Below are 103,730 nucleotides of genomic sequence, written 5' to 3' on the forward strand. Positions count from 1 at the left end.
GGGGGGAGCTCACGATTGAGTCTGTGAGCAGGTAGGAGCCAGCTCCAGGAAAAGCGAGTTGGTGGAGAGCTTGGGTCCACGACTCTCTGCCCTGGGCTCTGCCTGCTGCCCCGCTGTGAGGTCCTCAGCGAGGGCATCCTAGGCCTCTTTCACCTCCAGAGTCAGTGACCCTGAGGTGGTGACGTCCGCCTGTGGAGCCAGACAGGACAGGCCTCACAGGGCCCATGCTGGGAATCAGGACCCATGGCCTTGCAGGGTGGCCCCTCTTTCACCGGGACCCAGCACTGACCACCATCCTTCAAGTCCGAGGAAACTGCTCACAGGATAGAGGAGGAGAGAGTCCCTGTTTCCTTTCACCCTTTCCTTCTGGAAGACTCTCACAAGAGGAGCAAGTGTGACATTTGAAGTAATACATATGGAGAATTTTATTACTAAATAGCATATGAGTATACAAAATGCATAACTGAATAACAGCTAAAAAAATAATCCAAGAAATGTGAAATACACATTTTTTGAAATGATAAAAATGTATCCATGAAAAATATAAAATGTTGCTTATATATACAATATATACTTATATATATATAACATAAGTGAAAACTGTAAATAAGAAATGTATACAACAGCCAGTGGGGATGAAGGTTGTTCCACACAGGGGCCACTTTGCTCCAGTCAATCAGCTCTGATTTCCAACCTGTGTTGAGGAAGTTAAGTCTATGTGGAGAGTATGTCCACTACACTGTCTTTTTAAAAGTCATTTGCACTGGAAAATCAAGTGTTTGACAGTTAACTCAAGTGGCCAAAAGGGTGAGAAGTCATTGGTCTGAAGTTGACTGGAAGAGTCAAGAATGAGTCCAAGGGTCAAGTCGGCTTGGGGAGACAGGGCTGGCGTCCCCAGCCTGAACGGGCAGCCTGAGGGAGACGGGCCAGGGAGAAGGTCTGAGGAGGAGCAAACGCCGCTGGGCTGGTTAACGGACACGGCGTCGTCTGGCCGGAAGCGCAGAGGGTAGATTCAAGCACGACATGGGGCTTCAGATCAGGACACCTCCTGGGGCATCTCCGGGCCTTGGTGTCTGTGGGTCGAGGGCCTCTTCACTCAGGGAAGACATTCAAGTAGCAGAGCTGGGGCCTGAAGAGCGGTCGTGCGTGGCTTGGGGCCACCTCCCAGCTGGCTCCACGCCCCCGGAGCCCACATCAAGAGGCCTGTGGGTGTGGACACTCAGGCCTCACAGCTCCTTAAGGATGATCTGAATCTTGCCGTCGAGCTCCCCCATGTCCAGCAGGAAGGCGACGTGGTTGCTGTAATGCCGGATGATGTTGTTGTCCATGTTGACCAGGATTCTGGGAGAGGAGAGGAGAGGCGTGCTTAGAGGGTGAAAGGCCTCTTCCCTGACAGGGCCTCTGAGTGAAGGGTGACAGACATGGTAACCACCTGTGGGGGCCCCCAGCACTTCCGGCGCCTCTTGGACTTGCTCTCCGACCTCAAAACAGCCCTCACGGGGGGCATTCACTGCCCCTCTTTACTGGGGGGGGACACAATTCCCCAGGGGACGAGCCCAACTCAAACTCGGACCTGCGGGCGGCCACCCCCTACCTACTGCACCAGATTGCCTCTCTTCACAAATGTCCACATGCACTGTGTGTGAGCAAATAACACACAGATGTGGGGAAGACGCAGCGCTCCTTAGTTACCAGGCCAGGCTGTGCACTTGGATGTGGAGTGTGAGCTCAAGTGCAGGCAGTGTGGAGGTGGGCCCATGAGGGGTGGGTTCAACAGGAGGCTGTAAAATGTCGCCCCGGGGTGCCTGCCTGGTCCCCAAGCCGGTGCCACAAGGGGCCCCCCAGTTCCACCCCCGGAAGCTGACATCTCAGGGATGCCATCGTGGATTTGAGGGGCATGGCCCTCTCCCCCTCACATTCTTCAGACAAGGACCTGGGCCAACCTGAGAGGGACAGAGCCTCTGGGGCTGTGGCCCTCTGCAGGGGTCAAGGCCACAGTGTAGCCAAGGGCATCCCTCTGGGAGTCGCCTCCCCTGTGAAGGATCCCAGGCTGTGACCTGACCTGTGCAAAAGGAAGCTTCCTTTTTGTGATGGGGGTGGGTGTTTCCCCTCATTCACTTCACCAGCATCTGCTGAGGTCTTGCCAAGTGCAAGGCCTTGTTCCAAACAAAAACAGGGGCCCACACACAGAGATCCCTCTAGAAGTTTCAAATCTAGCAGGGCCTGGGAGAATGAATCCTGATAATCGTATTACTCCAGTTCACAGATGGGGAAGCTGAGCACTCATTTGCCTGGTGTCTCATAACTAAGAAATGGCAGAACTGGAATCTGGACTTTTGTCTCATTCCACTGCGTAATTTTTTTTTAAGAAAAATAACAAAACCCTACAAATACAAGTTAGGAAGGAGCATATAAAAAGAAGGTAAAATCCAGGGCTGGGGGAGAGTTCAAGATCAGGCAAGATGATCTGCGTTGGGCAGGAGTGGGGCTGAGACGCCCGTGCTCCTCCTCCTGGCGGTAGCCAGCCGTCTGCTTCCCAGGGATCCCAGGAGAGGCGTGACCTTGTCCTCCCTGAATCCCCTGGATCAGGAGAGGCAATGAAGACAGGGAAGCTGAAGCCTGTGGCCTGTGTCCAGCTGTTTCTACAGTAGCATTGAGCAGCTGCTGCTCTCTGGAAGGAGGTCTGGGCTCAGGCTCCGAGGCCTGGGTGCTGACTGCCAGCATCTAATTCTAAGATCTGGCTTCCTTGGGTCCTGAGTGCAGTGCCTTCACTTCACAGAGGGATCGTGGTCTGGAGGATGCAGGCGGCAGACAGACCAGAGGGGACCAGGGCTGGAAGTGCCAGCGCTCTGTCAGCGTTGGGGCTTTTTGTTAGCTTCTGATAGTGGCATTTATCGAGCGCTTCTAGGTGCCGGGCACTGGCCAAGGGCCCTGTGTGCACCCACCTCTCAGGCAGGGCCTCCCAGCAGGCCCAGAGCACACTCCCGCACACAAGGGATCCCAGACAGGCCCCCAGACCTCTTCCCCTCGGGGGTCAGTGACAGCCGGGCCCTAGAGGCAGGGACTTGTCCCAGAATGTGGGCTTCCTGTCACTTGCCAGCTTCAGGCTGTCTTCTGTCCTGGTTCACAGAGAACCCCTGGCCAGCTGCCAGCAAAAACAAGGTATTTGTTAATCTTTCAAGCACTCAGTGGTGCTTGTAAAGCTGATTGTATCTACCTTTGTCCAAAGAACTTTCTGGAAGGTTCTATGAAAATAAACGAGGCCAGTGATGGCAATAGCCTGCTCCAAAGATGAGGGAGGCAGCTAATGAGCCTGGCTTCTGCTCTCCTGACAGACTTTTTGGGGGAGTCTTCTCATTTAGGCATCTCCAACAATCCTAGGCCTGGGGTTTTCATGGTTGGGGCGTGTATGGGGTGTGGGTGCTTCTGAAGGGCCGCTGGGTGATGCCCTGAGCTATGGGGCTGGGAAAATAAATCCGCTGGCCTGGCCACAAGCTTTATTGGCACGTTGCTTAGCGGTTAGAGGAACATGCAGGAGGCAAGATAAAATAGTGGGTGCGTGCATGGGTTTTAGACAGGCCAGGATTCCTGCCAGGTACTCACTCTATCACCCAGGGACTCCTCTGAACCCGTTTCCTCATTTGTAGAAACAGCAAATTCTAAGGGTCCATGAGACAAGGCTTGGGGTTCCTTAACCCAGTGCCTTGGAGAAGGCAATGGCACCCCACTCCAGTACTCTTGCCTGGAGAATCCCAGGGACGGAGGAGCCTGGTGGGCTGCAATCCGTGGGGTTGCGAAGAGTCGGACACGACTGAGTGACTTCACTTTCACTTTTCACTTTCACGCATTGGAGAAGGAAATGGCAACCCACTCCAGCGTTCTTGCCTGGAGAATCCCAGGGACAGAGGAGCCTGGTGGGCTGCCGTCTATGAGGTCGCACAGAGTCGGACACGACTGAAGTGACTTAGCAGCAACCCAGTGCCTGGCAAGTAGGAAGTGCTCCACAAATGGAAGTTATTATAATTATGGTTGACATGTCTGGTTGGGGCTTAAGGGAAAGACTATGCAACTCAGCCACTGGGGCTGTGGGGCATCTCTGTGTGCATACCCTCCCCCAGCCTGAACCGGAAGAAAGGCATTTCCCAGCCCATCCACCCAGCCTGAAGTGGGATCTGGAAGAGAGGCCAGTGGCGGCAGATGGGGTGGCAGCCAGGGGGCGTGGGCACTGGCACCAAAGGGGAAGAGGGCTGGGCCTGTCTGGGCACAGCAGAGCCTGCCCTCCGCAATGAGGTGGATTCTGCTCCGGAGAGCGTGTGAGCTCCAGTTCCCAGTTTGAAACCGAAACTCGAAAGGAAAAAAAAACACACACACAAAGAACCCTAGACACACATACAACCAAAACCAAAGGATCCTTTCCCAGGGGCTGCAGGGCTGCCCACCTGCCCCCGCCCCAGCCCTTCTCTGGGAGGGAGGCTGGGTGGGAGCCAAAGGGGAGGGGATGGTGGGGGTGGGCGCGGAATGAGGGAAGGAAGGAGGTGGCCCCCGGGCCGACTGGATTGGGGCCTCAGCTTGAGTACAAAACCTGCCTCAGTTTGCAGTCCTCCAAAAGGAGAGAGCCATGGACAAGCGCCATGGGGCAAAGCCTGAGCACCTTCCAGGGACAGCCAGGAAGAGTAGCAGAAATGAGCCATAGGGTGTCCAGAGTGTGGGTGAGGATGGGGGGCGCTGGTTCCCAGGGCCCTGGTCCAGGGGCCTCTCAGCAGGGAGTGGCAGTCACTGTTCCTCACCACACAGGGGTTCCCTTGCTGGGCTGGCAAAATGACCGAGGCAGCAAGGGCTGTAGAGGCCAGGTTCACCGGCTCTGAAGCTGAGTGGAAGCCTCGGAAGGTGGTCACCATGTGGACCTCCAACTCCACCCCCTTAAACCACCCCTGCTGAGGAGGGATCTCCTGGGCAGAGAGCAAGGCTACCGTGATCCCTAGCCCTAATGCCCCGGAGCCCATGGGACATGGCAGGCATTGCCTGGCCTCCCTGAAAGGTACAGCTTCATCCAGACTTGCAGGTGGAGGAAGCCTGTGGAGCCTCCCTGGCTGGGTGCCCTCAACACGAAGTCCAGTCACAACTCCTGTCCCAGATTCATCGCCTGCATTTCCTTCTTGGGAGCAGCTCTGCTGGGCCTCCCGCCTCTGTGCCTTTATCCACCGCTCCTGCCCTCTCTACGCTGCTTGGCACCTCCAAGCCTCAATTCTCTATCTGTGAAAAGTGCGGAATGGTATCTACCTCATGGTGTGGCTGCGAGGGTGAAATGAGAGAGACAACCCAGAATCTGGCACGTGGCGGGCAGGTGGTCAAGTAAATGAGAGTCACAATCGACATCACCACCATGGCCAAATGCCCGGGCTGCTGACACGTGGCTCTGCGCTGCGCTCTCTACTGCCTCCCACTCCTCTCCTTCCCAACAGTGACCAGTGTCTGGTCTCTGCAGGAGGCCTCGGCCTGACTGCCAAGGTTCTCCACCCCAACTCCACCTCACCTCCACCTCTCCACAAAGCCAAGTACAAGCACAGCTCAACCCTGAGCCGCAGGCCTCTGCCAGGCAGAGTGGACCTTCTGGGAGCTCCGAGCCAACGCTTTAGAGGGAAAGGCGCAGGGTCAGGGGAGGGGCGGTGGTGAGGAGCGAGAGCTGTGCTGGGCACTTACCCTCGCTTGCATTTCTTGTAGACTTTGTAAATATTCTCTTCAGGGAACCCATACTTCTCAGAGATCTGGAAGAGAAAGTCAGGAGATTCAATGTCTGCTGCCAAAAACTAAATTTACAGCAGTCTTTTACATGATGGCTTTTAATTTCCTGATCATAAAATATATACCCAGATTGTAGAAAAATACAATGAAGAAAACGATAATCATCCATAATCCTATGCCCCAGAGATAAACACTACTAGTATCTGAGTGTATTCCTTTCTGCCTTTTGGTCATGTGTACAGGTATTTTTATATCCCGCATAGACAGCTTTACTTATCATTGTATATTATAAGCTTTCCCCCATCACAACAAACTGTTGACAAATAGCATGATTAGTGCTTGCAAACTATCCCAAAGGGCGTCCACCATTTCCCCTCAATCCTTGCCATGGTCAGACATCCAGATTGTTCCAGCGCTGAGGGCTCCCTATTCACGGCGGGCTGACCAGTTGTGCAAACCAATCCTGGAGGTGGAAATAGGCCTAGCTCATAGTGTCACTGAAAGAATTAAATGAACCGGTCTGCGAATAACACTTAGGACAGCTCCTCTATGTACTAAATAGATGTCAGTACTTGATAAATGGTCATTATTATTTCAGAAGTGGAGTGATGAGGATGCTCTGGTCTTGTTGTGAGGGGTGAGGAGATGACCCACTTACCCTTCCTAGCAGGAATTATTTACCCCATTTGATGGGTGAGGATGCTGAGCTTGGAGAAGATAAGGTGTGTGCCCAAGGCCTAGCCTGGAGCCCAGCTTTCCTGCCCCCATCACATCCCAGCACATTGGAGTTTAGTCCACCAGAGAGGACACTGCAGCTCAGAGGCCTCAGCACCCTGGCTGAGCTCACCCAGCCAATCGGCCCATGTGTCCCCAGGCCTCTGATGCTTCCTGTGGGGCAGACAAAACTGGTCTGGTCCTAGCTCCACCACCTGGGGTTGCAGACCTCTGAACAAGTCCCCTTACTTTGCTGAGCCTCAGTTTCCTCCTTTGTAAAATGGGTCATGATGGGAATGTACACACGGGTGCTTCTGAACAGGAACTGAGACGGTTAGGTCAAGGTCTCAGCCCAGCGCCATCCCTGGGGTGAGTGGGGTCAGATGGCGCTGGTTAGGACTGCTGGCTGCCGTGGAGCCACCGGGAAGCGCAGGCCACAGGCTTGAGGCTCAGGTCCTCCTCTCTGGGCCTTTCCTCTCTTTCCTAAAGAAGAGGAGCCGATTCGGCTCCTCAGCTGATCTCTGCCCTGACAGAGGTTGCTCCAGGCAAGAAAAGTTCTCAGACTACTTACTGTAATGGCAATGTGGCTAGATGCTCTCAGGAAGGTCTTGAATCAGTCTAAGCAAGAATTTAGGAACTTTCCAACTATATATTGTACAGACAATTGCTTTGTCTGGCTGCCCCACAGGCAATGAGCCCCCTCATCCTAGACGCATACAGTCAGGAGTGGGCATCCGCTTGGAAGAGTTACTGAGGACAGAGTTTGGGCACTGGATGGGGAGCTGACCCCTTAAGGTACCGTCCAACCCAAAGATCTGGAGTCTCTATATATTCTAGTGACGTTAATGGCCTCTTGTGAGCCCAACTTCCTGGGCCTCGTGCCAAGCCAGGCTGACGCAGTGTGAAGAGACTAGGGTAACACAGCAGAGTGGAGAGAGCTCGAGTTTGGAGCCTCAGCTCTGTCACTGCTAGTAACCTTGGCACGTCACCTGACCTCTGGGAGACTATTTCCTTATGGGAAATGAGGAGATCGTTACTAGCACCCACTTTTCAGGGTTGTTAAATCAATGCAGTAAGCTAGAAAATGCAGCGTGCCTGACAGGATGCCTGCCACATAGTGGGTCTTCAGTAAAAGGTAGCTGTGCTTTCCCATTCATTTTCCTTCCCCATCCTGACATCTTAGAACCACCTGGCTTTTCTGCGTGGTTCACCCTGTCAGCACAGCTGGCCTGGGGGAGGCTGTGCTTGCTCAGTGTTTAGCTGAGCCACAGAGCTGCTGTGGGTTTGCTTTAGGGCTATTTCACCCACTCTCTGGCAGTTCAGGGCGTTGGGGAAGGTCTCCTTGCCCAGACACCACCTTCAGCTGCCCCAGCCAGTGCCTCCCTGGCCAACCACAAGCTGGAGAAATGAGGCCCTCTGGGAAAGAAAAAAAAAAAAAAGAGTATCTTTGGGGCCTGGCCTTTTGGGGTTTCATTCCCATTAAAACAGAAACAGGTTTGCAAAGCCAACAAAAAGCTCTGGCCTGTCAGACAGCAGGCATCAGATTAAGGAGGATTTATGGTGTGTGCAGCTCCCCAGGTGGAGCCAAGGGTCTGGTTGGGAGATAAAATCTCAGAGGCACACCTCCCCACACCCCCACCCCACAGCCAGGCCCCACAGGCGCCCTCAGATGGGGCGGGATGGGTGGGCCAGCAGAAAGTCAACGTTCCAGAATATTCCTTCCCAGAGTCTTCCTGTGGGAAATCAGAACTGTATGGTGAAGAATGGTGGGGAGATGGGAGTGCAGAGTGGGATGCAGCCAGGGCAGGGCAGGGTCCGTTAGGCCTCTTACCGCGCTCCTCAGCCCCTTCAGGTCCGGGGTCTTCAACATGAGGGCGTCAAATACCTCCTCAGTCTCCCTCCGCACGTACAGCAGAACTGAGAAGCAAAGGGGTGGCTTTTAGAGGTACAAGGGAACATCTAGGGGGCTAACCCAAGACAAATTTCTGCAAAAAGAGCAAATCCTTGCTGAGGGTCTGTTGCCAGCTGGGAAACACCGGACCTGGCTCTGTAGATCCCCGCACTTCCTCAGACTCTGCTGATTCTGGTGGGTTTGAATCCCTGGCCTGCCACCTGCCAGCTCTGTGACCTTGAAGAAGTTCTTTTAACATCACTAAGCCTCATCTTATCCAGACAGAAAATGGAGGCAGCTCCACCACTATTTCAGAGTTGTTGTGGGCGGTTTTGATATGACACCCAGCAGGGTGCAAGGCTCAGGTCAAGGTTGCTAGAAGCTTTTGATCTTAGTCGGTGGTCGGTTTCTTCTTGATGGTTAGCTCCAGTCCCTCTCTCCCAGGAAGTCACGGATTTACTGTGTCAAAGCCAGAATGCCAGGTATGGAAAGCCCACCTACTCCTCCCCCTTAGAGAAAGTGGGGAGACTGCCCAACACCACAAGCCTATCGCCTTACGGCTGCCCCAGGACGCCCACGTCCAACAAGGTCAGAGCAGGCAGAAGCCCTCCAGCTCCGTGGCTGTCTGCCCTTCTCTCAAATCCTGGCCCAGCCCCAGCCTCAGAGAGTAAAGAACCCCTCAAGCCCTCCCAGCTGGGGCGGGTACAGCCCTGGCTTCCTGGACCAGGATCAGGTGGAGGCTTTGGGGAGGCCTTGTGGGGAGCTGGGGTGGGGGTGAGCTCGGAGGACGCATGGGGGGCGGGGCAGGAGGCTACCTCTCTGCAGATCATCTTCCTTGGCCTGTTTGGAGGGCAGAGGCTCAAACTCCTCGGAGAAGGGCGAGCAGGTGCGCTTCAGAGCCAGCCTGTGGGGAAGGCAGGGAGAGGCCTGTGAGGAACCCGGGGGGATTCCAGAGGCTGATGGGCCCCAGAGGTAAAGAAGACCCTAAGAAGGTGGGCACAAAGCAGTGGGGCAGAGGTAAAGCAGCAGATTCTGGAGCTGGCCTGCTGGGTTCACATCCCAGCCCTGCCCCTCTCTAGCTGGGTGACAGCTTCTCAGGATCCTTGTCTATAGTAGGGCACTTCCTAAAGGTGTATGGTTGAAGGAGTACACGCTGCTTTTAGAACACTGTGTGACACGCAGTAGGGCCTCAATAAATATGGACTACTGTTTCATCATCAACATTATTCTCTTTTGAAAGAATCAAGTTGGATGTGAGTCAGTGGAAGGAGGGACGCTTGTGGGTTTTGGAGTAGGTCAGATGTAGGTCTCAGCCTGCCTCTGCTATCTCATAGCTGTGTGACCTTTGGCAAGTCATTTCACTTCTCTGAGCCTCAGTTTCCTTGTGTATAAAGTGAAGCAATAACCCCTGCTTGCTTGACTCACTGGGGCTATTGTGAGGTGATAAGTGACATAATTTGGTGTGACAGTACTTCCTTTTATACGGAAGAGACTGATACCAACAATATGTGATCTTTGTAAAGTGCTTTCCTGTTTACAGAGGTTCTAGTCCATGCCGCCTCTCATATCTGCCTCATCCTCATGAGCCCATTTTCCTCCTCTGACAGATTTCTAGCTGAAGCTGAAAGCGGTGAAGTGACTGTAGCTGACAGCGGGAAGGACGCGGAGGCCCACCCTGGGCTGCAGGCCGAGCGCCTATCCCGTCCCGGGCCTCTTGGAGTCTGCCGGGGCGGGGCGCGGGGCGGTTTCCCCTACGTCCTCCCGCACAGCTGCCCTCCTCACGCTCCAAATCTGCATCACCATCTCAGAAGCTTTTTCTTTCCCGTTTTACAAGCAGGTGTCCCGCCAAAGATTCGCCAACTTTTCAAATAAAACAAACCCATAAAAACTCGGGCAGTTTCAGTGAGAAAGGAGCGTGAGTCTAGCTTGGGGGCTGGGGGCAGAGTCTCCCAGGTACTTCCTCTAGGCCCAGCCTCTGGCTTGGGGGACAGCAAAGGGGAGGGCAGGCTGGGAGCAAACGAGGGGCGGCAGGAGGGAGGCGAGGCCCTTGGCTGCTTCTCTCCATACCTGTTGGAGCTGCCGTGTCCCGCTGAGAGCACTGCCTGCAAGGGAGAGAGAGACGTTTTCCATCGCACACAGACACATGGGAAGACGAGGCGAGCCCTCAGCTGCTGGAGGCTTTCTGGGACAAACAATCTGTCGGGGGCTGTGGGGGGGAGGCAGGTCTAATGTCTTTCTAGCTCGTTCTTCTCAGATAAGTCCCTTCAAGTGAGCTGAGACCTTGAGTTGAAAGGAAGCACCAAGCCCAAGCTGGATGAGTCAGGACTCAGTGAACATATGAGGTGCTAAAGGAATGGTGGCAAAATCAGTGAGTCCCAGCTCACCCAGGAGGGCTGGGACTGCAGGCTGGCCTGCAGCTGGTAACTAGGTAGTCGGAGCTGAGGCAAAGCGAATGGAAGGGGGAGAGGCAACCTTGTCGAGCCCTCCTGTGCACCTGCCACTGCCCATCTGGTGCAGCCATCGCTGGTCCTTCGGGGTAAGACACCCAGGCCCTGAGAGGGCCGTCTCCAGGGCAACCCCCCAGGAGGCAGGACTGGGACTTTCCGCTCCGCGGGTCCCCTCTTTCAGGCTCACAGGTACAAAGACTGGTCCCCACTTCCTCCCACAGGAGAGCTGGCAGCCTGGCAATGGGGGCTTCCATCCCTCAAGTGGGTGTCTCCCTACTTGAGGCCTCTGGTTGGGGTTGGGGGGAGAGCGGGTTAATGCAGCCTCCTGGGCTATGGGGGCCACAGAATCACTTCAGGGCAGAGAAGGGGGTGTGGTGGACATTGAGAGGCTTTAAATGTACGCCGAGGCCGACATCAGGACTGGCTGCTCCATAAGCTGTCTTATTGTTCAGAGTCAACGCACTGAATGCCTCTGTGAACCGATGGCCATTTCTGAAAACATTCCCGCCTAAACGGTGGGGAGCTCAGTGGGTGGAAACGGTCAAACTGTGTGATATGGAAGCAAAGTAACAGGCGGGCGCTGGGACCTTGATTCTGCCGCTGACTTGTTGTGTGACCTTGTCGGGAAAAACGGGGATAGCAGCCTGTACCTCAGAGGAAGCCCGTGATGTAAAAACGAGACAACGCAGCAAAGGGCTGGCCGGTCAAGGCGCTTGGTGAGCGGCTCCCTGTCTTGAGAGGTGGTGTGACCCGTGGTGACGGGCACTGTCTCTGAAGCCCGGTTGCCTGGGCTCCAGTCCTGGCTCTGCCACAGCCTGTGTAATTTTGGTCTCAATGCCTCAATTTCCACCCCGTGAATCCAGGGAGAACAACATTACCGACTTCATAAGGAGGTAATGAGGGTTAAGGAGATGACGCATGGAAAGCTCAAAGAGCAGCGCCTAGTGTAAAGTGAGCCTCACAAGCATTGCTGGGATGATCATTATCACCCAGCTCTGACACGGCCGCGATCTAACTTGGGGCTCGGACATTAGAAACCTCCCGTGTGTGCTTCAAGAGTGAACATTTTAGTGCATATGAAGTTCATTTCTTCGTGAACACTCTTCAGTAGAAAAGGTCCCTGAACTTATATGACCATACATACATTTTTTTGAGTGCCCTGGGATTCAATAAAGATATTTCCATTTTGGTGATGTCAGGACCTATCAACCTCTAACTGGCCTGTCCTGCTAAGTGGCAGGTTGCTGCCTGCCGGTCTCTGCTAAGACAGCCCCACCCAGAGGCCCAGACCCTCTCTCAGCCCAAGACCCTCACCCCTCCAGGACGCTGCAGGCTGGAGAAGTGCACGTTGGGGATGAACAGCACCGGCGGGGTCTCCAGGTCCGCCTCAGGCCGCAGGTAGGTGGTCTCATTGCCCCTGAAGCCGGCTAACAGGGAACCCTTGATGCCTGATGGGAAGAGGAAGGCATTGTGCCTTGAGATCCCTCTGTTCATGCGTCTGCCCTCTAGTCTCCTCTCCCCTTCACGCCAACCCAGCCCAGCCCAGGTCCACTGACCACTGTTGCTGGAGTCGGGGCACTTGACCTTCCTCCGGAACTGCTTCCGCTCATCATCCCGCATCTTCCTTTCTGCTCCCTGTGGGAGAGAGGGGGCCGGGGGTCACCACTGGTCTCGGGAGGGCTGGCTGCTTTTCCTCGCAACTATGGGACTTCCGGGGTTGCTTCCTTCCCAGGGTGAGATCAGGAAACGGGAAGGTACCAGCACTCGGCCCAACCCAGCGCAGCCCAGCCCTGTCTGAGGTCAGCAAAGCCTTGGGAGAGAGAGAAACAGAGAGGCAGAGAAAGAAGAAACTGAGGGACAGGTGTGGGGAGAGAGGAACAGAGAAAGAAACAGAGAAAAGAGAAAGGAGCTCAGAGAGAGGTAAGAAGAAAGAGAAGCGTGACCTGGAGAGCTTTGTACAGAGACCTAGAAAGAGATGTGTAGCAAGAGGAAGGGTTGAGCAGAGGAAAATACAGCCACAGAGAGCAGGACGGACAAACAACAAGCACACAAAGACAGAGACGTTCAGAGAGCAAGAAGCAGAGACAGGTGCACCCAGCGTGGCTGAGGAGGACGCGCAGGTCAGGCTGGCCCGCCCGCCCAGGGCTCAGCAGAGGGTCCACCCAGCCACCTTGTCACAGAAGATCTTGATCTGGCAGACAGCACGGTGAACCAGGCGCTCGGTGCCGGGGCCACAGTCATAGGTGTCGATCTGCAGGTTCAAGGGGACTCCCTTCACCCCCTTCTGTGAGGAGAAGTCTGTGCTGAGGCAGTTGACACCAACAAACACCTGGGGACAGAGGAGGGAGCTCACTAGACAGCCGGCCCAGGTCACCAGACCTGCAGTCTCACCACCTCCCTGAGTACCATGGGGCCTTCCGGGCACCTGGTGGGCACCCTCAGCTTCACAATGCCCCTGGAAGGCAAACCTCACCACCTCTCTTTTCCAGGGAAAACCCATGCTCCGAGAGGGCCGCTGTCTGAGGGTGACACAGGGAGCACATAAGGGAACCGGAGTTTGAGCTCAGGGTGTCACCAGCGGACAATGCAGCTCCCGCTATGATCGCCAAGGGCAGCCCAAAGGACCTAGGGCCTGGGAGGGAGGTTAAGGGTCCTTCAGGAATTGAAAATCCAGAGCCTCATTTCTTTTTTTTTTTTTTTTTTGCAACTCGGAGTAAGAAGGTAGCTGCTGCTGCTGCTAAGTCACTTCAGTCGTGTCCGACTCTGTGCGACCCCATAGATGGAAGCCCACCAGGCTCCCCCGTCCCTGGGATTCTCCAGGCAAGAACACTGGAGTGGGTTGCCATTTCCTTCTCCAATGCATGAAAATGAAAAGTGAAAGGGAAGTCGCTCAGAGAAGGGCCCAAATCCCCTCCCGGCCAGCTCCTGAAGATATGTTCCTGCTGGCCCTGCCCAGGGCCACAGAGGGTGGTACACGCCCCTGTGCACCTGAACGACCAGCTTAGCCACAGCTGAACCAGTCACCCCCATTTTACAGCTGAGGAGACGGAGGCTCTGAGCATGGATGTGACTTGCTAACGCTTCCACAGGGAGTTGGGCAGGCTGGCAGAGAGGAATGAGCTTGGACGTGGGGCCACTCACACTCTGCCCCTCAAGCCATGTGACTTTAGATAAGTCCTTGAACCTCATGAAGGCTCAGTTTCTTTATCTGCAAAATGGGGACAATTAAACCTACCTCCTGTGGTGGTGAGGGTGGTAGAATACCTAGGGGTCTTGGACATTTTGTAACTGTTGTTGTGAGTGGGACAGATGGCGTCTCAACCAGAAGCCTGTGTCCAGCTGATGGTAGCCTGGGGTCAGTCTTAGCTGGACGTCTCTTAGCAAGCTCGCCTACTGACTGCCTACTGCTGGCATCTGTGTGGGACTCCAGGCCAGACCCCACTCCACGCTGGCCCCTATTCCTTGGGACGCTTCCCTTGGAAATGATCCTGACTTGAACAAGTGGGGGTGGGGTGGTGCTGGAGCAGACCCTCTTCCTTCCCTGGCTGTGGGGGGCCAGGCCCCCAGATGCATGCCAGACATACCTTCCCCTCAGCCAGCTCAGCCCTGATGCCGCCCCCACCCAGCTCACACCTGACAAAGACCCAAGCCTGGGGGCTTAAGAGGCTGTGAGAAAATCCCCACCGAAACCCACCTCTCCCTTCCCACGAAACTCTTCCCCCACTCCCTGAACCGGAGGCCCCAGCTCCTCCCCAGTCCCGGGTGTCTGTTTGAATAATAATAATCCCTTGCCTTTGTGCCTCTCCTTGCTGTTTTCAGAGCCCCTTCACCTTGGTTTTCTCCGGGCAGCCTGGACCGCCCCATGAGGGGAGGCGGGGAGGCGGGGAGGCAGGGATAAGCTCCCCGGCTTTCCCAGGCCAGAAGGGCCTTTGCCATGAGCCTGACCAAAACTTGGTCTGATGGGGTAAGCCTGGCCCCGAAAGGTGAAGGGACAGGCCCAAGGTCACCCAGCCCCTGACCCTCTGACTAGTGCCCGTTCCACGATACCACCTGTCTAAACAGAAGACCGAGACACAGAGGGACCCGGCAGCACTGGTGAGTGTGAGGCTGGTCTCAAGCACTACATGGCTTCATCATTGGTATGAAAAAAATATATTGCCAGAGGCTCCATTTCTCAGGCCTCTCCGATAGGCTTGGCATAGAAAGTGCCCGCTGCCCCATCCTTCATGATCTCCTTGGATCTTCACCACAACTCTAGGAGGCAGATTGCTCTTCCCTTCCTATGGGCTCCTCGAGTGAGGTAACAGACTTCAGCCTTCATCTACCAGACTCCACAGCACTTCTGCAACACTCTGCACTGGCCCACATGTCAGGAAACCCCGTCAGCAGCAGCAGGATCTTGCTGTGTGGCTTGCACAAGACTCAGTTTTCCCATCTGGCAAATAGGTGGATTGGACTAATAACAACAGCCACCACTTCTGTGCCAGGCTGTGCTCTACCTTTCTCTTATCTCACCTGAGCCTCATGCCAACCTATCCGTTCATGCTAAGGTTACACTCCCAATTTTCAGCTAAGGCACTTGTCCAAGGTCACGAAGGCGGGATAAGGGCCCGGCCACTCTAGCTTAGAGCCTGTGCTTCTCCTTCACTCCTGTACCCTGCCTCCTCCCTGGTGCCCTCACTGGAGGAGCTACCACAATCCTAGGGACAGTCCCTTTCCTGGACTTGCTGGCAGCCCAGTCCCATCCCAGCCATGCCCCCAGCACTGACCTTGGCCTCCTCATGGACATTCCACATGAAGGACAGTGCATTATACGCCACCTCCTCAATGTGCTGGACAGTGTTGAAGTTTTCTTTGCAGTCGGCTGCAAAGAGACCACAGGAGACCAGAGGAGAGTCAGGAGACAAGGGATTTGGGGGCACCATGGGGAGGGGTCATTAGGGCCTGGGCCCCGTTCTTGGCAGGGACTTGGATCCTCTCCCCCCAAAAACCATGCTTTGAACTAGGGAGGAAGTTACTCATTGTGCCCTGGGCTATGGATGGAAAAACTGAGGTCCAGTCTGGGAAGGAGATCTGCCCAAATCCCAGAGGGACTCCTTAACTTTGCCATCTAGGCCAGGGCCCACATGATTTTGGGGTGGAGCTTACTTTTTTCAGTGGGACTGTGATTGAGGAGCTCTCCCAGGTAACATGGTCATCGCGGTCACAGTGATAGTCATAACCATAGTACAATCAGTACTACCAGTATTGAGCTCGTAGCATTAAATAAATGATAATACTACTACTACACACTTGACTCTTGAGGGTCCCTTGGACTGCAAGGAGATCCAACCAGTCTCTCCTAAAGGAAATCAGTCCTGAATGTTCATTGGAAAGACTGATGTTGAAGCTGAAACTCCAATACTTTGGCCACCTGATGTGAAGAACTGACTCATTTGGAAAGACCCTGATGCTGGGAAAGATTGAAGGCAGGAGGAGAAGTGGACGACAGAGGATGAGATGGTTGGATGGCACCACCGACTCAACAGACATGAGTTTGAGTAAACTCCGGGAGTTGGTGATGGACAGGGAGGCCTGGCATACTGCAGTCCATGGGGTCACAAAGAGTCGGACACGACTGAGCCACTGAACTGAACTGAGCTATACACTTACAATGCTATGAATATTCAGCTTACACATGAGGAGAACAAAGCTCAGAGAAGTCTGGTCACAGCTAATAAAAGGTAGAGCAAGGTCTGGAGGTCAGTTCTCTCTGGCTCCTGAGCCCAGGCTCCTAACCACCGTGCCACCTGGCCTCTCAGAGGTCACTGCATCGTCCCTATTTGTGTCACGTTCTCTAGCACACGTGGCTCCAAGGCGGCAATTGCACGGCAGGCAGATGGGGCAGCTGGTACTTTCCCAGGTGACAGTTGAAGAAACTGAGACTCAGGAAGGGGAGGTGACACAGCCAGGAAGAGAGTGACAGAGCCAGGGCCTGGAGATCTGAAGATGGGCCGCGCCTCCCACCGGGTCTCAGGGCCGGGACTGGCAGCACACACAGAAGGCCTCCCCCAGCTCCCTTCCTGCCTTCAAAGCACGAAGGTTGCAGCTTCCAAAGCAGAGCTGCCCCGGCACTGTGCTCCCAGCTTCCAACTCACTCATTGCCTGCACAGTTATCTCATGCATTTGTATCCCAATTGGTCAAGACCCCTGATGGGGACAGGCCAGCCAGCACCCCAGGGGTCTGTTTATGTGGTTCTCCTGGGGCCCCCAGAGCCTTGTTTATCCCAAAGCAACAAAGAAAAGAGGTCACTGCTTCCAGTCAACATGCAAATCCCCGCAAACCCCACAGCTTATGACCTGGAGACAGGGCCCAGGCAGGCGGCTGGAGTCAGAAATAAGCCCTGCAGAGGTCAGAAGGGGGTGGGGAAAAGGGGGACAGCAAGAAAGGCCTGACTGGCCTGTGTGTGTGTGTGTGTGTGTGTGTGTGTGTGTGTGCGCACGTGCGCGTGCATGTGTGTGTGTGAGAGAGGTGTGAGACAGAGAATTAGAGAGAGAGAGACACTGGGGTGGAGGGTGTGAGCGGGCTCTCACCCACGTCGATGACCCGCTGCTTGGCGGTGGGCTGCCGCGAATGCCAGTGTTTCCAGAAGCGCAGCTGCTCGGCCGGGCCCTTCTCGTTGTCGAAGACCACCATCACCACACTCTGCAAACACAGTGGTCACCGTGACCCCCTGCCTCAGGAGAGGCCTGGGCAGCCTCATCCTTTCCCAGACCCGGGGTCAGGCAGCCCTGCTCTTTGGCCTCTCCTCTCCGTGGCAATGGGCAGTCCTCTAAAGCACCCTCTCCCTGGAGACCCCGGCAGGCAGGGTTGACCTGAGCACCCCGCCCACTTCCCAAGCAGTCCCAGGGCAGCCAACCTACCTTGACCTTGTTGGAGGACAAGGCAAGGCCTTTGCCACCTGCTGGCGTCCGCAAGGTGACAGGGTAGAACTGGCCCTTGTTGAGGTAGGCCATGGGCGACTCGCCCGATTTGATGTGGATGGCTTTGGGGGAGCCCAGGGTGTACTCAAAGTCACTGCGGGGAGGCGGGAGAGGACAGTGAGGCTGGGCTCCCAGGCTGAATGGAGTATCCCAGAGGGCAGTGGGGCAGGAAGCCTGAGGCTCTGCTATGGATTTACCACCTGACCTCACTAAATCACTCTACTTTCCGGGGCCTCCATTTCCGCGTTTTCAGGGCTTCTATTTAATGGCTTTGTTGAGGTACAATCCTCCTGAATAACGACTAATGGAAACAAGAGAGCCCTGAGGGGTGACCAAGTCACAGGGAGACCAGGACACAATGGAACCTTGGTTTTCTAACATGGTGCTCAGTTCTGAGCTGCTTGTCACAACCTGGGAAAGAGATGTAGAAATCACTCTTTTCTTTTACATGCCTTCGCTTCTCTCTTTTCATTCAGTGATGATGCTTGCTTTGGGGACAGTGTACAGCTCTGTCTACATCCCCTGCCCACTGACCAGTGGTCAAGGGTCCAGAGAAGCTAACTTACCTCTTGGGATTGGGATAGTCCTCTGAACCCAGGGGTTCTGGGGATGTTTTCAGGATATCTGGGAAGAGTAGAGACTGCAGAGAAACACAATCCAGGGAAAATATATGCTCACATTCAGTTCCACTGGCACGTCAACCCAGGGCCACTACATACAACTGCGAGGGTTGCACAGTGCACAACCTGGACAACAGTGCATGGCAGCCCTGCCTCAGCTCAAGGACTCTTTCCCCCAGTGATTCCAAAGCTCCGAGCGCCTCACTGTCTTCCCTCCTTCTGTACATGCAAGTACCCAGGGATGCGGGAGGGGTGAGGGGGTGGGCCCTCACCTCCTGTGGGTCATCTTTGAAGGTGCTGTCAGGCTGCCAGCGCTGTGTGGGAGGCACCCCGTGAATGCTCTCAAACAAGGAGCTGAGGGAGCCATTATCATATACATCGCTGGTGGGCAGCAGGTAGCTGTCCACAGAGCCGGTTTCCAGCTTGCTGGGGCCTGCGGGGAGCAGAGCAGCCTTGCCCGGCGTGGGTGCAGCTCCCTCCACGCTCATTAGATTATTCTTCTTGAGCACATCTGGGTACTCTGGGGTTCCAGACACATTCTCTGTCAGGAATTTCATGAGGTGCGTGGGACTTTCAAGGGGGGTGAGGTCCATCTCATATTCCATGCCATGGTAGTACCTGAGGAGAGTGAGGAGGGGTAAGTGGGTACACCTCTTTTCTCGGAGCCTCGAGGGGGTCCTTGGCTGGATTGCAGGGTGACCATCACACTGACATATTGACTTTCTTTAATCCAAAGATTTAATCCACGTTAGGTCTTCCCAACATGCCTGAGATGAGACACTGCAGCGGGCCCAACATGTCACAGGGAGAAGCAGGGAGGACCAGGTACAGGATCAAGGTTCAGGGGCAAATGCCTGCTTTACCCATTACAGTACTTGGTCATTTAAAAAACGGAAAGTTTATTCATTCCTTATCCGGAGTCAAATGTCCCCACATTAAAATTACTGTACTGAGTCATTCCTGGTGAGGGCAAGAGTGGGTATTTGTGAGTCGATAATAGTGTACATTAAGAAAAAAGACCTGGAAGGATATACCCCAAACTATTAAGGGAAACAAGAAAGTAGAATTGTAAGAAACTTTTACTTTTTTACTTTATATTTTTAAGCAAAAACAACAGTGTCTTTAATGCAATTCATTGTACAGAATCCAAAGAATTTTTACATACAGTCCTCACTTTGTCAAAAGAGCCAGATAAACTATTTTCACACCTGAGACCCAGACAGTCACAGAATCAGAGACACTGAGTGAACACACAGACCTTACTATAAGATGATTCTATTATCCATGGGTGCCCTCCTGTAATCGCACCAGTCTTCCATTTCCACCACCATACTTCTGATTCTCAAGGGCCAGCTTCAATATGGGTATTTAGTTTGTTACTACATCAAATTTTTTTTGAAAAGTAAACTAAATTTAAAAATAGCTTCAACAATAGATAGTTTAGTTGTTGTAACTACACAAATATTGTTTGCCGGCTGGTTAAATATTTTACTATGATAAGTTTTCTTAGGACAACCTCTGTTGCTACTGGAGTTACGATACTAACTTGAGCTTCCTCATTTTAGAATTTTCTACTTATTTATTCATAATTTCCCTAAAACTGTCATACACCTATAAACAGTTTTCTTCAAATGAACAAATACATTACATAATCTACAATTCATTCCTCCCTCCTCCCCTTCCTTCCTTTTTTGCTTTATGCATGTCTATAGACTTTGAATACTTTATAACCAGCAGGTATTATTTTACAATCAGAAAAACTAACAACATTAAAAAAAACTGGTTTTGAGGGAAATGTCATGCACAAAAACCCACTGTTCGAGGCAGTGGGGGGCCGTTTGCCAGCCGCCAGTGCCTCAGTGCTTGCCTTAGCAGTTTGGGCTTTCTGGAAAGAAGAGAGAGGCCCAGAAGGTTTCCCAGCAGAAGCCCTGCCTACTGGGGGTAAGGAAAAGTAGACAAAGGCGGGCAGTATCCTTCCAGTGCCCCTCTGGCCATGAGTATGGCCTGGGCTGCTCTCTACAAGAAAAGGAACATCCATGCCCGAGGCATCAGTGCCAGACAGAGGCCAAGACAGCCAAGGGAAAGAAACACGGGAACATAGCTGTCCCCTCCCCTTGAGGCTGCAGGGAGGGTTTTGAAGCTAGGACAGAAAAGCTTCCAGCAGGGCTTTTGCACCACTGTGGCTTTGAAGTTCGTTTTTAGTAAACTTTAGCCACGTGGCCGCAGGCACTTGTGTGCGTGTGTGCACTCAAGCAGGGTCTCACTGTGACTCTGTGGGCCCCAGTCTCTTTTGCGATCATAGGTCCCTTCCTCCATAAAAAAACAGTTTAAAAAACCTTTTACAATCCTCAGTATAAATACAAATACAACCCAGGCTGGATTGTATCGTTTTCTTCTGATTTTAAAATAGATAAAATACTTTTGTGGGCCCCTAAGGGTACCGTGGACTTCCCTGGTGGCTCAGATGGTAAAGAATCCACCTGCAATGTGGAAGACCTGGGTTCAGTCTCTGGGTTAGGAAGATCCCCTGGAGGAGGGCATGGTACACTCCAGTATTTCTTGCCTGGAGAAACCCCACGGACAATGGTGTTGTAGAGCTGGACACAACTGGGGGCCTAAGCACAAGGGTACCGTGGACCCTAGTCCTGGCATTGTGCCCCCTGTGCCCAGTGGATAAGGGGCCCTAGGTGAGGTGGGGGAGGGCAGAGGGGCGGGGATGGTGGTGAGGGCATGCCTCACCTCTTGCCTTGGTCATTCCGGCCCCCGGTGCTGGAGGACAGTAGCCGCTTCTCCTTGGGGCCCTGAGAAGAAAGGAAGAAAGGATTTGTGTGTGGCTCTTGGATAAGATCTGACTGTCATGAGCCTCAACCCCCTCCAGGGGCTCAGCCACACAGGGGAGCTACCTTGGTCATTGGGAGAAAACCTGCCAGTCCTTTGAGTTAGCAGGCCATTTAGTCTGAGCCCCAAGTTACAGAGTGAGAAGTACCCTGAAACGAGCACTTAGGAATCATGGAATTTGGAGTCAGGCAGGCCTAGCTTAAGTTCTAGCTTTACTACGTAAAAGTGCTGTGTGACTCGGGATAAATGATTGTGCTTTTCTGACATTCGGCTTCCTCATATGTCAAGTGGGGGATGACAATCCCTCCCTCAAGTGGGTTGTGAAGATTTATTAATAAAGATAATGCTCACTGTTTTTTAATGGAGCACTTCCTATGCACTGGGCCCTGTGCTAAGTGGCTTCTCTGTGTGCTGTAATTTAATCTCTACAACCACTCTGTGCTGTCTACTAATGCTATCCCCATTACACGCGTGAGGAAAACTGAAGTCCAGAGAGGCTTTGTCATCTTAGTGATTAGGAGCACAGACTGAATCAATTTCCTGGGTACCGTTCTTAGACCTGCTACATATTGGCTGTGTGACCTTGGGCAAGGCCCTCAACCTTTCTGCACCTTATTGTCATCATCTTTACGGCAGGAATAACAGTGATACCAACCCTTGGGATTTTTGTGAGTGCTTAGACTAGCCCCTGGCACATGGAGAGCACTATGTAAATGTTACCTCTCGTGATTATAATTCTAATACTGTTGTGTCTCAGAGAATTCAGGTCTTTTTTCTCTAAAGCTAACAAAGCCAGAACAAGGTCTCCGACCAAGTCTAGTGATGTCAACGCCTGGGTTTTTAATCACACTGATGGGAGAGCATGAGGAACGGTGCCTGGCACAGTGTCCAGCATTCAGTAAGAAATAGCAAGTGGTGACCTTTAGGACTATTCTGCCCAAAGTCACATGGCCAGGTGTCCAACTCCCAACTTGGTGCTCTTTCCACACTGTCAGACCGTGCTCTGCCTGTCTGCAGTGCTCCTCTGATCTAATGTGCTCTGGGAGGGCAGGGGGCAGGTGTGTCTCCCTGGGATGCTGTACTGCGGTAATAAATGTCACCTTCAGAGCCTGGCCCCACCACTGGGGCCCTGGGAATGGGCTCTTGCTCAGGGGAGGTAGTGCTCGATTTTATTTTATGGCCCAGTCTCGAGCAACATATCCCAGGCTGGAGTTTAAGCTCAGACCTAGAATTCTGGCTCCTACCAGGTCCCCAGGCTGAGACATTCAAATTTCTTTTCCATCATCAGTCTTCTGGGAGAAGGGAAGGGAGGGTAGCCATACCACTCCTAGATGAGAACCAAAAGCCAGAGAGATAATTTGGGGTTTCTTTTGTATCTGAGACCACTTCCCTCAACCTGGTCTCTGAATTTGCAGAGTTTGCCTGCCTTTGTGTAGAATAAACTACTTCTTGGGCCAGTGAATTTGAAGATTTATTTACAAGGTGGCTTTAAATCTTCAACTTCAGACTCAGTCATCACAACAATCAGCTATTCATGTCCCCAGCCTCCAATCTGGGAAAGTCTCTAGAAGCAATAACCCAGCACAGGGATAGCAAGAATGTTTGCTGTCATATGACAATTCAGACAGATGGGTAGGGGTTGCCTGGAGTTACTAGGCTGAAAAAGATTTTGTAGCCTCGTGTATCTTCAGTGAGAATACAGGTTGTAATCCATTAGCAGTGTCTGGCAAAGGCACTGGAAGGGGGTGATATCATGTGTGTTATGTACTTGTGGTTACTAATAGGTTTAAGCACACTTCTCCTATGTGAGAGGCCTAATTTCTGTTCTTAGGAACTGACAGTCTCAAAGTCAAGGCTCCAGAAACAATTAGAGAACAATAAAAGATGTCAGGAAGTGGTACAATGCGCACGGTGGCAGCAAGGGTATGAACAACAGTGAGACGCTCAGGAGAGTGGCGATATGAGGCGAGGGCTTCTGAGAGAAGCTGGGCCTTGGGAAGGGTCCTGAAGGAAGTGAATGGACTCAAGAGCAGAAGGCATGTTCTAGGAGGTGGGGCTGGAATAGGCAGGTGGGGCTGACAGGGCAACTGGGATGACCTAAGGGACAGAAAGAAGACGGTGGGTTAGAGGTCATCGCTGTGGTGTGTGTGGCCAAGGACCTGACCCATTCAGTCAATACATATTGAGTACTGTGTGGCAGGCAGTGTGGGGTGCTGGGGGCTCAGTCATGATCATGACATGGTTCCTGCCCTCCAGGAGCTCAGTGTCATAGGTGACACGGAGGAGTAAATGCACAAACAGCAAGCTTCTGAAGATGGCGTCACGGAAAATGATGGTACTTGCTGAGGGTGCCCAGAGGAGGCACAGAATGGAAAAGCCCAGAAATCCTTCCCCACCTTCAGGGGATGAATGAGGTAACTTAAAGCTGAGAGCAGGGTTTTGCCAGGGGAGAGGGGAGTGTGCCGGGCAGAGGGACCAGCATGTGCAAAGGCCCAGAGGTGTGAGAGGACGTGGGAAGGGTTAGGGGTGGTCAGAGTGGGCTGCAGAGCCATGAAGCCTGAGAGCGAAGACGCACGTTCAGTCAGCGGTGGCGGACGTACCATGTAGTAATCGTAGAGGAAGCTCAGGGCCGCAACGCTGTCGTCGTCGCCATTGACTCTCATCATGGCCTTCGTGGCTGCCGTCAGGGGGTTTTCAAGGTAGGTCTTCCAGGCCTCATCCTCGTTAGCGTAGGGGAACTTCTGGAAGTTAACTGGGTCGTTCTTTAGCAGCCGAACAGATCTGAAACTGAAAGGCAGGTAAGGAGGGTCAAATTTAGGCTGTCCCAGCAGAAGGCATGCGTATGCTTCCCAGGTGGCTCAGTGGTAAAGGATACACCTGCCAATGCAAGAGACGTGGGATTGGCCCCTGAGTGAGGAAGATCCCCTGAAGAAGAAAAAGACAACCCAGTCCAGTATTCTTGCCTGGGGAATCCCATGGACGGAGAAGTCTAGCAGGCTACATGGGATTGCAGAGTCGGACATGACTGAGCATGCATGCACAGCAGAAGGTCTGTGAATGGTCAGCCTCAGATCAACATTCAGGAATTCAGAGAGCTACCAGCCTTGAAAACTTGAAATGCTTATTCTGTCATCATTGGACAGATGGGGCAGTAGAAAGTACCTAAACTCGAGCCAAATGCTCTGGGTCACCACCAAATGTTGCCATGTAGAAGCTGTAGGCTTGGGGCCTCAGTTCCATCAGCTACAACAGGAAGACTGCAATCCCAACCTAGCGAGGCTTGAGAGAAGATTCAAGAAAATGCTTCCATGGTAGATACTTATTCAAGGGGAATCAGTGTAACAAGGATAGGAAATAACAATGACAAGGTACAAAGAATAAAATCTCCAGATAACTCAGCATGGGTTCTGATGACATTCTTTTTGAGACCGTGAAAGACACAGAAGGCTGGAGATCATTTCAACTTAGAGAATGTGGCAAGTGACAGAGAAAGCCAGAGTGAGGAAGCCCATAGGCAGATCCAGTCTTGGTAAATGGCATTTCAGACCAACATTTATTGTACAGTGCCCAAGCAGCTGCTCAGATGCCAGGAACTGGAGTGGAATGCTGCAGGGCACACCTATGCAGGCAGAACCTGGGCAGTTCACTGAGAACGTGGACAAATACAAGCCACATGGGCTCAAAGGCAAGTGATCAAGACTCTTTGGAGGACATTCAACATGGGGAATTATATCACTTATGTAACATGTATGGGGAGGGTCCCAGGAATATAGAATATATATACATTCTATATATTTATTCACATATTCTAAATATATATTCACATATATATATTATATATATATATTCACATAATATAGAATAATGGTGGTGATGATAAAAAGAATGTCTAATCTTCACTGAACATCGACCATGGTTTAGGCACTGAGATAAGCACTTTTTAAGGATTATCTCATTTAATTCTCACAACAACCCTGTGAGGCAGGTACTATTATTGTTCCTATTTTATATATGAGGAAACTGAAGCTCAGAGAAATTAAGGGAGTTGCCCAAGGTCCCAGTTAGTGGGTTAGTGAGTGGCCCAGAGGGGATTCAAGCTAGAGCAGGATGTTGCTGTAATACAGAATAGTGTTCTCAAACTTTCGCTGCATCAGAATGGCACAGAAGGCTTGTTAAAACACAGATTTCCAGGCCCCACACCTAGGTTCCCTGGTAATGCTGATGCTGGTAGTCTGGGGACCACACATTGTGAATCATTCATGTAGAACATGCTCTTAATCATGAGCAAGGGCTCAGAGGTGAGGAAGTTCTGGTTATGTTCATTTTAGAGCAAAGAATGTTGGGTAGCGGTAGGTGAGAAGCAGCAGACAGCCAGGATGTGAAAAGAGAGGCCTGGAGATGAAGTGGGCACAGATTGGTCTGCTGGTGCCCTGATGCCCCCTTTCTAGGTAAGTCTCACAGCTTCTCGCCTGTTGAGGGACACAGGAGTAACATCAGCTACTGTTCACCGTGCTATTAATGTATGTTTTCCACTCGTCAGCTCGGCTCCTTACAAGAACATTAGAAGTAAGGATCATTTGCTTCATTTTACAGATGGAGAAACCCGCGACTTGGAGGAAATGCCCCTCAAATCACCCAACTAGCCCACGGCACAACCGGGACTGTCGAGTACCCAAGCCACATACTTTCCGCGAAGCCACACTGCCGTCCCGCAGTGCAAGAAGGCAGTCCTTGTCACAACAGGGAAACGCTCTAGTTATGGAACGGCAGGCACTGCGGCAGGCTGGCGGGCGGGCGAGGGCCTTCACGAATCACCGCGGGAAGCGCCCTCATGCTGCCCTGCAGCTCAAGCCTGCATTCTCAGACACAGTGGGAACAGCAGCCGGGCCCACACGCAGACAGGCCGGGGGTGGCTCTCTCCCAGGGGCTTCTTCCAGGGCAGTGTCTCCCATCCCCCTGAGCCCTGGGGTGTGGGGTATGAGGCTCTGAAAGGGAGGGAGAGGGAGCTGTCACACAGGAAAGAGAAATGACAGAAACCTTCCTGCTCCAGGGACATGGAGAGGGAGGCGCACCCCAAGTTTCTGCTGCGATAAATCACGGGCCTTAAGATGGAGAGGTGAGAAAAGGCCCCTCCCAGCTGCCTCCTGGGCCTGGGGTTACAGGAACTTACAGAGCCAGCCCAGGTGGCTGCCCCCAACCCTCCCAGTCTCAGCCTAAATGGAACTCCCAAACCAAGAGGGCACAGAAGGAACAGGGAAAGGCCCAGTGGATCCCACTCTCGGGGTCAACTGGGAACCCCCGCACTTAGCACCACTCCTTGTTTATAAAATGAGTCAAATAAAAGCACCTGCCATGTAGGACAATGAGGACTGAGTGACCCCGTCACAGGAAGAATGCTCACAACTGGAACATAACAAGTGCTTAAAATAAAAAGAACGATGCTTTCATGCCACAGAAAGGGTATGTGTTACAGAAAGCTCATTCCAGAATGTCAAAAATCTTGAGTCTATGGAATCTTAGGCTGTAGTTTGGTCTTCAGGTGTTGAAATAATTTATCATTTATAATTTCTAATAAAGGAGCAATGTGCAAAAATTTAATCATGCTCTTGGCCCAGCTTGGAGCTAGACACGGAGTGCTTGCAAAGTGGTGCAAGACATGGTCACCCTGTAAGTCGTTGGCAGATGTGGAAGTGAAGCGAAAGCCGCTCAATGGTGTCTGACTCTTTTGACCCCATGGACTGTAGCTGCCAGGCTCCTCTGTCCATGGGATTCTCCAGGTTAAACTATTGAAGCGGGGGGCCGTTCCTAGGGCCAATTTGCTGACTCTGGTGGAAGGGCCCTTATCAGCTTTAACGAGCTATCAGTTATCTTATCCTATTCAAAAATTAAATTTTAGAAGACAATGATAAACTGGCATCAGAAATGGAAAGACAGACAATGTTTGCTGTTCATCCGGGAGACTTTTCTGGCTTGTGAGGGTCTCTAATCCATCCTGTGGAGATCCCAAAGACTGATTCCTTGATACACAGCAGCTACCCTACCTCAAGCATTTACCAGCATTTACACCACTCCAACGGCTGTTTTTCTGCATTGTCTTATCTACTCTGCGCAATAGGTTTTGGGGAAGTTGAGACTCAGGTGATATTACCTCCAGGTCACTCAGCTAGTAAGTGGCAGAGGCGCAACTTGAACCTGGCCTTGTTGGACTCCAAGATGCAGCTCTTAACCCCATGCTAGTCTCCTTTCAAATGTCTTTCTTATTCTGGCAGCTCCCCTCCTCTGGAATACAATCCTCCACTGCTAGACAGAAAAGGATTTCCCACCCACACAAGGCAAGGGGGCCTAAGTGAGGAAGCAAGACAACTGGAAGTTTCTGGCCAGGCACTGGGGGTGGTGGAGGGAGCTCCAGAGTTCTGGTTCCCAAGCCTGTTCATGCTACCAATCAATGTCAGGTACCAAGACAAAGTATTTGGCTTCTAGAAAGACTTGGCTATGGATAAGGTTAATTAGCATTGATTCATGTGCCAAATACTGAAATCTAAAAATGTGTGGCTCCCTGTTCTCCTAAAGATTAGAATTGAGGGCTGAGGTGGGGGAACGGATATGAAAGGGTTCCAGGAAGCTGTGAGCCCTACTAGTGGGAGACAGAGCCAGAACAAAGAGGGGAGACCAGTCACCTTCCCTGAGGGCCTCTGCAAACTCTCTGTTGGTGTCCCTGTCCAAAGCAGAGCTCCTCAACAAACAGAGGTGAAAAGGGGATGAGGGAGGAGGGTGTAGGGAGAGGACATGACTCTGGGCAGCCTTCTTGTCATCAGATCTTCACCAGGGTACAGCACAGAAGAATCCATAGTACCATGGGAGAAAGTATTATAACATCAGGGTCATAGCCTGACAGACCGAAGTAACTGTGTGTCCTTGGGTGAGGCACTTCGCCTCTCTGGGCTTATTTTCTCATCTGTTAAATGGGTCTATTAAGTGTCTTCTATGTGCCAACCAGGGACTCTTCTAGACACTGGGGAATCAGCCAAAAGCATGGCAGATAAGGCTCTGCTCCCACGGAACTTGCAATCTAATTGGGGAAGACAGACCATAAACAAGAAGGTAAATGAGTTAATTTTAGTTAGTGATAAGTGCTGTGAAGAAAATTAGAACACAGTCATGTGATGGAGTCACCAGGGCTGGCTACTTTAGAGTGGGGATAATCTCTGGGTTGTTAGGAAAATTAAGTGTATTAACATGAGAAATGTGCTAAGCCTAGAGCCTGCCAGAGAATAATCGCTTAGTAAATAACAGCCATCATCATCATCATGACCATCATTTTCTTAGAACCCCCAAATGAGAGTACAGGGGACCCACTGCCTGAGGTTCTTAAATTAACATCCTCTCCCAGCATCCTGCCTGTGAACCAGGTTCCATGTCAAAAACAAGAGAGACAGTGTAATAACCCCTTGCCTTCACTTTCACATTCATTATCTCATGGAGCCTCCCAACATACATGATGTGTTATTATCTCCACTTTATAGACCAGAAAACAGACAACAGAGACGTTAGGTGACCTGTTCCAGGGGACTGGCCCAGTGAGTTACAAAGCCAGCCTCCTGGAATCGAACTCCATGACTAGTCACTTTCCCACCAACCACTAGTTTCTAAGAAGGGATGCAAAAGAAGAGGGAAAAAAACAATAAAGCTGGATGGCATCCATCCACCTAACCATCTATGCCTCATTTTAATAAATATTTGTCAATATTTATTATACTACGAGCCAGGGTTTGTCCTGGGCGGGCGAGACAATAAGATCTCTCTTGTCACAGGGGTTGCAGTTTAGTGGCAGGCAAGACAAATACGACCACAAAACAAACGGACAGCTGCTATCAGGCGAAGAAAGCTATGAAGGGAAAGAAGCCAGAGGACTTCCGACCTGCTTCAATTTTGGGGAATAACTAGATGCTGGTTGAAAAGAAGGGTGGAGGGGAAGAAGAAATGTGGAGATGGGTGTGGGAGGATTTTTGACCTTCCAGATCAAAGGCAAGATCAAAGGCATAAGCTTGGGACAGCTCCCAGAGATTGTCCGCCTACTGTGTGCCAGGTGTGAGCCAGGGTTTTTGCATATACTGCCTTGTTTCAAGGAAGGCCAGTGCACTGAGCAGGAAACTCAAGTGTGAGATTTGACAATCCCTCATATTTGCATAGTGTGTTATAGTTTTCAACACGCTTCTCATACATTTGTCATCATCTCTGATCCTGCAATGCTCCTGTAAGGTAGGGAGGGAGGGTATGACTATCCCCATTTGATAACAGGAAAAAAATGAGCCACAGAGAAGGCCACTGGCTTGCCTAAGGCTACTTAGCTGGTATCTCAGGGCACCAGGCATAGAACAGAGGTCTCTGTCTTCCAGCATCAAGAACCTTGACAAGACTGTCTCCTCAGACACCTAGAGGGGTGAAATGCCTACAGTGGTGAAGTATGGTTTCATCCCAAGTCCTTTCCGATTCTGAATACCCACAGCTTTCTGGCCAAGCCACTTAAGAATCCAAATGAGACTAAGTAAATGTAAAGCTACTAGTTGAGGGTTTTTTTTTTTTTTGGTGATCCAGTTAGTGTGCAAAGAGACTTTCGAAATCTAGTCTCTCTTTTTTAGTTTCTGTTGTTGTCTGCTTTGGCCACATCACCCAGCTTGTGGGATCTTAGTTCCCCGACCAGGGATGGAACCTAGCTGCTGAGCAGTGAAAGCACAGACTCCTAACCACTGGACTGCCAGGGAAGTCCCTAGAAATCTAATCTCTGGCAGCAACTGACTTGCCGAAGGACACACAGCACAGAGTAGGATTGGGATTCAAGTCTCTTAGCTTCCTGTCCAGTACTCAGCTCAATCACTACCTTATCTCAAAGGCATTTCTGTAATTCAGAGATGGAAAAGTAAGGCCTCTGACTTAATTTTACAGAAAGGGGGAAGAAAACTCACCACCAAGGGGGCAGCCTCACTAAACGAGGTCCCTGAAACAGGACAGATCCAGGCACCTGGGCCCCACTTCCCTCCAGCCTGAGGAGGAAGAGTTCCAGAGGCTGCCCGAGCTGGGTGGTGACACCCAGATACACCCAATGACTTGTCAAACCCTGTTGTAAGCCACACAGCTCATCAGCAGTGATCAATCACACTCACTAATTACCCAGGGGAGGCCCTGCCACAACTGCTCACGGAGGAATCATTTTCCAGTCATCCCCACGGAAGGTGTTCCCTGGGCATGGCAGACCGCTCCGGGGTTGTCGTGCTTGCAAGTGGCCCATCTGGTTTCTGGATGCACAGGTTGTGAAATGTGCCTTGTCACCTGCTGGGGGCTCACTTGGGGGCCTCCGTGGGGAAATGGCAGCGCTTAGGGAATGGCTGTATACTGACCCCAGTTTGAATGAGGAGGTTGGCAAGAATTGGGAACTTCTGAGGGCAGGGACAACATGGTATTTACCTTTGTAAATAGTTATAGAGTGGCATCAGAGCTAGGCAGAGCTGGTTCTAGTTTCAGCTCTGCTATGACTTTACACTTGACCTCTCTGTGCCTCAACTTTCTTACCAGTAAAAAATGGGAGAAGATGAGAGCAATAACATCAGAGTTACTGTGATAGCTATATTCATTGAGGGCTTATCAAGTGCCAGATGCTGGCCCAACAATTTCAAATCATTTTTTTGTTTACTCTTTACACCTTTGTGAGCTATTACTGTTGGAAAATGCAAAGGGATAATGAAGGCAAAGTAATCAGCATAGTGCCAACACATAACAACATGAATTATTCTTACTAATACTCACTTTGTGGGGTAGCCCCCAGAAAACTGCATGACAACTCACAGACTCACTTTTTCCTTCTACTATTGACAGACGGAGACCAGATACTCAGAGATTCTCAGATAAACAGCTGCAAGCATTGCCAGCTTCATTATCTGGATCCAGGTGGGCAAGTTAACCAAGAGCTATCAGGCTCCAGCCAACACTTTTAGCTGCGTGTAAATTAATTATGTGCCATTTTCTAATTATACCAGAAACTCACTTTCTCCTCTTTGAAAATTCTTCCCTCGATGGGAATTTTTTTTCACGCTATATTCTCCTCTTGGTTTCCTATCCAATTTTCCTAATTCTTTCCTGTAATTCAGTTGAGATGTGAAAGAAATTGCACTCCACCTAGAGACCCAAGGCGCCACATCCCTTCATTCATTCACTGTGTTGAACAGGCTTGGTGCTGGGACATAAAGGTCAATACCATGCTGCCCCTGCCCTCAACAGTTCCCCATTCTTGCAAACCTCCTAGGAAGGCCTAGATATTGGTGAGAGCCTTTCCCTTCAAGACTTTCACTAGATCAGTTGCTCTGACCTTTTTAAAGAGGCAAAAGGAATAGGGTTTGGGGGATGGGCGGTGGGTAGCCAGCCAGGATTATTTGTTCCATTAATGGAACAAAACTTCCCTTGCAGTTCAGTTGGTAAAGAATCTGCCTGCAATTCAGGAGACCCAGGTTTGATTCCTGGGTAGGGAAGATCCCCTGGAGAAGAAACTGGCAACCCACGTCAGTATTCTTGCCTGGAGAATCCCACGGACAGAGGAGCCTGGCAGGCTACAGTCCATGGGGTCCCAATAATTGGACACAACTTAGCAACTAAACCACCACCACCACCAATGCAAAAACTTGAGTTTCAGACAGGGGAAGGGAGACAAAGGAAGGAAAGCAACTAAGTTATTTTATAAGTCAGGCCTTGTGCTTTTTCATTCTCATCCATACCCTGTGAGGTGGGTGATATCACCCCTTTACATATGCAGAAACACTGACAAGGTTAAAGAGCCCATCCAAAAGTTACCCACTCTGTACCTGGTAGGAAAAGTGAAAGGAAAGTGAAGTTGCTCAGTCCTGTCTGACTCTTTACAACCCCATGGACTGTAGCCTGCTAGGACCCTCTGTCCATGGGATTCTCCAGGCAAGAATACTGGAGTGGGTTGCCATTTCCTTCTCCAGGGGATCTTCCCGACCCAGGGATCGAACCCAGGTCTCCCGTACTGCAGGCAGACTCCTTACTGTCTGAGCCACCAGGGGATCCTACCTGGCAGAGCTGGGCTCAAACACAGGTGTGACCCCATAGCAAAGCTCTCAGCCTGCTGACTCAACAACTACGCTGCAAGTCAGTGTGGAATTGGGAACCTCCTGCTTTCCCATCCTTTGCCAGGTCTTCTAGGCCAATGGTTCTTAAACTTGATCATGCATCAGAATCACCTGGAGGGCTTGTTAAAACACATATTGCTGAACCCCACCCCCAGAGTTTTTGATTCAGTAGCTCTAGGGTGGGGCTGAGAATCTGCATTTCTACGGAGTTCCCAGGTGATGACGCTGATGACGCTGGTCCAAGGACCACACTTTGAAAATACGGTTTTTTTTATTTTTTAAGGTGAACCAATATGACTCTTTCCTCCCTCTCCTCATTTCAAAAGTGACACAGGGTCACTTTGTAAAACACAATATATAAAACATGGAATATACAGAAAAATTGGAAGCAGAGACTAGAATTCACCTGCATTCCTCTACTCAGAGATAAGCAGAGTTAACAGTCTGGCAGTATCTCATTAGTTTTCAACATCCATGCTGGTGAGACGCAGCATGACACATTGGTGCGGAGCATTCTTTTGGCCCCTTATAAGATCCCAGCTCTTCAGCAAGATCTTGGGGAGTCTGGGACAAGCTTAAATCCCATCACTCGCAAAACTGTATTTATACTCCCATCCTTCACTGGAGTGCTGGGAGGGTTACAGGAGATGATGTCCTTCTCAAATACCGGACCCTGTGTCCACTGTGAAGTCCCCGCTCAAATAAAGACTTGGCTGTTACGTTTGTTTTAACCGAAGGGTGCTTTGGATACGCTCTTTGCGTTTTCAGCCCTGAGACTCTTCCTTCCCGTCGTATTCCGTGTGGACCCCTGAAGACCCTCTGGGCTCCAGACACCGACAGGGGGCTCCTACTAGGAGAGGGCAGCAGACCGAGTGGCAGGCGCCGCCGCCCTTAGGGTCGTCGCAGGGGCCTCTCGGCTCAGTCTGCCCGTTTTACAGCCCGGTCTTAACGAGGGTTTTTAACTTTTCATTCACCAGCAGAGTAGCTCTGACTTTTAATAACACGACAAAAATTTGCTCCTGGCAATCATGGTTTCGACCACAAAACCACAGCAGGAGGCGTTCCTGGTTAACTCTTTCAGCGCTGCAGGCAGTCTGGAGCCCAAGCGCTCTCGGAGCTTGGGTGGAGTGGCGGCGAGGCCTGAGGTCACAGACGGGGATGGGATGGGTCGGGTCCCCCTCCTACCCTCCCTTGAGGCTCTCCAAGGAGGAAGATGGTTTCAGACAGCTGGTGGGGGCCAGACTGCGGCTCGAGGGTCCTGGCGTGCCTCCTTCACTTCCCTCTCTTTCCTTCATTCCACAGACCTACTGCGTGCTGAATACTTAATCTCTACACCCTTCATTTCCTCAACGGACTGGACGGGACAGCACTGGCCAACCAGGCGCCCAATACTCCCTCGCGCCCAACAAAGATGCTTCTCCAAATATGGCGGCCTGACTGCGACCCGTCTAGCTCTCTCACGGAACCGTTTCCCGCGAGAAAAGGGCGTCTGGCAGCGACTTCCGGCGCCCCAGCCGCCCCAGGATCCGGAGCGACCGACCGACTCCAGCCCCCGAGGCGCTGGGTAGGAACCACTGGGCTGGAGGCACCAGCGGTTTGTGGAGGACTAGAGGCTGGCAGATGCGCCCAGCCCCAACCACATGAAAAGTCCCGTGCGCTCCACCTGCCAGCTGCCTTGAGCTGGCTTTTAACTCCACTGCTTGGCCTCCATGCCCGCCAAGAGCCAGTCTTCGACGTGGCCTGGTAATTGGGCTCTCACATTTATGGCGCTCCTCCACCAGATTGGGTGGCCCACCTACGGGTGCCCACTGTTTTCCCGACCAGGTAGACGTCTGTATCCTTACTGGAGTGACGAGGAAACTGAGGGTCAGGAAAGAGAAGCAGATTCACTAGGATCCTGAAGTTGCTAAGTGGCAGAATTTAGACTCTTGTGCAAGTCGGGCTTTTCCCACTGCACCAGGGCCTGGCAAGAGGTGGTCATTCCTTCAGGATCAAGATGGATACGAGAACCAGTTCTCTTTAACTGCATTTCTGGGGCACGGCAGCAGCAAGACAGTGCCCGCAGCACAAGCAGCTCAAAACTTGCAAGCTAAGCAGTGGATTCCGCCCCCAACCCCCCTTTATCAGTAAAGGCACTTGAGCCCCCAGGCACTGAGACTCGGTCATTGTAATCTTTAGTGATGACTTCAGACTCTGCCTGCAATTACTCAGCAGGCACAGATTCCCCTCACCCCACCCCAACTGGAGAAGCCTCCACTGTCAGGAACTCTGACTTCAGACTCAAATCATTAAGGAGGAGAAATGCAGGAAACCTTTTTGTTCAAGTAGCCCAGCTTCAAGACACTTAACCCTAAGCAACACCAATGAATACATTTCTGTCTGCAGTCTCTGCTGTGCTGACCAGCAGAGCTAAATGGGGTTCAAAGTATAGAATAATAGAAAGCAAGAAATAATAGAATATTGAAAGAATACTAGAAATATTAAATTAGAATTATTAAAAATATTAGAAATAAAGAATAGAAAGCAAGAAATGCTCGTTGATTAATTATTTCTGTATGAAGTAACAAAGGTATTTTAGATTGCTCCTTAACCAGGATTTAAACCAATTGCTTTTCTAAAGTTATTGGATACCCCAACAGCTCCATTAAGTGAGTACCAATATGACCACAATTTACAGGTGAGGAAACTGACCTTCAGGTGAAGTGGCTTGGCCAAAGTCACACAGCTGATTAGTGGCAGAGCTGGAACTTGAACCTCAGTGTTGGCTCCATTGACCTGCTCTTATTCCAGTTGTTAACACGTTATCTACCCCAGGAAACCCATTCCAGAGAAATCTGATGGCCAGTGATTCTACCATGGACATAGATAGCTAACCCAGGAGAATCCAAGAGCTGACTGGTATCATGAATCTTGTCTGCAGTCAGGCCCCACCACAGGCTATGCTGTTAGGTCTTCATGGTCTTAAAATAATCTATTAAGGAGTAGCTAGAAAAAAAAAAGATTGTTCAATCCTTGACTCTGCCCTCTTACCTCTGAGGGTGGAAGGAAAAGGACAGTCTGTGTTTTAGGAGCCTGGTTTCTGCCAGCTCCCTAAACTCAGGTTCCAGCAGCCCAGAATCCCAGCCTCATCCCACCTTCTCTGAGGTCTGGACCCCGAGCTGGGAGTCCATGGTGAAAGTCAGCATCAGCCAGCAGGGATTCTAAATCCCAGCTGTGGGCGAGAAGTCACCTGCGTCCTGTCAGGCAATAGAGATGACCTCACTGGAAACCACAGCTCAACCTCCTCAGCCTTAGAACAGCCTCTGCATGAAGTCAACCACGTTTTATTGAATGCTTCTTCAGACCTTGGCTCTGTGCTAAGCATTTTAGAGTTTATCACACTTAACTCTCAATAATCCTACAGAACATTCTTGTACCCATTTTCTAGATGAGGAAAATGAAGCACAGATCAGTTCAATGACTTGTCCAAATCAAGATTGCACAGCGCACAAGGAGCTGAGCCTGTATTCAAACATAGGTCAAGCCGACCAAAGAGTGCATATGTTTAACCAGCACACTTAACTTTCCCACTTGTGACTGTTCAAACCCAACAAGCAAGTCCCTTTTAAAAAACCCAACTCTCTGCCTAAGACAGCTCTTAGAACCACCTCAAAAAAGTTATTTGGGGCAAGAAAATGGAAAGCTTATCTGGGATTGGCCGCTGTCTCTGACTTCCAGGGCCCCTTCAATGTATCAGAAAGTGGTGCCGAAAGCCTTCACAGTTTCAGTCCTGTGTTTCCCTACCTGGCTCGAAACTGCTCAGCAGAGAGAGAAAGGAGAAAAAAAAAAAAAAAAAAAAAAAATTTTCCCAGGGAAACACTCAGCTCTCGCTTGAGACGGGGCTTGCCTCAACACGCCAGAGTGAGATCGTCAGCCCATTCATTTACCCTTACAAATTGCTCTGTGAATCTTGGCGCCGGTCTCCCTGCCCTTTCCCCTTCTAGAAACCCCATACAGCCTCCCCACTCAGAGAGTGCCAGGCATCCACGGTTGTTTACTCACTCAAGTTCATTCGACATCTTCCTGCTCCCAGGCTCCCAGGCTGGTACGATGGATCGGCACCGGGCACCGAGGCTCTGCTGACCGCTCGTCTCTAATTCTTGCCTGACACAGACATTCCCTGCCCAGGGAACTGTTTGATTTATGTTGAGGTTTCAGTGTGGGGATTCTGCTGACAGGTAGGTTCCCGGCAGTGCTGGTGCTGATTGGCTACAGGTACAGGTGCCGGCGACAGCAGGTATACCTCAACAGGTGCAGCTGTTAACTCTTGGCCTGCCGAGCTGGGGGCGGAGCCATTGGGGGGCTGGCTGGGTGGAACTGGCCAATTCCTTCCTTGGTGAGGGGGTGGGGGTGGAGATGAGGTAGGAGGGAGGAGAAAAAAAAAAAACTGCTGGAGAGAAGATAGCCAGAGGAAAAGTACAGGGACAAACAGATATTTGGCTGCAGGAAATCTCGATTCCTGTTTCTAGTATCCTGGATACTTGGAACATTGGAACATCCTTCCCCCCCGACCCCCCCGCCCCGCCACCCTGCCAGATTCCCTTGGCCTCCTCCCCTACCCAGCATGGACTACTTCCAGCCACCAGGGAATTCCCAAAGGAGAGAGCAGATCTTCCCTTGTGGGCCTCTGTGCGAGTCCCCTTTCTTTTTTCCTAGAGCTCTCCCTTTAAGGGAAAGCTTATTTCTGAATAGTCTTTTACAGTTATTCAGGTGATTTCTCTTGACGGCTCACAGCAACCCACTGTGGTAGCTATTAGCACGCTCTCTTCCTCCCCCAACACACACACTTCGCAGGTGAGGAAGTGGAAGCCGGAGGGTAAACGTGACTTGCCCAAGGACCTGAGCTATTGAGTGTCAGAGCCCAGATCTGAATCTTCAGTCATCTCACTCTGCATGTGGCTGTCCCTCTGAGCTGAAGTCACTGGCCTCAATTCAGCAGACATCTGTGGAACACCTAATGTGTGCCAGGCTCTACTCTGGGTTCTGGGGAGACAGGCCCAAAAGACAGGGTCACTGCTCTTGGAGTTTATGATCTGGAGGGTGTGTGTGTGTGTGTTGACAGCCAGGAGTGGGGGTGTAGGATGCAGGCAGCCTTTTATTTGGTGTGATACAGATCTGAATGAGATGTCAGCAAACCACATACCTCTGGCCAGCACACAAGGAATGGAAAAGTTGAAGTCGATCACCTTTGAAACCTTTAGCTAGCCGGTCATTTCCCAAACTCCAGTAAGTGCTTCATTCTGCGTAGGAAATGCAGGAGAAATCAGTTGCCTGTTAGACTAAGTAATTGTGGAATGATTGCCATGAGCTGTCTTCCATAAAGAACAAGGTTGGTAAACCCAGAAGATCCACAAACAAACAGGAGAATGCTAGAACTTTTTATAGAGCTTCCACCACGAGTAATCTGAACTGAAGTCTAAGCCGGTCTTGGTATCTTTTGTTTTCTCTCTTTCCTCCTCCCCACCCACCACCTCCACCCGCCACACACACACACCTTTTGACACATCACCCCTTTGCTCTGTTTTCCTGAGAGCCTCACCTTGGCCCACTCCTTTCTCTCTCAGGGAAAGGCGGAGTTTCAGCTACTCCTGCCAGTCTGATGGAGGTTTTCAAGGTAAGGCCAGAATCCAGAGGAGCCCTCTTGGGGTGTGGTCAGGCCTGTGGAGAGAATTGTCAGAGGTTGGTTCCTCGCTGGAAGCTATGTTGGGGATAATGGAGGGGGTCCTGACAAATAACAGTAAATAATCATAATAATTGCTAATGAAGCCACCTCCTCAGAGCAGGCCTCTCCCACCACCCTTGTTAAAGTAGGCATTCAGTCACTCTATCACATCACTTAATTCTGGCTCTCTGAATCCCTTGTGACTTTTGGAAATCTCTCTGAATTGTTTATTGTCTTTCATCCCTTCTTCTAGAATGTAAACTCTGTAAGAGGAGAGACCTTGTCTGGGTCACTGTTGAATCTCCAGCGCCTTCCATGGTGTCTGGCACACGGTCTGTGCCCAGCATACCTCACGCGTCAGGCATTGTGCTAAGCCTTTGCATATCTTGTCTCCCCCTTAAAACCGCTGTATGCCATAGGCCCTTGTGTTATCCCTGTTTTAGAGATGAGGAGACGAAGGTATGAAGTGATTAAATAAGTTCCTCAAGCTGCATGGCCTAGGAGAGGTAGCGCTAGAGTTGGGATCTGATCAGAGAGCAGAGCCTGGATGCCCAAGCCCTTGGCAGGGTCTCTTGGTGGCAGGAGGGCCATTGGTGCCAGCTGTAATTGCAGAGCTTAGTACTGCCCGAAGGATGGCACGCTTGTCTGTGTCCCTGTCTGCCTGCCTCCTGGAAGGCTGTGAAGTTTCTTTCAGCTGTGTTGCAACTCCCAGGTAAAGGGCCATGGGGGTGACTCATGCTGGCTGGGCTCAGGTGGAGACTGGGAACCCAGGCAGCGTGTCTGTGCTCGCTGGGCTTTTTAAATGGGTCCTCTCTCTCTACACCTGTGGATCATGTCTCTTTAATCGCCCTCACCCATCTACAGAGATCAGCAGGTCGTGGGGCAGAGGGTTTTTAACGTCTCCACACACGGAATGTCCAGAAGGCACCTGGATGAGATGGAGGGACTGTGGTCCAGGGTAGGTCGGCAGGGTACCACGAGCCAGTTTATAAGGTCGCTAGGACCTTCCAGCAGGAGCTAAGCCTCCCAGTCTGAGGGCGTGGGCTGTTCTAGGCCTTTGCTGAAGGATTCAGAGGTGCCAGGTTTTTTAGAGAGACGCTACCCAAGCTTTGCCCCCACTCCTGCCTATTTCCTACTCCTGTGTGGCATGGGCACAGCCCAGGGCTCAGCTGGGCTGGCATCTCTTCCCCTTCTTGGATTGGCCCAGTTCTTTGTTTCTTGGCAGAGGAGATTGAAAACAGAGACTCACCAATCATATGTGACATAATGATTGTATTCACAATAATAACAGTAAGTAATGATGCCTGTAATTTATTTCATGTTTGTATATTGCAAGCATAGTGCTAAGAGTTATCTGTGCTATCTGATAGCTTTACTCTGAGACTGGCTGACATGGGTTCAGATCCCAGCCCAACTGTTTACTAGCTGTGTGATTTTGGGCAAATGACTTAAGGGTTCTGAGCTTGCTTCCTCACCTATAAATGGTTATAAAAATAGTATCCCCCTCGTAAGCTTATTATGAGAACAGGATAATGTATATGGAGTGCATTGTTGTTGTGTAGTCACTCAGTAGAGTCCGACTCTTTGCAAACCCATGGACTACAGTCCATGTAGTCCAGGCTCCACTGTGCGTGGGATTTCCCAGACAAGAATATTGGAGTGGGTTGCCATTTCCTCCTCCAGGGAATCTTCCTAACCCCGGGATCAACCCTGTGTCTCCTGCATTGGTAGGCGGGTTCTTTACCACTGAGCCCCCGGGGAAGCCTGCCTGGCACATTGTTGCTGTTGTTTAGTCAATAAGTCATGTCCAACTCTTGGTCACTCCGTGGACTGCAGCACTCTAGGCTCCTCTATCCTCCACTGTCTCCCAGTAATTTGCTCAAATTCATGTCCATGAAGGCTAGGCGAGATCGACGGCAAAAAGGAAAGGGCGTGGCAAAAGATGAGATGGTTAAATGGCTTGACTGACTTAGTGGACATGAATTTGAGTCTGACACATAGCACTCAGTAACTGTTAGGAAAGTTTTTGCTCTAAAATCACAGCAGATGGTGACTGCAGCCATGAAATTAAAAGACCCTTTCTCCTTGGAAGAAAAGTTATGACCAACCTAGATAGCGTATTAAAAAGCAGAGACATTACTTTGCCAAAAAAGGTCCATCTAGTCAAAGCTATGGTTTTTCCTGTAGTCATGTATGAATGTGAGAGTTGGCCCATAAAGAAAGCTGAGTGCTGAAGAACTGATGCTTTTGAACTTTGGTGTTGGAAAAGACACTTGAGAGTCCCTTGGACTGCAAGGAGATCTAACCAGTCCGTCCTAAAGAAAATCAGTCCTGAATATTCATTGGAAGGACTGATGCTGAAGCTGAGACGCCAGTACTTTGGCGTCTGATGGGACACCACCTGATGGGAAGAACTGACTCAATTGAAAAGACCCTGATGCTGGGAAAGATTGAAGGCGGGAGGAGAAGGGGACGACAGAGGATGAGATGGTTGGATGGCATCACCAACTCAATGGACATGAGTTTGAGTACCCTCCGGGAGTTGATGGACAGGGAGGCCTGGCGTGCTGCGGTCCCTGGGGTCGCAAAGAGTCTGAGACACGACTGAGCGACTGAACTGAACTGAACTGAAAGGTTAGGACCACTGAGTTAGGTGACTGCTGAGAACCAGAGCTGCTTTGTTTGTCTCTGCAGCGTGTGCACTGCACAGTCACAGCGCTGTTTACAATAGGGGCCTTGCAGTGTTGAGCGTGAATGCCCTGCTAACAGCTCTTCCTTTTCTAACACGTTAAAACTTTATGGTTGTTCCACACTTAATGACAATTTGTTGACCTATATAAAAACATGGAAAGGTCAAATACCCAAATGTCAACAGTGCTCCTCTGTGGGTGCCAAAATGACAGGATTCTATTTATTTATTTGGTTTGTTTGGCCATGTGGCGGCTTGTGTTATCTTACATCCCCAACTGGGGATCTTAGTTCCACGACCAGGGATTGAACCCAGGCCCACAGCAGTGAAAGCGCAGAGTCCTAACCACTGAACCACCAGAGAATTCCCCAGGATGACAGAATTTTAATTGTTTCCCTATTCTTCTCCTCCCTGACCAAAGTTTCTGCATTGATTGTGCTTTTGTGATTAGGAATTATAAACAAAATCCCAGTTTAAATGTCATTCAGTTCAGTCTCTCAGTCGTGTCCGACTCTCTGCAACCCCATGGACCACAGCACGCCAGAGGCCTCCCTGTCCATCACCAACTCCCAGAGTTTACCCAAATTCATGCCCATTGAGTTGGTGATGCAATCCAACCATCTTGTCCTCTGTCGTCCCCTTCTCCTCCTGCCCTCAATCTTTCCCAGCATCGGGGTCTTTTCAAATGAGTCAGCTCTTCACATAAGGTGGCCAAAGTATTGGAGTTTCAGCTTCAACATCAGTCCTTCCAACAAACACCCAGGACTGATCTCCTTTAGGACGGAATGGTTGGATCTCCTCACAGTCCAAGGGACTCTCAAGAGTCTTTTCCAACACCACAGTTCAAAAGCATCAATTCTTCTGCACTGAGCTTTCTTTATAGTCCAACTCTCACATCATACATGACTACTGGAAAAACCATAGCCTTGACTAGATGGACTTTGGTTGGCAAAGTAATGTCTCTGCTTTTTAATATGCTAAGTTGGTCATAACTTTTCTTCCAAGGAAAAAGGGTCTTTTAATTTCATGGCTGCAGTCACCATCTGCAGTGATTTTGGAGCCACCCAAAATTAAGTCAGCCACTGTTTCCACTGTTTCCACATCTATTTGCCATAAAATGATGGGACCAGATACCATGATCTTAGTTTTCTGAATGTTGAGCTTTAAGTCAACATTTTCACTCTCTTCTTTCACTTTCATCAAGAGGCTCTTTAGTTCTTCTTCACTTTCTGCCATAATTAAATCAAAATGAATGCCCTTTGACTAAATGGTCATCGTGTCCCATTCTTCCTGGAGTAAAAGTGGACATAAAGATAATAAAAGCTCACAGTCCTTGCTCAGAGCTTCCCTATAAGATGCATGAATGGAGAATAGGGCTCTCCATCCCAAAGGCTCTGGGCAGTGAATTCAGGAATCAGATCAGATCTTAATTAGAATTATTATCATTTATTGAGCACTTACCCTATGATGCTTTCTTTAAATGCTTTGTGTCATTCCTCCCTGCAAAATGGGATCACGTTATTCATTCCAGACAGACAACTCCTAGAGTATTGAGCAAGTTTCTAAAGGAGGAACTCCAGAGTCAGCTGCCCGAGACCTTGGACAAGCAACTTCGCCTCCTCATTACTCAGATTTTCTTCTCAGTGAAATGATCACTATGAGAATTAAAGGAGATAACATGGTGTCCTTAGTATGTGCCAGGCACAGTTCTAGATGTGTTACATGTACATATCATGTAATTGTCTTGAGTCCTGTGGCAAAGTTGTCATAATTTTCCCCATCTTACAGAGGAGGAGCAGCCTCAGGAACGTGAGGTAACTCATCAAAGATCACTTAGCTATCTACTTGGTATTCAAGTAGGATCAAATCAAGCTCTACATGACCCCAAAGCCATGGGAACAGTCCTTTCAACCTCCTGTGTTCCCTTTTGGAACAAAGTCATGGATGGATGGATGGAAGGATAGAAGGAAAGAAGGAAGGAGGGAAAGAAAATAGATAGGTTGGCTGATAGCACTTACAAGATAAGGAAGGATTTGTTAGCATTTGGACTGCAGAAACTATACAAGGAAAAACCTCCCTTGGTACTTTGTCCCAGATCTCAACAAGTGTTCAAGAAGTATTTGTTGAATAAATGAAAAATGAACAAATGTGTATAATTTACACAAGGTCATTGACATTCTGGGATATCAGCTGTTGCCTTCTGTCCCCACCCCCAGGGAAAGACCTCCAAAGTTTGAATCCTTGCTCTTCCTGTTATTAGCATATACCTTTGGGCCAGTGACTCAGTCTGTAAATTTCAGGGACCACATCGTCCCTCAGTGGATTGATCTGTGGAGTAAATAAGGTCTCCATGTAGAGCTAATGGCCAGGAGTAGGTGAGCACCCAGCTTAGAAAGGGATCCCCAGCCACCACCTCTTACTGGCCTGACTACACAGTTTATGGCACTCAGCACTCAGCCTTCCTTAAAAACAGTTCCTTCAGGGAATTCCCTGGTGGTTCAGTGGTTAGGATTTGGCACTTGCATTGCTGAGGCCAGAATTCAATCCCTGGTCTGGGAAATAAGATCCAGGAAGCTGCTCAGTGCAGTCAGGATAAAAAAAAAAAAAAAAAGCCTCTTCTATGTGTAAAGCTCTTTTCAGCTTACATAGTGTTTTCCTATGGTTTATCTTCTCTGATAAAGCCACAGAGAGGCAGGGCAGAATGTTATCACTGGCCCCACATAAACTGAGGCTTAAAGAAAACACCCCTACTGAAGCAAAGGAGTTTGGATTGGAACTTCAGATTTGGGTCAAAGCATCACCATAGATACCATTATGGATCCTGTGGGTCCCGTAATACTGTCCTGGGTGTGCACCCAAAGCCCTATTTCATCCTAATATTCTCTACGCCATCGCTGGACTTAAGTGGAGGGACAGGCCACACACCCAACGTGCAGAATATAGCCCTAACTAGAAGGCATGGAAGGACCTGGAAGTTGTACTCATGAAGAATCAGGACAAAGAGAGGCCAAAGAGCCTCCAGGCCCTTTTACACTCTGTACTTTAGATTTTTATCACAGTTCTGCCAATAACACCACCTACATTCCTTCTGAGAGGAATGGAAGGACATGAGGAATCATGGGGTCTAAAGTCATCCTGAGAGCTCCCTTAAAAGAAAAAAAGAAAAATCTGGAAACAGAGAAGCAGGTTTTTTTTTGTGGTTTTTTTTTTTGTTTGTTTTCCACTTATCAAGTTGATAAAGATGAAAGAAAATGGTGTTGGCAAGAGTGAGAGAAAGCAGGCTGTCTCCTTGCTGGAAGGAGTGTGAATCAGTCTAGACTTTGGAGTTAGATTTCAACTCATCCTTTGATCTTACATTTTCACTCATAGGAATTTAGCCTAAGCAAATAATCTGTGTGGAGAGTTATCTGCAAGGATATGCATCAGAGCATTGTTTATAATTCTGAAAAATTAGAATTAATATAAATATCCTTCAGCAGAGACTCAGTAAAGTAAATTAAGATCCTTGAATATAGTTGGATATTGAGTCACAGTTCAAAAGGATGCTACAGAAAGCCCCTTTACACCGGGGAAATTACTTCCTATGCTTACAGCACAATTGTTAGCATTTTTGAGTCTTTACTGTGTTTGAGGCACTGAGCTCAGTTGTTTAGTCTCATTTAATCCTTACAACAACCAAGTGAAGTAAGTACTATTATCTTGATTTTACAAACAAGGGAAGTGAGGCCTCAAAGTGAAATGTCTTGTGGTCGTTCAGTCTCTCAGTCCAACTCTTAGTGACCCCAGGGACTGCGGCACACCAGGCTTCCCTGTCCTTCACGATCTCCCGGTGCTGTCTCCACCCAAGGTCATTTCCAGGGGGGGCCTCTGAGCTGGTCTCGAATGAACCTGGGTCAGATTCCCAACTTTTAAGTCTTTCAGCTACTCTTTACCTTTAGTAAATGAGTCCTTTCCTATTTTTAAAACCCATTTCCATGAGTGGAGAAAGAATAGGAAAGGTACACACCAGAGAGTATCAGGGGTGGTAGGATCAGGGGCGATTTATAGTTTATTCTTTTCGTATATCTGTCAACATTATTTCTCCCATTAATAGGGGGGAAAAGAGAGAGAGAGAGAGACTCTTTATAGTTATTAAGGAATAGCAAGTCAGAGAAGGCTTATCCCTGAACTGAGAAGGAAGAAGCGGCCAGACTGCTATCTGGAGATTCTTTCTCTGTTGCCAGGAACCAGCCAGAACAGGAGGCAGCCAGAGAGAGCCGTGCCAGGAAGAATGTGGCCGCCGTCCTGGAAGGAGAGGACCCACTGAGAAGAACAGAACCCAGCCGGCTCAGCCCCTGAGGCTCACTCTCTCCAGGGACCTGGCCTCGGGCCCTAGTAGCCTACCTCCTACCACTGTGGGCCATCACCAGCCCACTTCAGAAAAAGGCCATTAAACCAGATACTGCCCACTTCTAAATAAAAGAGAGCTTCAAGTAAAAGTAAGTGAGAAGCACCTTAGTCCCTACCACCACCCTGGCAAGCAAGGCTGAAAATGCATTTTCTTCTGTATTTCATCTATCTGAAGGGGTCACACTGGGGACTTGGGTATTCAGATGACAGTCTCCTTGAGGAACTACAGAGAAAGAATGTACAAGGCCTGGTTTGGACAGAGAGGATCCTGGAACCCCGGTTGCTGAATAGAAGTGTGTCTGGGGTCAGGGCTGCCGTGCTACGTTAGAGGGACCTGGGGTAGGGTGGGGTGGTTGGGACAGGTGTGGCCTGCTCCAGGCTTAGGGAGGTTCAGATAGGCACAATTAACCCATAAAGTCCTTTCCTTTTCCTTAAGGGTTTTCCTTCTAAGGCTGCCTCTGATGTTTGTTTAGATCTCATCTCACTGGAAGAGGGTGTAGTAGGAGGGGAGGGGATTTGCTTGGGCCCCTGAGCTCCGTACCTTCTGGGGAAGGCAGAGGCCACATGGTCAGAGGTTAAGTGCTTGACCTTGCTCATTGAGGGGAGGGTTTTTCCGAATGCTCTGCTGGCCTGCCCAGAAGACTTTTTTAAGTCTCTCAGTTGGGGTTAAGATGGTCAAGCAGTGGGGAAAGGAAAGGAGAATAGTTCAGAAACTGGCCTAGAGGGACCTGCAAACCATATCTTACACCAAGATCAGGTCCCTCAGGCGGGCAGTTAACTTGGAAGGTCAGCAACCACTCACCACGCCTCACTTGTCCCAGCTCACCTTCTAGCCTGTGTTCCAGACAGGCTGCCCATATGGCCTGGCCACGTGTCCTGCGGTGGCATGGCCAGCTTTCCCTCCCAGACCAGGCTCATTTATTTGGCTCCATCACCCCCACCCCAATTGCTCTGGAATCCAGCTGTGTTCACATGTCAATTCATTTGTTCATTCAGTGAGTATGGAGACTTATTTCATCATTCAGTTCAGTCGCTCAGTCTGACTCTGTGACCCCACGGACTGCAGCAACTCCCCGAGTTTGCTCAGACTCATGTCCATCACATCAGTGATGCCATCCAACCACCTCATCCTCGGTCGTCCCCTTCTCCTCCCGCATTCAATCTTTCCCACCATTAGGGTCTTTTCCAATGAATCAGGTGGCCAAAGTACTATTATAATGATTTTTTTTAAATTTCGTCATTAAAAATTACAATTGTAGCTCTCATTTTTTGAACACGTAACTATATATCAGACTGGGCTAAGCACGTTACCTGCCCTGTTTCACTCAATCCTTACAACTGCCCAAAGATTGAGGTACAGTCATCACCTCTGCTTTATAGGTGTGAAAACAGGCTTAAAGGAGTGAGGGAATTGAGTGACCAAGCCGGGATTTGAACCCAGGCTGTTTGGCTCATAAATTCAGTCCCTGAACCACCATTTTCTGTTGCCTGAAAAAGCAGTCATTCAGTGAACTTAGCAAGGGCCAGCTCTGGCCAAGCATCTATACACAGGGCGGGGAGAGAAATGAATAATGTGTCTCCTTCTGCCCACATGGAAGCCTGGTGGGTGAACCTTCATCTAATTTGTCTATTGGGGAAAACCTTTCCACCTTTGTCTGTCTATGGCTGTAGTTTTGTGAAATTGGTTTTACTCTCAGGTAACAGTGATTCGTGTGTGTTGGAGGATTCCACGAGAGTTCAGTGTAATCTGCAGATGTACCTGCCTCGGTGCACACACACATACACGACAGAGCACAGCTAGTTGAGAACTTCGATTCTGGAGATGAGCTACCTGAGTTCAGATCTTGAGTCTGCCATTTACTACCTGTATAACCTTGGGCAAGTCCTTTGATCTCTTTGATCCTCCGTTTCTTCATCTTTAAACTTATACTTTGTAAGGTTTTTCATGAGGTAACACATGCAAAGCATTTACACCACTCTTGTACACTCAGTCCTAATGATGTAAGCTATTGTTGCTCTCATTAGGGATGGGCCTCTCTGGCCTCCCCAGTGAAACAGTGCGTTCCTGTCTTGTCTCTTCCTTTGCTCCTGCCACCCAGGACACTCAGCCCAAGGCAGGTGTGCCTGGGAGTTAGTCACCAGGCTCCCCAGCCTCACAGGGGACGTGAGCATGGATGTTCCCCTCTGCCCAGGCGCCTCTGAAATCTGAGTCATGCCTCAGCAGCTCTCCCTAAAGAGAGATTTCCTTCAGCCTCAACCCACTCCCTTTCGCAATAAACTCAGTCCTTCATACCATCCTAGGTCATGTGCAGATCCCCACAGTTTTACCCACTGATGGACCCTAGGGAAATCTCCCCGGAGATCAGAATCTTGATAGGCAGATGATAGAGACTTGACTCTCTAGCCAGTGGCTTTGACTGTACTTCCAAATTCCTAGTGGTCTCTGAATTGACTGATGGCCCAGTTTAGGGTCACAGTATTTCATTTGGCCATCCTTGAACTAAGTGACAACTCAGACACAAGCACCGTCTGGATGGGACAAGCTCGGGAGCTTATGTTTGTTTCACTCTCTTCCACTCTCCAATCGCTGGGAGCTCCTTGCGGCCTGTGAGGTGGTTTGGGGGATTGAAAGTTAGGGCTGTCAACTTAGAAGGCTTGTTGCGCCTTAGATAGTTTACTATGAATGGTGACCAGCTCCAGGTCTCAAGACCCCGGTTCAAAACCTGGCTCAGCCTTTCCTTAGCTGGGACCCTGAGCTTCATAACTTGTTTCTCAGGAGTCTGTTTTCTCATCTGTAAAAATGGGAATAATAATATTATTTACCTCATAGGGTGGTTGGAGAAGGCAATGGCAACCCACTCCAGTACTCTTGCCTGGAAAATCCCATGGATGGAGGAGCCTGGTAGGCTGCAGTCCATGGGGTCGCGAAGAGTCGGACAGGACTGAACGACTTTTACTTTACACTTTCATGCATTGGAGAAGGAAATGGCAACCCACTCCAGTGTTCTTGCCTAGAGAATCCCAGGGACAGAGGAGCCTGGTGGGGTCTGTCTGTGGGGTCTCATAGAGCCAGACACAACTGAAGCAACTTAGCAGCAGCAGCAGCATAGGGTGGTTATGAGGATTAAATGCATGTGAAGCATTTAATATAGTGCCTGGCACATAGTCCTGTTGTTATGCAATGAGGGAGAAGGTGCTGGACCCAGAGTCAAGAGATTGGGGTATGAATTGTTGGCTCTGTAGACCTTAGGCAAGTTAACTCCCCATCTCTGAGTTTCTCCAACTGTGAAATGAAAGTTTGGGGTTTGAAGGTCAGTTGGGTTCTTTTTACCTATGTAATATCTGTGAACTGTGACTTTGAAGGTATATATATATATATATATATATATATACACACATTTTATATATATATATAAACCCAGAAAGAAAAAAAAGTACCAGATGTTTTCATCTGCCAAAATTACATTTCACAAATCCCAGGACCCTTGGCACCATCTTCAAAAGCCACCCCATCCAGCAGCCTCTAGGCTGAGCCTTCTCAACCCAAGGAACTGTTAGAAAGAGCCCAAGAAGCTTACTAGAGCCACAGCCAGGCCTCAGGGAAGAAAGCAAAGCGGGCATCACAATGAACCGCATCACAATGAACCAGCCAGCCCCCAACATCATAACCCAGGATTTTACCCTTCTGTGCCTTAGGCAAGAGTCTAATCAGAAAGGATTAGTTTATGGCAAGGGATGTTTCCTCTGTAGCTTGAAAATGTTCTGATCTATTGTAAAACAGGCCCCGCCAGGGAAATAGAACAGTTTCTTCTTGGTCTGGTGACCTCTGACCCTGCCCCCCTTCCTGGCCCGCCTGGCTGTCTCAGCCACCCCCTGCAGGAGACAAATGCTGGGAAAGGGGAGGCAGTCAGTATCCCTAAGGACTGGGGAGTCTCTCCCCAGATAGTCTCCATGAGTGCAGAGTCCCACTGAGTTATTCTTAGGCTCTGTTTGAAGCCGCAGGGGGATGAGCTGGGTGGGATTTGCTGAAAATGAAAAGCAGTTTGTTTCAACTCGTTCTACCAGTTTTTACCCTCTACAGTAAAACATCACTTAACCATTTTAACGGAACAAATTTACCTTTACAGAGACAGTGGGTCTAAGAGGAATTTGTTGGTGGTAACTAGCAAACAGAGGGACCTTTTATGAAGCCCTGAGTACCCAGCATTGTGCCAAACACCTTACATCCATTATCTTACTTTAAAAATTACTGGCTTCACTGTGGGGGAGGGGCGGGTGGCGTGGGGGGGAGGGGGGGTGGAATGTGGTTTTAATTTTTCAGGTGAGAAAACTGAGGTCCAGAAAAGTAAAGTGATTTGCTCAGAGTCAGTGGTGGAGCTGGTACTTGTATTACTGCAGGGCATCCGCTGCAGCCGTGACTTCATGCAGACTTGAGTGAAGCCTTGTTGGTGAAGCTGTGCCCAGGCAGAAATCTGCCCACCTTTTATGAAACCTCAGGCTCAGTTTTCCAGAAGACCTACCTGATCGCTTTTTAGTCCTTTGATAGCTCAGGGCTCTTGGGGCTTCCCTCATAGCTCAGTTGGTAAATAATCCTCCTGAATGCAAGAGACCCCAGTTCGATCCCTGGGTCGGGAAGATCCCCTCAGGAAGGGATAGGCTACCCATTCCAGTGTTCTTGGGCTTCCCTTGTGACTCAGCTGGTAAAGAATCTGCCTGCAATGTGGGAGACATAGGTTCAATCCCTAGGTTGGGAAGATCCCCTGGAGAAGGGAAAGGCTACCCACTCCAGTATTCTGGCCTGGAGAATTCCATGGACTGTATAGTCTATGGGTGTGACAAAGAGTTGGACACAACTGAGCAGCTTTTACTTTCACTTCTGTCTGTGGAAGAGGCTGTTTCCAGGGATAGATGGAGGACCCTGTTTCCCGGTCACTGTCATGTCCAATGGCCAGTTACCATGGACTTTTCCCCCCTGCCCAGCAAATGCCAGGTCCAAATGCAGCCAGTTTTGAGGATAAAGAGTCTGGAAGAATTCTGCAGTGTGGATGCCCTTTCCAGGGTCTAGTCCAGCCCTGAGCCCGTTCCTTCTCTAGCTGGGAAGTGTCTTCCTCTTCCTGCTTTTGTGTAACTGCTCTGCCCACGGCAAGCCCACTTCCTTCCCTCCTGTCCCCGTGCCTTCCCGAGGAAGTAGCTGCCTTTTCTTCACAGCAGGTGGCTCTGCCCTGCTCTGGCTCCAGTTTCCTTTGCCGTTTGCTCCATAACTCTCCTGGACCCAAACTGTTTCCAAATCCTCTGAAGTCATTTCAGGGAATCCCAGAAATGTATCCTGGGAGACACAAGAATGCCCAAGATGCTCCAGGCAGAAAAGGTGCTGGGATCGAAACATTTGAGGAAAGCTTCATACCAGACTCTTCTAGAAATTAACCATATACAGCTATCAAGCCAAGTCACCAAAGAGTTCTGCAGTGAGAAAGCCTGTTTCGTTTGTTTTTTCAACAAACTGAGCTGACCATGAAATCATCTCCCCTCATCTCTACTATATATCTATAAAACCTGTAGAACCAGTGATCCACTGTGGAACATACTTAGATTCTACCCTCAGCCTGCCACCAGAGTATAAAGCTGACCTTCCTATTTCTCTGTGCTGATCTAACATAACATGCTAAATAATCTAAGGTGACATCTGATCTGTAGGGTCTTCAAGAAAGACATACTCAGTGGGGACAAAGAGTCTCTTAACAATTTTATGAAGATGCTACTTCCAGAAAAAATCAGGGGTTTTGCATGGAAGAGGAGGAGTAGAATTTGAAACAGCCAGCAGACAGGGTTTACCAACTTTTATTCACTTCCTGTTCCGAGGACCAAGCCAGGGATGGAACGCAATGGAAAATAGTCAAAGTCCAGAGCCCAGTATCAGATAAATACTTTTAGGGTGAAGCAATGAATCATCTAATAATTGGTCTTCTGGCCTCCAGGCTCTTCCCACTCCATTTTTATGCTACCGGCTATATATATATATATGGTCTCAAAACCCAGATCTCATCAGTCCACTTTATTGCCCAGGAATCCTGTTCCCTCCTTCCTTCAAGATAAAGGCTATATGCCTTGACCTGGCATTTAAAACTCTATAGAGCAGAACTCCAACCTACCTTTTCATCCTTCTTTCCTACTCCTTCCCATCGGGTACTCATTCTAGTGGCACCGACCTCCCCAGATACAGTCTTTCTTCCTTCCTGCCTTTTCCCGAGCTGTTCTTTTTGCCTCAGATTTCCTCCCCGGCCCCCGTTGTCACATATTCAGTCCTAGCAATGCTTCGAGGCTCAGTTCAGAACCTGCCACCCGTGTTAAATGAAAGCAAGACACAAAGGGAGAACGTTATGAATGATCCCATTTAGACAAAAGTCAAAAATAGGCGAAAACTAATCTGTTATGGAAAAAAAACAATCAGAGCTGTGGTTGCCTTTGGGAAATAGGGTTTGATTAGAAGGGGAGGGGTGCACAGGGGCTCTTCGGGTATGGAGAGATCCTCTACCTTAATTCTGACGGTGGTTACACGAGTGTGTACATTTGTCTGAATTCATTGTATTGTACATTTAAGATCTGTGCAGTTCCCTGTGTTGTAAATTTAATCTAGAAATGAAAATCTTACCACATAGGTCACCCTGACAAGAATTCACTCCATTGTCCATTATTCTATCAAAGCACTCCTTCTATACCAGCAGCACACCACTTACCATAGCCCGCCTTCCGTGAGAATTATACGTTTACATGTCTGCCTCCCTGATGTGAGCTCCCTCCAGGGCTCTCCCACAGCAAGTACTCATCAAATGTTTGCAAAATGGAATTGAAGCCAGATTCATAAAAATAAAAGTAGGGACTTCCCTGGTGGTCCAGGGGCTAAGACTCTGCACTCCCAAGGCAGAGGCCCTCGGTTCGATCCCTGTTCAGGGTACTAGATCCCACATGCTGTAACTAAGAGTTTGAGTGCCGCAACTAAATATCTCAAGAGCTGCCGCTAAGACCGGACACAGTCAAATAATAAATAAAACTATAAGATTTTTTTTTTTTTAATTTTGAAAAGCAACAAGAGCTATCATGTATTTCAGCTGCTGTGAGCCAAGCTGTGGCTAAGTTCCTTATACGTATATTTAGTTGTCCCATCACTTCATGGCAGATAGATGGGGAAACAATGGAAACTGTGAGAGATTTTATTTTGGGGCCTCCAAAATCACTGCAGATGGTGACTGCAGCCATGAAATTAAAAGACGCTTGCTTCTTGGAAGAAAAGCTGTGACCAACCTAGACAACATATTAAAAAGCAGAGACATTACTTTGGCAACAAAGGTCTGTCTAGTCAAAGCTTTGGTTTTTCCAGTAGTTATGTATGGATGTGAGAGTTGGACTATAAAGAAAGCTGAGCCCCGAAGAATTGGTGCTTTTGAGCTGTGGTGTTGGAGAAGACTCTTGAGAGTCCCTTGGACTGCAAGGAGATCCAACTAGTCTATCCTCAAGGAAATCAGTCCTGAATATTCATTGGAAGGACTGACGCTGAAGCTGAAACTCCAATACTTTGGCTACCTGATGCAAAGAACTGACTCACTTGAAAAGACCCTGATGCTGGGAAAGATTGAAGGCAGGAGGAGAAGTGGACGACAGAGGATGAGATGGTTGGATGGCATCACTGACTCAACGGACATGAGTTTGGGTAAACTCCAGGAGTTGGTGATGGACAGGGAGGCCTGGCGTGCTGTGGTCCGTGGGGTCGCAAAGAGCTGGGCTTGACTGAGCAACTGAACTGAACTGATGTGTTTACGCAAGTGTGTGTGTGTGTGTGTGTGTGTGTGTTTATATATATATATATCAGCTTAGTATCAGTTCAGTCACTCAGTCGTGTCTGACTTTTTGTGACCCCATGAACCGCAGCATGCCAGGCTTCCCTGTCCATCACAAACTCTCGGAGTCCATCCAAACCCATGTCCGTTGAGTCGGTGATGCCATCCAACCATCTCATCATACTGGAGTGGGTAGCCTTTCCCTTCTCCAGAGGTTCCAGGGATCAAACCCAGGTCTCCCACATTGCAGGTGCATTCTTTACCAGCTGAGTCACGAGGGAAGCCTGATATATATATATATATATGTATGCACACACTTAATCCCCATGAGATACCCGGTAGGGTAGCCATTAAGTCTGAAAACAGAAAAGTCTGCATCACAAATGTGAATGGTTTAGCTATATTACATTATATACATTAGCTATATTACATTATAGGCAAATTAAGGGTGTCTCAGACTGTAAAGATAATACCTGCAATGCAGGAGACCCAGGTTCCATCCTTGTGTTAGGAAGATCCCCTGGTAATCCACTCCAGTATTCTTACCTGGCAAATCTCATATACAGAGGAACCTGGTGGGCTACAGTCCATGGGATTGCAAAGAGTTGGACATGACTTTGCAGCTAATCAATAGTACCTATGTGCAGTGGATGAGATGGTTGGATGGCATCACTGACTTGATGGACATGAATCTGAGCAAGCTCCGAGAGTTGGTGAGGACAGGGAACCCTGGTGTGCTGCAGTCCATGGGGTCACAAAGAGACACTACTGAGAGACTGAATTGAACTGTCCAAGCTTTATGTGATTATGTATGTGTGTGTGTGTGTATTACTATTACTCCTTTACGCTGAGAATACTGAGGCCTGAGGTCAGAGGAATGTGTTGTGCTGGAAATAGGATATAAGCCCAGGACTGCCTGATCTCAGAGCCGTTAAGCTGGACTAGCTTCAGAGTGGCACATTTAAATCCAGGTGAGATGTGAGACTTGAAAACAGTGGTTTCCCTGAAATTGACAGTGTGTGTGTGTGTGTGTGTGTGTGTATTTCTGGGAAGTGTAAAGTCTTTGGAGGGCTCCCACAGCCCTAGGAAGTGGGTGCTTAACTAGAGGGAGACTTGGGTTTGTAACTCTAACTTCACCATTTATCAGTTGCATGACATCACCATGGGCAAGTTGTTTCATATGACCTAGCATGGGTTCTCCCACCTTTGAGACTGGTGTAACAGTGCCTACCTCATGGCTTTTAAGGGAGGATTCCTTCAATGAGATAATGCATGTAAACCTCTCAGCATGTGTAAGATCTCAGTAAATGTTGAGTTTATTAGTATTATCATTTTGCTATTATGATTACAACTCCCTGTCTCCTCCTCTTCCCATTCCCCACGTGCTACAAACACACACGGAATTCTTTCCAAATACAGGGTATAGTCATCTAAGCCATTGTGACAGATACTTCTATCACAAGCACAGCAGAGTAGCCAGTCAGCCCAGGGAATAAAACAAAACAAAACAAAAAAACCCTAGCCAACTCCCTAGTGGGAATGACTCCAGGGAATCTTTATGATTTGGGTCAAAAAAGAATCTTTGGGCTTCTCCTTGCCTAACTCTTTCTGAAGTGGATTGGCTTGAAGCCTTACAACATGAACAGGGCCACTGTGACCCAAGTGCCCACCTTAGAACTGCAGGTGAAGTCCAAACCCTGGAGTTCAGGGGCTGACGGGAAGACTGGAACCCCCCAACTGGAACCTTGACCTTTGGGATTCTGCCTGAGGGGGGCTGGCTGAGGATGAGGGTCCCTCTTTGTAGTTTTAAAGACCAGACCTTAGGGTATTGTGCCCTCAACCTGAAACAACTGTCTGGCAGGTAGAGAAGTTGCCAGGGAAAAGTCTTCTCAATAGGTCATGCTTTAGGTCTCTGATGTGTAGAATTCAACAGGTCAGGTTATTTGAAATAAAAAAAAATGATTTTTTCTTTCTTTTTTTTTAAAAAAATTTATTTTATTTTTAAACTTTACATAATTGTATTAGTTTTGCCAAACATCAAAATGAATCCGCCACAGGTATACATGTGTTCCCCATCCTGAAGATTTTTTCTTATTTCAAAAGAAACCCATGGTCTTTGAGAAGGAAAAAAAAAAAAATTCAATGCACATAGTGAAGAAATTTTATCCAAAGAGAACCACTGTTGTTCTTCCCTACACTTTACCTGTTTAGAGGAAGACCACTGCCCTGCAATTAAGTGCACAACCTCTCCAACTGGACTCTAACCCTAGCTGTATACATGTGGGCTAGTCTCTTGAACCCTCTGAGCCTCAATTCCTCAACTGTAAAATGAAAATGAAAAAATATATATATTTTTTAATTTTAAAGAGAGCATCTATGTTATATGATTGAAATAACACCTAAAAGTGACTCAACTAATGTTCAGTTCAGTTGCTCAGTCATGTCTGACTCTTCGCAACCCCATGAACCACAGTACACCAGACCTCCCTGTCCATCACCAACTCCTGGAGTTCACCCAAACTCATGTCCATTGAGTCAGTGATGCCATCCAACCATCTCATCTTCTGTCATCCCCTTCTCCCACCTTCAATCTTTCCCAGCATCAGGGTCTTTTCAAATGAGTCAGCTCTTCACATCAGGTGGCCAAAGTATTGGAGTTTCAACTTCAACATCAGTCCTTCCAATGAACACCCAGGACCGATCTCCTTTAGGATGGACTGGTTGGATCTCCTTGCAGTCCAAGGGACTCTCAAGAGTCTTCTCTAACACCATAGTTAAAAACCATCAATTCTTCAGTGCTCAGCTTTCTTTATAGTTCAACTCTCATATCCATACATGACTACTGGAAAAACCATAGCCTTGACTAGATGGACCTTTGTGGACTAAGTAATGTCTCTGCTTTTTAATATGCTGTCTAGGTTGGTAATAACTTTCCTTCAAAGGAGTAAGCGTTTTTTAATTTCATGGCTACAGTCACCATCTGCAGTGATTTTGGAGCCCAGAAATATAAAGTCTGACACTGTTTCCACTGTTTCCCCATCTATTTGCCATGAAGTGGATGGTTTTTCCAGTGGTCATGTATGGATGTGAGAGTTGGACTGTGAAGAAAGCTGAGCGCCGAAGAATTGATGCTTTTGAACTGTGGTATTGGAGAAGACTCTTGAGAGTCCCTTGGACTGCAAGGAGATCAGTCCTGGGTGTTCTTTAGAAGGAATGATCCTAAAGCTAAAACTCCAGTACTTTGGCCACCTCATGCGAAGAGTTGACTCATTAGAAAAGACTCTGATACTGGGAGGGATTGGGGGCAGGAGGAGAAGGGGACGACAGAGGATGAGATGGCTGGATGGCATCATCGACTTGATGGACATGACTTTGAGTGAACTCCAGGAGTTGGTGATGGACAGGGAGGCCTGGCGTGCTGCAATTCATGGGGTTGCAAAGAGCCGGACACAACTGAGCAACTGAACTGAACTGAACTGAACTGATGGGACAAGATGCCATGATCTTAGTTGTCTGAACATTGAGTTTTAAGCCAACTTTTTCATTCTCCTCTTTCACTTTCATCAAGAGGTTCTTTAGTTCTTCTTCACTTTCTGCCATAAGGGTGGTGTCATCTGCATATCTGAGGTTACTGATATTTCTCCCGGCAGTCTTGATTCCAACTTGTGCTTCTTCCAGCCTAGCATTTCTCATGATGTACTCTACATAGAAGTTAAATAAGCAAGGTGACAGTATACAGCCTTGACGTACTCCTTTTCCTATTTGGAACCAGTCTGTTGTTCCATGTCCAGTTCTAACTCACCTTCCTCACCTGCATATAGGTTTCTCAAGAGACAGGTCAGGTGGTCTGGTATTCCCATCTCTTTCAGAATTTTCCACAGTTTATTGTGATCCACACAGTCAAAGGCTTTGGCATAGTCAATAAAGCAGAAATAGATGTTTTTCTGGAACTCTCTTGCTTTTTCCATGATCCAGCGGATGTTGGTAATTTGATCTCTGGTTCCTCTGCCTTTTCTAAAACCAGCTTGAACATCTGGAAGTTTACGGTTCACATATTGCTGAAGTCTGGCTTGGAGAATTTTAAGCACTACTTCACTAGCATGTGAGATGAATGCAATTGTAGGGTAGTTTGAGCATTCTTTGGCATTGCCTTTCTTTGGGATTGGGATGAAAACTGACCTTTTCCAGTCCTGTGGCCACTGCTGAGTTTTCCAAATTTGCTGACATATTGAGTGCAGTACTTTGACAGCATCATCTTTTAGGATTTGAAATAGCTCAACTGGAATTGTATCACCTCCATTAGCTTTGTTTGTAGTGATGCTTCCTAAGGCCCACTTGACTTCACATTACAGGATGTCTGGCTCTGAGTGATCACACCATGGTGATTATCTGGGTCATGAAGATCTTTTTTGAACAGTTCTTTTGTGTATTCTTGCCACCTCTTCTTAAAATCTTCTGCTTCTGTTAGGTCCATACCATTTCTGTCCTTTATTGAGCCCATCTTTGCATGAAATGTTCCCTTGGTATCTCTAATTTTCTTGAAGAGATCTCTAGTCTTTCCCATTCTATTTTTTTTTTTTTTTTTTCTATTTCTTCGCATTGATTGCTGAGGAAGTCTTTCTTATCTCTCCTTTCCATTCTTTGGAACTCTGCATTCAAATGGGTACATATTTCCTTTTCTCCTTTGCTTTTCACTTCCCTTCTTTTCATAGCTATTTGTAAGGCCTCCTCAGACAGCCATTTTGCTTTTTTGCATTTCTTTGTCTTGGGGATGGTCTCGCTCCCTGTCTCCTGTACAATGTCACGAACCTCCATCCATAGTTCAACAAATGTTAGCTCTTCTTATAGTAAATGCAGATTCTTGGGGGAAAAAATTGCTGTCACACCATAGATCCTGTTTATAACCTGCTTTTTACCCCCAATAGCCAACAATGTGAATCTCTTTCCAACATCAAATGTTCCATTATGACCTTTGTATGGAATATATGGCCTCATTTATCAGTCCCCCACCGATGGATATTCAGGAAGTACCCAGTATTTCTATTTTTATAAACAATGCTACATGAACTACGACTAAACCTTTGTGTCCAGCCATCATTATTTCCTTGGAGCCAATTTTGAGAAGTAGAATTTCAGGGGGGTTTTAGGGTAGGCACAATTTTATGATTTTTGATACCTGTTACCAAACTGCCCTCCAGAAAGGTTATACTGAGTTCTTTTCCCCCCAAGAGGGAACCAGAGTGACTGTTTCCCTATATCATCACCAACAATGGTTTTTATCATTTTGGTCCATCTGTAAGCAATTTTCTTGAGCAAGGGGATTTGTTCTGTCTGTCTGATTCAACTGGAACTCCCAGAGGGCAGGGCAGGGAGGTATGAACAGTTCCCGCCGTGTGTAGCTCCCATGCCTAGTACATGCTCTTCACACAATAAACACTCACGAAGAGTCTCTGAAGACAAGAGTGACTTTAAGCGCCCTGAACAGCCAGTTCTTAATAACGCAAAACTGAACAACTAAAAATGGTACCTGGAGGAAATTCAGAAACTGTGCACAGAAGAAGGCAAAGGCACTTCCAGAAGCACTGCCCTGGTATTCAGGTCTTAATCAGCCGAAATCAGCCTGGGCCAAGGCCACATATCTGCCAGCAGATTTGCATGCATAACTAGAGATCCACTCCAGTTTCACATGCATAGGGGAGCTCTGAGCCAGGAGACGGGTTTCACACTGTCACCATTTTGGCGGTGGCCCAGGACACGTCACCTCATCCTTTTGGGCTTGGTGTCCCTATAGGTTTAGTAGTGTTTCCGCCAGAGGTATTTTAACAATCATGGAATATCACCTTCCTCCCCTTTCCAACATTTATTGAGGAAATGTGATGCCTCCTATCCATGCTGGAGGCAGGTTGGCATGTGGGTGAAGAAACAGACTCTGGAGTTGGGCGTTCTGGGTTCAAAACCCTTGCTCTGTAGCATCCTCACTATATGAATTTGGACAATGGGACTCCTCTGAGACCTGTCCCCAAAGTTTTTGGTACCAGGGACCAGTTTCAGGGAAGACCTCCACGGAGCAGGATGGTGGTGATGTGGGATGGGTGGGCGGATGATTCAAGTGTGCTACATTTATTGTGCACTTTATCTCTGTTATTATTACATCAGCTCCGCCTCAGATCATCAGGCATTAGATCGCACAGGTTGGGGACCCCTGCCTTAGAGGGTTTGGTGGATGGATTAAATCAACTCCTCTATCCAGATCCCTTAGGACAGTGCTTGGTACATAGCGACACTGTCAGCAACGACTTGTCTGGTTTAAACCTTGCGGTATCACTGTGAGGTAATGATTACTTTTCCACCTTAAAGACGGGGAATGAGGAGCATAGAAGTCACACAGCTGGGAAGGGTAAAGCCTGCACTGAGCTCACAATATCTCACTCAGGACTTTTCGCAGAAACCTGAAATATTAAAGCTGGAAAACACCTTCCAAGTCATTTCATCCAGTCTTGATGAGCCCAGAGAGTGGAATGGACTTGCCTACAGACACGTACGCAAGGTACTTGACCGAGCAGGGCCTGGGCTCCAGCCTCCCCATGGCTGCTCGGGACCCTGCTGCCTGGTGCCCAGAGAAAGAAGCCTCTGTCTCTGCCCAGTCACTGCCCTCCCTCCTGGGCAAGGAGAGGAGCCCAGGAGCTTGTGGGGACTTGATCGACTCTCTGGCCAGGCACAGACCAGGTGCTCAGAGAAGTCGCTGTTGTCGCTGGCCGCTCCAGTTACTCCTTTTGTGCAGTCATTCCAGTCTCGGGTCTCCTCCCAGGGGGACGGTCATCCACCAGCTCCTGCCTGGACTTGTCCTCTCTGGAGCTCCCCTGGGTGCCGAGGCAGGGGGACTGCGAGATTGGCTGCTCTTGCTGCCAGGCCCACGCTGCTCCCTGTTCAGACTCAGCACTGGGCAGGGGCTGTGAGATCTTGAGGGAATGGGCCCCAGCCCCCTCCTCAACAGCTCACTCTTCCCTGCCTTGTTCTTAGGCTGTCTTTATAAAAAATGATACATTTAACCTAACATATTAAAATTATTATTTCAGTGTGTAGTCAATATACATAAAGCATTAATGCTGCTGCTGCTAAGTCGCTTAATGAGGGGAACTTATTTTTTTTGTACAAATTGTTAAACTCTGATATAGATTTTAATACTACAACACAGCTCATTTTGGATGCTACATTTTCAAGGGCTAGGGACCAAAAAGTGGAAAAATCTACATGTCCACCAACTGGTAAATTAACAAGAGGTAGTATATCCATACAGTTGTTTACTTCAGTTTAGTCACTCAGTCGTGTCTGACTCTTTGCGACCCCATGGACTGCAGCACAGCAGGCTTCCCTGTCCATCACCAACTTCCTGAGCCTACTCAAACTCATGTCCATCAAGCTGGTGATGCCATCCAACCAACTCATCCTCTGTCGTCCCCATCTCCTGCCTTCAATCTTTCCTAGCATCAGGGTCTTTTCCAATGAGTCAGCTCTTCACATCAGGTGGCCAAAGTATTGGAGTTTCAGCTTCAGCATCAGTCCTTCCAATGAATATTCAGGACGGATTTCCTTTAGAATAGACTGGTTTGATCTCCTTGCAATCCAAGGGACTCTAAAGAGTCTTCTCTAGGACTTCCCTGGTGGCCCAGTGGCTAAGACACTGCACTCCCAGTGCACTGCCCCAACGGAGGGGCCCCAGGTTCAATCCCTGGTCTGGAAACTAGATCCCACATGCTGCAATTAAAATAACCCTTGTGCAGCCAAATAAATCATAATAAAAGCTTTTATTTAAAAAAAAGAGTCTTCTCTAACACCAGAGTTCAAAATTATCAATTCTTTGGTGCTCAGCTTTTTTTATAGTCCAACTCTCACATCCATACATGACTACTGGAAAAACCATAGCTTTGACTAGATGGACCTTTGTTAGCAAAGTAATGTCTCTGCTTTTTAATATGTTGTCTAGGTTGGTCACAGCTTTTCTTCCGAGGAGCAAGCGTCTTTATATTTCATGGCTGTAGTCACCATCTGCAGTGATTTTGGAGCCCCCCCAAATAAAGTCTCTCACTGTTTCCATTGTTTCCCCACCTATTTGCCATGAACTGATTGGACTGGATGACATGATCTTCGTTTTCTGAATGTTGAATTTTAAGCCAACTTTTTCACTCTCCTCTTTCACTTTCATTGTTCAGCCTTAAAAAGGAATAAAGTACAACAGGAGGAAAGCTTGGAAAAAACAGAGGCTAAGGGAAAGAAACCAGACTCAAAAGACCATATATATATATTGAATGATTCCTTTTATGTGAAATGTCCAGAATAGACAAATCCATAGAGAAAGGAAACAGATGGTGGTTGTCAGGGGACTAGGAGTTGGGGCGTGTGGAGTGGCTGCTACTAGGGACAGGGTTTCTTTAGGGGGTGATGAATTGCTCTGGAATAAGTGTGATGGGTGTATAACCTTGTGAATACACCGATAGCCATTAAGTTGTATACTTTAAAATAGTGAATTGAGTGGTATAGGAATTCTATCTTGATTTTAAAAATAAATGATATATTAAAAATAAAATGTAGTCATACCAAAACAATGAAATTATCTTTTTTGTCCTTTTTCAATTTATTTTTCATATTGAAGTATATTTGATTTACAGTGTTGTGTTCATTTCAGGTACTAACAGATATGCAAAGTGATTCAGGTATATATATACATATATCTCTTCTTTTTCAGATTCTTTTCCCATGTAGGTTATTACAGAGTGCTGAGTAGAGTTTCCTGTGCTACACAGTAAAAAAAAGTGAAAGTGAAGTCACTCAGTCATGTCCTTGCGACCCATGGACTATACAGTCCATGGAATTCTCCAGGCAGAAATACTGGAGTGGGTAGCTCTTCTCTTTTCCAGGGGATCGTCCCAGCCCAGGAATTGAACCCAGGTCTCCCACCTTGCAGACAGATTCTTTACCATCTGTCCTTGTTAATTAGCTATTTTATATATAGTAGTGTGTATGTGTTAAACCCAAACTCCTGATTTATCCGCAACCCCCCCCCCCCCACACCGCCCTGTTTTCTCTTTGGTAACCATACATTTGTTTTCAAAGTCTGTGAGTCAGTCTCTGTTTTGTAAATAAGTTCATTTGTATCATTTTTTTTTTAGATTCCACATATAAGTGATACTTATATGCAGAGTACATCATGAGAAACACTGGGATGGATGAAGCACAAGCAGGAATCAAGATTGCTGGGAGAAGTATCAATAACCTCAGATATGCAGATGACACCATCCTTATGGCAGAAACTGAAGAAGAACTAAAGAGCCTCTTGATGAAAGTGAAAGAGGAAAGTGAAAAAGTTGGCTTAAAGCTCAACTTTCAGAAAACAAAGATCATGGCATCCAGTCCCGTCACTTCATGGCAAATAGATGTGGAAACAGTGGCTGGCTTTATTTTGGGGGGCTCCAAAATCACTGCAGATGGTGACTACAGCCATGAAATATAAAGACACTTATTCTTTGGAAGAAAAGTTATGACCAACCTAGACAGCATATTAAAAAGCAAAAACATTACTTTGCCAACCAAGGTCCATCTAGTCAAGGCTATGGTTTTTCCAGTAGTCATATATGGATGTGAGGGTTAGACTACAAAGAAAGCTGAGCACCAAAGAATTGATACTTTTGAACTGTGGTGTTGGAGAAGACTCTTGAGAGTCCCTTGGACTGCAAGGAGATCCAACCAGTCCACCCTAAAGGAAATCAGTCCTGAATATTCATTGGAAGGACTGATGTTGAAGCTGAAACTCCAGTACTTTGGCCACCTGGTGTCAAGAGCTGACTCATTTGAAAAGACTCTGATGCTGGGAAAGACTGAAGGCAGGAGGAGAAGGGGATGACAGAGGATGAGATAGTTGGATGGCATCACCGACTCAACAGACATGAGTTTGAGTAAACTCTGGGAGTTGGTGATGGACGGGGAGGCCTGGTGCTGCAGTCCATGGGGTCACAAAGAGTTGGACACGACTGAGCGATTAAACTGAACTGATAAGTGATATCATATGATATTTGTCTTTGTCTGAATAAAACTTTTTAATAGGAAAATGTTTTACACTGATTCAGTTTCTAGGTTTAAATGTAAATTAATTAAAATGAAATTTAAGATTCAGTTCTTCAGTCACAGTTGCCACATTTCAAGCCGCACTAGGCAAGTGGAGTACCAGGGCTACCCTCCTGGATGATGCAGCTTTGAGGTATGGCCACTCCAGGTCACCACCTGAGACTCCAACTGGCATCTTTATCCATCTCTGGCCTGGGTAAATCCTGAAGGGACCGGGGGCAGACGGGACCAGGACACAGGTGAATGAATGAAGCTGTAAGAGCATACGTGTCTTTTTTCCCCACCATATGTGAAAGCATGTCAGTTTTATCATTCTTTTCCAACAACCTCTCTTACAAGTGAGGAAATCCAAAGAATGTCAGAACCAGAAGGAATCATCGAGATAACCAATTTCTCAAAAAGTCTACATCAAGTACACTGTTTGTGGTGTAGAAACCGTGGGTTTTGACTAATGTAGGCTGTTGTATGTCCTCCACCACGGTCAAGATGCAGAAGAGTGCTGGCCCTCCCTAAGTCCCCTCTTGCCGCCCTGTTACTGTTTGACGCTCCCACTTCTGCATGGCACGAGAGCTCTCCTACTTGACTTCTGCAGCAGCCCTGTGTGCCGGGCACACAGCTCTCCTTTGCTCAAGGCCACTCAGCTCTCAGAGCCTGTGCTGGGATGTGAACCCAGATCCACCAGCTCCTAAGTCCGCATTCTTTTTTTTTTTTCCCCCTGCCCTGGACAGCATGCAGGATCTTAGTTCCCCAACCAGGGATCCAACCTGTGTCCCCCTGACACAGGTTGGGAGTCTTAACCCCAGGGCCACCAGAGAAGTCCCAGAGTTCATGTTCTTATTGACAACTTTCCAAGATTCGTTTACTGAGTGCCCACTGTGGAGCTGGTATTCATTTAAACACTGTTTCCCTCAGCCCCCTTCACACAAGCCTTCCTTGGGGTGAATATAATCTCCTGGGAGGTTGCCTCCCTCTGAAGTTTGCAGCCTCTCGGCTGAAACAGCAGCAGGGCAGCAAGACTGAGGCAGCGCTGGGCCTCTCAGAAGGCCCTCCTCGCAGACCATGGTGCTTTGTGAGTGGAAGGGAGGCCCAGGAGAACTTCCGGGAAGCAGTAGGTCCAGTAGTCTCCAGAGTCCTGCTTGGAGGGCATTTCTCCTCATCCCCTGGGAGCCACCATCTGGGGTTTCAAAATCAGTTTTCAAACTTCATCAACCAAAAATGCTGTTTTACTCCTAAATGACTGGTTGTCATCTTCCCAATCTTCTAGATCTTTTTTTATAAGCTCTTCTCCTTCCTTAAAGTGGGGTGATACCAAGACTTCACCAAGGCTTAACTTCAGGTGAGGAGGAGGCAGGCCATTTTTGAGAACACTGGAGACACTTAGACCAGAAGCTTCTCTCTGAGGCCTGGCCTTCTCCTGGCTCTTGCAGAAGACACAGCCCCAGACAGATGGAAGAGAGAAGCCTGGTTCCACACTTGAGATTCTGCTTGTCTCAACCCAGGTTTGAACAGAAAATTTTTATAAACAAACCCCCTCTGAGAACAGATAGTAATTCTAATCCCCAGCCTTTCAGGAGAAAGCAGAGGTTAGGGAAACCAAACATTTTAGGGCTGTGGAAAGACAGCCTCTCCCACCGCCGCGCACTTCCGTGACAGCTCTCACTATGGGAAGAAGCCAGGTCTCGGACGGGAGGGGAATGTGCTACAGAGTCAAACACAAATAATGAGCGATAATTTCTCATTAGCTACAACCCCCTGGGCTTGGGGGGCAGGGTGGGCCTAAATTGAGGAAGGAGGGATAAAAGTAGAAATTAGCTACTGACATATAGATTTTTTGTCTGCATCCGAGAGACAGTTTAAACTAAGTCTGGGTTTGAATAACCATGGATATCCTGGGGTTTGTGGATTTCTCTTAAAAAAAAAAAAAATCTAATGTATGTTTGTTGGAGAAATTTTTTTAATTTATTTATTTTGATTGAAGGCTAATTACTTCACAATATTGTAGTGGTTTTTGCTATACATTGACATGAATCAGCCATGGGTGTACATGTGTCCCCCATCCTGAAGCCCCCTCCCACCTCCCTCCCTGTTGGAGAAATTTTTCAAAGCTACCAAAGGCAATCAATAACTAAAAAATTTTTTTAATATTTTATACCACCATTCAATGCTAATCTTTTAAACCTTCTTAACTGTACTTCTGTCCATAAGTGGAACTTTTTTTTTCCACTGAAAATATGGAATTGCACGTCAGCCACTGTGTTTTATAAACTTGCTTCCCCCTCCCCTAAAAACAATAACCGTATCAATGGTTTGGCTTTGTTGTTGCTGTTTTCAGGATGACCTGATCAGTAGTTCTTTGGCAGACCCGGTAAATTATTAATACAACCAGAAATGACGGCCCCAGCATCCTGGGAGAGGAACATGGAACGCCACTTCAGGGCGGCGTGTTAAGGAGATAAACTCTTCCTTCGCTTCTCATTAAGCGCGGCTGTTAAAACAGCTGAAGTCCAAGATGAAAGGGAAGAGGTGTCAGGGCTGAGTCAGCACCTGGATTCGCCGGGCCTGCCACCTGTTTTATTAAGCTTGCCAGTGTGTGGAACGCCATGGAATGAAAAGAAAGGCATTTTTGTTGCCTGGGACTGTGTCCCCTCACCTCCGACCCTTCCCCCGACCCACCTCAGCCAGAGAGAAATGGAGGGAAAAGTGCCCCCAAAGTGAAAAGCTGCCCCACAGACCTACCTCAGAAACCAGGAAGCTCAAAAGAGCTGTAAACGAGATAGAACTCTGCTACCCAGGTGGAACCAGTGGTAAAGAACCCGCCTGCCAATGCAGGAGACGGTTTCAATCCCTGGGTGGGGAAGATCCCCTGGAGGAGGGCATGGCAACCCACTCCAGTATTCTTGCCTGGAGGATCCTCATGGACAGAGGAGCCTGGTGGGCTGCAGTCCATGGGGTCGCACAGAGTCAGACACACTGAAGAGACTTAGCACGCATGCACCTTTAGAGACCAAACTCGAGGCCTCTGAATTTTGAAAGAAGTGTGTGTACAGAATCCCCCTAGTTCCACGCTGGTCATATGTAGTGTTTGCCCTCCATGGAAGGAGCTGGTGGGCTCGTGGCCCTCGGGAGCAAGAACCCCTCTGGGCCTGAGCTGACGTGGTTCCCAGTCCATCCACTGGAAGGAGGTGGGCATCTCGGCCCCTCATCCCGCGCTTGGTGCTTTCCAGTGGAAAGACCGAGTTGTCTGGCACAATGCCAAACTGTGCAAGGCCATAAAGGACCTTTAAAAGTCCTGAGACAGAGCGCTCAGGAAGGTGGAAGTGCTAATTAAGGAAGTCCTGAATATGCTAAGCCCGCTCATTAATAAGAGGAACACAATAACAGGCAAAGTGGAGAAGCTCATAAATTAGCGAAGAAGCCCCAGCATCGTGCGGGTGGGGCCCAGCAGATGGGAATCGGGGTTCATTCTGGGGCTTGATGGAGCCCTGCCTGGGCCTTGGCATTGCCCAGTGCCAGGCGTGGTGTTTCCTTCCTGGCTGCCAGGAGAGGTGAGTAAGTTGGAGCAAAACGATCTAGCATAGTCACCAGCAGCCAGGGTGATATTTGCTCTGGGCCACAGAAGGAAGTGGGTCACAGGAGATGATCAGCTTCGGTGCTCTGCGTTGGAGAGATGCTCGCAGATCAGTAAATAACTGTCCCCTCCCTCTTCTCTTCCCTATTGCGCATCTTCCCCTCCCAGGTAGTCATCATGGAAACAGGAGACAGGAAAAGGGAAACAAGGACAGGATGACACAGGACTTCTAAAACCCCTTTCCCTCTGAGAGCTCCAGGCTTTACCCTGTGGTCCCTGCCAGCCTCCTGGCAAAAGATCAACACGTTCATCTAGAGAGAAACTCAGAAACAGAGAGGTTCAGTGACTGAATGCCACTCACACAGCCAACCCAGGGATCCATTTCATTTGCTCTCCATTCAAGATCCTGTTGTTTACTGTACGGCTGGCAACTTGATGGCTTAATAAAAGCAAAATGGAAACCCCGTGACTCAGTCCACCTCTTCATGACTCAGGGTCTGGACAAAACTGAAAATGTCACGTGCGGCAGGTCTAATAGCAAGAGGTTTCCTAATGCTCTGTCTATATCTGTGAAGACAGTGATTTCCGTGTTCTTCATCGATGCAGCCTAACAGCAGTGATTGAATGGTATCTGACTCTTACTGAATCCCTATCTGTCTCAGGCACTTAGATCCATTTTCTCAGCTAGTCCTTGCAACACACGTGGGAAGAAACCCAGGCTCTGAGAGGAGATGTGACAGACCAGGATGACACAGGTCAGAGCCAGGAATCAAACCCAGGGCTCTTGGGCTTCAGAGGCCAGGTTCCTAACTGGATGATTACAACGAGATTTTGGTTCCATGTGGAATGCACGCTGGGGTAGAGGTTAGGCTCCTAGACCCTGGGGCTGGACAGACCTTGGAGCCTGTTTTGGCCACCACCTTCACTGTGGATCACTTGGCCTCCCTGAGCCTCAGTTTCTTCATCTGAAAAATGGAGGAAATGACGCCCTGTGTGAGGATCAAAATGAGATACTTCACATAAAGCGCCTAGCGCACATAGCAGTCAGCCGCTGGGCTGGGAATGCTGGCTTCTGGGGGCACCCAGGCGGGAGGAGCTGGGGAGGTGCCCAGGGAGCCCTTAGAGGAGCCACAGAAAGCACTGTTCATCATCCACAATTTCAGTGAAACCCATAATTATAATCCCTCCTGTCAGCCCCGGGGCAGTGATAGGATCTTTGCTGCTCTCCAGGGTCAAGTCTGATCGCTGCATGGATGGGCAGACACAGGGTTCCGAGGGAGACGGGTGGGAACAGGTGGGAGGGGGCACCTTTCTCTGAGGCAGAGGTGGGACACACCCAGAACCACGCCGCGGGGCACCCACCCAGGCCCCTTTCACAGGAGATCGCACAGTGAGATCGAAAGCCTTGGAGTTCCTGTCCAGCTTTGTTTATTTTTTCCCCAAGAGCTCATACATAACGTGCTGAATTTGAGCTAAATTAATGCTAAATAGCAGCTTTTGTCAATTGAATTCTTACCATATACCAGGCTCTGGGATAGGGCATATTCTAAGTATTCTCTGATTTAATCCTCATCACAGATCCATTGGGTGGTACCAATTGCTCATATATCCGTAGCGGTTACTACACGCAGACACTGTCCTGAGCACTTCACGAGCAGTCATTTATCCAGTTGTATGAGGTAGGTTCTATAATCACCCTGTTTTTACAGATGGGGAAACTGAGGCTCAAAGATGTTAAATAACCTAACCTGCTTAAGGTCCCCAGGGCTAGAAAATGAGAGAGCCAGGACTCACAGCAGGGCAGTGTGGACCTAAGCACGTGTGCACCTTCTCCACTGTAAGACTTCTGCACCCTGGGAACGACTGTTTGCTCACCCATTTGATGGGTGAGCAGACTCAGGCTCAGAGATGATCCACAGCCAATCAATGTCAGAATCGGGAGCTGGCACCAGAGCCCCAGCTCAAATCATCATCCCAGACTGGCCTACCTCCTACCTCCCAGGCGGTCTTCCCTCAGGTGGATGCAGATGATATGACTGGGAGAGAAGCGAGGGGCACACAGCCCCAACCCCAGGAATAATCCACAATCACAGCCCAGCCTGGGTGAGGTGCCATTATTCTCATTTTATGAAAGAGAAAAATGTGGTCCAGGAGGTGAGGTCCCTGCCTGGCTGGAGAGTGATGGGGCTGCCCCCATCACTACTGACCGGAAGCCCTCCTGTGTCCCCTATTCCAGGCAAGGGGTCTGCAATTGTACTGTAAGGAATTCTCTATTTGGTCTTCAAGTCATTTGAAAAGTATTTGTTGAAAGAGAAGCCCCTGCAATGAGAAACAGCTAGAGAGTAGCCCCTGGGCACCTCAACAAAGAGCCAGTGCAGCCAAAAACAAACAAATACATCTTAAACAAATAATACAGGCGGGTTTCTTTAAAAAAAAAAAAAAAAAAAAAAGCATTTGTTGAGCAGCACCCTTGCTGTCTCCAATTTTCTTGAAGAGATCTCTAGTCTTTCCCATTCTGTTGTTTTCCTCTATTTCTTTCTGTTGTTCACTTAAGAACCCTTTCTTATCTCTCCTTGCTATTCTCTGGAATTCTGCATTCAGTTGGGTATATCTTTCCCTTTATTCTTTGCCTTTCACTTCTCTTCTTTTCTCAGCTATTTGTAAGGCCTCCTCAGACAAACCTAGACTGTATATTAAAAAGAAAAGATATTAAATTTTCCAACAAGGTCCATCTAGTCAAAGCTATGGTTTTTCTAGTAGTCATGTATGGATGTGAGAGTTGGACCTAAAGAAGGCCAAGGGCTGAAGAATTGATGCTTTTGAACTGAGATGCTGTAGAAGACTCTTGAGTGTCCCTTGGACTGCAAGGAAATCAAATCAGTCAATCCTAAATGAAATTAACCCTGAATATTCACTGGAAGCACTGATGCTGAAGCTGAAGCTCCAATACTTTGGCCACTTGATGCAAAGAGCCAACTCATTGGAAAAGACCCTGATGCTGGGAAAGATTGAGGGCAGAAGGAGAAGGAGGCGACAGAGGATGAGATGGTTGGATGGCATCGTTGATTCAATGGACATGAGTTTGGGCAAACTCCAGGAGATAGCAAAGGACAGGGAAGCCTAGAGTGCTTCCCTGGGGTCGAAAAGAGTCAGACACAACTTAGTGACTAAACAACAACAACCCTTGTTCCCAGCATTGTACTGAGTCAGGAGTTTTTAAGCTTTTGTGAAGCTCGGAGAAGGCACTGGCACCCCACTCCAGTACTCTTGCCTGGACAATCTACATGGACAGAGGAGCCTGGTGGGCTGCAGTCCATGGGGTCGCTAAGAGTCGGACATGACTGAGCGACTTCACTTTCACTTTTCACTTTCATGCATTGGAGAAGGAAATGGCACCCCACTCCAGTGTTCTTGCCTGGAGAATCCCACAGACGGGGGAGCCTCATGGTCTGCCGTCTATGGGGTGGCACAGAGTCGGACACGACTGAAGCGACTTAGCAGCAGCAGAAGCTTGGGAACTTCAAAGGAGGTCCTCAGGCAGGGTCTGAGGAGTCCCCCTGGCCCCCTTCCCTATCTCCATCCAGAACTGCTTTTCTTGTATTTGTTTTAAACTGAAAGTGTTAGTTGCTCAGTGGTGTCTGATTCTTTTCGAACCCATGGACTGTGTAGCCCTCCAGGCTCTTCTGTCCATGGAATTCTCCAGGCAAGAATACATGGGTTGCCATTCCCTTATCCAGGGGATCTTCCCCACCCAGGGATCGAATCTGGGTCTCCCTCATTGCAGGCAGATTCTTTACTGAGCAGTAAAGAATCTTTTGGAAAAAGAAGTCTACCCTTAAATATGCTTGAAAATTACCATGTTTGGTCCTGGGACCTGAGAGATGATGTGACATGTTCCTGGCCTCAAAGAGCTGTCAGGGGACAGACACACAGACAAACCCACTGCAGTACTGCAGCAAGCTTAGTCACCACCCAGGTTGGTGTGAAGAGCAGAGACTACTGGAAACAGGAAGTAGTTCCGGGACTTCCCTGGTGGTTCAGTGGCTAAGACTCTGCACTCCCAGTGCAGGGGAGCAGGGTTTGATCCCTGGTCAGGGAGCTAGATTCCATATGCTGAAACTAAAATTCCTGTATGCCACAACTAAGACGCGGCACAGCTAAATTTAAAAAATAAACATTTTTTTAAAAAGAAGAAGTGGTTCATTCTGGGGCAAAGGAGGGGGCTGAGTAGTTAGGGAACGTTTCTTGAAGGAGGGGAATTTGAACCAAGTTTGCAAGGATTGGATTCTCTGTACAGCTGAGATGGGAAAGGCCATTTCAAATACAGTGAAACAGCAAGGCAAAGGCACAGAGGTGTGATGAAAAGCGATGTACACTGAGGGAGCCTTGAGTCCTGGACTCCCAAGATCTGAAACACCAGCATGTTATTAGCAGCTAGTGGCTGAACATTAACTTACGGAGCAGATGACTTTTAAACTTCGTTGACGTTTTTAAACAATTTTTTTTTTCAAAGATTTATTTATTTATTTTATTTTTTGGCTCTGGTGGGTCTTTGTTGCTGCACTCCAGCTTTCTCTACTTGCAGCAGTCGGGGATCACTCTTCATGGCAGTGCTCAGGCTTCTTGTTGCTGTGGCTTCTCTCGTTGCCAAGCACAGACTCTAGATGGCTCCGGCTTCAGTGGTCGAGGGGCTTCCCTGGTAGCTCAGCTGGTAAAGAATCCACCTGCAATGCAGGAGACCCCAGTTCGATACCTGAGTTGGGAAGATCCCCTGGAGAAGGGAAAGGCTACCTACTCCAGTGTTCTTGTCTGGAGAATTCCATGGACAGAGGAGTCTGGCGGGCTATAGTCCATGGGGTCGCAAAGAGTTGGACACGACTGAGCTCAGTAGCTAAGAACTCTAGAACGCAGGCTCAGTAGTTGTGGCCCAGGTGGGCTGAGTTGCTCCGAGGTATGTGGAATCTTCCCAGATCAGGAATCGAACCCATGTCTCTTGCATCATAAGGCAGATTCTTAACTGACCAGGAAAGCCCTAAACTGTCAATGACTTTTACTGTCAATATCCTCCTTGTATCCAAGAGTTCATTTACTATGTCAGTCTCTGTGCCAGGCTGGGGGACAAGAGCATGAGCCAGACAAAGCTCCCTGCTCTCCAGCATTCTAAGGTCAGGGGTGGGGGGTGGTGCAGCCCAGGCTGCTGGTAGATGAGACTATCTTAGGGCGGCAATGGTGGGGGGAGGGGGGAGGGGGGAGGAGGGGCAATGATGAAGAGTTAACTACCTACGCCCAGAGGCAGGCAGGCAAGATATGATGTGTTCCAGCGAGGACAACCAGGGAGGGCTGCACGGACTAGGTGGCATTGAAGCTTGGCTCAGAGACGTGGGGAAGATGGCGATAGACCAGGATGGGAGAACACATTCTGGGCTGAGGCAAGAACAGCAGTGGGAGAGGCAGAGAGACAGGAATGCACGGGTGTGGCCAGGGAGCAGCCTGGTTGGGGCCCAGCATTCGTTTCCAGGCAAGAAGTGGACAGACGTAAGATTTGAAAAATTCTGTTGACACCCAGTGATTTGGGCAGCGGGATCTGGGCACCATCCTGAACAGGACACAGCCCCACTTTTTCACCACCTGGTAGGGTGTCAGCCTCCTGGGAGTGCCTCTGAGGGATAAAAGCCATCACAGCCCAGAGGGACAGTATGCGGTAGTGGATGGGGTAGTATATGGTAGTGGCCCTATGACATTGGGCTAGTTGCTTTGCTTTCCAGGGGTCTCAGTTTGCGCATCTGTAAGATGGGAACAGTAGTACTTATCTCCTAGAATTGACATGAAGATTCAGTTAGTTAATATACTCGAAAGGCATGGCACAGAGCCAGTCACATAGCAGTGTGCTAAGGCCCGTGCTTCCCCAGCTTGGCCGGCTCCCTTCACTGCTCTCCTTTTCCCTTGGTGGGGGTGGGGGAGGGGAAGGAATGCTACAGCGTTTCCATTTCATTCACAAGTTGGTTCATTTGCTAGCTTGGTCATCCATTTATCAGGCATTTAGTTTCCTCCCTTTTCCTGTGTTGACCCACCCGATATACTCTTTGAGTGCTCTGCCCAATGCTTCCTTCGTTTCTTAACCATTCTTTCCAGTATTAAACGTTCCTTAAAATTAAAAATTGCAGTTCCCATTGTTCTCCCAGGTTGCCTTAGAGTGAAATTTCTGATGAAATAGTGGTTTCATTAGTATGAAAAAAATATTTTGTTTAGGGCCATTTAGGAAATTTAGATGCACTAGACTAAGCTGAAAACCCCGAGAACATGAGATACCGCTTCTAGAGCACAGAGCACTAACAAACACTCTACTATTGTGTCTACCCTTCACATGTTCTTTGCCTTCTACTTGGTACCGCGGGAGGTTGGGAGCAGGAAGCTCGGTACACTTGGGCCCTGTTTTTTCAGCGGATAGCCTTTCACAGGACACAGATCCACGCCAGGCCTGTGCTCAATCAGGGAGTATTGAGTAAGCGGCAGCCCAGCCCTGGTGAGCTGCCAGTCTGGCCCTGAGCCTGAGCCTTTTTTGGACTGTTAACCATAAGCCAGAGAGATCCCGTGCTAGGCAGTCTCACGGGACTCCCAAGGAGAGAGCAGAGCCACACCAGATGTGATGGGAGAGAAGAGGAGGGGGCTGGCATTGCAAAGGGGGCAAGTTCCTTATGGGCTTCAATTGTCCAATAATCATGGGCTTCCCTGATAGCTCAGTTGGTAAAGAATCCGCCTGCAATACAGGAGACCCTGGTTCGATTCCTGGGTAGGGAAGATCCGCTGAAGAAGGGATAAGCTACCCACTCTAGTATTAGCTGAGTCAACGATTTATATATACACGTGTGTGTGTGTGTGTGTGTGTGTGTGTGTGTTTGGCTGGGTGGGCCTTAGTTGCGGCACAAGGGATTTTTCATTGCAGTGCAAAGCCTTAGTTGCCCCATAGCATGTGGGATGTTAGTTCCCTAACCAGGGATGGAAGCCACATCCCCTGCATTGGAAGGTGGATTCTTAACTACTGGAGAACCAGAGAAGTCCCAGCCATTTATATTAAACAAGATATATTTAAACAGAAACACACAAAACCAGGTGGTATGTTGATCAGTGAATGAAAATATTGTGATCAGAGGCTCACAGAAACTGACTGAACTCTGTATTTCCTATAGGATCAGTGCTTCAGAACTGGCTCATTCAATTCAATTCATTGGTTCATGGCAACTTTAGAGGACATAACTATCATGAATAATAAGAATTGTGCATAACAAAAATGGGAATTCTTCATTAAAAGTCTCTCTCTCTCTCCCCTGCCCCCTCCACAATAAACATACATAAATACATATGTGTAAATACACATATATTCTTTTTTTTAAATTTTTTTTCACATATATTCTTATTTTAAAACTTTCCAAAAATATCTCAGAAGAAAACGCTGATATGTCAAAACATTGAAAGTCCACCTTCATTTTCCCATCCCCACCCTCAGCCAATTGCTTTTTTCCCATCAATAATCTGAAGGATTCTTTTCAGATCCTCTTTATTTTTAAGCATTTGTAACATATTTTTTGGAGAAGGAAATGGCAATTCATTCCAGTATTCTTGCCTGGAAAATTCCATGGACAGAGGAGCCCACGAACTACAGTCTATGGAATCACAAAGAGTTGGCCATGACTGAGCAACTGAGCACAGCATATTTTTATTATTTTTCTGAAAGAGCAATGATTTTTAAATCTTTTTAATCAAATTCATATGTATTTACAATCATATTAAAGGCTATAGGCACCTACTTGAGGCTGTTTTTGAATTAGCCTAAATGAGAGCCTATGGATGTGAAAGTTGGACCATGAAGAAGAGCACCAAAGAATTGATGCCTTCCAATTGTGCTGCTGGAGAAGACTCTTGAGAGTCTCTTGGACTGCAAGGAGATCAATCAAACCAGTCAATCTTAAAGGAAATCAACTCTGAATATTCATTGGAAAGACTGATGCTGAAGCTGAAGCTCTAATACTTTGGCCACCTGATGCAAAAAGCTAACTTATTGGAAAAGACTCTGATGTGGGGAAGACTGAAGATGAGAGGAGAAGGGGGCAACAGAGGATGAGACGGTTGGATGGCATCACTGACTCAATGGACATGCGTTTGAGCAAGCTCTGGGAGATGGTGAAGGACAGGAAAGCCTGGCATGCTGCAGTCCATGGGGTCGCAAAGAGTCGGACACGACTTAGCACTGAACAACAACAACAACTATATATATATTATTTTGCAATATTCCTTCTTCACATAACAGCAAGCTGTGTGGCACTTTCTGTGTTCCTGTTCCACAGATCTGCCTCACTCTTTTTAAATATCTGTGGCTTATATATCCTCCCATTTATTTAACCATTTCCCCCTTCGATGAACATTTTGGTTGTTCATTTTTCATTATGGCAGACATTTCTGGCTCACGGCAATGGGGATTCGTTACTGAATCAAGGCCCAGTGGGATCCTTTGTAGATGGGGCTTCCACTCCTTCTCAGCAGGTTTTCGCGGGGATTGGGATGGCAGGGTCGGGGAAGGCAGACAAAGGCCTGTTCAGATGAGGGCAGGCTATGGTCCATGGGGTCGCACAGAGTCAGACACGACAAGCGGCTGAGCACACACACAACACATACAGGGCTAGAGCCAGAGGACTGGGAATCTCCACTGAGAGAAACAGGTGCCTGAGAGGGCGGGGCGGCTGTGGGCACGGAGCCTGCTCCCCGGCGGTGCGTGTGGTCCCATTCCTCAGGCTTGTGCAAACACCCAGCTTTGTCACTGGCTGAATAGGAAAGGCAGCCCCAAATTAGCAGTAATGTGAGGGCGTTTAACCCTCTTGTGAGGCCCTTAGAGAAAGCACAAAAGAACTTTTTCAGGGGCTGGGCTGTCCAGCCCAAACAGGTCTGACTTGGAGACACATGCCCGTCCCTCTTCAGGTAACCCAGCAGCTGGAATTTTGAACACAGCTCTGAGTGCTGGGGCCTGCACTCCGAAGGGCCTGGCAGGCAGGATCTCAGGGCGGGCCAAGGCTTTGACATCAGGGAGACCTCAGTTCAAATCCCAACTCTGCCCTCACAGGCCAAGAGTCCCTGGGCAAGGTCATTTCCTTTCTCAGCCTCAGTTCCCTCATCCATGAAATGGGAATGAAATTGCAACAACATCAGGAGCTTGTTAAGAAGGTTGCAGAAGGACTTCCCTGGTGGTCCAGTGGTTAAGACTCTACATTTCCAATGCAGGGGCCACAAGTTCAATCCCCGGTCAGGGAACTAAGATCCCATGTGCCTTGCAGTGCTGCCAGAAAAGTAAAAAATAAAAGTTTAAAAAAGATGACATGAGATGGTAGATGGTCACTTTCTCAGGGAAGCCTTTCCTGCTTGCACTATTTAGACTCTCAGGCCCATGGTTCTTTCCTGTTTTATTTTCCTCTGTAGCACTCAGCCACTAAAAAGGCCAAGTGTTGAATTGATGCTTTTGAATTGTGGTGCTGGAGAAGACTCTTGAGAGTCCCTTGTACAGTAAAGAGATCAAACCAGTCAATCCTAAAGGAAGTCAACCCTGAATATTCATTGGAAGGACTGATGCTGAAACTGAAGCTCCAATACTTTGTCTACCTAATATGAAGAGCCATCTTTTCATTGGAAAAGATCCTGATGCTGGGAAAGATTGAAGGCAAAAGGAGAAGGGGGCGACAGAGAATGAGATGGTTAGTTAGCATCATCAACTCATTGGACATGAGTTTGAGCAAACTCGGATATATTGGAGGACGGAGGTGCCTGGTGTGCTGCAGTTCATGGTGTAGCAAAGAGTTGGACACAACTTAGCAACTGAACAACAACAAGCAATTGTCACCTTCTACTCACTGTGTGTGCATGCTAAGTCATTCAGTCGTGACTGACTCTTTGTGACCCTATGGACTGTAGCCTGCCAGGCTCCTCTGTCCCTGGGATTCTCCAGGCAAGAATACTGGAGTGGGTTGCCATGCCCTCCTCCAGGGAATGTTCCCAAGCCAGGGATCGAACCTACCTCTCTTACATCTCCTACATTGGCAGGTGGGTTCTTTACCACTAGTGCCGCCTGGGAAGCCCTTTTAACTCTCTGTATCTTACTTATTTAGTTCATTCATCAGCTGTCTTCTCCAACCACAAGGGCAGAGGATCTTACCTCTTTTGTTCATCACTGTCTCCCAAGAGTCTGTGCAGGGCCTGGCACACTGTAAGTCTTTGATAAAAGGCTTGCCACTGATGGCATTATTCTTATTCTCAGTACAGTTCCCCAGGGCACACAGACACTCAGATCCCCATGGCCCTGGGCCATGATTATCAGAATTCTCAACTTAGCCCATAACCCAAAGAGAAGGGAAATTTGGGCCCATAAAAAACCACAGCAGAGGGCTGGGCCTTGCTCCACAGTGCTGTCTGAGAGGAGCGTGTCTGCGTGCACGCGTGTGCTCAGTGACCCACGTGTCTGTGTGTCTTCCTTCCAGCGCAGGAGACTGATCGGACCGCGCTCTCCTTCAGGCACTTCCTTTCTCTCGAGATGGACACGAGGTGGAACTGCAGGAGGGGAGCAGCCCTCCGAGTTTCGCCAGGCGTGTAGCAGCCTGCGTGTGCGCTGAGTACAGGGTGAGGCCCAGGGTTTGCCCGCCCCAGCGGCCTCTGCCTCAGAACTGGCCTGTCTGGGCCTGCCCACCCCTAATCTCACCACAGAATCAGGGAACCGACTGAACCCCAAGTTCTAGGGGAGACCATTCCGGGGCCCAGAGCCATGAGGCACCCCAGGCTGAACTCCGAGCTTTCTGCCACAGCCTCCTTGGCTTCGGCCCAAACTTTATCCCACAAGATGCCGAGCCTAAGGCCTCAGGCTGGTATTGGACGTTTCAGATCCACAGGCCATGGTTTTGAAAGGGACGCTCATGTTTCCTGAGTGTGAGCCAAGGCTCAGACCTGTGCAGGGACTGGGCACGGAGGGATGAGCTACGCAGATCCAACCCTCCTCTGCAGGGTCCCCAGTCTGGGCCAAGGAGGTGGGCGTTACTCAAACCCCAGCTGTGCTGAGGCTGAGAGGGAAAGAAGGAGGGACTGTGTGTGCTCTTTACCCAGCGCCTGACCGGGCTGTGGGTGTTCTCTGAAGAAACAGCTTTTGCTTCCGGCTGAAAGGATTGTTACAGGTGTCAGTCAAGTGGAGGGGCCATGGCTGTGGCGGGCAGAGGGGAACTGTGTCTCAGGGAGAGGCCGCAGCATGTGCTGAGGCCCAGAAGCAAGCCTAGGACGCGGTGTCAATGCACTGAAACCCTGCAACACCCCACGAGGAAACTTCTCTCGCAGATGAGGAAACTGAGGTTCGAGGAGGTTATGTCACCTTCCCTGGTGCATCCAGAGCATGCAGGGTTTTCCTGGAAAACCCCTCCCCACAAAGACCAGCCCCATCTACCTGCGGAAAATGTTCAGAAAGTCTCAGGGTTAATGAGGTTTCCGGGGAGGAAACTCATTATGAAGGAGAGAGAGGGTGAATGGAAAGCCGGAGACTCCTGCTGTCACGGTTACCGGGAAGGTAATTCTGGGATGCCAGCCTCCTTTCCCAGCCCGGTTCCTCCTTGGATGCCATCCCATCTGATCAGCCTCTCCTGAAATGAATCACTATGCAGTGTAGTTAGTAGGCCAGATGTGTGCAGGTAAGTAAACAAACCAAACAAAAGGCCCAGTTCCCTCCTCCTGGAGGAAGCAGCTCTGTGACGTCTCCAGACAAAACAGAGTGTCTTGAGGTTTTAGTTTAATTCCTCATGACATTGATTAATAATTAAGCACAACATTGATTTTCCCTGTGTTGTGGAATAAGGTCAGCATGGAGAGGTGATGAAAATGCCAAAGTAACTGGGCTCCAGAAGGAGTAAGCTGAAGGTGGCATTTGGCAGTTCCTGGTGAAGACCTAAGTGAGATGAGGGTCACTCATTGTGAATTGCACCACGTTTCTTTAGAAGTCCTGCGTAAATTAGGAGTTTAGGATTGACACACCGACACGATGGACATGAGTTTGAGTAGGCTCCGGGAGCTGGTGATGGACAGGGAGGCCTGGCGTGCTGCAGTCCATGGGGTCGAAAAGAGTTGGACATGACTGAGCAACTGAACTGATTGATTACTATTTATAAAATAGATAATCAACAAGGACCTATTGCATAGCACAGTGAACTCTACTGAACATTTGGAATAAACTACATGGGAAAAGAATCTGAAAACAGTGAATATATATATATAACTGAATCACTTTGCTGTACCCCTGAAACTAACACAGCATTGTAAAGCAATTATACTCTAATTTAAAATAAAAATTAAATTAAAAAAAAGTCTGATGAGTCATCCCCCTCTCCCATGGTGACAACCACAGCTTGACTCCCCAGGTTGGAGAAGGTGATGCTGTTTTTAAAGAAGCTCTAAGTGGTAGCATTCCCCATCCCACCCCTCGACAAGGACAGGGTGACTATGACTGGGGCCTCTGAGCGGTATGTGAAGCCCAGACATCCACCTCTCCCCAGGTAACCACATCCTCCTGGGTGAGCATTGGGTAATTCCACATGAGCCGCCCATCTGCCTAGGCAATTTGTGCAATTGCCCATTTGCCCAGGTGAATCCATTCTACCTGCTGAAATTCTAGGGGGCCCCAACTTTGCCCATGGTGCCAGGACTCTGAGGAAGCAGTTCAGCAGGAGAAAGTCTGGTCCAAGGGGCTCAGGTGACTCCCAGCTTCAAGCATGGGCTCTCATCCACTTTCCTGTTTCTCTCCAGGGTTGAGAAATTTGAGGGCCCTGGAGACATTTGAAAATCTCTGCAGAAATGACTATCTGAAGTCTTTAAAATGGGGCCCCGGGGGTCTTCTCTGGTTAAGTGGTTAAGAATCTGCCTCCCAACATAAGGCACACGGACTGATCCCAGTCCAGGAAGATCCCAGATGCCGCAGGGCAATTAAGCATGCGCACCATAGCTACTGCGCCTGCGCACCCTGGAGCCTGTGCTCTGCAACAAGAGAAGCCACAGCAGTTAAACGTCTGTGTGCCGAAACTAGAGAGTAGCCCCTCCTCACCACAGCTAGAGACAGCCCGTATGCAGAAATGAAGACCCAGTGCAGCCAAAAATAAAATAATTTTTAAAAATGTTTAATGAAAAAAAAAAGATAAAATAAGGCCCAATGAGACTAATTAACTTGCCCAAGATCACATAGTTACCACAAGACAGAGTCAGAACTGGAACTGGGCTTGGGTAGGATCCAGAACCCCCCCTACCCTGGGGTCAGTTATTAGTATCCTTTTACCTATGGTGGTACCTCTATAGGTAAAATGTTTGGAAGCATGTGTGTCAAAGTGGTTGCCCTTTAATGGTGAAATTATCAGGAGAAGGAGGAGAAGATTTTACTTTCTATTTTTTCACATTTTTATATATTATCTCATTTTTTTCTTCACCGTTTCTTTTTTTCTCACCTCATACTTTTATGTTTGGGCAAAAGTGAAAAGATACGTTTTTACATGGTGCTCCTGTTTGGCAGTGTTAATCAATGACTTTAAAATTTTTCTAAGGAAATATCCTGTGTGGTCAAGGCCGTATCTAGAGTTGTTGATCTTGAACCCACGGCCTTACAGCCTTACACACGTTGGACACGCTCCAAACGTGCTACATTTCTTCCCAGAACATCAACATTCTTTGGATATTCTTTAAGAGTAGACTGTTCAAAGAAGATGCAATGACATGGGAAGACGTCAACCACGTAGCATTAAGTGTAGGAAAGAGAATATGAAATTGCATATAGTGTATGATGCCAATCATGTTTTTTAAAAAAATTTTACATAGGAAATACTAAAAAAAGTGCACTAAATATTCGTAACAGTTGAGTGGTAGAGTGAATATGACTTTAAACTTTTTTCTACTTTTACATATTTTCTAAATTTTCTACAGTCACTACATATAACTTTTCTAGTCAGACCCAAAAATAACGAAACAACTGAATTTGCTGGTGTTAACTGTGTGCCAGGCACAGACCTAAGCATAGTATGTGTATTATCTTGTTAGTCTTCATTACAAACCTATGAAAAGATTTGAAAGAACGAGTTAGAAATGCTAAGCAATTTGCCCACCATCATCCACCTGGTATGTGGCGAGGCTGGGATCTGAATCCAGGCAGTCCAACCATTCTCAACCACTATAAATGGTATTTTAAAATAAATAAAGATGGTACTTCAAGAGCTGGCTCTTATTCATTATGCCCAGTAGCCAGGGGGACCAGAAACAGAGAATATGGACCCTACTCACTAAACTGTGAGCCTCAGCAAGGACCTATAGCCACCTTTTCATGGACATGTAAATGAAAACAACAATGAGATATTAGTACATACCCATCTGAAACATTAAAGCAAACTGACAATATCAAATGTTGACAAGACAATGGAGCAACTGAAACATTCATTGTTAGCGGTAATAGACAATGATACAACCACTGGGAAAAGAATGTCAGTTTTTTAATAAGAACAAAGTACACTCCTTAGTATTTACTCAAGAGAAATGAAAGCATATATTTCTAAATGAGCTTGTTTAAGCATGTTCATAGCATCTTTTTCACGTTAGCTCCAAGCTGGAAACAGCCTGGGTGTCCATCAATGGGAGAATGGACAAATAGACTGCAGTACATCACTACAGTAGAATACTACCCAATGGAAAGGCATAAACTACTGATGTGCATAACAGTATGGATGAGTCTCAGAAACATTAAGCTGAGTGAAAGCAGCCTTACACAGAAGAGTATATACTGTATGATTCCATTTAGAATAGGAAAAATAATCGATTACAGAAAGCTATCAGAATGGTGGTTGCCTAGAGGTGTGGGGTGGAGGACTGGAAGGTGGTAAGCATACGCACTGACTTGGATGAGGCAAGAGGGAACTTCCTAAGGTGATGGGATAATAGGGTTGGGTGTTCCACATGTATGTTTATCAGATCTCAATAAATGTGCACCTAAGGTTTGTCCTTTTCACTGTATATAAATTTTGATAAAAAACACAAACATTGTGAGCAAGCCTTAAACTCTTTAATGACATGCGTGCTGAAGTATTTAGGGGAAGGGTACTGAATTTCATTTGAAGTGAATAGTGAAATAGGCATCAATGAACATATAGACAGATAGCTTTATATGTAAGAAAAACAAGTACGTACTGCAAAGACCTGGCACGGCCAAATAAATAAATAAAAATATTTTTCAAAAAGTCAAGTGCAGTAAAATATCCATAGCAGAATATAGGTGGCAGACTTGTGGGAGTTACTGTAAAATTCTTTCCATTTTGCTCTATGTTTGAAAATATTTAAGATAAAATGTTGACGGACACACTGGCTGTGCAGAAACATAATATTGCACGAAAGAAGCCAGACACAAAAGGATCCATGACGTGCGATTTCATTCAGCTAAAGAACAAATTAGATACGACCAGTTGATGACGGTAGACGTGGTCAGGACAGAGGCACAAGGCATCTGGATCAACGGAAATCTTCTGCTTCTTCATCTAGGTGCTGATGGGAGTACTCAGTTTGTGAAAATTCATGATCGGTACACTTTAACGTATATTACTCTTTTCTGTATGGGTATTATATTTTAATGAAATGAGTTTTTAAAATAATTTTATTTTTTATTATTTTTTTAAAACGTTTGGCTGCACTGGGTCTTTGCTGCTGCTCTGCGCGTGCTTTCTTTGGTTGCAGTGGGTGGAGGCCACTCTTCAGTGCGGTGCGCAGGCTTCTCAGGGCAGTGGCTTCTGTTGTGCAGAGGACAGGTTCTAGGTGCGTGGGTTTCAGTAGCTGGGGCACACAGGCTTAGTTGCTCTGAGTCATCTGGAATCTTCCTGGACCAGGGATCAATCCCGTGTCCTCTGCATTGGCAGGTGAATTCTTATCCACTGCACCACCAGAGAGGTCCAATAAAAAAGATGCTAAAAAGACTCACACTAGTACCAACCTGCTTCAATCAGTATACAGTAATAACTCACCGTGGGCTTACTTCCTCGGGCCTTTATTCCTTACCCTCTTCCCCAGCACCCCCACCCCACCCTCTCCTCAACCAGTGCAGCCCCCACCCCTGATTCTGAAATGCAGTCTCCCAGGTTCTACACTATGTGGTAGAGAAATGTAAAATGGAAAGGAAAGACTCTGGCTTTGGGGCCAGAGACATGAGGGTACAAATTCTCATTCTGCCACGTATTAGCTGTGTGCCCTGGGACAAATAACCTTCCTGGGTCTCAGTTTTTCTCATCTGCTAGAGGCATGGTAATATACCCACCTCGGAGAGGAAATGTTGAGATTGAATGAGACAACGGGCACACGCTGCTTGGCTTAGCACCTGTCACAGAGGGAAGGCTCATCGAATGTTCAGTGGAATGAAACACCGGCTTTGGCCCTCTTTGTCTTCCTCTTGTTTCAGCACGACTGGGCAGGGCAGGAAGGAGGGCTTTGTGGTCAGCTGGGCACCCTTGGACCCTTCAGCCACAACTTCTCTGAGCCTCACTTCCTCAGCACCCAAGTGAAGAGAATCATTCCTGCCTGGCCAAAGCTTGCTGTGAGGACTAGATGAACTTGAGACTGGCTGGCTTAAGGACCTCAGAGGGGTTTGAGAACCATCCCCTCCTCGAAGTTTCCAGATTCCACTGTGGAGATAACAGCTGTCCCTTGGCCCTGTGCTGCCTCTGGTTCATCTCTCCTCGGGCTTTGGGTGAGGCCAGACATCCTGGGGCGAGAGGGCCTGAGCTCTGAGGCCCTGGGGTCCCGTCTCCAGGCCCAGGCACCTCGGGGTGGCCCAGCTGGCTCAGCCCCGTGATCCCCCAGTTACTGAGCTGATGGCTGCCCTCTACCGAGGAACTTGCCACCCAGGAGTAGCTACCTGCCGCTGTCACCACACAAAGGAAGCTCTGTTCGGGCCTAAACCCGGTGTGCGCTCAGAGCACCGGCAAAACCAAGGGCTTCCTCTGGGCTGGGAGCCAGGGCCCAGCCCTGAAATTGGGCCTCAGCTTTCAGCAGTGTCTGCCAAGCACAGAAGCACCAGGACCCACTCATGCCTGAGCTTCAAGCCAGAACCTCTTCCACCCGCCCACTCGGCCAGGGCCCAGGCTAGCTTTCCCCGGGATAGCCATTCATCTATTGTAGAGTGTGTGGCAAGCACAGGGCAGGTGGTCTACAAGCTAAGGACCTCTGAGATGGAGAATCAGCCCAACTCCTACCCCAGAGGAACGGGTGCCTAGGACCAAGTGGGCACTGGGTAAACACACATCAGTAAGTGGGGTAGCTGAGGGCTTCATTGCCAGGGCAGTGTGCCAAAGCATTACACACAATGTCACATTTGGTATTATTAGTATCCCATTTCTCAGATGAGGAAACAGAGGCTTAGAAGGGTGAAGGAATTTGCCCCAGAATCCAGGCGGGGTGACCCTGGAGAGCCCCTACTCTTACCCACCTTGTTATGTGAACACCACAGAGATGACAATGAGGGTATCTACTGGTTGTTAAGTGTGGACGATGTACCAGGTACCCTGCTAAGCACTGCAGGTACATTACTGTATTAAGTCACTAGAACTGCTCATGAACTAGGTCTTATAATGGGAGAGGAAGCTGAATGATGGAAGGAAGCTTATGATGGAAGAGGAAGCTGAATAAGTGAATGGCTGCTGGACTTGGCTCCCAGCAGAGAAGAACTTGTTTTTATCAAGTGACTTGCTGATAGAGCCAGATTGCCGAACAAACACACTCATACTGATGATCTCGGTTAACCTCTACAACCCCCATAAGAGGTAGGTGTGGGCTCTCCCATTTTCTCGATGGGGAAACTGAGGTGAAGAGCAGTTAAAAAAAAAAAAAACAAACTTGTCACACAGCTGAAAAGTGTTAGAACTGGGGAATCAAACCCTAAGCAGTCTGGTCCCCAGGCTCACACTCCTACCCTCCCACCCTACTGGCCCAGCCATCTTCAGGCACACTTCAATAAAGAACAGGACCATATGGGAGAGAACTGGCTAGAATGATGACCATTAAAACAGTTGAACATCAAAACACCTGAGTGAACAGGAACAGAGGAAATCATCGTGAGTTGAAAGAGGTGCATAACTGCCCCAGAAGCCGCTCATTTGGAGGGCAGTATCACTTGATGGTTAAGAGCCAGCCCACCTGGGTTCAAACCCATTTGCTATCTGTGCAAGCTTAGTCATGTTGCTGAAGTTTTCAGCAAAATGGGGATGATGATAGCTGTATCTCACATAGGGCCATTGTGAGGATTAAAGCAGCCAATTTGGAAAACTCAGCAGTGGCCACAGGACTGGAAAAGGTCACTTTTCATCTCACATAGGGCCACTGTGAGGATTAAAGCAGCCAATTTGGAAAACTCAGCAGTGGCCACAGGACTGGAAAAGGTCACTTTTCATTCCAATCCCAAAGAAAGGCAATGCCAAAGAATGTTCAGACTACCACACAATTGCACTTGTCTCACACGCTAGCAAAGTAATGCTCAAAATTCTTCAAACCAGGTTTCAAAGTACGTGAACTGAGAACTTCCAGATGTTCAAGCTGGATTTAGAAAAGGCAAAGGAACCAGAAATCAAATGGCCAATATCTGTTGGATCATAAGAAAAAGGAAGAGAATTCCAGAGAAACATCTACTTCCGCTTCATTAACTATGCTGAAGTCTTTGACTGTGAGGATCACAACAAACTGGAAAATTCTTCAAGAGATAGAAATACCAGACCATCTCACCTGCCTTCTGAGAAACCTGTATGCAGGTCAAGAAGCAACAGTTAGAACCAGGAATGGAACCACAGACTGGTTCAAAATTGGAAAAGGAGTACATCAAGGCTGTATATTGTCACCCTGCTTATTTAACTTATATGCAGAATACATCATGTGAAATGCCAGGCTGGATGAAGCACAAGCTGGAATCAAGATTGCTGGGAGAAATATCAATAACCTCAGATTTGCAAATGACATCACCCTTATGGTAGAAAGTGAAGAGGAACTAAAAAAACCTCTTGACGAAAGTGAAAGAGGAGAGTGAAAAAGTTGGCTTAAAACTCAACATTCAGAAAACTAAGATCATGGCATCTAGTCCCATCAATTCATGGCAAATAGATGGGAAAACAATGGAAACAGTGAGAGACTTTATTTTTGGGGGGCTCCAAAATCACTGCAGATGGTGACTGCTGCCATGAAATTAAAAGACAGTTACTTCTTGGAAGAAAAGCTATGACCAACCTAGACAGCATATTAAAAAGCAGAGACATTACTCTGCCAACAAAGGTCCATCTAATCAAAGCTATGGTTTTTGCAGTAGTCATGTATGGATATGAGAGTTTGACTATAAAAAAGGCTGAATGCTGAAGAATTGATGCTTTTGAACTGTGGTGTTGGAGAAGACTCTTGAGAGTCCCTTAAACTGCATGGAGATCCAACAAGTCCTAAATATTCATTATAAGGTCTGATGCTGAAGCTGCAGCTCCAATCCTTTGGCTACCTGATGCAAAGAGCTAACTCGTTAGAAAAGACCCTGATGCTGGGAAAGACTGAAGGTGGGAGAAGAAGGGGACGACAGAGGATGAGAGGTTGGATGGCATCACCAACTCAGTGGACATGAGTTTGAGCAAGCTCCAGCTGACGGTAAAGGACAGGGAAGCCCGGGGTGCTTCAGTTCGTGGGGTCACAAAGAGTTGGACACGACCGAAAGACTGAACCACAAATGCATATAAAGTGCTGGGAGCGCAGCCTAGCTGATGTTGCTGTCAGCATCATAGGAGTGTCTGAGAGCGCCGTATGTTAGGCAATGTACCCAAGTTACTTTAGTTTTGCTACATGCAAAAATTTCTTTGCTGAGTTGCGATATGATACTCTCCCTCGGTTTTTATAGAGGGTGGATATGACAAACAGCCGCTGAAGAATGTGTCGGTGTTACTGGTGAGCATGCTATTCACCAAGTTGCACAATTTCCTTTATCTCAAGATTCCCATGCTTTATTTTGCCCAGAGCCAAACGCTAGGAGAGATTGTGTCTCTTGGGACCAATACACATGCTGCCTTGGGACAGCTCCATACCTCCTTGGAAATGAAAAGTTTGGAAATGAGATGAAATGTGATGTTCACATGGTAAGCCCAAATTCTAGGTACAATGAGACTTCTTTTTTTCCTGTTGGTTGCTCTATTTTTTTTTTTAACACAGTTTTTAAACGTCGTTTTGTTCAAAATAGAAATTGTTCTATAGGTTGTTTCTGATCTTAAATATGTGCATCTTGAATGTAAACAAAAAACAGTCAACTTTTTGATGTGTCCCCTTGCAGATTTACATACATATATGGGTGTGTAAAATTTTACTTGTATCTGTGTGCTTTGGAAATGAAAGTTTAGGAAAAAGAGAATCACAACCTACTGTTTTATTTATTATTATTTGGAGGCTGTGATGAGTCTTCATTGCAGCATGCAGGGTTTTTCTCTAGTTGTGATGTAAGGACTTAGTTGCCCTGTGGCATGTAGGATCATAGTTCTCCAACCAGGGATAAACTCATGTCCCTGCACTGGAAGAAGGATTCTTAACCACTGGACCACCAGGGAAGTTCCCACAACCTTCTGTCTTAAAACCCACCTTTTACTCCTAGTCTATCACAGACATTTTAATATATTAACAATAACAATATCTTAATTGATTCAGGAAGATATTTATGATATCCATAAATATTTTCCAGGCCCTTTGTCTAGACACTGAGAATATAGAAATAGACAAAATAGACAAGGTCTCTTCCTCTCTGGAGTTATCAGGCTATAACCATAAAATTAAAATAAATTAAAATTTTCATTTCAGATAGTGCTGTAAAGAAAACAATGCGAATAGAGTCACAGATGTAAAAAACAAACTTATGGTTATTCACCAGCAGGGGGATGGGGTGGGAAGAGGAGAGGATAAACTGGAAGATTAGGATTGATGTATACATACTGCTACATGAAAAATAGATAAGTAATGAAAAAGACCTACTGTACAGCACAGGGAACTCTTCTCAACACTCTGTAATGACCAATATGGGGGAAAAAATCTAAAAAAGAGTGGAGATATGTAAACAAATACACTTTGTTGTGTACCTGAACCTAACAGGTATACATCAACTGTACTCCAATAAAATTTTTTTAATTAAAAAAAAATGCAGAAAGCAATGCAATATGTTGAGGCAACATCTGAAAAAGCTTCCCTGGTGGCTCAGATGGTAGAGAATCCGCCTGCAATGCAGCAGACTCAGGTTAGATCCCTGGGTTGGAAAGATCCCCTGGAGAAGGGAATAGCTACCCACTCCAGTGTTCATGCCTTGGAAATCCCATGGACAGAGGAGCCTGGTGGGCTATAGTCCATGTGGTCACAAAGAGTCAGACACAACTGAACATTTGTAAAGGTGGTCATGAAAGTCTTCTTTGAGGAGGTGAACTGAATCTTGAATGTTGAGAATGGGCTAGCCTTGGAATGGATCCAGCAGAAGAAACAGTAAGTGCAGAGGTCCTGAGGTGAGAACAGGCTTGGTCTGTTTTAAGAGCAGCAAGAAGGCTCGTGTGGCTGGAGCTGAGTGAGAGATCAAGATACAGTTGGCGAGACCGGGGGGAGACCAGATCTTGCAAATCATGGAGAGGGGTCTGGGTTTTGTTTTACATATAAAGATCTGATTTTAGCCATTTGAAAAACAAGATTATTGCGCTGCCCGGTGAGTACTAGACTACGGGGGTACCAAGCATGGAAGCGAGGAAACAAGTGCAGGATTCCACGTGGCGTGCACTAAGCTGTAACAGCAGACGTGGCGAGCACTGCGTGGATTTAGACTTAGTTATGAAGGCAGCCAGCAGAGGTGAGGAATAGAGAGCCCAGGCCACCTAGGGCTGCTGGTAACAGTAATCATTCGTATTACTGTTGCTGCTGTTGTTCAGCTGCTAAATCGTATCTGCCTCTTTGTGACCCTATGGAATGCAGCATGCCAGGCTTCTCTGTCCTCCACTATCTCCCAGAGCTTGCTCAGACTCATGTCCATTGAGTTGGCGATGCCATCCAACCATCTCATCCTCTGCCGCTCTCTTCTCCTCCCACCTTCAACCTTTCCCAGCATCAAAATCTTTCCCAATGAGTCGGCGCTTCACAACAGGTGGTCAAAGTATTGGTGCTTCAGCTTCAGCATCAGTTCTTCCAAAGAATATTCAGGCTTGATTTTCTTTAGGATGGACTGGTTTGTTCTCCTTGCTGTCCAAGGGACTCTCGAGAATCGTTTCCAGTACCACGGTTTGAAAGCATCAGTTCTCCAGTGCGGAGCCTTCTTTGTGGTCCAACTCTCACATTACTGAGTATTCACTAATGTTAAGAACTGTGCTAAGCTCATTTGCAAATGTTGACTCCACGGTTCCCCAAAGCAGGTATGCTGTCCACTGCATTAGACCTGCCTAGGGGCTTGCTGGAGATATAGAATTTGTATTTGTGTCATTATTCCTGAAGTTCTCATTCAGTTGCAAGGCTTAGGGTCACCAGCACTCATCACATCATTTAACAAGTCCACAAGGAGGACTTTGACAGAGAGGGAAACTGAGGCTCTGGGAGTATAAGTGACTCACAGAAGCTCACAGGTCCCCTGACTTCATACCTGAACACTGAAGCATGACAGTAGAAATATTGGCAATAAATACAATAACTTTCATGGTTTTAACAACTCCCCTCAGAAAATCAGAGATACCAAGGGAACACTTCATGCAAAGATGGGCTCAATAAAGGACAGAAATGGTATGGACCTAACAGAAGCAGAAGATATTAAGAAGAGGTGGCAAGAATACACAGAAGAACTGTACAAAAAAGATCTTCATGACCCAGATAACCATGATGATCACTCACCTAGAGCCAGACATCCTGGAATGTGAAGTCAAGTGGGCTTTAGGAAGCATCATTACAAACAAAGCTAGTGGAGGTGATGGAATTCCAGTTGAGCTATTGCAAATCCTAAAAGATGATGCTGTCAAAGTGCTGCACTCAATATTCCAGCCAATTTGGAAAACTCAGCAGTGGCCACAGGACTGGAAAAGGTCAGTTTTCATTGCAATCCCAAAGAAAGGCAATGCCAAAGAATGTTAAAGCTACCACACAATTGTACTCATCTCCCATGCTAGCAAAGTAATGCTCAAAATTCTCCAAGCTAGGCTTCAACCGTGAACTTCCAGATGTTCAAGCTGGTTTTAGAAAAGGCAGAGGAACCAGAGATCAAATTGCCAATATTCGCTGTGTCATCGAAAAAGCAAGAGAGTTCCAGAAAAACACCTATTTCTGCTTTATTGACTACTCCAAAGCCTTTGACTGTGTGTATCACAACAAACTGTGGAAAATTCTTCAAGAGATGGGAATACAAGACCACCTCACCTGCCTCCTGAGAAATCTGTCTGCAGGTCAAGAAGCAACAGTTAGAACTGGACATGGAACGACAGATTAGTTCCAAATTGGGAAAGGAGTACATCAAGGCTGTATATTGTCACCCTGCTTATTTAACTTCTATGCAGAGTACATCATGAGAAACGCTGGGCTGGAAGAAGCATGAGCTGGAATCAGGATTGCTGGGAGAAATAGCAGTAACTTCAGATACCCAGATGACACCACCCTTACAGCAGAAAGCAAAGAAGAACTAAAGAGCCTCTTGATGAAAGTGAAAGAGGAGCGTGAAAAAGTTGGCTTAAAACTCAACATTCAGAAAACTAAGATCATGGCATCTGGTCCCATCAATTCATGGCAAATAGATGGGAAAACAATGGAAACAGTGAGAGACTTTATTTTTGGGGGGCTCCAAAATCACTGCAGATGGTGATTGCAGCCATGAAATTAAAAGACGCTTGCTCCTTGGAAGAAAAGCTATGACCAAACTAGACAGCAGATTAAAAAGCAGAGACATTACTTTACCACAAAGGTCTGTCTAGTCAAAGCTATGGTTTTTCCAGTAGTCATGTATGGATGTGAGAGTCAGACTATAAAGAAGACTGAGTGCTGAAGAATTGATGCTTTTGAACCGTGGTGTTGGAGAAGACTCTTGAGCATCCCTTGGTCTGCAAGAAGATCCAACCAGTCCATCCTAAAGGAAATTAGTCCTGAATATTCATTGGAAGGACTGACGCTGAAGCTGAAACTCCAATACTTTGGCCACCTGACGCAAAGAATCAACTCATTGGAAAAGACCCTGATGCTGGGAAAGATTGACAGCAGGAGGAGAAGGGGACAACAGAGGATGAGATGGTTGGATGGCATCACTGACTCGATGGACATGAGTTTGAGCAGGCTCCAGGAGTTCGTGACAGAGAGGCCTGGTGTGCTGCAGTCTGTAGGGTCACAAAGAGTCTGACACGACTGAGCAGCCGAACAGAACTGAACTGAACAACTCCCCAGAACTCTATAGATTGCCTGGTGTCAAAACCAATCTTTCCTTTTTATGTTTATTGTCACCTCTTTAGGGTGTGACATGCACTCGGATATGAAACCATGGGCTTCAAATACTTTCTAAATGTAGCCAGAGTAAGGTGCTCCATCAGTAGCAGTTAATCATCTTTAAATCATAATTGATAACACAAATATTTGCAGCTCCCACCTACTGAGCACTTACTATGAGTCAGGTTCTGCAGTAAGCGCTTGAATGCATCCTCTCCTTTATCCCTCCCAAGGGAGTATGGGCTGAAGATAGATATCTTCATTGCCCTGGGTTCCCGCCCTTCCTCCTGGGGTATCTGTCATGGGGAGGCAAAGATGCTATCAGCTCAGCATGGTGATTAAGCATCTCAGGATTTTGCTACTATTTCAATAATGAGGCAGTGGCTTTTGACCCACTTCCTGGGCCAAAGTTGGTCTCAGGGCCTCTCTGGGGGTTTGGTGGCTCTGGTGGCAAAATCTGATCCATGGCCTCTCTTCATATGCTCTAGAATTGCAGTAGGGCAGTGGGTGCTGGTGGAGAGAGAGGGGGAGGAAAGAGCTAAAGAATGAGTTAGGTTCTGGCACCATGCTTGATGAGTGCCTGGGAAGTCTGCCTCTTGGCATCCAAGAGGCAGGCATGACTGTCATGGCTAGAATCTGACTGCTGTTGTATCCACCCCACGATGACATATGAAAGAGGCTTGGTCATCACATGGAGTGTTTCCTTCCACACTTTTCTCCTGTAGTCTTTTCCACTCTAAGCCTGTCCCTGGGAAAAGGAGTAGAAAGCTATTAAGCAGGAATGCTTGGTGTGAAAGTACTTTATCTGGGAACTCTTCTGTTCTTCTACTCATTAACTAATCCACCTGTCCATCCATCCATCCATTTACCCATCCACTCATCCATCGATCCATCCATCCATCCAGCAAATGTCCATGTCCAAGGCACAGTATCTACAGATACTTGGTTATATCAGAGATGTGAAGAGAAGACACAGAACCTGCTCTCAAGGAAACATAATTCCAGTAGTCATGTATGAATGTGAGAGTTGGACTATAAAGAAGGCTGAGCACTGAAGAACTGATGCTTTTGAACTGTGGTATTGAAGAAGACTCTTGAGAGTCCTTTGGACTGCAAGAAAATCCAGCTAGTCCATCCTAAAGGAAATCAGTCCTGAAAAATCATTGGAGGGACTGATATTGAAGCTGAAACTCCAATACTTTGGCCACCTGATGTGAGGTCGACTCATTAGAAAAGACCCTGATGCTGGGAAAGATTGAGGGCAGGAGGAGAAGCGGACAACAGAGGATGAGATGGCTGGATGGCATCACTGACTCACTGGTCATGAGTTTGAGTGAACTTCAGGAGTTGGTGATGGACGGGGAGGCCTGGTGTGCTGCAGTCCATGGGCTTGCAAAGAGTCGGACATGACTGAGCAACTGAACTGAAGCTGCGTTGAACTGTGGGTGAATTATTGAATCGACTTGGACTCTGAAGGCACACACAGTCTGGACTCAGACCTTAGCTCTGCCAGTTACTTTCTGCATGGCCTTCGGCAAGTCACTCCACTTCTCTGAGCCTCTATTCCCTGACCTGTAAGATGGAGATAATTATAATACCAGTTGTTGTGGAAATTAAAAGGAAATATGTGTATGCAGCAAGATGCTGACATGCAGTAAATGAGTGTCACTGGTTATTTTATTTCCTTTTTTCCTTTGAGTTCTCTGGGAGATAGAGGGATGGATAAGGTCTACTTCCGGTCATAAAAGGACTTAGAGGGTAGTAGGGGAGAATGGTCTTGTGTTTAGCCCTTACTGTCTGCCAACCACGGTGAGATGTTTTCTGTTTATTTTTGCATTTAGTTTGTACAACACTGTGGGGGGGGAGTTATGACCCCCATTTCACAGCTAGTAAAGGGCAAAGCTTGGTTTATCTTACTTTAGAGCCCACACTCAAATGCTAGACTACAGTGCTTATATGCAGCTATCCATGGTAGAGATCCAAGCATATTATTCTGAAAACATGGAAAATTAATTTCTTCATCAGATCAGATCAGTCGCTCAGTCGTGTCCGACTCTGCGACCCCATGAATTGCAGCACGCAAGGCCTCCCTGTCCATCACCAACTCCCGGAGTTCACTGAGACTCACGTCCATCGAGTCAGTGATGCCATCCAGCCATCTCATCCTCTGTTGTCCCCTTCTCCTCCTGCCCCCAATCCCTCCCAGCATCAGAGTCTTTTCCAATGAGTCAACTCTTCGCATGAGGTGGCCATCATCAAAAAGTCTATAAATAATAAACGCTGGAGAGGCTGTAGAGAAAAGGGAACCTTCCTACACTATTTTTGGGAATGTAAATTGGTGCAGCCACTATGGAAAACAGTATGTAAGCTCCTTTAAAAAAAAAATAAAAATAGAGTCACCATATGATCCACCAATCCCACCCCTGGGCATATACCTGGAAAAGATGAAAACTCTAATTCGAAAAGATACATACACCCCAGTGTTCATAACAGCACCATTTATAATAGCCAAGACATGGAAGCAACCTAAGCATCCATCAACAGATGAATGGATAAAAAAATGTGATACGTGTTCACACACACACATATACACAACCATAAAAAAAGAATGAAATCTTGCTATTTGCAACAACATGGATGGACCTAGAGATTATCATTCTAAGAGAAGTAAGCAAGACAGAGAAAGGCAAATACTATATTACTTACATGTGGAATCTAAAAAATAATACAAATGAACTTATTTACAAAATACAAACAGATTCATAGACAAAGAAAACAAAGTTATGGTTACCAAAGGGGAAAGAGAAGGGAAGGATGAATTAGAAGTATAGGTTTAACAGATAGCCATTATTCCACATAAAATAAACAACAAGGGTTTACTGTATAGCTTAAGGAACTATATTCAACATCTTATAATAACTTATAATGGGAAAGAATCTAAAAAAGAGCATATATACATATATGTATATATGATGTGACTTCCCTGGTGGCTCAGATGGTAAAGTGTCTGACTACAATGCAGGAGACCCAGGTTTGATCCCTGGGTTGGGAAGATCCTCTGGAGAAGGAAATGGCAACCCACTCCAGTACTCTTGCCTGGAAAATTCCATGGACGGAGGAGCACGGTAGACTACAGTCCATGGGGTCGTAAAGAGTCGGACATGACTGAGTGAATATATATATATATTCACTGTGCTGTATGCCTTAAACTAACACAATTTGTAAATCAACTATACTTCAATTAAAAAATAAATATAAATATTTAAAAGCAGAAGTCCAGAAAAAAATGAAAATTAATTTCTTTGGGTTTCTTGGAGATAGCAGTCTTTGAGCCCCATCTTAAAGGAGATAAATGCAGGATACCATTCCATAGACACACAGGTGGTAACTGAGGACACCCCAGACACAGGCGGCCCTACTGGGCCCCAGCTCTGGCTCTGTCTGCAGTTCACTGTCTGCTCCTGGGCTGGCACTGAGCCTCTCTGAGTCCTGATTTCCTCGTGGCATTATAAGAATCTCCATCCCCAGGTGAATCAGGTCACCTACCCCAAGAATCGCTCCGTAATCAATCATGTTTCCTTCCAAGTCTCTTCCTGTATGAATGCAAACCAGCCAAGCGCACAGGATGTGGGGAGCCAAATCAAGCAGGCACTTGAATAAGTGGGCTGAATAAGACACCCCAAAATGCCCACCTCTTATCCCCAGAAATTGTGACTACGTTACCCTACTAGGTAAAAGAGACTTTGCTGATGTGATTAAGTTAAGGACTTTGAGATGGAAAGATTATCTGGTGGGTCAGGTGTAATCACAAGGGTTCTGATAAGACAGAGGCAGGACAGTCAGCAGTGTGAGAGAACAGACCATACTTGAAAGATGGAGAAAGAGCCCTGAGCCCGTTCAAAAACTCACTCAGAATAGTTACCTCAAGATGATGCTAGCTTTTTTTTAATCACTGCCTTTGCCACTTCTCACCGACTGTGTAATATAGTCTCAACTGCAGGAGCAGCGAAACCTGGCTAGGAGAAGATAGTAGATGCCCCCCAAATTGCAGATTCTGGAAAAGTGCATTTGAGAATCGTAAGAACAAGTACAGGAATGGATTGTAGCTTATGCTACGAGGAAAATTTAAAGATATAGAAGTCATTCTTTACCCCAGAGTCACTGTTCTAATAATAAATAAACATTAAAGTGCTTGAAGTCGGTTTTAATTTTTTTTTTAATTTGTTTAAATATGGGGGATTAGGCCATGAGACAGGGCATGCAGGGAGCCTCCAGAAGCTGGAAAAGGGAAGGAAACAGATTCTTCCCTAGAGCCTCAGAGGGACGGGGCCCTGCTAATATCTTGATTAAGGCCCAGAGAAACCAGTTTGAGACTTTTGTCCTTCAGAAGTGCTAGAGAATACAATAATAAGGAACTAATACGGGTGTCATCTCACAATAGTCGAGTTTCCTGAATGAGGAGACGTGAATCAGCGGTGAAGAACTCAGAAGAACTCCTGTGTATGTGTGTTTACTTTGCTCCAAACAGTGTTCAAAACTCTGTTTCAAGATATCTCATTTAACCTCTGCATCAACAAGTGTAGTAGAAACCATCACCCCTTTTGACAGCTGAGAGAACAGAGACCCTGGAAGGGCAAGCACAGAGACCCAGCAAGTATAGGTAGTTTAGTCACATAAGTCAGTAGAGAAGCTGTAATTCAAACCCAAGCCGCACTCATCACTGCTTCTTCTGAAGTGGACCCATGGGTTGGCTGTGGTTTGGGCACCGAGCAGAGGAAGTCTGAGAGTTTCAGACCTGGCAGGTGTCCGCCAAGTCCATTCAACATGTATTTATTTGCATATCTTGCAAAAGTGCAGGTGAGACCAGGCTCCCTGGGAAGCTGAGACCCTGTGAAACACTAGAGACCCACCCGAACGATTCTAAAAAACACAACCAAGTTGTGAAAGCCTGATTGTGCTGAACAAAGTGGAAAGGAAAAATAGAGAGTGGGGCTAGCAGGGTGGGCTTCGGAGAGAAAGAGGAGCCTTAATAGGGCCTTGAAGAAGGTGCAAGAGTTGGAAGAGGGCCACCTCAAGTCTGAAGAGAAGATGGGACACATACCACCCCATGGAGGTTATGTGACGGATCAAAAGCCCAGTCCTGGGAAGACGGTCTTATGCAACTCCATCCAAAACACTCTGAAGATGCCAAATGCTAAAGGGATGAAAGAAAGGGATGGTTAGAAGACAGGAACGAACTATTTACAAAAGATGTTCCTTCTCATTAGTTATCAAAGGAATGAAAATTAAGACAAGATGCAAATGTTTGCCTACCAAATCAGCCCAGATTTGAGAAAATGATAACACCTGGTATTGCCAAAGGCATGGTGAAATACTCTCTTTCATTGCTAGTCAGAGTGGAAATTAGTGCAGCCCTTCTGGAAAACAACCCATGTATCAAAAGCCACTGTATGTTTACATCCTTTGATCCTGCACCTTCTCTCTAGAGAGACTAACTCGGGGATTCTTAACCTGAGAAAATCTTTAGAGAAGATATGCTGACTACATCTGTGCTTATTCAATAAAGTTACAACCTAAATATTCAAAAGGAGAATGTTAACTATGAAATTGCTACCTAGCAAATATTATGGAGCTGCTAAAAATAGTGCTAGTAAAGAATGTGGATTTACTTGCATATTTTACATTGAATGAATAAGGCAGGATAAAAAGCTGCATGTATACCAGAACAGTCATGTAAGATTATTATGGCAGGAAACGCAAAGCATAAATTTACCCTCTTGACAATTTTTAAGGGTATATATAGTACAGTATTGCTAACTCTAAGTGTCTTGCTGTGCAGCAGAGGTCTAGAATTTTTTCATCTTAACCATTATAACCCACCTATAACCCATTAAACAACAACACCCTGTGTCTCCCACCCTCAAGGCCCTGGCAACACCTACTTGCAATTTCTTTGATTTGATTACTTGAGATACCTCAGAAAAGTGGAATCATGCAGTATTTGTCTTTTTGTAATTGGCTTATTTCATTAAGCCTAGCATCAAAGTTTTTATTAAATGATACAATAAAAAGGATTCAAATAAAATATGCCAAAATTTGTAGCTGACTTTGGGTGGTGGGTCTAAATATGGTTTTTAAAAATTCTTTTTACTTTTCCCTTTTTTCAAATTGTGTAGATGGGTATTTCTTGTCTAATACTCAAGTGACTCATTTCTTTTTTTTTTTAACTGAAGTATAATTGCTGCTAGTTTCTGCTGTACAATCAAAGAGAATCATATATACATATATATACATATAGGTACACATATATCCCCTTACTCTTGAGCCCCCTCCCAGCCACCTAGGTCATCACAGGGCAGCGAGCTGAGCTCCCCGTGCTATGCGGCAGCTCGACACCAGCTGTCTATTTCACACGTGGTAGGGTATTTATGTCAATGCTACTTCCTCAACTTGCCCCATCCGTGCTTTCTCCCTCTGTGTCCACATGTCCATTATCTATGTCTGCATCTCTATTCCTGCCCTGCAAATAGGTTCATCTGTGCCATTTTTCTAGATTCCATATATATGCATTAATATTCAATATTTATTTTTCTCTTTCTGACTTACTTCACTCTGTATGATGGCCATCCATCCATCCAAATCACTACAAATGACCCAATTTTGTCCCTTTTATGGCTGAGTAATATTCCATTGTGTATATGTACCACATCTTCCTTATCCATTCCTCTGTTGATGGACATCTAGGTTGCTTCCATGTCCTGGCTATAGCAAATAGTGCTGCTATGAACATTGGTATACATGTAACTTTTTGCATTGTGGTTTTCTCAGGGTGTATGTCCATGAGTGAGATTGCTGGGTCATATGATAGCTCTATTTTTAGTTTTTAAAGGAACCTCCGCACTGTTCCCCACGGTGGCTATATCAATTTACATTCCCACAAACAGTGAAAGAGGGTTCCCTTTTCTCCACATCTCATTTCTTTCTAAGGGGGAGAGAGAAAACGAAAGTGGGCCCAACAGGCCTTGACAACAACATATTCTCAAGTTCGTCACATCCCATAGAGGTGAAAACCTAGGACAAAGGAGACCACAGGCTTAAGAAGATGCTGATACGAGGCTAAGATCATCCAAGCTTCTGCCTGACATCTTTTCCTCCCAGAAATGTCAGCTGCCTTCAGGGCAGGGCCTGAGAGCCAGGGGCATGAGTCTACCACTCCTGGGTATTGATATGACACCGGGCCAGTTGGCACTCACAGCCCAAGACAACCTGTGAGTCATTCCGCCCTCTCCCAGGGAATGTTAAATAGCTGTCTGCTCTTGGCTCCCTCTAAACCCACCCAGCCAGACAGACCCTGGGGACTAAAAGAAGCCAAACTCCACCCACGGTGTGCCAGTTAAACTGAAGGACTGACACTGATTTTAAAAGAACCTGTGTGTGTGAACCAGGAATGAGGTGGAGGGGACAGAAATACTTTCCACCCAGTACTGCTTCCTGGGTCCACCTCTATATCTGAAGATCCTTGCGGGCCCAGATCTTTTTCAGTCTTGCACCTCCGCCCTCTAGCCCTGATTATAGGGTTGTCTGCCTTTGTAGAGATTTCATAAATATTCATTCATTGAATGAGCCAAGAACATCCTATGATTTAGGCAAATAGCTTCTTTGAGGTGTGGTTCATTCTTCTTGGGAAATCACTAAGAGACTGGAAAGTTTCACCACCAGGCTGAAGATAGCAGGAAGGAGGCCTTAGGCAGTGGGGGTTTGGGGGGGTCGTGGAAAGGAGGCAAGCACATCATAGGGGATCCCTGCTTTCTTCCACCCTTCCCTGCTCCCACATTGCTGCCTCTGAGCTCCAGACTGCTTCCCAGCTTCGTGCCCTCTCCTGTCCCTGAGAAGCATGATAAAAGCTGAGGGGCAGCCTGAAACCCTTCTCCAAGCCTCTTCAGCTTGGCTGGATTATATTAAAAGCACCTATTGGTACTGTCCCTGCAGCAGGATCAGCAGAACTGAGGGTGAGTCCCAGATCCACCACGTACGAGCTGGGTGACCTTGGGTAAGTCACGTATCCAATGGGCCACAGACTCTTATCATCATTATGGAAAGCATACCTAATTTTTTAATATTCATTTTTTTTTTAGTTCTTGCAATTGTGACAACTATCATTGAATTCCCACAGGACCCTATGATGAAGGGACTAGTCTTATCCCCATTTATAGACAAAAGATGCCCAGATTCAGAGAGGTTTAGTACATTTCCCAAAGCCTTCAGGTTAGTGAGTGGCAGAGCCGGGGTCTAATCAGGTCTGAGGACTTTACAACCTGCGTTCTGTCACCAGGCCAAGCTGCCTCCCACCCACGCCTACCTGGAGACGGGCTCATGGATGTGAAAGCGTGTTGTGAACTCCAGTGCATGGGATGACTGGCAGCTGGCTATGGTCACAGGACTAGGAGAGGGGAAGGGACTGGAAAATTTCGTGACCATCTACCACACCTGCGGCTGTCCCTATGACTGCCTTCAATCTCTGGGTGTTTGGCCCTCTGGCAACCCATCCCTCCCAAGGTGGGCAGGAAGGAATTTTCCCTGCTCTAGAACCCAGAGCCATTTCACAACAAGGGCTGTGACCCATGGGCTCTCTGCGTCACCCAATTGCTCTATCCATCAGCTGACAAGGTGACTGGAGTGCCTACCCCATGCTCAGCACTGTGCCAAGCCCTCTGCCCCCACTGGTGGGGCCAGGGGAGGTGGGTCTTGGCCCCATGAAAGCAGCCTGATTCCAGGGCCCTGGAGAAAGAGAGTCTGACTAGAGAAAAGTCTCTTTAAGGTGCCACTGGAGTTAAGGAAGTGCAGGTGACAAGCCTCATGCCACACTAGCTGCTGACTGACTCAACTGCACAACTTCTCAGCGAGGCTGGGTGGCTCAGTGATCAGCCTCGTAGGCTCCAGAATCAGACAGACCTGCCTTGGAACCTGATGCTGCTTCTTCCTTGTTGGGTGACTTTACTTGAATCACTTCAACTTTCTGATTCTCAGTTCCCACATCTGTAAAATGTGGTTAACGTGACCCACTCTGGGGATTTCTGTGAGAGGTGGAGAGGCAATGCACTGGTGGGCTTCAGCCCAGTGCCTGGCACCATATTTGTGTGTGTGTGTGTTGACTCACTAGAAAAAACCCTGATGCTGGGAAAGATTGAAGGCAGAAGGAGAAGGGGACGACAGAGGATGAGATGGTTGGATGGCATCACCGACTTGACGGACATGAGTTTGAGTAAGCTCCGGGAGTTGGTGATGGACAGGGAGGCCTGGCATGCTGCAATCCAAGGGGTCACAAAGAGTTGGACACGACTGAGCAACTGAACTGACTGACTGACTGATGTGTGTGTGTGTGTGCGTGTGTGTGTGTGTGCTCAGTCACTCAGCTGTATCTGACTCTTTGCAACCCCATGGACTATAACTCACCAGGCTCCTCTGCCTGTGGAATTTTCCAGGGAAGAATACTGGAGTGGGTTGCCACTTCCTATTCCAGGGGATCTTCCCGACCTAGGGATTGAACCCATGGCTCTTGTGTCTCCAGCACTGCAGGTGGATTCTTTACCATTGAGCCACTCACCAAATGTACCTGTGTGTGGCCAGAGCTATATATAGCAGGAGAGACTAGTGGGAGGTCAGTAGGATGAATAACAAAAGCCTTGCTTTTGAGGATTACACATTCAGCAGCAGAGGCAGAAAAATACAGAGCTACACTATAACGTGGCAAGAGGGTGGAGTAGAAGGACGTGACTCTTCTCTGGCGAGAACTTCAAAATCACAACTCACTGCTGAACAACCATCGACAGGAGAATGTCAGATCCCACCAAAGAAAGATACCCTCTGTCCAAGAGCAAAGGAGAAGGCCCAAAAAGACTGTTGGAGGGGCAAAATCACATTTAGAATCAAACCCTATACCCGCCAGAGACGCTCAGAGGGCTCAAACAAACCTTGTGTGCACCAAGACCCAGAGACCCCACAGAGACTGAGTCAAAACTGTGTTTAAGTGTCTCCTGTGGAGGTACGGGTGAGCAGTGGACTGCTGCTGGGGCAGGGGCTCTGGGTGCAGTACAATTGGATATGGCATAAGCCCTCTTGGAGGAGGTCACTATTAGCCCCACAATAGAGCCACCAGAACTTAAAAAGGACTGGGGAAACAGACTCTTGGATGGCACAAACAAAAGCTTGTGTGCACCAGGACCCAAGAGACCTGTAACAGTGACCCCACAAGAGACTGACCCAGACTTGCCTGTGTGTGTCCAGGAGTGTCTGGCGGAGATGTGGATTGGGCTCAGATCAAACAACAGGGAGGGAACACAGCTCTGCCCATCAACAGAAAATTGGATTAAAGGTTTACTGGGCATGGCCCTGCCCATCAGAACAAGACCCAGTTTCCCCCTCAGTCAGTCTCTCCCATCAGGAAGCTTCCATAAGCCTCTTATCCTTCTCCATCAGAGGGCAGACAGAATGAAAACCACAATCACAGAAAACAAACCAATCTGATCACATGGACCACAGCCTTGTCTAACTTAATGAAACGATGAACCATGCCATGTAGGGCCACCCAAGACGGACAGGTCATGGTGGAGAGTTCTGACAAAACATGGTCCATTGGAGAAGGGAATGGCAAACCACTTCAGTATTCTTGCCTTGAGAACCCCATGAACAGTATGAAAGGCAAAATGATAGGATACTGAAAGAGGAACTCCCCAGGTCAGTAGGTGCCCAATATGCTACTGGAGATCAGTGGAGAAATAACTCCAGAAAGAATGAAGAAACAGAGTCAAAGCAAAAACAACACCCAGTTGTGGATGTGACTGGTGATGGAAGTAAACTCCAATGCTGTAAAGAATAATATTGCATAGGAACCTGGAATGTTAGATCCATGAATCAAGGTAAATTGGAAGTGGTCGAACAGGAGATGGCAAGAGTGAACATTGACATTTTAGAAATCAGTGAAATAAAATGGACTGGAATGGATGAATTTAACTCAGATGACCATTATATCTACCACTGTGGGCAAGAATCCCTTAGAAGAAATGGAGTAGCCATCATAGTCAACAAAAGAGTCCAAAATGCAGTACTTGGATGCAATCTCAAAAATGACAGAATGATCTCTGTTCATTTCCAAGGCAAACCATTCAATATCACAGTCATCCAGGTCTATGCCCCAACCAGTAATGCTAAAGAAGCTGAAGTTGAAAGGTTCTATGAAGACCTACAAGACTTTCCAGAACTAGCACCCAAAAAATATGTCCTTTTCATTATAGGGGACTGGAATGCAAAAGTAGGAAGTCAAGAGATACCTGGAGTAACAGGCAAATTTGTCCTTGGAGTACAAAACGAAGCAGGTCAAAGGCTAACAGAGTTTTGTCAAGAGAATGCACTGGTCATAGCAAACACCCTCTTCCAACAACACAAGACTCTACACATGGACATCACTAGATGGTCAACACCAAAATCAGACTGATTATATTCTTTGCAGCCAAAGATGGAGAAGCTCTATGCAGTCGGCAAAAATAAGACCAGGAGTTGACTGTGGCTCAGATCATGAACTTTTTATTGCCAAATTCAGACTTAAATTGAAGAAAGTAGGGAAAACCACTAGACCATTCAGATATGACTTAAATCCCTTACAATTATACAGTGGAAGTGACAAATAGATTCAAGGGATTAGATCTGATAGATAGAGTGCCTGAAGAACTATGGATGGAGGTTCATGACATTGTACAGGAGGCAGTGATCAAGACCACCCCCAAGAAAAAGAAATGCAAAAAGGCAAAATGCTTGTCTGAGAAGGCCTTACAAACAGCTGAGAAAAGAAGAGACACTAAAGGCGAAGGAGAAAAGGAAAGATATACCCATTTGAAGGCAGAGTTCCCAAGAATAGCAAGGAGAGATAAGACAGCCTTCCTCAGTGATCAATGCAAAGAAATAGAGGAAAACAATAGAATGGGAAAGACTAGAGATCTCCAAGAAAATGAGAGATAACCAAGGAACATTTCATGCAAAGATGGGCACAATAAAGGACAAAAATGGTATGGACCTAACAGACAGGAGATGTTAAGAAGAGGTGGCAAGAATACACAGAAGAACTATACAGAAAAGATCTTCATGACCCAGATAACGACGATGGTGTAATCACTCCCCTAGAACCAGACATCCTGTAATGTGAAATCAAGAGGGCCATCACTACAAACAAAGCTAGTGGAGGTGATGGAATTCCAGTTCAGTTCAGTTCAGTTCAGTCGCTCAGTCGAGTTTGACTCTTTGCGACCCCATGAATTGCAGCACGCCTGGCCTCCCTGTCCATCACCAACTCCCAGAGTTCACTCAAACTCATGTCCATCGAGTCAGTGATGCCATCCAACCATCTCATCCTCTGTCGTCCCCTTCTCCTCCTGCCCCCAATCCCTCCCAGCATCAGAGTCTTTTCCAATGAGTCAACTCTTCACATGAGGTGACCAAAGTATTGGAGTTTTAGCTTTAGCATCAGTCCTTCCAATGAACACCCAGGACTGATCACCTTTAGAATGGACTGGTTGGATCTCCTTGCA

At 47.7% G+C, this 103,730-nt stretch overlaps 1 protein-coding gene and 2 long non-coding RNA genes across 9 annotated transcripts; 2 read left to right on the plus strand and 1 right to left on the minus strand.

Moving 5' to 3' along the window:
• Window positions 1-395: 395 nt before the first annotated feature.
• GRHL3 (grainyhead like transcription factor 3) lies at window positions 396-37,778 on the minus strand. Of its 7 annotated transcripts, none has more exons than XM_025278732.3 (17): window positions 37,536-37,778; window positions 36,395-36,724; window positions 23,816-24,002; window positions 21,117-21,178; window positions 18,650-18,995; window positions 18,324-18,397; window positions 17,698-17,851; window positions 17,368-17,479; window positions 15,564-15,658; window positions 12,965-13,123; window positions 12,351-12,429; window positions 12,109-12,242; window positions 10,415-10,449; window positions 9,163-9,251; window positions 8,288-8,373; window positions 5,701-5,765; window positions 396-1,341 (listed from the first exon to the last, which is right to left on the minus strand). In XM_025278732.3, exons 2-17 carry the CDS (start codon window positions 36,409-36,411, stop codon window positions 1,227-1,229), a joined length of 1,809 nt encoding a protein of 602 aa, XP_025134517.2. In that variant the 5' UTR covers window positions 36,412-36,724; window positions 37,536-37,778; the 3' UTR covers window positions 396-1,226. The 7 variants fall into 7 exon arrangements, with proteins under 7 accessions (XP_025134517.2, XP_044794049.2, XP_044794050.2 ...); XM_044938114.2 differs by lacking the exon at window positions 396-1,341 and adding an exon at window positions 2,335-2,580; XM_044938115.2 differs by lacking the exons at window positions 396-1,341; window positions 37,536-37,778 and adding exons at window positions 2,335-2,580; window positions 36,952-37,184.
• LOC123332230 lies at window positions 32,174-34,501 on the plus strand. Its single transcript, XR_006549042.2, has 2 exons — window positions 32,174-33,498; window positions 33,656-34,501. It is a non-coding gene; the product is annotated as an uncharacterized LOC123332230 (long non-coding RNA).
• Window positions 36,433-62,184, plus strand: LOC112582974. Its single transcript, XR_003107338.3, has 3 exons — window positions 36,433-36,570; window positions 44,967-45,221; window positions 62,132-62,184. It is a non-coding gene; the product is annotated as an uncharacterized LOC112582974 (long non-coding RNA).
• The last annotated feature ends 41,546 nt before the right edge of the window (window positions 62,185-103,730 follow it).

This window comes from Bubalus bubalis, chromosome 2 (genome assembly GCF_019923935.1).
Source record: "Bubalus bubalis isolate 160015118507 breed Murrah chromosome 2, NDDB_SH_1, whole genome shotgun sequence".
Lineage (NCBI taxonomy): Eukaryota > Metazoa > Chordata > Mammalia > Artiodactyla > Bovidae > Bubalus > Bubalus bubalis.

What these genes read in the sequence shown, in the direction of transcription:
- GRHL3 (XM_044938114.2), bottom strand. An exon ending in CCCCGACTCCAGCAACAGTG is followed by an intron (nt 12,243 to 12,350) that starts GTCAGTGGACCT and finishes TCTTCCCATCAG; the next exon opens with GCATCAAGGGTTCCCTGTTA. An exon ending in TGAAGGGGCTGAGGAGCGCG is followed by an intron (nt 5,766 to 8,287) that starts GTAAGAGGCCTA and finishes TTTCTCTTCCAG; the next exon opens with ATCTCTGAGAAGTATGGGTT.